Below are 139,290 nucleotides of genomic sequence, written 5' to 3' on the forward strand. Positions count from 1 at the left end.
TCCCTACCATACATATATATATATAAACAAATCGCATTATTATTATTATATACATACGATTGCATTTTATTGGTCGTGTGCTTACAACCAAGCCGCAACGACCGACTTCATATACATATAATAATAATATTTTGTGTAATATTCTTGTAATGTAGTCATCACTGGCAGTGATACAGAATACACTATATATATATTATACACACGCGCGGGTAATTTGCTGAAATTAATAATACCGCTATGATAATAACGTTTTTTTTTCTGTTTTTTTTTTTTTTTTACATCATTCGGACAGTAAAATTCACTGTTTTTGGCGGGTTCCGTGAGTGTTGGCGTACGCGTTTCGGGGAGGGAGTTGGTTTGCCGTCGGGACTACAAGAAAACGGTTCTCCTGTATTCGAGCGCCATGCGGTGGGGGGAGCGCCGTCGAAGCGGTACGACATGCGGCAGCGGCGACGGTCCGCCTTAGGTTTCAAGTTCAATGCCTGCCGTGGTCCTCAACAGTTGTCGCGGTTTCTCGTTGAAAATTCGCAAACTGCCGCCGCGTGTCTGATATCGTGAAACGCAATAAACGTTCGCACCGCGTTCCTCCGGCTAAGCTTTTCGTTGCACGGCCATCTTGTCGTGCACGCGTGTACCTTTCGTTCGCGATATCCCATCGAGTACATTGTTAAATAAACAATTATACTTTGACGAACGTCGTCCGAACAAAAATAAACAACGACCGACCACATATTATCATCGCGTGATCGCACATCATCGTAACCTTCCGTGTGCGCACCCGCGATCCGTCGGAACATTCGTATTTGAAACCTTTATTATATACATATACACACGTTGTTCCGCTAATTTTTTAAATGTACGACAATCATCGCGCGGAAATCTCACCTTTACCGGGTTCGCCATGTCTGGGCCAGCGGAATTTCTAGTGCTTACCGACAGCACCCGCACATGCAGCACCAGCAGCACCGGACCTCCTCTGCAGCCCGAAAGCGCAATATTATTTCTACAGCACAGCGGAATCCAATCTTCGTCGTCGTCATCGTCAAAGTACCGTCGGTGGACAACTCGCAGCAATTGTAGCTGACGAACATACTTACATTTTTTTAACGAATCGCATTTGCACATTCGCGTCTTCATAATAATAATATTCATTATTTCTGTAATAATTTATTAAAAATAATCGACTACTCGGTTCGGGCGAGGATTTTTCATTATTAATACTTTATTTATTTTTTTATTACTATTATTATTATCATTAACATAGTGGTGGTTTTTCGTATTCGTATATATTATTCTTAACGTAATTGTATAACTTAAAATTTTATAAAATATCGTACTAATACACATTATACTGTAATAGCAGTGACATTTTATAATAATCGCTTTTATTGAACGCTGGTATAAAATTGTTTGATTACAACTGACGCGTTGAAATCACTCCGTTATTCGAGAAGTCGCACGGAGACTGCAGCACAGCCCGTGTACGAGTAAAGTTCAATTCAATAAAACTTGCATACGATATTGTAGCGACAGCTCAGACGCACAACGATCGCAACGATGCCGAGTACTATCAGAGGTAAGACATTATTATATTATATTTAATTATAACTATAAATATATTTTTTTTGCAAGTACACCCACAAGTGAATATATATATATATATATATTATCTTAACTTTTGCGTTTGAGATCGTATTCGGGCATTTTATAACCACGATTTATTTTTATTGATTTCGGCACTACGTATAACTGCCGACGGGTGCTAATCAAACGTATTTTATTATTATTATTATTATTTTGTACATTTTTGAGTCGGTACGACGACCTGCTTGAATTGTAAATGGACGCGCCGTAGTAGTACGCATTTTTCCGTATTATTTTGTTACCGTCGTAATATAATATTTGTATCGGTGTATAATATATACAAACGTTATTGGTAAATATATACGCACACATATATATGTATACTATAAACATAGTTATGTGATGACCGTGTACATATGTCGTCATTTTGCTGATGCGTCGGTTGGCCACGAGCAAAAAATTCATACATTTATGTATATAACGACGATATTATATTATTATTAAACAGGCAATACGTTTTGTAGTAGATTCGTATTGTGTTTCCGAAATTTTGTGGTATTTCGCTTGGTAGACGATTTTAACTATGCACGCATGGCAAAAAAAAAAAAAAAAGAAAAAAGTTAAAATATTAATACCTGCTTGTATACACCACCGTTATCCCGACGCGTATCATTGGTGATACGAGTATATATAGAGACATAGGTGAATACATTTCATACATTATAATGTATTGCACGCGCGATGAGTACACACTACAAGTACCTATTAACTAATTACTCGGTTAGAAATCAACCATCACTTTAAAATGTATTACCATTGTAATTATTATATTCTATTATATCATACATAGTTATTACATACGAATCAAGTATAGGTTAGAATACACGGCACGTACGTCGGTTATTCAGTTGACGATTAGGAAGTTATAAATATAATATAAATATTATATGGTATGTGCTTACTTTACGTACAATAGTTTTAAATTATGTAGAAAAATGGAATTAAATAAAAATTAAAAAAATCGCGTTATAACGCATGTAATGATGGACGAACAAATGATATTTACAGTAGTTGTCTATCATTATTAAAAATTATTACTATTTCTATTATTATTAATTTTTAATATTATTATTATTATTATTATTATTATTATTATTATTATTATTATTATAATTATTAATATTGTTGTTAATGTATAGTATTTATATCGTTTGTATATCTATATGCCACGTAATAAAGTAAACCTGCCTAGTAAAAAATGTATTACGTAAATCTTATCAATATAACTATACAAATTATGGGGTGTATCGATTTAAGTGTACCGGTAAAATAATTATTTTTATACCCTTCTACTACAGTCTCCGATATATCACTTTTGAGACATTGTTGTTAAGTCATAATTTTTTCCATGGCATACGGTTAGTTTTTCCGATCCCATAATGATTTTATCCCGGTGTATAGCGTCCGTATTCATAACAAGTGTTGTGAACAATAGCCGATGCTTAAAATCACGGATATTGCTTCTGGACCCGTGGTAGCAGCGGGATCAACTCGGCCGACCAACGAAAGAGCCATCTTCGAAAGCTTTTCCCCTTCATCGAGCCCTTCACGTCCTGCCTTTCCTTGCCACGATGTCCCATCAACCACCACGTAAATGCCGGCAGTGGCGGCGGCGGCTGTGGTGGCGGCGGCGGTGACGGCGCAGCGGCGGCGCGGCGGCGGCGGCAACCGGCGCTCGATAAACCAGGCCTACGCCGACGCACCGTGCACGCACACGCATTACGTACTAGGCCCTACGCGCATCTCGACGACGACGACGACGATGGCCTGTCTCATCGCCGCCTGACTCTGTCGTCGTTGTTGTTTCCTCGGTCGTGTGTTCGTTCAGTACAAAGCGCGCGTACACATCTTGTTTTACGTACAATTATTCGCGACATACAGTAATGAAGTTAATAATAACACTAAAAACAATCATAACTGAAACAATAAAGTTTGGCATTATATAATTGTATTATACCTACATGGTGTAACTCGACCGCGTGACCGTCGCGATATTTGGCCGTACGCTTCGGATCGGGTATTGTTTATATTTCCGTAACGCCTCCGCATCGCTCGTGACGGAGGACAGAGGACCGGTGAGCAAAACGACAATATCATGTGAACACGGTCAACCCTCACGATGATCGTAGTCGCCACAACCATTTATGCCACCACCGTCACCGCCGGGGCCGCTGCAGCCACCGCGTCCAGCGCGACGACCGCGGGGTAACGGGACGATGAAGGAAAAGTCGGGCATCGTGGTGGTTACCAACGCGGCGGCTACGACCACTGCCCCGACTATTGTCATCGTACATGCAAAGACAGAAGCCGACGCGAAGACATCGACCGAACCAGCCGAGGAAGAGGCGGTGGCCGTGGCCGACGACGTCGTTGCCGATGTGGACGAGGCTAATTTCCCCCTCGTTCCGGCTTCCGTGCCATTATGCTCGCGACTTTTCTCGCCTTCTCCACCTCCACCGTCACCTCCGCCACTGCCACCACCGCCGCCAGCGATTGCAATCACAACAACGGCCGCATTGCCCCTACCACCGTTATCTGTGGCCATCAGTACAGGTAAAACGATGAACGCGTGCACGTAAATACTATCATGAGTTTTTGTTTGTTTTTATTTGTTTTCGTAGTTTGTCGAGTGCATTCCCTGTACTGTCTTAGTGGGATTCGATCGATTCGTACAGAAATAGTAATATTTTTCATTGCGCGTTACTGTCGCGTGTACGTAGGGTTCGCCTCGCACAATCAAGTGGTTTTACGGGTTTTCGGGAGCACGCGCACTCCCGTAACACCTATATTGTACATATGAATATATGCGTAAACGTTTACAATGTTTACAGACCGTCCCGTGGTGATGGAGGCGCTCGATCGAACGTAGCTTCGTTCACAATTACCAATCCCGTTGGTGGATATTATGTCGTCGTTTTGTGTGCGCTTGTAAACTTGCGTGCATATCCGGGCTTGTGTGTATGCATGTGTGTGTGTGTGTGTATGTGTGTGTGTGTGTGTGTGTGTGTGTGTGTGTGTGTGTGTGTGTGTTTATGTGTGTGCGTGAAAGAATGTGCACGCATGCGCGCTCACTTGCTTGTAAGTCGGTCGTCGCTAGCGGGTACGACCCGTCGAGGGAAAGGGTGACAGCAGGATGATAATGAGGACTGTCGCCACCACCCTTTCCTGTGAGCGAGCGCGCGCGCACCGGATCGATGGTCGAAGAGGCGTGCGCGCTGTACTCCAGTATATATATATATTACTTAAGTTTTTTTGTATTCACACAGCTGTCGTCGGTGGCGGCCGTGGTATGTTGTTATTATTATCGATCGGCTAGTTCTGCAGTCTGAAAGTTCGATATTATCGTCAACACTGCTTTTATACCAGTCATTATCAGTGAATGGAGTTGGGGTGGAAGACAGCTGTGCATTCGTTTATTTATACGCGTGGTCATAAACGTGCACTTATTAGTATCAAAAAGGATGCGCTGTATTATTGATTATGAATACTAGTATTTATAATCTATGGTTAAGTACATTATATATGATAAGGTTTCGTGTGTATATATAAATACTAATGTATTATGAATTCATACTGTATGTGTGCCATTGTGTGATACGTGGACAAGACATTTAATATTTTATCATGCCGGTGGCAAACATGTCAACTAGATTTTCGTATTTCGATAGATTTTCCGACCAGGAGTTTTGTTTACGAGAATGTTGCGTAATGGTTTTCGTACTATACAAGGCCAATCAGAGTTCTATGTAGGAGAAAAATTACCCAGGAAAGAAATGAATTCACATGATGTGACTAAGAACAGACTTGATTAAATTTGCAACTATAATTCAAATTTAATTGGAGCAATTAATCTTCTATAAAATATTTAATTAAAAAAGTACATATAAACGTAAAAACATAACAAATTATATAAAGGAGACGCATTAATTAATATTTTCAATGAAAAAAGGATTGATTAGTGCATTATCTAACATCAAATTGCAGCATAAGAAAATACGTTCGACACTATTCAGATACAGCCATGGTATTGTGTTACAATAAATTGTGTTTTCAATATCATACATTAATTTTTCAGTAGTTTTTTTGGTTTCTGCAGTACACGAGGATTGATAAATTTGTAATTTCGTGACGCCTCGATAAGCAAAATATATAGTTTTAATTAATGTTAAACTTTAGAACAGTCTTTAATCAATGTAACCATGTAGAGACATTCGGACATCCAAGGAAACCTTTTGTTTGCTCGCAAATATATATATTATCATCAAAGAGAAAATATACATGATTAAACCTTGTTCACGACGACTAAAACAAATCCAGTAGCGTGGGCGGCCGCTTCTCGGGATGACGATTGCATAACAACTCGACGTAATGATCATTTTATAGTATAAAATCAATTCACAATGTTTGTTCAGTTATTTATGCATACGTCTGCAATGTGCTTTAATACCCATCAATTTGACATGTCAGGAAGAGGATTGAAGAGGAAAATAGATTCAGAATGTCGTGTTTTCAATGAAAAGTGGTTGTTGGATCAGGGACATATTTATGGGGAGGGGTGAGTGTGTACCATCGCTCCGAGCGGCACATTTTTTTTGGAATCAAAGACTGGCAGCATTTTTTAGTAACCATCATCTATTTTCATTCGTCAATCGAAAAATTTTAATGTTTAAAGATTTTGCGCAGTGACCACATGACGATTTTTATTTTCATGATAATATTATCAATAGTTGATCACGTAAAATTCATAGATAATAAATATTACCTTTCTTGAAAATCGTATACGTATACGTGTAAAGGTGGCAATAAAACTATACCTAAACTCTAAATACATCTCTGCGTAGGATTATTTGGTCATTTATCCAAGTGACAAAATAATATATATAATTTGCAAAAAAAGTATTTCTGTACTTAAAGATTACAATATTAGAAGGCATTATAAAACGAAACATAAGATAACTTTTTTCAAATTTACTGGGAAATTACAGAGAGATAAATTGCTGTCATTTCAAAATAATTTTTCATCACAACAATTTTTATTTAAAAACATAATAATATCATTGAACCTGATACGAAGGCTAGTTTTCGTATTTCACATATATTGGCAAAAAAAGGAAAAGCGTTTTCTAATGGTAGTTAGTACACGATATCCAAATTTAAAAAAATTTGCAAATTGAATATATATTTGTATTTGTTACAACTTATTTGTGCAAACAAATTTTTTCCAAAATGAAATACACCAAAACAAAATATAGATCGGTCATGACTGACAAACATTTGGAGTTAATTTTAAAAATTGGAACTAGTAACATACAATCGCAATTCGATCGATATATTATGAGAAAAACATAAATTTCATATTTCTCATTAATAAAAATATTATTTCAACAATAAAATTAATACCAAGTATATTTAAATATATTATAAACAATATTTTATAAAAAAATATTTAAGTAAACATATTTATATGCCTATATTTTGGTAAAAATCAAGAATGATTTATGTTGATAAACTTTTGGCCCGCTAAGAGCATTTTATATTTTTTGTGGCCTTTGAATAAAAAAGTTTGGAGGCCCCTAGTTGTATATAGTTAAAATGTTACTGGTATATCATACGGTAATAATTCCGTTTTACCGAGAATGCACCGGTCGACGGGGTACGCCGAAATACTTATACGTACGTCAAAACGACGTCGATGACAACAACGAGTAATAACGGTACTTACGATAAAAATTATAAAACTTAACATAGAACGTTGCTGCAGAACGGCTGCGTCTTGCGAACCGTGGGCGTGCGATAATATTATAATGTTATGCGACTCGTGCGCGACCCAACTGCGCCGTGATACCGTATAATATTAAAACACGGTATTGTAACAACTAAGACCATAACGTCTCCGCCGTCGCGTAATATTTCATTACCAACATCTGTACACAATAGCTGCACATATCGAAAAAAACAAACACACATTATGTGATATATTATACGTCTATATATATATATATATATATATATATATATCAAAATTCGTATCAAAAATCGTAATACATCTATTCGTTTATATTTATTTACATGTATGTGTGTTTTATCGAGTACAGGAGTTCACGGTTCTCTCGAACGTATTACGAATTTTTATGAACGCCAATTACGGCCGAACATGTTTGACGCATAATAATAAATGGGATTCTTAACGTGCGATACGCTTTACATCGTATTACTACGTAGCAGGCGAACGGTAGTAGCGATCGGGTGTAGTAGTATAACTCGGGGTCCGCGCGAGAGTCCGCCATTGATTTAATAATGGTAATGAGCTGTGTGTAAATTTCGACTGCGAAAAAGAAATCCGTTACTACGGACTACATGTACACAGTACGCGTATATATATATTATATTATGTAGTCATCGTCATAATATGCGAATCACGAACGGACGTTAAGAGAAGAAGAAGAAAAAAAAAACTAATAAAAAAAAAACTACTGCCGCGGTGACCGAAAAACGCCGCTATGCGGATAACGGTAATCGCCATCACCGCGCCGAAATATCTTCGTCTCGCGCATTATCGTCGCTATGATTGTACACACTGCTTCGCATACATCTACGTCTACGTGTGTACGGCGAATCGCGCATAACGGGTTACTCGCCGTGGATGACGTCACCCCCTCCGACCCCATCACCGCCGCCGCCGCCACCACACCGCCAACCACCGACCACGGCCGTTTTGGTCGGTCGGTCGGTCACGTAACGGGATAGCACGCGCTCCGCGGCGCAACGGTACCTCGACTCTACGCGGCAACGGCAGTGCGAGTGAGCAAGGCAAGGGGGAGCTCCTCATCATCATCATCGTCGTCCGACACCTTTCTTCGCAGCACGTACCACCGCCGCCAAACGCCGTAATCATCGCCACTAGTTTCCCATGACTTATGCGCGCAAACCGCACTCGGTTCCGTCTTGCGAGCTGGCGAACGGAGGGGAGTTCCCCTAACTATACCCGTTCGTATGTCTTCGGTTTCAATAGGCGCGTACGGAGTGTTGCGTATTATCTAACACTCCACGACGTCGTTGCTAACCGGTCGATTTCTTGTTCGGAAACTCCGACAGAAAATTACCATATTCGTGTAGAATAATATGTTTTCAACCCGAACCCTGGTACTCGGACACGACAGAGACCAGTGCGAATGACAACTTATGCGCATCGTAAGAACCCGGAAAGGAACAGCGGGAATATACCGTTGGACGGTAGAAGAAGAAATGGCAATTACATATTTTTTATTGCGTTTGTCTTGGGATATTATTCGTTATAACGCAGAAATATGCGGACGCGGAGCGTGATAGTGATAATATTTCTGAGTTACGTGGATTGATGATAATCTGTAATGACTATGTTCGCGGTTACTAATAGAATAACTTCTTTCTTCGATCTTTTATACACAGAGTTAAGTTTTTTTTTATTTTAATGATGATTAATATTTGCTTTAATATAAATCTAGAAACGGAGTGCTTAAATGTTGGAAAAAGGTTCAATAACGATAGGTAATTAAAATGAAACATATAGATATAATGGACGAAACGGGTTTATACCGAGCTTATGGTATATCGTCTAATTATTTTCTTAAAAATAAGGCATTTTTGTAGCAAGTAATTTTTAAAGTGTTAATAATCCAAGATTGTAGTAATTAAATAATACTAAAAATCTACTAGCATAAGACGGAAAAAAATTGCTTAGTTTCAAACATGTTTGTCTAGTAGACGGTAAAGCAAAATAATTGGAAAATTATATGGCCTTCGTGGTTGTGTTTTTCTGTTTTTCAAACAGCTATTTGTTTTTATTAAAATCCATTAATCAAGCGAGGCGAGAAAAAAACATATTGAGTCGCCAAACGAACAGACATTCACCCCCGCCATAAATTGTTGTTCGGTACGCGGGAGTTATGACCGCGCTACACCTTACCCGCAATGCACCTAACCCCGCTCTTCGCACGTTAATACACATGATATTCGGTTCTAGGATTAATAATGGTACACGTAACTCGGATTTTTTTTCTCATTTCCTTCCCGGACCGTGAGTTACCAACCACCGCTGTCCACGCGCGCGTTTCGTCCGCCTCGTCGAAATCTTCGTCATTACTATTATTATTATTATTACCGTTTACGAGCATTGTGAGTATTATTACGAGTACCTGTTGTCGGCGGCGAGGTCGACGAACTCTTCCGCGCACAACACGCGCACACATGCACACGCGCAATGATAACGGGACGCGCCGCCGCAGTCGAACAATGATGATGAGAAACCCGCTAGTATGCCACCGCTCCCCTCCCCGCCTACGACCGATATGAGAATAATAATAATAATATCGTAACTGTACAACTCGTTGCCGCCGCCGCCGGCAAGGACGTTCGACGACTCTGCCGCCGCGATCTCGTACAACACTCGTACCGCTGCGCACCTCTCCCAGCCGTTGATTGCACGCGATATCCATGGCCCGGAATACCGGTGGCGGTCGGTGAGGTGGGGCAGGGCCGGTGGCTCAAGGAAATCGTGCGAAAGACCCACCGAAGGGTAATGCGAGTGCGTGCAATAGTCGACACATGGAAGGCAAATACGGTGCCTACCACGCACGTCCACGTGACGCGAACTTAACCGTTTGCAAAGGTGTCATTCGGTGTAGCACGAGGGTAGCTCGCGGTGAACGGGGTGACGGCAGGTGCGCAGAAAGAACTGTAAAACCATCTTACGTGAAACGTATGAAATTAACTATTCGGACTATTCCGAATTTTAGATAGAATCTTTTTATGAGTTTCGGTTGTTGCTTTGGAAAACAATAATTCACGGACGCGCTACGTTTCGGCCTCGTTACAGCAGTAAATGTTTTACGGAGCTTCGACAGTTGGTCCAAGTCTAACTTGGTTGGAGAAGTTAGTCGGAAAATTATTGATATATCGTCGACGTTTTGTCACCGAAACTAAAAATATACCGCTGTTTACGAATTGTATACTACACATGCTATTTAGTGTCTATTGTGTCGGGTCGGATCAACTAGGATTCCTTATTTTTTTTTCTTTATTTTTATTCTTCAAATATTCAAGATATTTTCGTCCTTGGACAATGACCGAGTATAATAATACTTATAACAACCGTTGCGGTCTTTAGAAGTTTTGGTATTTTATTAGTCATATTTTACTCCGAGAATTTAATATTTATGAAGCGATACATATTTATGTACATATTTATTCGAGTTTTCAATAAAATTAATGGAATTTAATTATTTGGACATTTTTATAATTGCTTGATATTATAAATTAGTTACATTTCTTAAACAACTTAATAACATTATTATATTTTTAATTCAATAATATATGTATTAATCAATACAATTAATACAATTATGTAACAGCTGCGACAAAATGCTGAACCTAACATATTAATTATTTTCTAATTTTTATATTCATTTTTTTTAATATTTTTAATTGTAAGATTTTTACAAGAATAATATATATATTTTTAAATCTCAAGTTAAGAATATCAGATAAAATATAAATTACAATTAACCATATTGAAACATAATTTGTATAAAATAAATAATATTGTAGGTATATTACTAGGAACCAGATTTATATGCACAAAAATCCTCAAAATATGCTTCTAAAAATGCTGTAATATGCTATAAAATATGTATTTATTTTTAAATATATACTTAAATATTCACTTAAAATGTTGTTTAAAATTATGTATAAATATGTGAAATGTATTATAAATATAAAAATAATCATTAATTAATATGGTATTAAAAAAAATATAAAAAGCTTTTAAAATATTTTGTCGTCATTGTCGCCATTTAACATTCTTTATCTTCAATCTATAAAGTATAAATACCCACATCAATAAAAAATGAAAACAAAAATTGAATTCATATTTTACCTTATTGCATTGGATGATATGAGTATGAAATTTTATCTTTGGAAATAACGACCGGTCGCAATTTTATCGATATTATGAGGCTGTGATCGAAAAAAAATACGACAAAAACGAATACATGGGCTATTAATAATAATATTCACTATAAAACTACAAATATACATTGTAAAAACGTTGAAATATGCAAAATATGCAAAATAAAATTAGCGTTACTTTAATAAGAATGATCTAAATTAGGGATAATGCTCATCAGATTTCAAAAAGCTTATTCCAATATACATATGCATTTGCATATAAATCCGGTCCCTATATATTACATAACAGTGACGTCCAGCCTATTTTCCTCGGTGGATTACTTTGGTAAACAAATAATCTTAGAGCGGGCCACCAAATATAAAAGTACAAATAATATTAATATTAACCAAATAATGTTATTTCATTACACAGTGTGTATACGATCTACAAGTAGGTTAATATTGAATTTGTTTTCAAATATTTTATGACTTCCTACTGGAAATCTTACAAATTGAAGTACATTTTGCAGGTACACATTAATCTGATCAGTATGCTCTTTTAAGTACACGGGTTATAACGTGAAATTTCTATTTGAAAATACTCGAAAATAAAATTAATACATTAAAAAAAAAAAAAAATCGTATTTTATCATAATTTTACTTTTTTTTTTAAATATTTTGTTTCATTCGAAAAAAATTGTTACGGGCCACATGTAGCCCACGGGCCGTGGGTTGGGAACCACTGTTATACAGTTATATTTATTAGAAATATTAAAGAAAAAATTGTTTGAAACTTAAACCCTCCTTTAAATTAAATTTATTGCAAAAAGGTTGGAATATTAATACGGGCGTTGATTAATTTTTATACGGCTAATTAATCATTTTAAAATATTTTATTTTCACGTAATGGTGAATCAATTTATTCTATAATGCATACACGAAAAATATTACTACATTTAAACTTCTTATCGTATAAAACACCAAATAATAATTTTTAATTGCGTGTTATAATTTATAACAAATACAGTAATGCACTAATAGTACGAATCAATAGATAATATAATATCATCATGATGGTAATTTCCAACTTTGCTGTCGTTATTATTGTAGATCGAAAGTATATCGATGAGATAATCAGTAGTCCGAATTTACACATAAATAGTATTATTAATTAGCTCAATGTTATCTAAAATAATAAATAGTAATAATTTGTTAATCGTGTATGCAGTATAAATATCACTGATAACGAATTAGCGATGTATGAACCCTTTGATTAGAAATCGGAAGAGTGATTACTGATTAATATTATGTCTATACATGTCATAGGCGTACGCAGGAGGTATGCAAGGTATGCAAATGCAATTGCAAATTGAATACAATCTGAACGCAGTTTCTAAAATCACCATAAATAAATAAAAAGAATCACGTATTTGGTTTTTAAATTTATATTATCGAATTTTGTATCGCACTATAATTATTATTATATTTATATATTCAGTCCCAGGCATTTTTATTTATTTTTGAAATACAAATTATGTAATTATGTAATAACGATTTAATGTATTGACGAAATTGATAAGTAGTATTATCAGTGGTGCATTTAATATATACGCGTCCCGGAGTTAAATAATTTTTCCACCCTTCCCCCTTACAAAAAAAAAAATATATATATATAAATAAATTCAAAGTTAAGCAATAAAAAAATTAATTTTATGAAACAAATTATAAATTAGTTGTTATACGATGTTGTATTAGATAATTTTATAGTAATACAAATCCTAACGTTAACCTAATTTTTTTTTTCAGTGAATATTCCTTTCTTAAAAAAAATATATATATATATATATATACATTAAATATAGAAAACGGAATTAATACTTATTTTTTTTTTTTTTTTTTATTGAACAAAGAAACATTAGCTACAAGGCCATTAGTTATAGGCCATTATTTATTTTTTTTTCATTTTAATAGTTTACATTATGTATATAGGTTTTTAAGTTTAGTTTGATTTCCTTTAAGAAGTTGACTATATTGATATTTATTGGAGATTTGGTTGTAGAGTTTCGCTAAGTTGATAAGGAATGGAGTGTTTGGATCTTGAAACTGCGTTCTTGGAACAATCAATTATTATATGTTTGACAGTGATCTCCACTCCACATGTTTCGCATATGGGAGGGTCTTTTCTAGCCATGAGATGGTTATGTGTTGTGAATGTGTAACCAATTCGAAGACGATTTAGAATTATTTCGTCTTTCCTATTTAAGCCGGGGTTTCTCCAAACTTGAATATTATTTTTTATTGTGTTTAATTTGGTGTTTTGTTATGTCCAGTGATTTTGCCATTTATGAAATAAAGTCATCTGAATAAGTACTTAAATTTATAATATGGGTGTCGGTAATTGAGGCTGCTTTGGATGCTTCTTGATCGGCCAATTCTTTGCCGTCAATTCCACAGTGTCCAGATATTCATAAAAAGGCTATCTCTATTCCTTTTTGACTAACTTCATAGGTTTTTTCTTGGATAAGTTTAGATATATCTGTTGGTTTTGTTAAGTTATTTATGCCAGTTAAGCTGCTGAGAGAGTCGCTTAGAATTAAATATTTATTGTGCGACGTTTCTTTATTTATGATTATGTTTTGTAGGGCTTTGAGTATGGCTAATGCTTCGGCTGTGTAAATAGAACATTTGGGGGGAAGTTTGTAGGAGGAGGAGGAGTTTTCCGTTATTATATATATACCAACGTTTTGGTCTGATTTTGATGCATCGGTGTAGATGTGTTTGTAGTTGGGGTATTTTTGTAATGTGTTTTGAAGGATGTTTCTGTACATAATAGAACTGGTGTTTTCTTTTTTGAATTCAGAAATATCTAGGTTTATGTCAAAATACGTATTCCACGGAGAGAAGCTCGGGGGTTTTATTTTTACTAGGTGTTTTAAGTCTATGTGATATTCTTCAGCTTTTTTTATGTTCTTGGCTAGGTATTTATTTGAAGGGTTTTTGATATTTATGAACGATCTGGTTGTATAGAGAAGAGTGTTATATATTCTTTTTAAGTTTGGAGGTAGTTCATTAGCTAAGTTTCTTAAACTTTCAATGGAACTGGATTTGAAAGCCCCTAGAGTGAAACGTAGACTCGTATTTAGAGGTGTATCAAACATTTTTAAGTATTTTTGGTTGGTTACTTATTATATGCACAATGATTAACAATACATGGTTTTTTATTAGATCAAATATATTATATTTATTATTAATTATATATAATAAAATAATCGATAACTTATAAATTTTTTCTTAACTTTGGAGAAGAAAAATGTTCAATAATATCATATAATTAATAGTTTTCGTTAAATCAGCTTCAATGTTGTGGGTTGTTAATTAATTAAGACGATTTTCTCCCGTGGTTGATCTTAAATAAATTTTAACACTTTTTAAATGTGCCCTAAAGTGAATACCGCGTTCTGTGAACCCAAGTTTTTATTATAAACATTGAACGAAAATATAATATCGAATAATAAATGTATTGTACCTATATTGCTATTTCTTTATAACCTAGGTGACTAGGTATAGTATAATTTTTTTAATTTCTTATTAGATGCTCAACAATATTTTTAAAATACTAAACAATACCAAAAAAGGCGTGAAAATTAAAAAAATATATGAACACATCAATAATAAATGTTAGAATATTTTGTCGCTCCTAAAAATTTGCCACCCGGGGCATTTGCCCCTTTCGCCCTCTCCCCCTTAAATACGCCACTGAATATTATGCTCCAAGAGAGATTAAATCACTTAATGCTTTGAACTACAGAACAAGAAATGGTTATAAATTTAAATTTATCTAATTTATTTTGTTTTTTTATTGATTATGTCTATGTTTATATGACTATGTCTATTTTAACACATAATATATTATTTATCAATTATAAAACTCCTGAAATATATTGGCCTCATAAAACTTTAAGACTGCTTTGGTTTTGTGCAATATCCAACAACCAAACGAAAGTCTAATCATGAGATGATAAACAAAACACCAAAATCCGTTCGGACCCACCTAAGATAATAATTCCTAATTGGCGGTGAACAGTTAAGTGGCAACCGGTGGGTTTTTACCATGGATGAGATTATTTTTAGATATTTGCCATCGTATTGACTCATAGTTAACGCCTAGCAAAACCAACGCTGAAACTGCAACTACTCATACACGGACGTATGTGAATTTAACTCGAAAGGCGTATAATAGTTGCCTTACTATAGCGCCATTTTTGTTAAAACTTGGTATATTATAACATTGGTCTCTACATTACGCACTGTTTTGTTTTTTACTAGTGGAAATTGCTAATTATTATTCTTTTGCAATAGAATAATATTTTATTGTTGTTTTGTCGTTTAATACAATAGTTGGTAAAACGATACGGATTTGTATAAATTAATTTAATACTTTTAAATAGGTTCATAGAAGGGAAACTTAACACTCTATGAGTCGAGTTTCTTTTTTCTTTACTTAATTAAATTAAAAATAAACAAGTGTTTGTCAAGTATGTTATCTTGTTTAATTTCACTAAATCGGTTAACAAATTTAATCAACTCGTAATCAACATTAATTGACTTCTGCATGAAATATATATTAGATGTATGAAATAATGGTTGACAATTTAACTTACTATAATTAATTTTTATGTCAATAAATCAATACAGTAAGAAAAATGATACTACCTAAAAACATGTCGGTCAAAATCATGATTGATTAACATTTCCATTTAATCAATGCATATGTCGACATTTGGTGTTTATGTTTAATCTGGGATAGACTTAGTCAATATATTTTAACTTTAGACTACAAGTAAAAATAGTTTTAAACATTTTAAAAGTCTGTTTTTAACAAAATGTATTGTAAATTGCATTTTTTATTTGTTAATATGTAATTATCGATGGTTACATTTCATATGTAATCATTAAAATGAATTAGGACGTCTGAATTTTATTAATTGAATACTTCTTTGTGATCAACATGCCATTAAATATTTTAAAACATATTTAAAATTCGTTATGATAAATATAAGATTATAAGATCAAATAAAATTTTTTATATTATCATACCACAATCGTATATAATGTGCATTTTGTTTCCTATACAATATTAGGTATTTAAATTGTTTAAAAGAATCAATGATGTTTTTAATTAATTCGAAAATGTTTTTGGGATTTATTTTTTTACCAAGTTGAAACAGAGTTTGATTCTTAACAATAATTTACATTTAGTATAGTGTACTGTTTATACTAAATCATTTTAACGGAAAAATACGGTTTCTTCAACAGTGAGCGATTATTGAAAAATTTAAAAAATATTGGATACCCAAAATCGCATTAACTGCCTTCAGCAAACGGATTTTATTTATTTATTAGTTTTTTCTTTTTGCTAGTTATATGCGATCCTCTATGTCCCGTGTTTATAAATTTATTTATATGTATATGTATATGTATGTGTATATAAAACGCAGTGGTAGTGATCTCGATGATGGTGGCGACCGCGGTTTAAACGCTATTAAAAATAAAAATATTGTAAACAGCTAACATGAAATGTTATGCAAAAAAAATACTACTGTATTCACGGCATCAGTGGTTAGGTAAATGGCTGACAAACAAAAGCAATTTTTTTGCGTCAAACATGGCGATGAAAAAAAAAAAAAAGAAAAAAAAACAAGAAATAACATACTTCTGAACTAGGTGTGCCAGAGACTACTACACTATTTTTGGTAAAATATTTATTTGTTAATGACGGTATCTGTTCGGTTAGGTTATTTGGGTGCGAGTTACCGCACCACAATGGTGAAGTATTTGATTTTTCTGTTTTATGGAAATTTCAATAAAAAGTTATTTCATGTTAATTATTAAAAATAACGCGTAAGGTGAAAAAAAATGTCTTCTCGTTTTAAGATGATGACTACAAAATCATGGACCATGGTGGCGGAGGCAACTATGTCGTTTTCTAATTAATAAATAATAGCAAACCATATGTTTGTTACTATCATATACCAATAGACGAATTTTTATAGTAATCAAACACTAGTACTTTAAACTTATACTATACACCTATTATAGTATAATACTAGTACACTTATATCAGTATAATAATACAATGCCTAAATTATTTTTGTTCATATACGTAAAATAAGACGCATTTGGAAGATATGGAAATTATTATTTTAACTCATAGACATATTTATGAAACACTAGTACAATGTATTTGAAATATTATGAAGTTTTTTTAATTTGAGTATAGGTATTGAACTCAATGTAATTTTCAAGACTTCGTTATCCAACTTTAAAAACTGTGTGCTGTTCAAACAGAATACTATTCTGGAAAACCTATACGTTATAAGTACCTATACGTTGAAAAAGAGCACGTACAATATTGTTTTAGTTTCCATACAAAAAACAAAATATGACTAAGGGCATTTTAATAAAACTCCTGCGGTGAAATACGAATTTTTCCCCATTATGTATTACATGTCAAATTCGATGTATTTTTTTTTACTTTATACAATTGCTCCAGTAGTTAGCATATAGCATTATATTATAATATTTCAAATTTCTTTAAAATAACGAGGAGGTATAATACATCGATCAGTCACAAAAAAATTAAATCCAACGGAAAACAGTTATATTCGGCGCCAAAGAATGAGATCGTGAAAAAAGATTTCGACTGTACAGAAATCGAGTTACAGATACTCGCGCGTTTTTATCGTATGTATTATACCTACTATTCGTATTATGGTTCACGAAACTTCTCGAAATATGTCTAACTGCACGTAGCAATATATTCCAAACAAGACCTGGTTTGCGCCTAACGAGTTGTGGTAAATTTTTATTTATTTTTTAAGTCCTCTCTCACCCGTAGTCCGAATCTGAAGACGTGATTGTGTTGCGAATCTACACACTGCGAAACAGCTGGAAGAAGCTACCGTGCGTCGTGACAACACAAAACCACGCACGCCCCGTCGCAGCCACCACCGCTACCGAAAAACCTGCTGCACAGTGCCGCGAATTGCCGAACGAGTTTTGAACCGTTTTTTTTTTCAATTCATCTTCTTTTTTTCGATAAATTGTAATCGAGTGAATACCTTCTACATATATATACTTATGGGCCAACAGACCGACGGAAAATAAACTGTCGCCGAATCTCGCTAACAACAATATATTATACTGAGCACATATCACCATTAAGTGTATACGACTGTTCGAAGGGTAGAGGTGGGAGATGGGTTATAAGAAATAGATACCATTTGGAATTTATTATATTGAATTTAAATTTTAAACACGTAATTTTGCATTCATAGCGAAACAATTATTCTTATAGAAATTTACAATAGATCCATTTATAATAAAAGTCGAATTATGAAAAAATCTAAAAAAATGACTGTTTTTTTTACATATATTATAAATACTATACCTACTATAGAAAGATAGCATTTATTACTATTATGAGGAGCTCTCTTAAATTCCGTCTCAAGCGTTTTTTTTCTTTTTGTAATAGCCATTTGATTTGAGTTAACATTAAATAAAAATAAATACCAAATAGAAATTATAAACCTTTTTGGATAATCTTTTTTTTTAAAAATTATTATTTTTAATTAAATTAATTTTTATTATTATTTTTATTACTAAAAAATTTATAATAATAAACGAAGAAACTGGTATAGTATTTAACAATCTTCAAATTTATTATAGTATTCAACAATTCTTCGAATTTCGAAAAAAATTAACGAATAAACCTACACTGTCAATGATTATATAATGTAGATTATAGCCATTATGATTTCATTAAGCTTGACATTTTGACTAAAATATCAATCAATTTTATTTATATTATATCCAAAAAACAGTGTGAGCATTTTTTTTAAGCGTTTAAAGGTTAAATTTTGCTAAAATATAATACACTTTCACGTATATGACATATGTCATAATAAATAATAAATATATATGTATTTTTCTCGATTGAAATTTTTACGAATTTCGTTTTGAATTTGAAAGATTTGTAAAATTCAATACAAATGTAATCGTATACAATTTTCAACAAAATATACTAAAATACTACTAATTAAAATTACTAAATACGTTTTGTAAATGGTTGGATAAAGTTAAATGTTATTAGAAGACTGGATTCGATTTTAAAATATTTTCGAAGCTCGACTTGACATTGCACTGTTCGATCTGTAAAAATCATATCGTAAACCATATTCAACAGATATGTTATTCGCGACGTGGTGTTTATGATATTATAAGAACGTATGCAATCACAATTGCAGCAAGCGTTGTCGTCGCGGCCTTCACCGCAACCGCTCCTCAATTTTTTCCACAATTGTTATTACGTTTTACCGGCAACGTCCCCGCCACAGTCCGCGCGCGCTCTACACAGTTCGTTTACAAGTCTTTAACAATAATGTTTTACCATGTGCATTAAATAACGCACAATTAACGTCGCACGCGGGTGCACAGTGTGACGTATACACTGCGTGTAACAAAAAATTCGTAAACTTTTTTCGACAAGCCGTGTAGACCATAATATACCATAGTTCGTTTATGAAACTTTGTAATATATATGTATATAAAGTAATCGCACACGTATTTTTATATCATCTTTAACTTAACATCTGCTGCAGAACAATGGTTAAGTTCTGCGGTGCGTGTTAATGGCACACGGTCAGCTACGTCGTCGTCGTCGTTCGTTCAACACTTACAACGACGACGATGACGTTTGAAAACACGACACGACCACAGTCGCCGACCAATCAATATACGAGTATATAAGGTGCGCGCGGTCGTGCACCAGAACCTCGTGATGTACAACACTAATTCTGCAATAATGTAATATTATTATCCTAGCGTACCACTATGATGACGAGTCAATAAAAAATAAATAATATGGGAAAAAACGTACTGTCGACTATACGATTACATAAAGAGTTTGCCTAATATAAAAAACGACCAAAGGTACGCACACGTACCGCACGTAAATCGAACAATTAACCTATGTGTACAACTATGCACCACGCACTGTAAAATCTGCAGGGATCCATGTACTATCCATAAAAATAATGTATAATAGCACTAAATAATCTACGTACGGATATAATTAATGATATATAATATATTAATATAATATAATTAATAATAATCCCTGTACAGTATATAAATATTTTTTTTATGAAACATATTGAAACGTTTTCTCGTATTTATTACCTTGTTTTTTTAAAATTAATAATTAATTACATATAAACTACAGAAAAAAAACTTTATTCTTTTGAATAATAATTTATTTAAAGATTAAATATTTCAAATATTATTAACAGTTACTCAAATAACTAAGTTTCGGAAAGAAAGTGATTTTTTGCTAAAAAGTTCAAAATCGTCATGCCGTAGATAAGGCGTAAGTAATGTGAAATCTAAATACTCTAAGATTACGAGACATTAATATCCACGAGCTCCGAGGAAACGTCCTCCTAGACCTCCCTCCCCGTTAGTCCATATTTGACAAATGTCACGTGTGTTTAGCTATCTTGTTATCCTTTTCGTCAAAGGTATTTGGTCCAGGTGCCGAGTAATTCAATAAGACTAGTCGGCAAGACCTCTCTAGCGTTCAACGTGAAACCCGTTTGAAATTCCTACTCATGTCTCAATTGCACGTTGTTTTTCGCCGCGTCGAGCACAACCGAATCGTTGGCGCCGATCTTCTTTCTCTTCTTGACCGCTAACGTACGCATTGTCGTGCAACGTAACAATCCGCGACGGTTCGTTGTATAACACAAGCCAATGATCAAGATCAAGAAGAATAATGTAGCGTACCGATTCGAAAAGTCGAATAGAGATAACTGCGGCGGTCACGCGGCTCGCACCGAGTGTCCGACAAACGCGCGTATGCACGAGTATGCGTTGCGAATGCATCGCGCAGAATTTCTCGGCGGTCCGCGATCTCACGGGCACCGGAGTACCGGCTCGTACGTTTATCGCACACGTGCATGTTCTCGACGTCGACCAAGCAGTTGCGTGATATAAACAAATAAATACACACATGTGTACGTATGTGAACGCCCAAACACAACAATTAAAACGTGTACGACGCAAAGCATTGAATAAGATATTATCAAAAGAAGATTGACGTGAGCAGGTCGTGCTAGCTAACCAAGCTAACCTTGGCGAAAATCAGGATCATTGGAAAAATAGTACAGGATAACGTACCACAAGGTAAACGACCACTTGGAAAGCCAAAATTACGCAGGTAAGAAAGTGAGACCAGAGATGGATTAGAAGGATTGGATAAGGAAATGTGAAGGCGAATTTGTTGAACGACACGGTCTCGAAAGCCGAAGAGAAGAAGAACAGTGCGATAACGTCAACAATCCACCTGGAAGAATAACCGTTTCTTTCGCGTCGTTCGCCGCGCCCTCGGCGCCGCGTCGACGGTAAAACGCGCGTACGGCTTTGTGCGCGACGGGACGACAACGGTTCGAGCGCAAAAGGTACACGACACAACGCACGTGTGTGCGCGCGCGTACGTATTAAACACTTGTAATAACATAACAACACTGTCGACGGGTGTTCTGCGCGCGTCGCGGAACGCGAGACCGTGGACGACGCACAGCAGGTGTGTGCCGTGGCAATCCGACACCGCGGCGACGGTACGTTCGTCTTCCAGTTTGAATTTCGTGTCTAATGGTGCGCGTACACGCCGGTCGGGTCAGGTGCGCGCGTGTGCACGGCAAAACATAACGGGTCCCACGGTTCGTTACGTTTTTTTTCCGTCTATTCTCTTTGCACCGACCCCGTCATCGTCGTCGCACTGCTCTGCTTTTCCACCGCCCACGCACGCATCTGCCGCGCAGGTAAACATACGTGCCACCCAGCACCTCGGTTCCGTGTGCGCGTGCGCGTGCGAGTGTGATTTCACCCCGTGGTCACCCCGCTTATAGGTCGGGGGAGGCTTTATTTCTTTCTTCTTTTCTCCGTATCCCCGTCGGTAGCGTAAAGTACCGTTTCCATGTGCATATTACACGTCGCATTGTGTGTACATACACTCGGGTGTACGCGCGTACCCCGGTTTCGTCGTACAGGTGTTTCCGACGGGATCCGTCGGCGCTGCATCGCGCGCGCGATTACATTGTACCGTTACGACGAGTGCACACCGCGGCGGGGAAATGAATCTGCGAAGGGATAAAAATATTTACCGACGAAATAAGTTTTTGTTTTAAAAATATGTTGTGTTAATATTTCACGTTTATTCCCATCCTCTTCGTCGAATACACGCGAATACATTTATATATATAGTATATATTTGTATACGCGTTTTTATCGGATGGTGCTAAAAACGTATATCTATTGACAGGGGTGTATTTAGATTTACTTCTAAGGGGAGAGGGGGGGGGGTAATTCAAATTTTTTCTTTAGTTTAGGCTCAACGTTTACAAATAAAATTTTTGGTAATATTTATATCAGGTGAATCCTTAATATTCGTGGTTTTTTTTTTTTTTTTTTTTTTGAATCTAATGCCGAATCCACTTAAAATGGTCTTTTGTGTGGTTCTTTTTTAACACCTATCTGTGTTTTGAAAGTTTCGCTTGTGTTTTATCTAATTTTTCACTAAGTATGGACTGGGTTTTTAATCAAAATAATATATATTATTTATCGTTATGGAACATATAAACGTTATAAGCAATTGAGTGTTTAACGCTATAAATAATTTGAACGTTATTCAATTTAAGCATTTAAATGTTATACAAATTTAAGCGTTTAAAAAATTTTCCGTTTACCGTTATTGACAATTAAAACGTTATGAACAATTTAGCGTTTTGTGTTATTTAAATTAGTGTAAAATCTAAAACGTTTTCAAATGTAGTAATACTATAAAATAAATCATAATTTTTGTTTCTTAATAAAATACCCAATATTTATATAAAAATTGTCTTGGTCTAAAAATTCTTTGGGGGGGATTGCCCCCATCACCCTCCTCAAATACGCCACTGTCTATTGATCGATGGAAATAAAAATAAATCTACTATGATCCGCAGCGTCGGTGGTATGGAGTGCAGCAGATATTATTATTATTTTTTCGTCATTACTTCCGCGCGGAAGGCGTTCTGCTCGAATATAACTATAAAAATAATACGTTTTTCCGCGACATTGTGCGCTGTGTACAAATATATATATATACCAATCTCGATTCTGAAAAAAAAAACAAAACGCGCGCTAGTGGTTTCAAGGGGCTAATACGATGATATCCGCGAAAACTTCGTGCTAGCGGAGCTCTTCCGTGAAAACAACTTATTACGTGTACACGTCGGAATTACACGTGGAAACTTACCACGCTTCGTTATCGCGGTAACGACGTTTCGTCCTACTGTGACGTTGGTGACGGATACATACGGGGGTGTGTAGAAGCGTTGAGTTATCGCTGTACGAACACGAATGCACTTGCGTTGTCCAAGCGTTGGTCCGAACACAAAGGCAACACTCCGGGGGTACCATTTACGATCGTGTCGACGATAATCTTACGTGTACGGTCTGTGTGTGCGTTAGTATGGGTCGTTAGGATGGTCGTACATGGTCGCGGTAACAACGACAACGTAGTGGTCGATCACAACAACAGTTGAAGACATGACAATGAAATAGCAATATTAAAGTGCAGTATTTGTGATGTGACGCACGTTGTACATACACAACAATACAAAAGTATATTCTATACGTTCCTTTGAGTACGGTGTACGTACGCTTGTACGTACAAGCGCGCAGGCGGCATCCTCGGCGCGCGAACGTGGCCGCCACCAGCAGTAGCCTAGGTGGCGGCGGCGGCAATGCGCGCGCGCGTTCGCGCGACGCCTCTGCTGTTGTGCTCGACTCGATGCCGCCTCCACCTCCCTTCTGCTATCGCAGCACTCTCTCCTCGTTCGCTCACTCCCTCTCGCTCTCTCTCTTTCACTTCTTTCCGTCCGTCGTCGTAAATACATACGTATACATTTATTTTTTCGCTCACTCTTCTCACTCGCACCACACACTCTCTTTCCCATTCTTCCGACACATGCACACACACGTACACATTAAAACACATACATTTTTATTTATTTATTTTTTATATATTCTCTCTCTTCCGCAAGACACTCCTTCTGCTTCTACTCACCACACGCTTTAACACGCGTACACACACGATCGTCGCTTTCTCTCTATCTCTGTCTTTCCTTATCGTGCAAACGCGCACCCACATTTATATATAAGCTAATATTCGCTAAGCGTGTGCTTGTGTATAATATCCTTTCCTATTCTCACCAAAACCTCCTCCCGCCCGTACACATGCACACACTATGCGTACGTACGTATAGATACACGTACGAATGTTCACACACATACATATGCGAACACGCGGGCGCGCGCGCAAATATACGTACGCGCACACACACGCATAGAAACGTATACTTCTCCGTCGACAGTACCGACGGTGAATGGCTATTACGCCGCCCACCGCCGCCGCCACCACTGCCGTCACCGCGCTGCCGCCCGCTGCCACGGACTACGTCAGTACTCAGTCACTGCGCTCGGCGGTTAGTTAGTGAGCTAGTGCTGTCCAACGTATGTTGTGTGTGGTACGCGCGTATTTACACCGTCGTCGTCGTCGTCGCCGCCGCCGCCGCCGCCGTCGTCCGAACGCCGTTTTCGCGTGTTACTTAATATACACACAGCCGTCGTCCACTACTACTACTAATACTACTGCTACTGTTACTGCTGTTTTACCATCGCAGTAGCATCGCGAATACACGTATAGTTTATAGTTTTTCGTTTTTTTTCTTATTAAATAATCGAGTCCGCTTCTGTTTTTGTTGCGACTAGAAATTCGAGCTTGTCAACAACAATTGTCGTCTTCATCACCGTCATGAACGCCGTGTAGTTAAGATGATACGTTATTGTACACACGTGTAAGACGAACCGAGAGTGCGGGTAACGTTGTTATATAACAATATTTTGTTGGTTTTTTTTTCGCACGTCGAACACTGTTTGCGCGGTTCGCCCGCGTCTTCTTGTCGTCGTTATTATTTTTGCACGCGTGCGATAACGCCGACCGCCGCCGATAACCTCGTACGGCTGCAAAGCTCCGACGTGTTCCCGTGCACCGCTACCGCGAGCGGGACACTCGGTTCACCGACGACTATCGGCCGCCGGACTCGTGAAAAACTGCGTGTGTTGACGGAACAATATGACCATCGCCGTCGTCGCGGATAACGACGAAGACGACACGCACCAACACCAGTAAAGCGCCAATAAACGTAAAACTGTTTCACGTGCACACCAACCAACGTATACGAGCGCGACCACTTATCGGTCCAATGCCGACCAACTCCAGTTCCTAGACGATGTCGGGTCGTCTGCACCTTCGCGCAGTAGCCGCACGAGAGAAAACCGTTACGGCATAACAAATGTCTTCGTCGTCGCCCATATCGTCTTCGTCGCCGTACTATCACCATCAGCAGCAGCAGCAGCAGCAACAGCAGCAGCAACAGTACAATAGTCATCATCAGCAACAACTCCAACACCACCTGCAGCAGCACCATGCGGGTGGCCCGTCGGCCGCCGTCACCGCCGCGGCCAACACCATACTGATGTCACCGTCCTCGGGTGCCACGGCCACGGGAACGCCACAGGGCGACGGGGACATGCAGCAGCAGCAGCAGGGATCAGTGGCGGCTAGCGCGGTGGCAGCTACGACCACTTCGTTGTTACAGCAGTGCTGTTCGCCACCTCCGTCGGGTACATCGTCCAGCGTCAGCGGGGTGCTGAGAAAAGGTACAAACAACCGTCGCACGCCGACCGTCCCTTCTCTGTAACATTACGTACTGGGTTTATGCACGCGCGCGTTGCCGTACAACGCGTCCTGTATAGGTATACTGTACACGCCGTGTCCGTGTTATGTAGGTTACGGGTTGATGTAATGTATTGTTGTTGCATTGTTGTGCCGTACTGCGGTGCTGCGTCATCGCGAAACGTACACACGAGCAGCGTAAACTTTTTTCGAGTTCAAGTCGTCGCCAGCCGTTATAATATTCATTACGTACACGTATATATGTATATGTATAATGGTTTTATTGTGCGTGCGCAAATAATAGACACGGACAGCGCCTCATAAGTCGGCCGCCGTCGTGAAACTTGCACGCGTAATCGATCTTTTCCGCGCGAAGACGATCCCCCCGTGCCCCGACCCGTTCGCGATGACGTATCCCACAGTCGCCTTCGCGCGCCCCGTCATTGTAACGACATTAGCAGAAAATGTCCTCGACGCAAGCAGGTAGCCCGTAACGCGCAACCGCGGTGGTGTGGTATACACGCACACGTACACGTATTTAGGTAGGTACCCATATAAATAATACCGCACGTTTATAAAGTTATTGCAGCGTTCGCGCTCGGTCGAAAAAAACTTTACCCCACGGTGCGTTTACCGGCCCGCGCGCGTTCGGTTTTCGATTTATATATTTTTTTCCCCCCGTACATTTCGTGCATGTACACGTTACCTTCGCCGCGTAATGTTATTATTGTTGTCATTATAATATTATTACATCGCACGTCGTGTAGAGTGTGTGGTCGTGACCATTACGAGAGGAACTCTCTCCAACTGTATACAAATATATATATATATATATATATATATATATATATAAAGAGATGACGCGCGCACGGAAAGAGAGAAGGCGGCAGTACAACGGAGGAGAATGTCCGACCGTTCGCCGCACGTCCGTTGCGTAATCCCAGTCGTCGTCGTAACAGCGAAAGTTTCTCCGCGCGCGCGTCGTTTATATCCGGTCACCGTCGCCGCCGCCGCCGCCGCCGCAGAAAATCAGAAAATCTTTCTCCGTGCGTGTACGCGTATGTCGTTTTGTCGGAGAAAAGAAAACATCGCGAACGCGGACGAGGGGAAAAAAATAATACTATATTCACTCGTGCGCGCACACGTTTCAGCGGTCGGAGCTCCAACGAAATGCGTAGCGCGCGTATCACAACATTTACAGTATTGTTATTGTTATTAATATCTTCTGCTCCTCTTTCCGAGACCTCGTTCGTTCCACCTGCCCCCCTCCCACTACATTTTTGATGGACGACGACAACGTCCGCGAGATAATTATTATTGTCATATTATTTATAGCCGCGAATTCCGCGAGCCCCGCGTTGCTCACTTTGAACAGTAACATTGCGCGCATTTCTCGACGCGCAACGTCCGAAAATCCGACCAGCGGCGTCTTTCTATTTTCTAGCGTATAACATAATCCGGCCGTTATCGCGTAAAAGCGTACGATTTGTACCAGGTTTGTGCCGACGCGACCCACGAGCAACGGTTTTAGCGCAGTCAATTGTTTCGATTGGATACGCGGAGAATCACTTTCGGCAGAAATGTTCTGCGTACGTCTGTAATCATTATTCATTTTCCCGTAATACAATCGCTGAATGCATACGTTATTGCCGACATTTATTGTGTTGCCCTGTATACGGAACAATTTCCCGTGCACGCTGCTGCTACGCCGAGTTTTACCAAACTCTTACACGGTTTTTTTTTCTCGTTGAATTTCGTCCGCCGAAATAGTATAATATTATATTCACGCGCTGCGGTTCACGTTCGTACGCGTACGGTGAGCGCCACGGAGAAAGTCTTAATGTGCCGATTGCGTAATTTCGTCACCACCGTTATGTAGAAACAACGCGGAAATAATAAAATAAATAAAAACAGCTATTCGTTCTCCGCGGCAGTCGACTGCGGGACCAACTGTGTCCGGCTGGCTGGCCACAATGTTATTATATACGACGCGTGAAGTTTACAAAACCGCCGCCGATGAAGTGTATCATCGTAATAGTATCATCATCGTCGTCGTCATCGTTTGATTGATTTCAGTGACGTTGCCGGCAGTTATAATACTGCAAGAACTCGATTATTAGTTGTCGGATTAATATCGCGCGAAAAAATCAAATCGTCGACGACTACGACGGTAATAGAGTTTATATCGTTAACGCCATGCAACACTATTGCTGTGCATTGCGTTTTGATTGACGAAATTCTAAGGAAAATAAAAAATCATTAATAAATATAGATGTATTATAAACTGTAACGTCGAATCGTCGCACTTCTATGCATTCAACATATATGTATGCACTAAATTCAGTTTTGTCTATGTGTGTAGCGTGTGCAGCGAAATTGGCATCTATACTGCAATGCATGTGAAAAGAAATGCACGCCGTCTTTGCCGTGCTCGTTCGAAACGTCGAACGAGTGGACTTTCCTCGAACCCATTGTCGTTGAACGGCACCACTGCATTCGCCGCCGCCGCCACCGTATGAATATTGAGCCGAGATATAATGACGTCGGACACAGGCGCATTATCTCGATCAAACCTTGGAACAGTGGCGACGTGCGCGCAGGGAACGCAAAATCCTTTTTTATTTATTTAGGTATATGCATAGGTACAAACATATAGTGATTGTATTTTATTTATTTCTTATCGTTGATTAGCTTATATATTTATTCATTTTATGCGTCGCTGCAGTGTTATGAAATCATAATTTTTGTACCAAAAGTTTGTGTTATGCCTGTGTCGTCTGTACTGCAAATACATATGGACACATCGGCATGCAGTCGCGTGTACGTATTATACTTAAATAACGTGTACATAATAATGTAGTTGTACGAAGTTACGGCGATGTAACATCGCGTTCCGCCGGAGGCATCTTTATCCGTGCAGTTCATCAATTTATACAACTATCGTGTTCTTAACTGCGTTGTGTTCATGCTTGTTAACGACGAGGGCGCGCGCTTGATTTCCTCAACGGATCAGCCTGTACGAAGAAAAGCATAGTAACTTTATGTATTCAGATGATCGCGCATTGTAATCGTACACGTCCCTCTAAAATAACGATGACAGCGATTAATTGTTCGTGTATTTTTAAATCGTGTGCATGTAAAAACAAAATAAAAAAATTAAAATTAAAATAATAAGCACGATGTAATCGTTTGTAACAATAACATAATGATATCACGCACTTTGACTAACCGCTGTCGTATAGTACACGATGAATATTATTATATCAACATTTCAGTGCCATATCACTATGTATATTTGTATAAATAGGTATTGTACGCGCACGCCGCGGCCGACCCTTGCAAAACCGTTACGCGCACGCGCGGTCAAAGTTGCAATCTATAGATTCATGATCGGTGACTCGCGGTGCAATGTTGTATTTGTACGTATGAATATTATCGTTAAAAAGTCGTTTTTAGACGCAACGTTTTAAATTATTATTTAACCGTGTTTGGAATACATTTCGAATACATAAATACAAACCCTTTACCTGAAATCAGTAAACGTTGCTCGTGCAACATTGCGATATTCACGAGCTCGCCGCGGTCGTTCCATGTATACATATATATACATGGATATATATATATATATATATATATATATATATACATGGATATATATATATATATATTTGCTCTGAGTGCTTAGCCGTATCAAACAATTTGTAATAATATATGTAAATGGAGACGGTTGTATACACGAAACGGTGCGTAATAACGTAATATATATGCGCGCGGTGCGGTGGTGAACAGGACCAAACTGTCTGGAAAATCTTTTGATTTCGACTTCCGAAGGTACAAAGTACATATTATTACATTAGGCGTGTCGCTGTCAGAGAACGAAAACGTTCACACACACACACTTTTGCAGACGGAACGCGGATTTCGCGTAAACCGTTTACCGCTCGTAACGCACACAGTTTCCGACGGATCTTATTCGATTTTCGTCCGGACCTAATGCGCTTATTGCATTCTCTTTCGTTCGTATGCTACGCGCGCATTGCATAGGTATATCGTTTCGAAAATCCGCACCAAACGCGCGCGTTGTACAAACATAAAAACAATATGTTGAAAGCGTTGCCGTCCCACGATTGGCAACCGATGTCGTCGTGCACACCACACGCTCGAGCGTAACATACAAATGCAAATGGGTCTCGGCGCGCAAGTGTGTGGCGGCGGTGTGCGGTACCGGCAGCCGGCAGAATACGTCGTCAGCAGACGCGCCGCCGCCGTGAGCGCGACCGGGCGTGTGCATCGGTTTTTGGCGCGTTACGTCCGCCGCGCAAACGGGCGTGTGTGCGTGTCCTGTCCCGCACGCGTTTCGTCGATCGCGCGCCGCGGCGATCGGGGACACTACTGTCCGCACCGCTCGTGCGCCGTGCCCGCGGTATTCTGTACGCAAACACGTACTGCGGCCTCAGCCACCGCCGAGGAGGCGACGCGCACGTACCTGTCCGAATCGTCCACAACCGCGTACGCCCGACCACCACCGCCACCGCCTCGTAAATACACGACCGTTCGTTGTCATGTTCGTCGCGTGGCCGACCGCGGCCGCGGACGATCCGTCGGCCATCGCGGCTGAAGACGCATTAACGCTACGAGAACAGCGTGAGCGCAACGAGCCGCCGGGGTACGCGTCGTCCGAGGCCAGTGACACGGACGATTCGATGTCCAGAATAGTGGCCGCCGCCTTACAGCAATGCGATGACCGGGACGGTGACGACGACGACGGTGAAACGGACGGTGATCACGTGACGCAATTCAGCCGATCGCCCGACGTCTGGTCGCGGTCCGATCCGTCTTTGTCACGTTCCGTCGCTGCTCTGCTACGACACGAGCAACAGCATCAGCAATGCGCGGACGACCAAATCGACGTGGCGGCCGGAGCGATTAAAGGTACAAGCCGCGCACAATTCCGAAAGTTCTTAATCCCCATTCTCGTTACGCCTTTAATCTCTTTGATGCGTTAATTATTTTTACGGAACACGCGTATACGGTATACAAACATAACGGATTACATCCTGAAGAGTGTATTATGATACGCTCGTTTTTCGTTAATTTTTTTATGTAAACATAAGCAAACACCGTAATCATTCATGGTGCATCCCATCACGTCATGTCAACATGAAAACATTTATATACATGAAGGTAGTAGGACGACGGTTTTTTTCTTTTTATAACGCCGACAGATTTTTTACCTTTCTTTTATTTATGTATATACGAGTGTGTCTATGAATATAATAAAAACGGTCAACTTGGTATGTTGAACGGCAGGGCCGCTGAGAGGGTGGAGCAGGGATGGCTGAAACTCCAGGACCCGTACCTCCAAGAAGGCCCGTCGTCTCAGCCTTTTACACGAAATTATTTTACAATCTCATTCGCCCTCGTAGTATAAGATGCAAATTTTTATACTTTTATTGTACTCTAAAATATGCACAAATGCAGTGGTATGGATATGTTGGCCAAACAAGTGTAAATTAAGGGGGCCTGGAATCGATCAGCTTCGAGGCTCTAAAAAGTTCTTGCCGGCCCTGTTCAACGGTTCCAAGGAATTAGACACGTATATTTTTCATCGAAAAAATCACCACTAACTTTTAAACTTTTTTAATACATACATTTTTTTTTTATCTTGCGTGATATGACCTTCGTGTGATAGTAACTGTGAACTTCGATCGCTTTATGTAATTATTATGTATTTATTTACGCAAATACATATTCACACGAATAATGAATAATAAAAAAAAAATTATATAGCTTCCACTGCAATATCTATCAAAGAGTAATATTAATGAGGCGGCTTTGGAGAGCAATGCGAAAAACATAAAAACCCCGTTTCGCACTGCAGCTTTTGACTTATAAATGTGTGTATAAATATAATACATGTCAAATATATATATATATATATAAATATATATTCTACATAGATATCAACGGACACGAGTAATATAATATAATATCATACACGCATAAATATCAATATTATCGGTATAAACAGAATAACATCGAACAAAGCTTTGACGCCTCTAGTGTTCTTATTATCCCGGGTTGATTGAATATTATATTATTAATATTGGTAGTGTGTAATTTCGCGTGTACGTAAATATCCTTTTAAAGGATGTACGTACGCACGGATTATATATTTTCGATTTAATTGACTATGTGGGCGCGCGTTCGTTTCTCGCTTCGTACCCATGAGCTTCGTACATTACTATATTTAGGCGAGCACGTCATTTGCATCCAAATAAACTTTCTTTTCGTATGTCCATCGCCTAGAGGTTTTTCGAAGTGGTAACGGTAGTTGAAGAAGGGCGGGCTGAAATCGTGAAACCGCGAAAACCAGACGTCTTTTGATGTTTACAAAACGCGTCCGACTTTACTGGGGTTCGATTTGTGTGGTTAATATTACTTGTATTATAATATTCAACAAAGATTTCGTCGATTGTTGTTTTCCCGCCGCGGTGATTCCTCATTCTCCTTCCTCCCCCCTCTTGGCACAGCTGTTTCGGTAGTTCGATTTATTCGTGTAGCGTTCGCGCGAACGAATCGCAAGATTAATAATGAAAACAATGATTGTTTTATACACTGTTGTTATAATATAAATTATCGTACGGTGAGTGCGCGGTGTTCTGGAAAAAAAAAACGACTGTACGAAGGTTTTCAACGAAACTCGTACGGCGGGGCGGCGTGCGAAACGCTAGCCGAACAACGGCGGCATTGGACCGTACAAAAATCCAACACGGCAAAATAATAAATTGTTGTACACCATCGCATAACGGTACCCGTTCATCGACGACGGTGGCGACTGCGGTCAGCTGTTGTCTTGCTCTCGCACGCGCACGCGCCTGCGACCATTAGACGGCGACAATGTACCGTTAGGAAACGAAATACAATGAAAATATATTATATTACCGCTCTTGCGAGTCTTTGCCTTTGCGGCAATGGCATTTCGTCACGATGGTATCATTATCTGTACATTACGAATGCGAAGATAGGAACCTGCGCGGCTGCTCGAACGCACGCAGGTTACCGGAGGATCCGGAGAGAAGGTGAAAAATGTACCGCTGAATCGTCGAGATCTATTAGTAATTATTGCACTGCACGGCTTACGGTTAGGCCAAGCGATTACGTACGCGGTTATTGAATCTCGTTTCACAGCAGAGCAAGCTTATGTACGTTTAATTCAACTTAACCGTTTTAAAGTGTAGACAAGCGAACCGAAAAAATAATAATCACGAATCGCGTTATACCTAATAGCAACGTACTACTATCACCAAGACTTAAAATTGTATTTTTGCTTAACGAATGTTTGCGGGGACATATTATGACACGCACATGGCCCCTTCCACCACTTGCATTTGCGGAAGTCCGTGTTATAATACTTTTAAAATAATTAATCTTGATAATACCGCGGACTTTTTATCTCTCCCATTCCATACGTTAATAACAATACATCCGAAGGGAACTTAATTTTCCGCGTTCCGACTAGTTTCCAGTTGCATTGACATTCGACGTGTGTAGATAATGCGTACATGCGTGAGAAGCGGACGAACGTTACAAGAAACACGCGTGAAAGGTCGAAAAGGTCGTCGTTAAAAGCTGCAATGAGAATTCGTGCGCACGCGTGTGTCCGTGAATGGTGTACGTGCGCGTGCGCGAGATGACTTTTCGTGGTAAACATATGCGTTTACGCCTAACAATATTGTATAGTATTTATATATATTTATATTATATATAATATATTATATTATATTATATTTATATTTTAGTATTTCATATGTGATTTCACAAAACAGTCATCGTTCGGCGGAGTTAGAAGCGGCGAGGTTAAACCATGCTGTGACTATTAACGGCTATAATTTGCGTATTCGGAGGCACAATTTAGGGATTTTGGAAGCTTAGTTTTGCGGATATTTCGATAAAAAATAATTATATTGATCCGTTCCATTTGCACATCTATGCAGTATGCAAACAATTTGAAACTACAGAAGCTGTACCTTTAATAAATATAAACTATATCGTCTTCGTAAATGTGGATTCTTAATTGAGAAAAGAAAAACAATTATTTATATTTTCCAATTTCAATGTCTTAACTAAGTTTTGTTTTAGTTGAAATAAACCAAATATCTGAATGTAAATGCAATCTTTAATTTACACAGTTTACTATGCATAGCTCACAAATGATTATACACCACCGCAAAAGTGACGAATGAACAGATTTCTTATAAACTCAAGATGTAATTCCCCTCCTGCTATGATGATGCAAAAACAACAACACGACGGAAGTAACGGAACAATGTGATTTCATAAAACCGTGATAAATCTATTGTTTGTGAAAATTACCAATTTTATAGATTAGAAAAAATAACCAATAGAACGATTCAAGATTTGTTGCGAACGGGAAAAATGACTATACGCGCAGGTACAACACTCCAGTATGAAGACGCTTCAACACCGTACGGGACCTTTTGGGCCCAGCCAATTAGATTTATCGGGCGGGCACTTGGTCGAGGTTCGGACGGCGGCGCACTGCAATGATAACGTACGGCTAATGAGATTAACTCTGCAACCGGTACAGCCGACGCACGGCACGTGACGAAAGGTTTTCTCACGCGCGTCTGACGACGAACGACCGACGCCGTGACTTTTCTGAACGCCCACGCACGTTCCACACCCGCCGTCGCCACCACCACTCTCAAGACTCTGAAGCTCCCCCTGCCCAACACCCCCGACTGACCAACCCTTCGCGATAAGCTCGACGTGTTGTTCCGCCATCTATCTCGCAGCTTTCGTCGTCGCGTCCTCGAGCGTGTCGTATGCGTAAACCGCGTGTTACATCGTTGCGCGCGCGGAATGGGTTGTCCTCGACGCTTTTTTTATTATTTCTTTTCCGTCACTCCGTGCACCGTTGGACGACTACGGATCACGACGGTGCTTTCACTTTACCACCACCCCTCCCTCACAAATCGTAAGTGACTCTCTCTCTCACTCTCTCTCTCTCTCTCTCTCTCTCTCCGTATAAGCGCTCGCCCGCGCGTCGTATCACACTAACATTTGAACGTACACGCACGCGTTCGCGCGCCTACCGGTACGGGGTACCGTTCCTTGCGTATACCGCGTACGTAATAAATGTACCTACACGTACGGTAGGTACGTGCGTGCACGCACGCGAATATTTACAAGAGACTCGGCAACGGCAGCGGTGAGCGGAGCGCACACATATAAATACCTATGCGCCGCGTAACGACCGTCGTCGGAAAAAGTTGCACACCGTCGCGATATACCCCCTCGGTCCATACCACCAGGTTACGCAATGCCGTTTTATTCATTGTTCATACGCTGTTTTTCATCAATTATTATTACTGTTTTTTTTTTTTTTTTTTACATAATCCAAGAGCAGACGAATCGACGGCGGGCGGTATTATTGTAATTATTTATTTTTATATTACTATTATTATGGTATTGTAATATTGTACGCCGCTGTAGAGTTATGGTTTAGAAGTACGTGCATGGTGCGTGCTCACAACTATGTACAGCTATAATATACGCGCTATTACTGCAGTATCGCGTTGTACGCTAACGGTTTTTTCTTTCTTTCATTATACCGTTTTAGAAAGTAGTCGTCGACGAGAGACTTATTTCTTATTTAGACTCTCAGTCAACCGAAGAATGTACAATGATTTTACAATGTTGTGTTTTTTTTCCTCGTTTCGTTTCGTACGCGACCACATGATTTTGGGTAGACGAGATTGCTCTAGTTGTAACATATGTACGTAAACCTGTCAACGGTTTGGAAACGTTATCTCGTTGATACTTTAGAAAGGTCATTTTTCGAATTTCCCAATAGTTTAATAAACACTTTCGAAAAACTACTGACATTATGTTACGAAAAAAAATAACGATTTAATATACATCTGTGTTCAACGAAATCGTTCTCGATTATTTCGTTGTCAGTCGTTAATATTAGTAATCATTGAGTTGTGATTATTACCACCACGGAATGTGTTAATGACATTATTATTAATAAGTATTTTTTATTAGATTAATTTCGATTAAATAAACAATTTTACACTTAAAATGTAGAGACAAGGTTAAAAAAACAGGGTTCAATCATAATCATATCACATCAAGATAAAAATTAGTTAACACCAAAAATATCAAACAACACGTTCATTTTATTAAAAATTTTCAACATTTGAATTGACATTAATTAAAAAAATTATAAAACGGCATGTAGTTTCAGCTAATAATTCATGATTAAATGTTTTGTTAGTGCTTAATACTTACCATTCTAATATAAATTGTATTAAACATTTAATAAGTTTTAATAATATTTGTATGTACCACGTAGACATTGTAGATATCGTACTTGATAATCCTTAAGATTTTAGACCAAATTATAATTATAACCAATAATTTTAGGAACTATTTGTTAGTTACAAGATATTTCTTACACTTGAAAAGTTAAAAATTAAAACTCTTACGTAGTATTGTAAAAAAAAAGTAATAAAAACAATCGAAAATGATTGTATTTCATGGAAAGTACTCACGATTTGTAAACATTAAATATGAAATGTATTTTTATGTCTTGAATAAAATGGTTAAAAAATATTCTTATTTTATATATATTTATATTTGTATATAACTAAATTAAATACATTTAAAAAAAACTAAGCTACACTAAATCTAAACTAAATAACCTAAATAAATAATAATAAATAATAATAAATATTTAATAATCCTAAATAAGGACAGAAACAAGACAACCACAATATACTTATAATGCATTATTATACTATACATTTACTTATTTGATATTTTAATAGAAAGAACTTTTATAATCGTGAAACCTTGTTTATACAAAATTATGATTATTAAAGCTTGGCTCATCATTTATTTTTTATTGTATTATATTTTGAGAGATATGACAATGATAATCATTGGAATAAAAATTTGAAGAACTTCTGTTTATCAAATAAAAAACATAAACAGAAGTTTTTTAATCGACTAAAATACATTATCTATACTTTATACTGTAGAATTTTATTAAAATTGATCACTTTATTATTTATTTATAATTCCCACGTAGTGTGTGGTACCTAACAGAAATTCGGAAATTCTACATTGGTGACTATCTTCCACCGAAAATAACAATATGATCCTTAAGAAATAGCCTCTTCATCTTAATACATAATAATACGAGTATTACGAGATATTTTACACGGAGTTGTTTATTCCGCTCGACAGTACTTCCTGGTTTTTAATTTAATTTTTTTTTTTTATTATTGCAATGATGATATGACTATAATTTATAGTAGGAACGACGGTACTCGCGAATTTGTTATAATATCCGGTTTCCGGAAATCGACTTTATAATGCTGGAAGGTGGGGCGTATATGGTTTTAGTCGTACATTGCCGTAAATGTTGTTTCGATATTATACTATTAAAACTTAGTTAAGGCCCCATTCAAATTAATTACGCGCAGCAATTTCCTTTGCGTTATAAGTGAAAATACGCAACGGTTTTAAACGTGAATTTAATTGTTTCTATTGATTTTTTGTAAATAATCGAGATGAAGAAGAAAAATCAATTTATGCTGTATTTTTAATAACAATTTTATTAAAAAAAATAGTACCATTTTGAATAATATGCATTTGAAAAAGGTTGTCTTTTATCCATTCTTGTTACAGTTTAAGGCCGATATATTTGTGTATTGTCAAAAAAAATGAAACTATCTATGTTTTTTATTCCATAAAATGAAGTGTTGATTTTTTGTTCTTCCTCTTACGATTTTTTTTTTTTTTATATAGTTTTGTAAATGGGACGAATAACTTGAGCATACTTTCAGAATGATTTTTTCCATACTACACCCACCTAATCAACAACATACCCTATTTCATACCCTCTCATTATATAATAAGCCCTCGAAATAACTATATAAATGGCTAATCCTTCTGTTAAAACGTTATAAATTGTCGAGACGGCTGGTTTCAAAACACCACCTTCGTTATTAGGTCATATGTTGTGCACAAGGAAGGGTTGCGACAACCATAATAGTACTGCAGTCTGCAGGTACCTAACATAAAGTTATAACGTACATCCGTTAAAAAAATAATACAGTGCGGTTTTACACGTGTTATATTAAAATTTGTTTTTTATCGTTTTCGTACGACGAAAATATTGCGTTTGCAGCTATATATTAATAAAATCAACTATAATGTTCAACGCTGTTTAGATTATATACATATGCGATAGTTCTGGAGGGTTTTTACTGTATCAGTCGATCTGTAGTGTCCCGAGCGCTGCAGAATTACCTATAAATATATTAATTTCCTACATTTTCTTTTTGCGCATTATTTAATACTAATCATGTTGCATATACGAGATCACAGACATATTTCAATAAACAACCAAAGAGATTGTCATTAGGTAATATGCGCGTATCTGTCGTGTAATACATAAATACGAAACCGCAACTACGTCAGTCGCTTCAGCACATTTTGTTTTCGTTTCCATGTGCACTTAATCGGGATATACACACGTGTAATCACTGATAACGTGCATTGGCATCGTTTATTAAAAACGGTAATATTTCAAGTTTCTCGTCAAAAGTTTATAGGTACACAGTTAACGTTATTATTTTTTTTTTTATGTATATACGCAGTGGATAGAGGGACAGTGACTGGGAGAGACGTATCCGTTTAAACACACGCGGAAATGCGGATTATTACACATAAGTATACATGCACGTTTAATATAATATAATGTAGGATAAACGGTTTGAATTATCACGCCAAGTTCCTCGCACGGATAAAATATTATATAATGCAGCGGTTACAACCCCGCATGCACCCCAATTGTCTTTTGACTGCATGTGTCCTACACGCAGGATATTTTATCGAATTATGTATTATTATGGATATTTGTTCGCGCGCGTATATATATACAGTGTATACATATTTTATAATATAATATATATTATAATCATGCAGGAAGCGTGCATGTTTAATATAATATCGTCGTGACGAGTTAGGTTTATGGTTCTATACAATTATTTTATGGTACAATGTAAAATATATACCACAGCGCTTTTTCGATCAATCGGACTTTTTTGCAAACACGCGCAGCTGAAGTGAATAATAATTTATACTTATTTTTCTACTGCTACCGCACTTCTCACCATATTCTCCGTACGTGTTATATACCTATCATTATTATAACTATATTTACTAACCGTCTGCGGTGCCACTCGCGGTTGTCGTCATCATACTTGGAGTGCACTTTCAACGACCACGAGACGACGTTTTAATACAATGTGGGTTTTCTTCAACACGTATACCCTATAGCTATATACGACTAAATACTCACCATTCACCCTCTCTTCCCCGGTGATCCTTATTCGTGTCATTCTCCGTACATTGAACACGGCACAATGTAATGCTCTCGTCTAGTCAAATCTCCGAGGAACCAGAAGATGGTTAAAAAATTCAAGGAGTTGAGTTGTATTATATAAACATGATATCGAGAAGGATAGAAGGGATTTTAATGGGATAATAATTTAATTCGATATATCTGCGACGTTTGACATAACACGAATCTTTGTATTACTGTGTACACCATTAACTTTTGTCATCATATTATATAACATTCGTTATGTTATGTTTATGGCGAATATGGACATCGATATGCGTCCCAGTTGGTAAGGATGACCCTGAAGGAGTGGTATCCTATAGATTGATCACTTCCTTCGTGTACACAAGCTATAATATATACAGGTAAACTTGATGTATCATACCCTAATGTGTAAAGATAATACTTCGGTAGTAATATAATTTCCATTCTTTTTTTTACCTACCTACTCAAAATGTTGCTGTCCTTGAGTGAAATTGCATTCCCACCAACCTTTGCTCTATAGAAAAGCCAAAAACGTATAGTATGAGTATACCTAATATGTCTACGCTATTCTTTGTGACCAGTTGCAAGTATCTTTTAGTTCTATGCTTGTAAACCCATTCAAATTGTTTGTAACTATTTTCATTACATTTCCATTGCATTACATTTGTGACGTTAAATTAAATTGAAACGAAACACCTTGTCTCGAGAAATTAATTTTTTTATTAACTTTCACGTACGATCAATTGATGTATAGATACACAATCGAGGAAGAGACGTCAAAACAAATTCCTTTTAAAATTTCTCGTACATTCTAAACCATTTTCTGCTTTTGGACTTTGGACACATCAAAATTCTATACTTTGTACTATAACATATGGGTGCGTGTGCATGTAGAAAGTTCTTATTTTAGCGCACTCGACTCGTGCGGCTATAGAATAACGATCTCACATCAAAGTCTAAAAAAAAAACATAATTCACGCCGTATTACACGTCGACTTTATTCACTGCATTAATAACAATAACGGTAATAATTATTTGTTAATATTATTATTATTATTGTAGAGTTTATATTTTAATTTTAATTAAGTTTAAATTTAAATTTAAGAGTTTTATTTTATTGTTACTTCAGTGCGACGCGCCTCGGTGTAATATGTCATATTTTCACATACTCAAGTCAAATGCTGCGAGTATATACAATTAATATTATTATACAGTTATTGTATGCACACAATATAATAGAGAATGGCACATTTCTCTTCGCGACGATGATAATAATAATAATAATAATAATATTAATAACATTACCATACGAGCACGAATTCACAAACAAATATTATTATTATTATATGATCATCTTGCTGCAGTTTAGACCGTACACTCGATACTGTGCGCTTATAAACTATCTCTGGCATAACTGCACTGTTCCACGTAGTTTAACTACTCGGTGTTTCGTTTATTAGTTAACTGTTCGTTATTCGGAATATTTTAATAACCGTGGTTCGTAACACGTTCGATAATATCATTTGTGCTCTTCTTTTTAGTTTATCAGCCTATACGTCAGTGATCTTACAAGCTGTATTGTATTTATATTATGATATCTGCACCGGATGTTGTAGCAGCAGCGTTGTAGAAATGTTTTTTTCCTTTCTACGGGAAACAGAATTATGTGCGCGCTCGCGATACCGTAATATTGCGAATTCGCAAAGCTATAAAAATTCGATTCGATCGCCCGCGTCGCGTGTAATATTATATAATGCTGGTGAGCGAACGCGCAACACGACGATTCTAATCGCTCGCAGATTTTACTCGTTATGCGTGCTGCGAGAATTGTGTAAGTTTGCGGAACTCGGACTCGTACCGTGGTCGCGGGTAAGTATATATATACGTTTCGTTACCACCACCATGCCACCGCCTTACCTGTTGTTATTACATTGTGTACAGCATTATTTCGCGTGTAATTCGTGTACGACGGTGTACAAAATGTACGAGGAGGCAGGGGAATACGTTAATTTTATCCCATATAGTTTTTACGTGGCGCGTTTAACGGGGCTCATACGATAGTTGTTGCAGATGTATTAAAATAATTATCATCGACGTATAAATTACACTATACATTCGCAATTTCGTGAACAACAACAATGCTAAACGATAACGATGTTTTATAATATACATATATACGTATATTTACGTATCTCCGGTAGTAGAAAGTGAAGTTTAATGTACACGCTTAACTTGCAACAATTATGTAATAAAATCGCACGCACAAACTCCATCCGGTTGTACCGCCGGAGAACGTTTTTTTTTTTTTTTTTTTTTTTTATAACTGTTATTACTTCGAGTGATGGAAAGAGTAGTGTACAGTTGTTTCGCAGAACGGCGGTGGCGGTTTCCCGTTACGTGGCGTTTTCATCCCGTTTCTTTTCGGTGATCACGCGAAGACGTCCGTCATCGTAATGATCGAAACGTTTGACACAACATAACAAAACAAACGAAAAGTTGTACGTTTACGAACGAATCCAAACAGACCCCCACAGGGGTGCATTCCGCGTTTCTTGTACTGACGTACATTACACTCGGTCCGCGTACTATGCGAAAAAAATGCGTATCAACTGACTGCAGCTGGTGTAGGTGCAGTTAGTCGCATGAGTCTGCAAGTGTGGGCACACACGCACACACGCTCACACGATTAGGCGTGCATAGAGTATACTCGCAATGATACTGTGTTACGCGTGGCGGTGGTGGCGTCGTCGTCGGTCGCGCGGAAACACTATCAAGTGCGGCCGCCGCCGCCGACGCCGCCGACTACATAAAGTCATTGGCCTCTCACGCGCGCAAATATACGCGCACACACACACACACACACACACAAACACGCACACACACACACACACACATACACACACACAACACACTCGCGCGCGGACACGGACACGGAAACACATACACACGTATACGAACACGTACTGCAGTACGTGTGTGCGTGTGTATTATACATGTATAATACACATGTACATACGTATTCGCCGGTACAGAGCGTTGTGCCATGCCGAAATCGTCCTATGCGTTGTTTGTCGGCTCGCAGGAGTAGTGGTGGCTAGAGGTGTTTATTTGCGCAACAAAAGCCGCTGTAGCCGATTCTCCTTTATACGGCCGCCGCCGCCTAGTGTTTATTATTATAATAATAACGCTTGGTCAGTGTACGCGTATGGTACTTGTGTGAGAGTGTGTGTGTGTGTACGAGTATCATGTACTATTATCGTTATTACATGTGCGCTAAGGAAAATCTCTCGTTGACCCTCGCCGCCGAAGAGCGTACAGTGCTGAATATCGTACCGTTATATTTACTCTTTGAGTTTTTGTCACGATAATGTGAGGTGTATTATAAAAAAAAAAAAAGAAAAACAGCCGAAAATAAATACCATCGCGCAATACGCGTAATGATCGCATTACGATGATAATTTTAATTTTTTCACTAAAACAAAAAAATATGGTACAATAAAACGTATGACGGTAGCGCATAATGACACAATAATGCAACGACGACGTATTAATAATATGTGAGGTGAATATACGGTGAAAAACAGCGGCGACGTGCACCGACGTACTTTTACCGTGAGCCGCCACCGCCACGACTTGTCCCCTCCGCCGTCATAAGAGTAGTTGCCGCTAACACTACTGACCTACTTTCTACTATACGGCGGCGGCGGCGAAGGTAGTGGCTGCTTCGTCGTCGCGTACTTTTTCGTTATTTTTTTTTTCACATTATTCACGGCACACGCTATATTTGTCGACGTCAATTCTCGTATACATATACCCGAATACCGGATCGTCGGCCCGGAATATTACAAAACACCAGCGGAAAGGTTTACGTGTGAATGAGCGACTAATAGCAAAAACTTCGGGACCAACCGTGATAATAATTATAACATTAGACGGACGCGTGTTGTAGATAATTTATAAGTAGTATCTGTAGTTATACTAGTACGTAGTAGTACTAGTAGTAGAAGTAGTATTATATATAGTAGTATATACGATTCGTTCAGCTCAATATTATATGTATATTTTTATACAATACAAATATATATACGCGCACGTCGGACGCTACCATCGCGTGTGTGTGCGCGCGCGCGCGCGCGTCCCGTTCAGGCCCGCTTAAAGTTTGGCTATTTTCGGCGGACACTGTCCGAGATAACATCTTTGCGCGGTCGCGTCGAATATTAATTTTTTCGCAATCGCCGTCGCTGCACAGTTTTCGTGCGTACAACATACGCATAAAACAATACGCGGCCAATAGCACACGATACACACATAAATCAATGTACCAATCGAACATTTACGTACACGTACATTGCATGTATCGCGTTCCACATCTCGGCGGCGACCACGGCGAAACGGCGGAGGTTAGGTAACAGTATTGTTTTATAAATATATTTTTATAAACTTATATGCGCGTGCGCACCGATTTACACGCGCGTTTTATTCCTTTTCATAAGGCCTTTTCGCATTATCCCAACGACCTAAAACGTTTACCGCCCGTGAATACGTAATATATTATTCGCGTATTAATATTAATTTTCCGCCCCGTAATTGATATTACGCTCGGTCTATTTCTGTCGCGCGGCTCGCGTCCGTTCGGGCGTCCGTACGATATTATAATATACGAGCGTTTACACGCGGCGTGTACCATTTATGCGCGCAAGCGCATGTACAGACGATAATATGTAGACATTACGTAATATATTATTATTATTATTATTATTAATTCATTATAATATAATAATATATTACGTACGAGTAGGTAATCACTGTCGTTCTGTGTACATGTGTTCGCGCGTGTACGTGTGGGTATATAAGTGTGTGTGTGTGTGTGTTGTTGGTAACGATCCGGCCACTGCCGCCGCCGGCCCTGTAGGTCGTTGAACTCCGTGGCCGGCCAGCTGACTATACGGTGGCGGTGCTTTGTAGCGGTACCGTTCGTCGGTGTATTTATTTATTTTATTAATTTTCTTTTTTTTTTTGCGCGTACGAATATCACGCGAGAATACATAAAATACGTCAAAGGTAAAAAAATATAAAAATAAAAATTTATTTACAGAAAAAAGCGGTATCGGTGACGGTAACGGGATCGTTTTCGTTTTGTCCATCGACGCGAACGTAATACATTTTAAATAATATTCATGTATTTCGTTGTTATACATTATACCAAATACGTGTATTATTATTATGATGTACGTTATTGCGAACGGATGAAAAAATAAATATAAATTATTAATTTACGAAAACTCGTCGCCGCAACTACCCGTGTCATCGTTGGTACCTACACTTATACCGCTTCTGTTAACGCGCGGTATAAAATCGATTTCGTTAAAATATAATATTATAATACGTATAGAAGGTGTACGACGACGCGTGTATTTATATCATAAAAAAGCACTCGTCGTCCGTGGTGGTGACAATCGATGTAATATTATATTATTTTTCTATACTACGCGCGCATTTATACGTATAATATATATATATATATATATAAATATATTTATATATAAATTATGATACATAATACTACGTACAATAATAATATTAGTACATAATACATAACAATATTCAGCAAACAACAAGGTCGTTGAACCTCACCGGTGTGTGTGCGCGCGTATTACGTCGATCGCTTGACTCCTCCGCCGCCGCCGCCGCTGCCGCCGCCGCCGCCGTCTTGTGTACAGCTCACGCGTATATACGTACTACGACGTGTTTATGCCAGCGACTTGAGAGTAGAATAGTTCTCTCTTTCTCTTTCTCTCTCATTCTCTATCTGTTTGGTATAGAAAACGCTTTGGTACGCTTTGGAGTACGTTTAAAAATAAAATCGTCCTAAAAATGTAATTATTTATACAATAATATCATACTCGTATGTATTGGACGCGCGAACACGAAAGCGATCACCGCATTGCGATTCACACGGACCGTGTTCGATGTATCGTTTTATTCGATAAACGGCAAGACACAATACATAAATATATATTAAAATAATATGTTTGCGCACTACAGCGCTGCAGGATTATTCAGCGTGTCTTTGTATGACCTTAACGCGCGGTGTACGGTTGGCCGATTATCATCGTCGTGTCAAATACAGAGACATACAGGGTGATATACCAGTCGGTCGCGTACTTATTATCTATTGCAACGTTGTTTTGCGCGAAAAAGATCGCGTCTCATTCCGCGGGGTTATTCGCATTTCGCGTGGCAAACTATCACTATTATTGTGTGATAATCACGACTCAAAATGCAATCGAATTCAGTAAAAATACTGTTATGCCCCATCACAGCGATGGTCTTTTGCTACTGTTTGCAAATCCACATCCTCGTATTTGTACATCAATAACAATCCGAACGTGCCGTCGCTAAACACGATTTTTTTCCGTTTCGTTACAGCTCAAATCGAAATCATACCGTGCAAGGTGTGTGGCGACAAGTCCAGCGGCGTCCACTACGGCGTGATCACGTGTGAAGGGTGTAAGGGATTCTTCCGGCGGTCGCAATCGTCCGTGGTCAACTACCAGTGTCCACGTAACAAGAACTGCATAGTGGACCGCGTCAATCGAAACCGATGCCAGTACTGCCGCCTACAGAAATGCCTACGGTTGGGCATGTCCCGTGACGGTAAGTTATAATCGTATTGAACGTGTTTCCAGCTTTCGCAATTCGAGCTGAGAGTGGAATCGTATCCTATCAAGGCTGGTGGGCACCTTGATTCGACGAATACGATAACAACTGTGCTTAAAGCACACAATTGGATCGGAAAAGCGTTGAGTTTAGAAATTCGATAGTGTACGAAAAACATACAGCGGAAATGAAATTAACATTTTATAACTTTTTTTCTACGCATCTACGATGGTGGTATTGTAACGTAGTCGAGGGGTGACAATCGTTACAGTACGATATTTACTCACAGTTACGATTTCTATCCTAAAGCGATTTTGTGGATTTTGCGCACTAACGGTTTCTTTCTCAGTGCTAAAGTTTGATCTCAACCAATGGCGTTTTGTATATTTGAACGGTGCAAAACATCGATTTATAATGCAGAGCACTTGCACGTCGAATATACATCGATCAAATTTGATGAGTTATATTTAATGTTTTGTTTTTATTTATTGACGATACAATTTAATTTTTAATACTAGTCGACGTAAAAATACTTATAAAACCACTTCCGAGATGTTATCGCTGGAAAAATTAACCCTCTATAGTTTACCCTGTGCTCTCCCTTAAATGCGCCGCTGGGTCAATGTAGTGCATATAATTTACAGCGACCGGCAGGTGAATGAACGGATTATTAATCGACGTAGTTCCAATTTATCACAGCAGTATACTGACTGCAGTCACATTGTCACTGCAGTAGCCACTCCTTTTTTTGTTTTATTTTATTTCATTTTCTAAACGTACATTATCGCTCGTACTATACAACAATACGCGACCAACACGACGACGTATATTAAAACGATGTAACCATCACGAGAACGCTTCGAAATTGGTCCATTGTACTCCGCGTGTATACCTGTATTTGTATTATAATTTCCTGTACTTTAGGCAAAACACGATTTGTATTATGTAAGTACGCGGCGATATCGGCGATGGGGTTAAAACCCGCGACCAAGTCAATAACCGACTTTCGACCCGGGGTGTCAACGCAACCAAACACACACGCATACCTACGCACACATCCGTGGGCGTGCGCATTCTTATTTTTACCCACTTATTATAATTTAAATATATATTTGCGTATCTACCGGGTCCCTAAATTTGTCAGCTACGAATAATGTTTGAACATTTCAACAAATTATACATAATGACGCGATTTATTTGTTTTTTGTACTCATGGATTTATGTTGTATAAATACCGGTGCGACTCATGACTGAAACGTCTTGGATATTATATTCGCACAAAATACCTACGTTTGTACAATTATATGGTAATGCATATTTAAATAAATTGCGATTTATCGATAAACGTTTTGTGTAATTCAAGTCGTCGCTTAATATAATAATATTATGTCGTCGGTTGCTGATCGAGTAGTTCATAAATTCCTATGTATGTAGCAATAAACGATAAATAAAAATTAATTATATCTTGAGTTTAAATGAACTGAAATATATGAAACATACCAATTCTTAAAATGTTGATAATATTTGTACATTGAATATAGAAACGAAGTTATTTATAAATAAATTAGAATTAATTTTTTTTTGTAAATTATATATTAAAAAATATATATAAATAAACTTTAATTTTAATGATTTAATCATGTAAAAAATGACTCACATATTTTTTATATAGAAATTTGTTTCTCACATATTATAAAGCATAATATTTTTTGTTCTTCGTAACTGTAGATTCAAATGTAAGGTATACCTTTTTATAAATATTTACTAAAAATTCGTATTAAGTTAAAAAATACGAACATTTGACCAAAAAACAAAAAAATATTGAAATATGTAAAAATATTGTCAATAACTCAAGAATTCATATTTATAATTTTATGAAATATATTTTTCGATTACATAGCGAACCAATAACACGTTACACTAGACCAAAAAAAAATCGCTTATAATTGATACATTTCGGCTTATTTATTTATTAGAATTAAACGGGCGAGCCCAGTTACAATTTAAATGTGGAACAAAAAATATTTACATAGATGAGAATTGTTGTATACAATAAGTTAATTGATTAAATTACTAAGATACAAATTAAAAGAAACAATATAATTACAAATAAACATATCAATATTATAATTATTTACATTCTGCATGGATCTAATTAAAGGGGCGTTTTTACCATATCAAGTACGCTAGAATGGCACATAAAAGGTATCTGTTTGTCTAGTCGAATGACCAGGAACTGAAAAAGAAATATTTGACAATAGATCTGGACAGTTAACAAAACCATTTAAAAGTTTATATATAAGACAAATGTAATGTTTAACCCTTCTGACCTGAAGAATATCAATGTTTAAATATGATAATAAAGGTTCATACGAAGTGTGAGGCGAACGTTGAATATTACATTTATTACTTATAATTCTCAAAAAGCGATTTTGAATCGCCTCTATAGAATGAATTGGACCAGATGTGTAAGGAGACCAAATTATTGAATTATAATCCAAAATTGACCTAACAAAGGCGCAGTATAGTGATTTAAGAGCTATAGGATTATCAAAATTATTACAGCTCCGCATTATAAACCCTAGCATCGAGGACGCTCTATTCTGAATATGGATATAATGGTCATTGAATGAAAGAGAAGAGTCTAAATATACACCCAAATCTTTCACTAGGTTGACTCGATCTAATTCAATACCCTTAAAAAAATACTTGTTTAATAAAAACAAACGCTTTTTAGTGAAAGTAATAACTTTACATTTAAAAACATTCATGTACAATTTGTTTATGTCACACCAATCACTCACGTTATCAAGATCATTCTGAAGTAATTTAGTATCAAGTGCAGTTTTAATAATACGAAATAGTTTAACATCGTCAGCAAAGAGCAATATATTGGAATTGATATCCTTAATGTCATTAATATAAATATTAAAAAGAAGAGGAGCCAAATGGGAACTTGAGGAACTCCAGAGGTAATATTATACATACATGAATTATAATTTTTAAATTTCACGTATTGCTTCCGACCTGATAAAAAGGATACAAGCCAAGAAAAGAAAAGAAAGGATCGCGGAGACCTGATTGGAACAATTTTTTGGCGAGTATACTATGATCAACTTTATCAAAAGCTTTTGCGAAGTCTGTTTAATATTACGTCCACCTGACAGTTTAATTTAAATGCATTTAAAATAAATTGTTGCAAAACCAAAAGATTTGATGTAGTGGATCTACTAGACATAAAGCCATGCTGCTCTTCAATTATAAAATTTTTAAAAAGGGGACTAATTTTCCTATAAACAATACCTTCAAATATTTTTGGAATTATAGAGACAGGTCGATAATTAATTATATGGTTTATATTTCCGCTTTTAAAAACAGGGGAGACGTACGATATTTTCCATTTATCTGGAAAGACTCCAGTGGAAAGAGAACGATTGAATAACATTAGTAAGGGTGTTGACAAAACAAATTTACATTGCATAAAAAATATACTGGATATTTTGTCAGAACCAGGGCAAGTTTTATAAGTTATGTCATTGAACGCATTATAAACATCGCTGAGACCGATGGAAAACTATTATCGTAAGAATCCGAAATAGTTTCCGAGTCTGCTGGTATATTTAAAACATGAGAAAAATAATGTGTGAAACTGTTTGTAATATTATCACCACCAGATTATAAGATCCGTTTCTAATTATTTCTCTTTAAAAATAGCTGATATATTTATAGTGCCATATAATTCGTAGTATAAATTATTTATATCTTATATAATAGTAAAATATTATCACTCAAGAAATTTTTTTTTCATAATTGCAAGGTAACATTTTTTTGGAAAAGTATAAATTTTTAGCAGTTTTTTTTTCGGTCATTTTTCAATTATTTTCGTAAATGATTTTTAATTTCACATATTTAAAAAAAATTAATCTAAATTATAAGTATATCATTTATTATATTATATTATATTATTTTATATATTTTCATCAATACAATTTAACAATAGGTATAACTTTTAAGACTAAATTAAAAATGAAGTATACCGACTAAAAAACTGTTTGTTAATGTCAATCAATACATTCGTATCCATTACCTTAAGTTTTGACTAAAGTTGAAATGCTACAGATAACTTATTAGATTATTCAAGGGTAGTCGACCGGTATAGGAATCAGTGGAAGGGGTAAATCAGAATAATTGGCATTATTTAAAATTACATTTTTACAATAGTAAAAAAAAACCGTTTTAATTGCATAATCGATAAGGAAATATATTAGAAACGAATGTTTCATTCACTCTAACCTTGAAAAAACAACGCGATGACAAAACTCAAAATATTTTCATATTAATTTTTCATTCATAATCTGTATAATTGCATTTTTTATACACTTGGTTAGCTTATTTTTCTTGGGTCTAGAGAGAAAGAAATTATTACCTCCATTAGCGGCTGTTTATGGGACTACAAAATAATTTATGTGGTTCTAATTCAATAACACTATAAACTATCTTTACTATGCAACGAAATAATAATAATAATGATGTTAGAAACATAAAATGTAGCAGTTTAATTAAAGGAGGTTGATTAAATATAACGACAAACCAAATTATATTAATGTCTACTGTCTATAATTATTAATGCACCAAAAATACTTCGATTCGTTGCATTGAAAATATTTATTACTTACTTAATCTGCCATTAAAATAAATGCTTGTCGTATGATTAACGCTCATTTTTCCAAGTGAGCCATTATTTGGCGGCAGTATAGCGACTTACCGCCTTTATTGTATACATATATTACGGGTAAAGTTCGAAAATGAGTAGTTTACACATTACCCGGGTAAAGTACACCTTAATCATATGAATAGTACAGTGTGTATATTATCCAGTGTGCTATGGATAAGGTATGGAGGAAAAAAAATCAAATCATATTAATTCAAAAAAAAAAAAATGATTAAGTAAATTATATATTATTAAGTTATTATTTTATACATGAAAATATAAAAAAAATTAAATATAGTTATTTATTGGAAAAGTTCAGATTATTAATGAATTTTGAATGGTATTTTAAATTGCAAAATATCTTCCCAGATTTATATTTACTCGTAGGCACATTTATTTATCAAACAACTATTTTTACATAAACATTTTTTAAAAACTGGACCACCGAAAAGAAATCACGCATTAGCTATTTTACACAAAGATTTTTTTGTAGCCGACACTTATAAAATATTTTGATTCCGTTAAATTTACCGAATTATCATTATTTTCATTAATTTATGTATTAAAACTCTCGTAAAATTTCTCTTTCTAAGTAGACGAGTTTTTTTTAAAAAAATTAAATGATCAAACAACTCGAAAACCGATAGCACCGTACTGAAATTTAAAATTATATATACGAGTATACAATATCAATGCACACGATTTATCATAATGTACAATTTATATTTTATTAATATTATTTACAATTTATATTTTATGGTATTTTATTTTATAAAAACACTTTGTCCACTCAAAGGTAGATAATGTACAAATCACCTGGTTAATATACCTACAAAATAAACGTTTTACAAATGTGTTTACTTTATCCAATAGGCATGGGTAGTGTTCACATTATCCGATTTTCGTACTCTTCATATACATACAAAAAGTCGTTTAATTTTTTTGGTTAATTGTCGTAACGATATCACTTTTATAAATAGGTTATCATTTCTTAATGCAATAACCATGATATTTAAGTGTAATTTTCATTATCAACAGACCCGTATTTAAAAATTTGGCGCTCCCGGAATTATAATTTTTGCCCCCCCCCCCCCAAATAAATAATAATAATATAACACTTATTATTTCGTCCATAATCGAGAATCTTAATATTAAAATAAAACTTATGAATGAAAATCGTTTAATAATCTTTTAAATTAACAAATTAAACAAATTATAACGTAAAATTTTCTTTTTTTTTTAATTAACAAATTATACTCTAATAAAAATACAATTTTTTTTTTAATTTACAAATTTTAACAAAATAAAACAAATTATTTTATTTATTTTTTTTACTGTTTTATTTTTTTTTTCATTAGGTACATCATTTTTAAAATTAATTTTGCTAAAATATTTTGCCACCCCTGAGACTTGACACCTCCAGACATGTGCTTATCCGTGCCCCCCCCCCCTAAATACGGGCGTGATTATCAGTATTGTTTCTCGACACTAGTCTTAAAGCTTTACGGATTAACCTGTACTTGATTCCAATTATTAATGTACTTAGGTACAGTGGCGTATACATAATTTTTATATGAGGAAGGGGATCATTTGCAAACAAATAATAATTTTTATTTTATCTTTTTTTTTTTTTCGTTTCTAACGTCCTCACACTAAGAACATTATTTTATAACATTTAAAAATCTGACCCCCCTCATTCCCCCATGTATACGCCACTGCTAACACGACCATAAAAACGCACGTAGCGCCGTCATGAGCAGAGGGACCACTGAGTTTCGAGATTTTTACCAGCAAGTAAATTATAACTGAACTTAATTTAAACCATACTCACAATTTGTATAACACATTTTTCTGAAGAATTTTTTAAATATTTTTGCACCATACTAGATAAAACGGTGTGAATTTCAAAACACCCGAGTTCAACCATAAGTCATACTTAGTTTTGAATTGCATGAAGTAGCAGGTACCATATGTAAGAGTAAAAACTAACACGGGATAGATATGTATATAGCATATTTGCTGTAAAAGGAAAATTCACAAAAATTACTTGCTTAATTATTTAGTATATGAATCGGTGTGAACACATAAACGATTTTCGAGTATACCATAGGTATCATAGAATATAAATACTCATAATTTTAAAGTTCACGATGAATATCATTGAAAACCGGGTTGCACCCCAAAAGACTTTTTCTGTATCATAAACGTGCATTGAACAAAATATATTGTTATCGTTCTGTAATATATGCCAATACTTTATGTTCAACGAAATCGAATATTGTACGTAGTAATTAATATGCAAGAAAGAAACCCTCCGACGACGTAACGAGTGTTTAATATTCGATTGTTTTTCTTATTTCTCGGGTTTCGTCGTACGATACAGCCGTGAAATTCGGACGCATGAGCAAAAAGCAGCGGGAGAAGGTCGAGGATGAGGTGCGTTTCCATAAGGCGCAAATGCGTTCGTCCGTAGCCGCTGCAGCCGCGGCCGCGGCCGCGGCGGTGGCCGTGCAGACCGCAGCCGCCGACTGCTGTTCGACCACGACCGGTGGTGGCGGCGGCGGCGGTGGCAATGGCGGCGGAGGTACTGCGGCCGTAGCCGCGGACTCGTCCGTGTTCGACCACGACCAGCACGGCCAGCAGCACGGTCACGGGCAACAGCAACAGCAGCAGATGCCCTCCAGCACTGCCGACCACGGGCTGCACATGCAGCAACAGCAGCACCATCACCAGTTGCACGGCAGTGGTGGACATCTTTCGCAGCACCACCAACAGCAGCAGCACCAGCAGCAGCATCAGCACCACGGACAACAACAGCAGTTCAACATTAACAGCAACGTACAGCAAGCTTACGCCGCGGCCGCAGCAGCAGCTGCCGCGGCAGCGGCGGCAGCTGCGGCCGGCGGTGGAGCGAACGGGACGAATGGGGGTACAGGTGCCGGGTGAGTACAGAGAGCGTTTTTATTTTTTTTTTATTAAAATGTCGAACGAAAAAAGCGATCGGCCAGCCGTCGCGGTTTCTTACGACTAGTGCACGGAAGTAGGTTGAAAGGGGGAGAAGCGCACTCCGAGCGTACAACCGGAGTACATTTTCGATATCATGGGAACATATTTTAAAAATCACAATAAATCAACTGCAGGCGTGTGATGCGTGCATTTTTTGTATTGTTTTCACGAAAATCAACTTTTCCCAAAACACTAAACCATATGATACTAATATGTATATGTATTTGAACAACAAATATATTATCGATGACCAAATTCTATTCTAATATTTTGAAATATTTCATTTATGATCAATAAATATAACATACAATATAAGTTTTCATTCATATTACAAATGTATAGTAATGTTGTGTTGTTTTTATTTCTGTTTGATTAATTACTATTTCTAATTTTTGTTAATTTTATGTTTAATTTGAATTCCTAAAATAATCACAAAAAAAAAAATTGTAATTAAAATTAGTAGGAAACAAAAAATAATATTGTATTTGATATCATAAGAAACTATAATATATGTAGTAAAGAAGTAGATAAAAATATTTCTATTCATTCGGATGTTAAGGATTGAAGTTGACTTATGTTTCACATTTTTGTATAAACTTATGGATGGCGTATGCCTAAAAGTTTAAATTAGATATCTAAATGTCACTTGAAATTCCAGTATTTGCATTTTGATAGTGTACGAAAAATTTAATCAAATCCCAATAGTTTATTAAAAAAAAAAAAAAAAAAAATTATGGAATCGTGTAAACTATTGCATACGTAAGCCAAAGTTCAATACTTCGAAGGAGTAGATAAACTTGTGTATAACTCGGTCAAGAGACAACAAGATTTAATCACAAATCAACCTTACCAGGAAAGATATTTTTTAATTATCCCACCAATTCCGGTTGTTAAAATGTATAAAGAAAAGTCCTTGTTCTAATACAACTCGTGCATGCTGCAGTTTATTTAATTTCGATTTAATTTTCGGTCTTTGTAGGTACGGAGCCGGGTACAACAACACTGGTGGAACAAATGCGGCTGCGGCTGCCGCCTCGCTGGTGGTGGACACGTTCGCGGCATACGCTGCGGCGGCCACGTCGTCGGCGGTACAAGCTGGCGGCGGTGGTACCGGATCCGTACCACCACCGTACGACGCAGCAGCGACAAGCAGCAACTACGTGGCGGACAGCACGACGCCGGCGGCATCCAGCACCACGTCTTCAACGGCAGCAGCCACGTCCACGTACGGCGGCGACATGGAGGTGTCGTCGGTCGCGGCCGCCGCGACGGGTGGGGCCGACAACTTGATGGCTGGCGTGTCCGGTTCCACGGCCGCTGTATCTTCAGGTATGACTACAGGACACCATTCCTACGTTGTCTACGGTTTATCCGTTTTATCGACAGTCAGTTATACGTAGCAGTCCAAACCATAAGGTTACACATATAGGTTTAAGCGTTACGCTCGTACTTACACGCCAGTTGAACTGGATCTCAACGTTTTAGTTACTCCGCGTAATGTTATGATGTACGGATACATCAACGTAGTTTCGGTATTTAATAGATTACAGAAACGTGTGTATTGTATTCTGTCAATTTGAATGACTGCGGTGGATTGTTTTAATATTAAATTGTTAATAAATAATATTACATTGTGTTAATAACATCATGATAATGTACAGTAAAAATTTTCAACCAGTTAGCGGTTGTTTACACACGTAATCGTGTACAAACCATCGTATTATCAACACGAGTTTATTCCATTATTTACGTCTAATTGATTTTATTCATAATTCACTTCTGAATAAATAATAGCCATAATAGTTAATAGAACCCGATTAGGAATGAATTCGGTCGACGAAAAGGAAGTCGATTTAACCTTTAGACTACGACTATTCGTTACAACTAAGATTTAGTTCGACTAAACAGATGATTTGACTGGCTGTTGTTAAATTAGCCATTACCGATCATATAGCGCGGATTTCGACGTTTGATTATTAACGTTCGTCGTGTGTTTTTGTTTACTAATTTCAGCAGCAGACGCCGTCCAGATAAGCGAATTGCTGAGCAAAACCATCGCGGACGCTCACGCACGCACGTGTTTCTACACACTCGACCAAATACACGACGGCATGTACCGGACGGCTACAATGGCTGCGGCCAACAAGACGACGGCCGACAAATTACATTTCTACAAGACCATGGTAAGTAAATATACTATGCGTATATATTTACGAGATCTTTACCGATTCCTTGTAAGTAGTTATTTCGCACGTGTCAAGTTCAATAATTAACTATTATTATTGTACCTGGTAAAAGTGGTAACAAGCGTGTTGCCGACATTTTTTCATATTTAAAACTACCATGTTCGGAGCGCGAAGCTACAAGGTTTTAATTTTTTCTCATTTTTTTGGCGATTGACACACATCGTACTCCAGCACTAACGTGCGAAAATAATAAATATCATATTTATGTTATAGGCTCATGAAGAACTGTGGGTGGAATGCGCGCAAAAGTTGACTGCCGTTATTCAACAGATTATCGAGTTCGCCAAAATGGTGCCTGGATTTATGAAACTATCGCAGGACGATCAGATCGTACTGCTCAAAGCTGGTGAGTAGTTCTGTAGAAATCACGTATTATTATATTTTTTCTAATCAGAGAAATCCTTGCTAAAAATATTTGATAAAATAACAATTACTCCTCATTATTTATATCATTATTACGAGCATCTGGTTAGTTTTTAAAGGAGAGAGACAAGCAGTATTGGATCAAATTTTGTGTAAAATTTTGTATCTCTGTTTTTTCTCGTATAAAATAGTATATATATCAGCAAATATATTGATAAAAATATAAATATAGAACGACAACACAATTGCTCATTGGCAGTTGTATGATAAGCACCTTTAGCTCATTCGATTATTTAACATCTATATGGTGCTTCCCAGTTTAAATTGAACGATTGATAGCCAATAATTAACAATATTTTATTAATCGGTTTTTGGCTTTTATCCAACGAAACGAAAAGTAAATAATCGCCTTTTTGATAAGCCATATTATTTAACACTTGATATCTACACTTTTTTTTATCGTGGGTTATTTAATATGTTTTTTTAAATTTATTCTGTATGACTAGACCGAAATAAACATAATACTTATCATGCAAACTGTAATTTTTTTTTTCTTCAATGTTTTTCAGGTAGCTTCGAATTGGCTGTGCTAAGGATGTCTCGACACTACGACCCGCATAGGGATTGTGTGTATTACGCAGATGCCTTATTGCCAGCTGACGCGTTTTATACGCAGGACCCGGTCGAAACGAGACTGGTGTCGTTGGCTTTTGAAGTGAGCCGAGCCGTGGCTTCGTTGAAACTCACCGAAACCGAACTTGCTCTATACTCGGCCGTTGTGTTACTGTCACCAGGTTAGTTTAATTTCGCAATATAAACAGTTTGCACCCACAGTGTACACGTTTACAAAAGTATTTCTGAAAATTGGATAACAATGACGTCATCCGGCCGGATAATAATATTGTTATCCAACTTTGGACCGTATAACAGTCAGTTAAAAGCGTTTAAAAACGGTTAATCTTGATATTAGTGAAATGATTATGTATATTAACACAATAGTCACTTAACACTCTGGCCAACGCAATTTAAGTCAATTTAATTTCACGAAACAAGATATTATATATACCTTATTGTAATAAACACAGCATTCCGACATTAAGTTACTTTCATTTACCTACTCAACATTTTTATTTATAATACGTAATTTCTACAGTACGCAGAGTCACGTCTTAAAAGATATCGTTTCGGTTTTCGATTACAATAAAAATGTACTAACAATGTTTTTTTTCATAATATAATCTTGAAAATACTGTTGTAGCAAATTAAGTAATAAAGTAGTGCGTAAACACTAGACCACCATTTTTGTCTGTATTAATTCACCGAATTCCATTACCGTTTTCGTTCCCTTTTAAAACCCAAGACGTGGTGGCCTAATTGACCTATAACAGTCTGAATAAGTCCCAATACTATCGCACTTATGCCGCGGTTTATATCTTTAATAACCCGGCCAGCAATCATCAACATAAGTTTGTTATCAATATCATCGTTAAGTTAATCAGTATCATCATGATAATATACTAATGACGATTATTTGTCCACGCAGATCGGCAAGGATTGAAAGGCACCGTGGAGATTGGACGTCTTAGGCAGGCCATCCTGCGAGCGTTACGCATGGAAATCGACCACAGGACCACGGGCGGCAAAACCAGCGCTACTGTGGACCCGCAACATCAACAGCAGCAGCAACAACAGCAACAGCAAAATCAAGTGTGCGAAACTCTCATACAAAAGATACCGTTGCTCAGGTGAGAGATTTTATGAGTTTTTTTTTCATTTTTTTTTCTACCAAATAAGAAATGAGAGAGACAAAAAATGGTTTTATTTAAAAGAAATTCCGAATTCGTGAAATAAAATGCATTTTATTTCCTGTGCGACGTCGACGTATTAAGTAAATCGATTTTTTTTAACGTTTTCGGCGTAATCGACTGTATGCAAATCACTATACATATAATAGTATCAATATTCGTTCGTTCATTAGTTAAATTTAAATTGTTAAACCTTGTTTCGGCCGATGCTCATTACGCGCTGTCGAAATGTTTCTCGAACTAGTAATTTTTGCTTCGAAAATGACAATAAAATACAATGTATTTATAGTTTAATCCAAGCGCATCCATTTTAAAACAATTTTCAGTATACATTTCCTTTATTTTTGACGGAGGGTTATATTTATAAAATTTGTATTAGACTGTTACGGTGGCAATACACGTGTGATCTACATCTGTAACTACTATAGATATCGTAATAATATGTATAATAAACGTCGCGTTATCGATCGAATAGATGCAACTTACTAGATTTGTATCTACCTACTGTATATTACGTACGAGTATAATTCAGAATCTGACAACTAAAATCGATAGTTGATATAGGTACTTGACCGTAGTAGAAAGAAAAAATAATTTATTCAAATACAGTTTAACTAGAAATGGATGTAAGAGACACATGGTGCCTACTTGCACGTAATTTAGGGGGAACAATTAGAAACCCCTCCCAAAGACCATATTGTAGAAACCATGAATTAAGATATACGGTATATACCACTTTATTGCACATTATTTGAACCCCTACCATTTTGAAGAAAGTTAATCATACCCCCCCTAAAAAAAAAAGTAACTATTCACGTAAGTGATACGATATAAATATTATGTGTGACCTATGCAAACGAATATCTTGACCAAACCAGTTTCATTTAATGTTACATTGTTTTACTAACTTTATATTTTGCATCAAAAATTCAAGTAGAATTAATTTTAATCGTAATTTCTAGAGTCAATTACTTAATTGCATGATGCTTTTATAATACATATGTAAAGTGGCGTAGAGAAGAGTTTTGTGTATTAATTTAAAAAGAAGTACTAAATATAATAAGTAAAGGGCTGTTGACGGAGTATTACTAACATTTAGATAAATAACGTTTCTTCTGTTGGTCCGTCGTCATAGTACACGGGAGACAACTATCACATGTGTCGGTCAATTACACGCCTTCCTTTCCCATTTTGTCAAGAATTCGTTAATGTTAACACGTGTAAGCAATAAATACAGTGTCCATTTTATGGCATACAAAAGGGTTAAAAGAAGTAGTAGTTTTTTAAAATTTAGCATATCATGCGTATACCGTACGTGGGTTAACGCGTATGACACGTACGTGTATACTAAAAAAAAAACATATGTGATTATTTTTCTTGTTTCTTCCCCCTCAAAATAGTTGTACTGTAGAGTTTAATACATCAGTTCAGAATATACATTTTTAAATGTATGAAAGAAAATTTTTTTTTTTTTTACCAGTAATGTGATCAAAAAGTCAGTTATTTGCAGATATAATTACAATGTTAACATTTTATTTTATTTTTTATTACGATTTATCGATTCAACTCTTTGCTTTAATTACTTGTAATCAGTTAATAGTAACGTATTAAAACTAATAAGCGCTGCTCTAAAGGATTGCAATAGGTCGAGCGTAATTAAATGGAAAATTTAAGTGTGATCACTTTGAAATTAGAGAAGGAGTGTGATAGTAATTATATGTTTGTTTTAAATAACTTAAACATATTTATCACAAAAGCAAATCATGACGCGTGATTAATATTAAAAAATATAATATAAAGTTATAAGGTACATGTAAGTTATAACTTATTCGGTTTTCAAATTCACATTTTGGTTAATGTTTTCTATTTTTTCTGAAAATAATATGATAGTTACTTACGTGTTGATTGAATAGCTTAGCAGGCTATAGTACCTTAGAATGAACCCGATCTCCTTTTTTAACATCTACTATATTATTTATAAATCATGAAGTATGTAAGTCTATTCAGTAATTAATTTTTTTTATAATAGTATAACAATGAATTTCATTATTCATTGATTGTATAAATAAATGTTCCTGCTTTATTTATAGATTAATGGTAAGGATTTTAAGTGATTAAAATTTAGTAAACCTAAAAAAAAAACATTTAATCACAATATTTACTGGTTACTTAAATAAAACGAACTTCAATTCAAAAATATTAAAGTTATAACTATCGAAAATTGAAATTATGTCAATAAAATTACCAATAGCATTATAATATAGTATTTTTATTACTCATTAGTCATTCACAATTTGTGTTAATTATTAATGTTATTATGTATTGATATAAATGTATCAAATTTTTATATAATTCAATTATAATCGAAAGAAAATAATCTCTATGTATATCTGGAATCTAGAAACATGAACGAAATTATTTTATCATCATGTAATGATTAGTTTCCCTTTTTGTAAGCAAACTATAAGAATAATACAAAGGGTATTGTTAATTAGTAACTTTGAGCTCCACGAGAAGGGTAGTTGGATCTTTATTGGTCGAATAGTCAATTCCTTGTTAAAAGATTATAATCTCTCCGCACGATTAGTCTACTCTAGTATACATACAAAGGTTCAACTGCTGCAGTATAATATATTTATACAACTTTTATATAAAATAAAAATATCAAATTTTTATTCGATTTTAGTACAAGGTCTTCTTAAAGATTGAAATACTGGAAATTTATCTGAAATCGATGAACGATAATGCCGGTTATTTTTAAAATCGTTTTTTATAACGAGTACAGTGCTAATTCATAACGTTCGTACTCAAAATAACCGGTTTACGTAATTACTTAAATTTAAAATTACATACACGTTTAGAACCACCATCATTTTAGAGTCAAGACGGTTCGGGTTTTTTTTTTTTAGCAGATACCTCTGTACTCTCCCCTCGTCGTCGGATTCGAATTACACTTCCGAATGTATTTAGAAAATGATATATACCTGTATATATATTGTCTTTAAACGATTCTTGTAATAATATTACACTGATCGGAATAATATATAATTTAATTCCTATCGTTTCATGTAGGCAACTCGGACTGCTGCACATGGAAGCGTTGGCCAAATTGCGTCGTTCAGCGCCACATTTGGATTTCCCGGCCCTGCACAAAGAACTGTTTTCGATCGATGGCAGTTGATCGGAGGAAGAGGAGTCGGCGAAGGAGTCGGTGGTGGTGGCGGGGACGGCGACGGCGGCGAAGACAATTGTCAACGCATCGACGGTGGCGGCGGTGGTCTCTTCGGTGGGACAGCGATGACGAGCGTGTACACACACATATATATATATATATATATAATATAAACGTATTATAATGTAGCATAAACAGCAGCAACAGCAAAGTTATCCTAGACTGGCATGTGATACGTACACATATATATAAAAATACTTTCGAAAAAAAAATTTAAAGCTGTAAAAATTATAAATATTTAGTAAAACTATTATCGCACCAAAATCTCTCGTACACCGGTTATAACGTTTTGAAATAACGATAGTAATAATAATTGTTATTTTTTTTTACCGTTTTCGTCGTTTTCTTGTCGTTTTGTTACACAACGCGAATATTATACCATATTCGATATATGATACACTGAGCGCGCACGATCATTAATTTAGTATCGATACCGAAACATGTATATTATACCGTTGTTCCTGTACCGAATATTTTATCCGTGCGGGGTCGCGAATCCCCGGCATGATATAATATACCTACTTATATATACATATACATCACAGTTTAGTAGCGTGATTAACTTTTATTATTTACCCAAGTGAAACGTATACATTTTTGAACGATCGTCCAATGATAGAAAAAATTGATCTAATAAAATTCATATTAACTATTCGCCGAACGGAGGAACCGATAGCTCGGGACACGTACATCTCAATTAAGCTGGTCCTTCGTCACGCCACTGCGCGTTACATACTTATACGTTTGTGTGCAGAATTTTTTCATCTACCCTCTCCTCGATTAGGATAAGCGAACATTTGAAATACGGTACACCTATCCGTTGCAAAGGAGGCTGCGTGGTGATGTTATTGTAATTATGGTGTAAAAGAAACGCGGTCGTACATCTCTTTTGCCGTCTCATCTTTGTGCTGTGCGCATATATTTATGTGTGTCTAAGTGTGTGAATGTATATGTGTGCGAATTATATTCATCGTCGTTGATTACCGAGCGGTTGTCCTAATTTTTTTTTCGTATTCAATCTTAATCATACGAGCGTACACGTATTTAATACGTATTACATAACAATACGCGATGCATGTTTCACGCGTACGCAGTCGTGTATATGTAAAAATGTGTTTGTATTGTTTGTAACATCGTAATAGATGTACGTAAATTTTATTTTATTTCGATTTCGATTATCGTGCAGTGCAGCAAGTTGCACTTTTCCACCATCGGTTTGTTGTTGCGTGGTTGTTTTTCGTTGTAAATAAATAATATTATTTAGAGTGCATTATTCTTCGTGTACTGGATAATAATAATAATGCACGATATAGGGATGAATGCATCTCACATTTAAAATGTAAAAACCGTAGCGTCGGCAACTGACGTAGAATCGCAATTTGCGGCAATCACGACCGTATTAATTATTTTTTTATTCTTTCGAAAATTCGTTCATTTTATCGAGACTAAATCGAACGGGAAAATAAATAAGGACTAGCAATTCGCTGAACACACACACGTATACACCCGACACTTAATCGTGCACACACTTGCAGACATACACACACACACACACACACACACACACACACACACACATACATACATATATATACTCACTCGCTGTGTAGCCGCTACCGTATGTACTAAATATATCGTAGGCACAGTGTATGTGTGTGTGTGTGTGTGTGCTTGCGTGTATACACATATTTATATCTGTAGCATTTTATGTATGTGTATATAATATGCATAAACAGTAAAACGTACTATTTCTACGCGCGTATCGTAACATTTTGTAGATAAATAGAGCGGATAGATAGATTATTATAAACATGGCCGCCGCTATGCCGCCGCCACCGTTAATATATTATTATTACGATGATTATTAATATTATTATTATTATTATTATTTTAAATATTATTTTACGTTTTATTTGTAAATTATATAACAGTCGTCGTCGTTGTCGTCTTCGTCGTTTATTATAATTTTTTTCTTCTATATATATATATTATGATAACATATAAACTATACATATTTTATATGTGTAAGTAGTGGCGAAACAAAAAAAAAGTTTGTAACATATTTATAATATATATATTATTTGTAAGTTGTTCAAAGACGACGACGACATCTACAACATATTTTGATTTATGTATACGTGTAATATGTACTATACAATATTTAATATGCGAATAGTTTTAATTTGTTTTCGTTAAAAAAATTATTATAATTATTATTATTATTATTTTTATTTCTATTATTATTATTATTATTATTATTATTATTATTATTATTATTATTATCATCATTAATATTATTATTAAAAAACCGAATAGGAATTAAATGTGATGTGGGGTAATTATTGTGAAATTAATTGATTAGGTATAAGAAGACGGAGTGAAAAATATGTGTAAAATACGATTTTTATTAATATATAAAAGAGTATAATATATTGGTATATATAATATATATTGTATAAATATGTATACACTATATATATATATATATATATTGTTAGTTTTTTACGATAAAAGAAATTGATATATTGTTTTTTATAATTATTATTATTATTATTATTATTTGCGCCCGCCCGCAATTCTTTAAATTTTATTGAACTTGTCGTTTTATTATTAGGTATTTATATACATATATTATATTATTTAGTACAACGCATCATAGTATACTATATGTATATAATATATGGAAAACAAATAAAATACTTTTATGTTGTATACAACAGTCAAGTACCCAAGCGCACATAATTATTCATGTATATTTTACATAATATTACGTTTATCGTTTGTTCTCGTCGAATGAAATAGTAATTCATATATTTATATACATATTCATAAATATAGGTATATATCTATAAATTTGTCACCTCATCCTTGTCCTCTTCCGAAACGCGTACACGAGTACAATACGCATATTATTATATTCGTTCGGGTTTCAATATTATTATTTTTCGTTTTATTATCTTTTATTCTTTTTCGTTTTCCTCTACTACTAGAAAAGGTGCTCCGTGTTATTATTATTATTGTTATTAATTAATTATTATCGCTTATTATTATTATTATTATTATTATTATTATTATTATTATTATTATTGTTTAACGAGAGATAATATTATAAAACAAGAAAAATATATAAATATACGTATATAACTATATACGCATGTAGATTATATGGTAAATATTGGTTTTTATTTCATTAATTCTATTTAATTATACATAGTGACAGTACTCGGTCACCATGCGTCAATATAACAAGGAGCATAAATAAAAATGGGAGGGGGATGAGTAAAAGAATAGATTTTATAAATACGAAAATATATAACCTAACCTCCTCCAAAAAAAAAAAAAAATATTTTTTTGTGTAAGCACCTAAGCATGACCATATTACAGTCATATCAATTATAGATGTCATCATATTTGTGTACTTGGTTTGTCTTAATCGCTAACTAATACCTATTGGCGTCCCTATTCACTGCGAGAATGTACCTATGGTTTGCAATTTTAATGTCGTAAATCTATACGTTCCACGCGAGCATCAAAATTAGGATCAAATATCAGAATTTATGAAAAGGTATTTTCAGACTATATCATTTACGAAAAAAATCACTTTTGAATTCCGCCATCTTACTATAAACATCATACCAATATTATTTATGTACACGTTTTTGTACAATAGTAAAAATAATAAATTATAATCGCTTTCGATTTGCTGCACTTGTCATCAGTGGCGTGCGCGGGAGGGATGATGGGGAATATACCCCTCACATAGGCTTGTTTTTTAGTCTTAAGCGTTTAAAAATATATTTAAGAAATACGACGGGGCAGTCATGGTTAAATGAATTGCGATAATGAACATACATTCGATTAGACATTCTATTATCTATAGAACACATTATTAATAAATTTAGTAAAAAGCCAGAAGGCTGAATTTCCACCTTGATTGAATTTTTTTTTGTATAATAATAAAGAATAAAAATTGAAAATAATACATTTTTATGTCTAAAATCCCCCCTCCCAATACCAAATTCCTGCACACGCCACTGCTTGTCATAATACTCGTATCATATAATCGCCGAAAACAGGTAGGGTTGATATAATGTTCACATGCGTTCTTATAGTATTTCATCTAAAACTGTAAAAAGAAAAGCAATAGTTTTGCTTATAGCTACTTTACCGGGAAAACAAAATATTAGTAATTTTATGTTTATCGAACGTTTCTGCGAATGGTTATTTCTTCTTTGGTAAGAACGCGCATTATATATTAATAACACAGTCGTATATACTATGTATACAAAATTCATCATAGCGATATGCGATACAAAAAAAAAAAAAATGTATACTGTTTTGCCGGAATCTGGTGTATATTATTATTAGGTACACATCGCCATCTCTATATTTAAAGTATAATTCTATTGGAAAACCAAAAATGGTATTTTAAATAATTGTATGTAGGTAAAGTATACATGGAAAATTTGTATTATTTATTCGGTTATCTATTCAAAATGTTGTTTTTCATTAAGTATCGATACAATTTAAATGTATTAATATTGATTCAGTAGCTTTACAAGTTCGCGGCAATGTCTTTATTTGAGAAAGAAGAGATACAACTGAGAACTTCTATAATAGCAAGACACTCAGCTGTGAGGAAAGTTGTGGAAGAGGGTAAGTTTTTTGTAAATGAAATGTATAATTTGGGAATATAAAATAAGTAACCAGCCGAGAGAGGAGAAACGAAACCGTCCGTATAAATCATAATAAAATCCATAAAATGGTTTTCAATAAAATCCGAAAAAAGATTGTTAATAACCACGGGAGAAGTAACCCTAAGTTCAAAAGAGGTAAATCCTTGAAATAGGTTAGGTTAACGTGTACGGGATACAGAAGGGCTTCGTTAACAATCTCATATATGGGATGTTAAATATTAGTCAGAATATATTCATGAAAAGGTGAGATAGAATTAGCTACCAAAGAGAGGACAAGTATAGTTTTAGGAACGTAACGCCACGTTAAGAACAAAGAATAAAATAAATTAAAAATGAGATAATTAGAGTGAGAAAAAGATTTTAGGAGGAACTTTCCTGCAAGCTAGCAACACCTGATATTAAAAGGAGGACACAATGACTCCACTTCAATTTCTGGGAGAAAGGATGACTAACATAGCCCATAATACTTTTTAGGAAAGAAATTTGAACTTTGTTTAGTCTATTCCAGTTTGGGAAAGATGTAAAACTAAAGAGAAAACATCCGTAATCAAGTTTGGATCGTACGAGGTCTGGCTATTAAATAACGAGACTGCCAGTATATAAGGGGCCGTAGACGGGTGGGGAAAAAACTATTAGTGCGTTGGGTATCTAAATATCTTATCTGTGCACTTATCAAAATACGTTTTCGTTACTATTTTAGTATTTGTGCAGTAGTAGTTAGAAACGAACGTGTTTTTTTCTCGTGCCGAAAACCATGTGTGACGAAAAACAGGAGCAACGTATCAATCTCAAATTTCTCGTTAAATTGAAAAAAACTCCGATTGAGTGTTATAAATTGTTGCAAGAGGCCTATGGGGACAATTCTCTATCTTGTGCACGTGTTTTTGAGTGGTGTAAGCGTTTTAGTGAGGGCCGAGAGAGCACTGAAGATGACCAGCGCCCAGGTCGCCCTGTCACTGTTTCAACTCCGGAAACAGTGACCAAAATCAACCAAATTGTGCGTGCAGATCGTCGAAAAAGCATCCGAATGATTTCCGAGGCTGTAAACGCCGATAAAGAAACGGTTAGAAAAATTTTACATGAGGAATTACACATGAAAAAAGTCTGTGCGAAGTTGGTGCCAAAAAACCTGACTCCTGACCAAAAGCTCTTGCGTCAACAGGTCTGCTCAGATTTCCTTGAAAGGTTAGAAGAAGATTCCGGACTGATGAAAAACATTATTACTTGCGACGAAACGTGAATTTTTCAATACGATGTTGAAACAAAGCGGCAATCGATGCATTGGAAGACGCCTGAATCGCCTAGAATCAAAAAAGCAAGGATGTCCAAATAAAAATTCAAGGCAATGTTGATCGTTTTTTTTTACTTTAACGGTATTGTGATGACTGAATGGGTTTCAGAGGGTCAGACTATCAACCAGACTTATTATTTATCAGTTTTAGCAACACTGCGAGAACGAGTTCGTAAGAAACGGCCCGAGTTCTGGAAGAACAACTCGTGGATTTTGCACCAGGACAACGCACCTGCCCATAACACGCTATCTGTGAAGCAGTATTTGGCCGGTAAGCGCATTCCAGTGCTCGAACACGCTCCGTATTCACCAGATTTGGCACCGTGTGACTTTTTTTTGTTTCCAAAGATAAAATCTGCTTTGAAAGGGACCTGATTTGAGTCGATGGAAGCGGTAAATAGCCTAATAGTTAGTTTTCAATTTGACAACGTTGTACACAGTATTTTTGTTTTTACCGTGCTCAATCGGGTCGTCAAAAAGGTTGGCCTATAACGACCGTGCTCGATCTATCACCGGATAAGTTTAATGTTTAATATATATTTCATTAATGAATATTACATATATCGTAATAAATGAACGAAGAATGAATAGTCAATATATACAAAACAATTTTATCTCACCTACCTACCTTTTTACTAAATATTGAATATCAAGAGCTTCGTCAATGAATATTTTATATCGGTTGAAGTCAAAACTTTGGAATTTTTACTTTTAATCCACTTGATTTTCTCTTTAAAAAAACTTGTAACTTTAAATAAGTACCAACGTTAATATTATGTTTCATATTTTTCATGCTTTTAAGCATTAAATAAATAGATCATAGAGTTGACGAAGATTTAACCGAAAGTTTATGTTTTGTACGGACCATGGAATACATTTAAGTTTCTGGTTGTGCTGGGAATACGCGGCCAGCGCTCTTGGAAATGTCCACTTTACTATACGGTATTATAAGGATTTCCACTTTCCCTCCCTCTCGTACTTTTTGGGATTTCCAATTTACCGCCCGCCACTATGGGATTCCCATCTTACTGCCCGCTCGACGGATAAATGTGACATTCCAACGAAGCATTGGAACGAAAAGCGTTAACGAAGCAACGAAGCGACCGTGGTCGAAAATCAAACTTTCGGTAAATAATAGGTTCTTACTATTTATACCTACCATATAGGTTATAGGTACCTACTCTATTTTTCCATAAATAATTATTACATTAAATATCTGGTCGCCAAATATGACCATGATTACTATGTGTAAAGTGACGTTAAAAACGGTTTTAAATCCATGGATATTCACTTTCTTATTGTTAGTTGTAGTTTTTTAATTACCTACTAGGTAGTAAAATATAGGTACAAAATTATCATCTATCCGTGAATTTAAAACCATTTTTAAGTTACCTTGTGATAAAATTATAAAATAAAACTAAAATTTATACCATGTGCTTGTATCAGTTGAATGAGTTGCATCAGATTTAAAGACTTACCACAAGGCACAGTAATTATCTCATTGCTCTTCATCTTTACATCTCAGACCAGCCCACTTCACCCCATACTATAGATGGTGACTTCGCTGATGACAAAGCCATATTAACAACCAGCTCAGATCCTATCCTAGCTTCCTAGCTTCCTTTTACATACATTATCATCTCAACACCCTTGAATCGTGGTACAAAACTTGAGGAGTAAAAATGAATGAAGCTAAATCTACTCACGGTACCTTTACACTTCGCCATGGCATATGTCCAACACTTTTCCTCAATAACCAACCGCTCCCTCCTGCTCAGTGTGTACGATACCTTGGCATCCTTATTAACCACCGCCTCACCTGGAAACCTCACATGATTAGTAAAACCCGTACACTCAATGCCCGCTCCGTCTCCTTCGACCACTTCTAACATCTAAGCATATGAAACTCTCCAATACACTCCTGCTCTATAAGCTCCTACTCAAGCCCATCTGGACTTATGGGATCCAATTATAGGGCATTGCCAAAATTTCCAACATTAACCGCATCCAAAGATTCCAATCAAAAACTCTACGTACAATTCTAAAAGCGCCATTCTTTATCTCTAATCACACCCTCCCCTCTGACCTTAAAATTCCGTATGTTTCTGAACTAGCGAAAACACACTATAAACGTTTCAATAGCGGCCTAGCCCAGCATGCAAATCCCTTAATCTTCGACCTATCATCTACTTCCATCCCAGGTAATCCAATTAAAAGATTAAAAATATAGTGGTATCGTGACCGGCTAGTCTAAATAAATCTTATTCATGTCGTAGTACCTCCAACGGGAGGCCTCTTCAATCTATTTAATCTGCCATTTTATATTTATTTTAGCTTATTCTATATCATCAATTAATTCTTATTGTTTTCTTTGAAACAGATTGAATAAAACATAATATAAACATAAAAAAAAAAAAATTAAAGACATCTTTAATGTTTTTAGAGCATTTACAGCAATCTAAAATATGGTTTAGTTAACGAGTTGTATTTTTTACTGTTGTCCAATTGCAGTAATTACATGATTTTTTAAGTATGGTTTTATTACGTTTTTTTTTTTCACTATACTCTCTAAAAACTTTATGTATTTTTGCACTATGTTTACCTAGTTCAATGTTATCCAAACGTATTCGATACACGCATAAACGTTTGAACAGAATTGCTAAGAATGTTGAAAGTTTGGTTTTTAAACATTTTACTGACCTATTTATAAAATATTTTACTTGTATTAAACTATTTTTAAGAACATACTATTCATATTATACAATAAATACGACGTTTTAAATTTTTTTTTTAATATTTAATTTACAATTTATTCAAGATCACTCAAATAAAAATAATTATTTTAATATTGTTGTGTATATATTTATTTTTATAGAACTTAAATCAAAATGTAGATTTGGTTTTTTATTTATGCTTATGATTATTTTATATTTTTGTGTAAGAAATGGGTAGACAACCTGGCTATTGTTATAGATAGGTGTACATGAGACTCAATAAATGGTTAGGCTTTAGTTCAGATCATCACTCTTATATAACTTCAAAAGATATAAAATAATCTGAGTTATATACTTATATATATACATGTTCATTTTTTTTGCGTCTTCTTCGTATTTAAGGCATTCGGTTATAAGGTGCTTAACTAATAAGATGACGCCGCAGGTTGGGCATTGAGGAGGTTCTTCTTTGGTCATAAGAAACTTGTGGGTTAGCCTTGTGTGGCCTATCCGGAGGCGATTGATGACTATTTTTTCTCTTCTTTTGAGGTTGGGGTTGGGCCATGGATATATTGTATTTTTAATTTCGTTGAGTTTTGTGCGTTGTCTAAGCCAGTGTTCCTGCCATTTGTTTAGGATAATGTCTTGGATACGGTTTTTTACATCCGCGTATGTTTTTAAGTTTAATTTTGGAATGTTTGGTGATTTCGTTGCTTTTTTGGATTCTGCGTCTACGTTTTCATTCCCTGTAGTGTCCTAGGATCCAGATTAGGGATATGTTTGAACCTCTGCTTGTTGACTGGCTTATTTTTTGTTGTATGAGCTTGGCTATGTCGGTTGTGTTTCTTTTATTTTTTAAACTTAAGAGTGTGCTGAGTGAGTCTGAGAGTATTATATTGTTTCTGTCGGGGTGCCCGTGATCTAGTATAGTATCCACTGTCTTTAGGATAGCTATGGCTTCTGCGGTGTAGATGGAGCAACTTTCTGAGAGTCTGAAAATAGATGATAGATTTTCTCTTATGATTGCTATTCCCACTCCTTCTTCTGTTTTGGAGGTATCTATGTAATATAGGTTGTCATTTTTGTGTCTCTGAAGTATTTCGTTTAGATGGTTTTTATATATTATTGGAGAGTTGTTTTATTTCTTGAATTTTATTAACTCTAGGTTGATATCGAAGTTGGTGTTCCATGGGGGGAAAGTGTATGGTTAAACTTTGATTAGTGAACTGAGATTTACTTCATAATCTTTGGCGTACTCTGTGAGATCCCCTATGTGCTTGTTTGCTGGGTTGTCTGGATTTCTGGTGATGCTTGCAGCGTACATTAAGCTTCTTTCGATTTTTCTTAGCTCAGGGGAGGTTCAAAAGCTAGATTTCGGATGCTTTCAATAGGACTTGAACGTAACGCTCCTACAGCAAGTCTTATGCTTGTGTTGAAGGTTGTGTCTACTATCTTATAGTAGTTAGGTTTGGTAGATTGGTAAATTGGTGCACCGTAGTTCATTTTTGCTCTAATGAGGTGTCTGTGGATTCTTATGAGAGTATTTTCGTCGCCTCCCCATGTGGTGTGACTTATCATTTTCGTGATATTGATGCTTCTTGTCAGTGATATTTTGAGGTGTTTTAGGTGTTGTATCCAGTTGATTTTTTGGTCGAAATAAACTCCGAGAATTTTGATTGTATTTTTGTTCGGAATGAAGTTGTCATTTAGTTGGACGTTGAGATGTTTTTGACCTTTCTTGTTGGAAAATATAATGCATTAAGATTTTAGGCTAGAGATTTTGAAACCGATTAATGTTGACCATTTTGCGATTTTGTTTGCTGTATGAAGTGTTGTACTGTATTGAAATTCGAACTTTTGCACAAGAAATTAAAGTCATATGCGTAAAGATTGGCTTTGACAGGAAATTTTATAGTGTTAGTTTTGTCATTTATTGCTAGAAGAAAGAGGGTGACCGATAACGATGAACCTTAAGGAATTCCATTTTGCTGGGTGTATTTTTTTGATTGAGTATTTGTGAGTGAGACTGAGAATTGTCTTGAGTTAAGAAAGCATTTGATGTTGTTGAACATGTTGCAGTCTGTCAGTATTTTTGATAGTATTTGTAACACTCTGTGTCTCCATACCGAATCGTAGTCTTTGGAGATGTCTATGCTTATTAAACCGAGGTACTGATTGGAGTTGAGTGCGTTGTTTAATTCTGACTTGATGATAGTGAGGTTGTCGATTGCGGATCTGTGGTTACGGAAGCTACTTTGCTGGTTAGATAGTGTTTTTTGTTTTGTCCAGGAACCAAATCAGACGAGAGTTAACTATTTTTTCGAAGATTTTAGCCATGGTGTTTAGGAGAGATATAAGGTCTATATCCTTCAGGTGAGTGTTTATTTTTTCCTGGCTTTAAGATAGGTATTATATTGAAAGTTTTCCACCCTTTGGGGATCTGTCCCTTTTTCCATATGTGGTTGTATATATTGAGTAGATGTTGTTTTGTTGATACTCCTGATTATGTAAGAAACTATAAGGAATTGTGTCCGGGCCCGGACTTTTACTTTTGCACTTTCTCAGTGTTAGTTCTAGCTCATCCATAGAGATTTTGAGATTTAGGTTTATCTGGTCTGGGTTGTTTGGATCGATGGTTGACTTAATTTGAATGCTCTCATTGGGGTCTTTATATCCTTTATAAATTTTTCTTCGTATAGTTTGTCGCTAAAGTTTTCATGAAAGAAGTTTCCAATTGTATCTGCTACTACTATTTGATTGGTTAAGGTGGTCTGGAGGTTTTTATAAATATGTCGTTATTTCGGGATAAGCCTTTTAATGATTTTATTTTTCTCCATACTTCAGATGGGTTCGTTTTTCCATTAATGGTGGATGTGAATATATTCCATGAATCTTTCTTACTGTTTTTTATAAGATACTTGCTTTTGGCTCTGAGTCTTTTGAGTTCGATAAAATTTTCGGGGGTTTTATTTTTTTTGAAATTTATTAGTGCTTTATTTTTTTGGATAACGCTTCTTTTATTTTATCGTTCCACCAGGGCACTCTGGGTTTTTTTGTTTGATTAGTTGTGTCTATTGTCTTTTTTGCGCTATCAGTTATGAGGTCTGTAAAAGTCTGAGTAGTTTTTTCTATATCGTAGATGTTGTGGTCAAGTATTTTTTTTTTGTTTCTTCTTCTAGTAGGTCGGAGAATAAATTCCAATTTAGATTTTTTAAATTCCATCTTTGTTTATTTGAGTATTTGTTTTTTATTTGTCTTGATGATAATTCGATCTTAATTGGGATGTGGTCACTTTTATAGATTTCTGGAAGTACTTCCCATTCGAGTTTCTGTGCAATTGATGGTGAACTTAAACTTAGATCTATACAAGAAAGGTTGCCATTCCCAAGGTTTATATAAGTGGGAGTTGAGTCATTTAAAAGTACAAGGTCTTCATTCTGTATGAGTTTTTCAATCATTTTACCTCCTAGGATAATTTTAGCCCCAAATTATACTATGAGAGTTGAAATCGCCTAATATTATGAAGGGCTTTGGGAGTTGACATATAATCTTTTCCATTTCTGATAACTAGAGCTCGGAACTCAATGCACTTAAAAAGTACTAAATATGCATGCACTTATGCGCTTAAAAAAGTACAAATATGCTCTAAAAATACGCACTTATATTTAATTATTTTACACAACATTTTCATTAGTACAAATATTTTTTTAAATTTGTTAATAAAAAAAAAGCAAAGTAATAAAAGTTATTTTTATTTATATTTTTTAATCATAATTTAAACAAAAAAATAATAAAAAAATCGCTTTAAAAATTAAAAATGTTCCTTGAGTAAAAAAATGCACTTCTGTCGAGTTATATTTATATACCTGAAATACATAACACAAATTACTAAATTAGAAAAACCACCAGGTACATGCCTAATTAAAAAGTATTTTAATTAATAATTAAAATGCATTGGATATAATTTTGTTTTTACCTTCCAAAGTGTTACATTGGACCACTAAACTTTTTTTAATGTTTTCAAAATTGAAAGATCGCCGATTATCCACGAGCAAAGTTTTGTACCTTGAAAAACTACGTTCAACATCAGTTGACGTAATCGGCGCATATTTGAAGTAAGTAATATCGTCACCGGTCAAATCATCAGGAAGACCTTCCATTGAACTTTCTTGTCCACTTAATATTTTTGAAATATTAAGTATCGTTTTAAATCCACAATTTTTCTCCAATACATTATTGAATTTTTGAAATACCGCAACACCAATTTCACCCTCACAGTCGTTTAATTTATTTTGGACATATTTAACTGTAGATAATGCTTCGGATAGTGAAATATATTGTGTTTCAAGTTTCGTAATATATTCCGGTATAAATCCAAAATTTGAATGTATGTATACTAAATTAGCTTCCATATTGGGATCTTGAATTAACTGTTGAGCTTCTTTAACAGAAATTGCATCTTCAGAATTTATACTTAGTAATACTCTACGTATATCCTTGTAATATTTCCAGTAATAGAAAGCTGCCATTATCCATGTACCCATCTAGTTAGTATTGGCTCTGGTGGAAGTGGTATGGCTGGTGCTTCACTTTTAAACACTAAAACACGTGAAGGCGCTTTTAAGAACACCTGTTTAATCCTGGAAATAAGTTTATCAACTTTCTTAAACTTTTCCCGTATACTTTCGGCTACTCTATGGATACCGTGTGCGAGACATGTTAAGTGTATCATTTTAGAGTACAGTGATTGAAGTATTCGCCCAGCTTTCACCATGTATGGTGCGGCATCGGTCACAAACAATAGGACGTCATAATGACGAATTCCGTTTGGCCAGAGGACGAACATTGAATGATCAAAAAGTTTAACCATCGTTGAATTATTTGCTTTTTCCAAAACTTCGGTTGTTAGCAAATAAGTTTTTCCCTGTGCGTCAGTATTTAAAGTTCCTATTATAACGTTAGCTACATATCTGCCTTCAGAGTCTGTTGTTTCGTCGATAGACACCCATATTTTATTTTCTTTAATTTGTTCTCTTATATTTTTTATAGTTTCTTCGTATATGTCGTCGACATAAGTTTTGCCTAGTGTCGAGTCACTAGGAATTTCTCTTGACGTATACTTTTCTAAAAATGATTTTAATTGAGGATTACTTATTTTTTAAAGTGATATGTTTGCTGACAATAATGCTTTACACAAATCATGTGAAAAAAGACACTTTTTCGGAGTATTAGTTACTAGCTGTTGAATTTCAGAATTTGTGTTTTTTTCGTTTTTTCTAATAATTGCTCGTTTATGTTTCTCAGTGTTAACGTGTTGAGTGACCACAAATTTTCGATCACTGTTAACTTTCACTTCACATAACTTACAAAATAAAATACTTCCGTCGGTTTTGAATATATCCGTACCATATTCCAAAACAAAACTATTCAAACGATTTTTCGCAGATTGTTTGGTTTTCGGCATTATGAAATAAAAATAATATAAGTAGGTAATTGAAACAAGAATGACGCATAGGACTACTAACTACAACAGATAATACGGACGTATAAGCCGGAACTGACAAAAATATCTAAGCGGTAGGTCTATAAATGCCATTAACAATAGTCAATAATCATTGAGTTATTTTCCTATAAAAGTATTTATAGAAAATCGTCGTACTTCGATAGCAGCTGTTTCTATTTTAGATTTGTATAATATTCTATTTTAGATAAAGCTATCTGTAGTTGTAATTTATGTATATACGAGGTCTGTTCAAAAAGTACCAGGACAAATGTTATTGCGGTTAATCTATACATGATAACGTTTTAAATTATAAATAGATATATTCCCAACGTATTAGATAATATTTTGAACAAAACCCGAAGTCGCTATCTTATCTCAGTTTAATATTATACGTGGTTAAATCTAGTCAGTTTGTTTCGATCTCCGTTTTCGTCATGTCCGAAATTAACGAACAACGTGTGTGCATCAAGTTTTGCTTGAAACTTGGTAAAAATGCAACTGAAACGTACACAATGATTAAAACTGCTTTTTGGGACGATTCTTTAAGTCGCTCCGTTATTTTCGAGTGGTTTAAACGTTTCAAGGATGGTCGACAGTCAACTGAAGATGATCCACGTTCTGGAAGACCGTCGACATCCAGAAACGATGATGTTGTGGCGAACATTTACGAAAAAGTGCGAAATGACCGCAGATTAACTGTTCGTGAGTTAGCAAATGAGGCAGGAATCTCAATTGGATCTTGTCATGAAATTTTAACAGAAAATTTACAAATGAGAAGGGTAGCTGCTAAATTCGTTCCGCGGTTGTTGACATCAGAACAAAAGGAAAATCGTTTAACGATTTGTAAAGACCTTAAAAATCGATCTGCTGATATTAATTTCATTAAAAACATCATCACAGGGGATGAGACATGGATTTATGGGTACGATCCAGAAACAAAGTTACAGTCATCTCAGTGGAAAACAAAATTTTCCCCTCGACCAAAAAAACTCGCCAAGTGAGATCGAATGTCAAGACAATGCTGATTGTTTTTTTTGATATTGAAGGTATTGTTTATTATGAATTTGTGCCCCATGGACAAACAGTCAATCAGGTATTCTATAAAGATGTATTAATACGTTTGCGAGAGAGAATCCGCAAAAAGCGCCCAGAAAAATGGCGAAGTGGAACCTGGTTTCTTCATCACGACAATGCGCCAGCACATTCAGCGTTGTCAATTCGTGAATTTTTGGCTGAAAAAAAAATACCTGTGGTACCGCACCCTCCCTATTCTCCTGATCTAGCCCCATGCGATTTTTTTCTTCCGAGATTAAAATCTGCGCTTAAAGGACAACGATTTCAAGATGTAGAGGAAATTAAAGCGAATACGGCAACAGAACTCAAAGCTATAACTTTAGAACAGTTCCAAAGGACTTTCGAAAAATGGCAAGATCGCTGGAACCACTGCATATCGTCTGGAGGAGAGTATTTTGAAGGCGATGTTTTTAAATAATATGTAACTTCATTTTTGTAATTATTAAAAATAAAATCCTGGTACTTTTTGAACAGACCTCGTATATTAATATTATATTATATTAACCGATAGGGGAAAAACAGTTTTTAATGTCAAAAGAAAATTTGAATAATACGATATAAGAATATCTAGTAAGGTCTCTGAATATGAATGTATTTATTTTTTTATTTACAAATTTTCATGTTGAATCTCCTAATCTCCATAAATTATAAAATATGCTTTGAAAAATTGTAAAATTAAGAAATATGCTCTAAAATCTAAAAATCACTAAATATGCAAAAATATGCACTAAAAACTTTTGATATGTTTTTCGTAGTGTCTTGGAATGAATTTCTAGCTTACTTAGCAATAAATCTAATGGTTCAAAAAAATCATGCAAATGCAACAACTTCCGAGCCCTACTGATAACGAAAAATCAGTTTGATTTGGTAGGTAAATGTTGCATAAAGTGAATGTTTCGTTGTGTTGAATGGATACAGCTAATGTTTTGAGGTTACTGTTTATTTTTAATTCTTTGGTTGAGATGTTCGATTTTGAGTATATTGTGACTCTTCCGCTGGCTCTATCTGCTATTCTTCTGTTTTTACTGTATCTTACGTAGTTTTTGAGATGTGTGGTGTAGTTGTCTTTGAAGTTTGTTTCTTGGAGGCATATAATTTGGGGATCGTGTTTTTGGATGATGAGTTCTAGCTCTTCTTGTTTTTTGAAGAAACCATTAAGGTTCCATTGTAAAATATTAACCATTTTTGTTATGACGTGATATAGGATCTTGTTTGGTTGTATTGTACTGACTTTTTTTTTTGATGATAGTATGTTGTGTGTTGTGTGCATGAATAAGTAAGTATCAGTAAGTGTCCAAATCATTTGATGAAGCTTTAATGAAAACTTCATTTTCTATTGCTTTATAGAGTTTTGATGTAATCCGAGTTATATTGTTTTTTGCTTTAGTGGTAAGGAGGTTCTGATTTTTTTGAGTAAGTCAAATATGTTATTTCCTGTTATTTATATTTCCTTTTTATTCATAGCTTCTGGTAGAGTAAAAATTGCTACTTGATTGGTTGGAGTGTATTCAGCAGATGTAATGGTTTAATCGGTTGTTTTGATTTTTTTGTGTTGTTTTTTTGACTTTAGAAGAATTTGCCCTAGAGAAGTTGTGTATAATGGGCTGGTGGGAGCTGAGGAGGTAGTTATTGGTGGGGCATGGCGTTTGTGAGCTGAGTATTCGGTGTCATTGTTCCAATTTGGCGGATTTTCGTCTGTGATGATGAGCATTGAAGAATTGTTGGGTGGTTGGGAGTTTTCAATTTGTTCGAATTTATGGTTTACTGGCGTGGGATTGATCTCGGTTGAATATGTCTGGTGTGGAATGAAAGAGGTTTCCATGCTGTTTGGAATTGTTTTTTTGCACGTCGAGGAAGTGTGTCCCGTCGATTTGCAGATGAAACATGTTATTTTGTCGTCCGTGAAAAAAATACGAAATTGTGAATCGTTTGAATTGATTAATAGTGAGCTTGGGATTTTTGGAATGTCGTCGTATTTTATGTACATCTGTCGGCGAAAACTAAAAATGTGGTCATATCCTTCTGCGAATATTCCAGCTTTGAGGTGGTTTATCTGAGAGACAGGGGTGATGTTGAGTATTTTAAGTTGTTCCAGTAAGCTTTGGTAGTTGATAGAGGGGCTGACGTTAGATATTAATATCCTTTTGGCTGGGTTGTTGAGTCTACGAATTTGAAGCTCTTGATTGTTTATAGTTATGGATGGGTGTGTATCTATTAAGTTGTCTAAAATTTGTTTACTTGATAGGAAAATGCAGAACCGATTGTTAGAAATTGTTGATACGAATGTGATATTTCTGGGGGAGACTATTTTCCCAATTGCTAACACATATTCTTTTTGGGGGATGCCATAAATGGAGTAGAAGACTATTGCCTGGTCTCTCGACGGTGTTTTATTGTTTGTGGTGATTGTTGCGAATGTGGTATTGCTTTTATTGTGTTGTGAATTATTTAGATTGTATGGGCTATTTGATGCAGTGTGAATAACCGGTGGATAATTGAATACGGTGTGGTTGTTATTGATGTTTCTAATGGATTCATTAGTGGACGAGATATTATGCGAAGCAGATAGGACGACGTCGGTATTGCGATTAGCGACCACGTTATCACTTACTAATGATGTACTCGGGCTTGATTGTGATTTTGAGTTTGTCATATTGAGTTTCGTTGGTGATATATTTTTTTGGTTCAACTTAATTAAAGGTGTGTGTTATTTTTTTGAGGATTTTTAACCGTTAAACCTACGTTTGCAGGTTTTAGCCTAGGTGAGTGCCCTTTGGGGGCATTGGCAGACATACTGGAGTTTTACCGTCAAATAATGTTCATATTACCTGTATGCAGAGGAGATATGGATATGCTAACGGAAGCTTAATAAAGACGCGCTCGCGATATACACGTGTTCGACGATCGGAGGTTGAACACGTATGGTATGATTTTTGTCAGTTATTAAATAGTTTTTAATAAAGAATTTTATTGTACTTTCTTCTCTTAAGGCTTTTTTTAATATTATTAATTCCCTACCTTTTTTGAATAAGGTAATATTGTATTCATTATCAAATTGATCGTCATAGTTTTCTGCAACAGTTACCTATTTGTGTTAAAAAATGATTTCCATATGAATCCATATTCACTTTAAGTAATTTACATAATTTACAAATTATCAGACAAATAAAATGATAGAAAAATCTAATACATTTAGCCATATTATAATTTATAATGACTATATGCGAAAGTATTTATTTCATCAAACATTATAATTATTTTATCATCATTAGCGTTAAGAGCAAGTTTAGTAATCGATTTAGAATAAACAAAATGATTATTAGACTGTATGGAATTTATAATTTTATATCCAATTTCATTTGAACTTATTTGATTTTTAATATATTATATATTTAATATATCAAAATATTCTTTGAATTTAATATTTTTTTTAACTACATATTTTTTTGCACTTTTAGCTCTTTTAACTTCTTTTTCATTCACTCTGTAAGCATATAACTTAGGACGTAACGTTATAAATTCCAATGAAATTTGAACTTCAATTTCATTCTTAAAAAATCCTGGTTTATTTTTTTTAGTATTATTATAGTAATAATGGCTTTTAGAATAATTAGAGGTATCAAAATAAGAAAATAATTTATATTTTGTCATTGAAAAAATTATGTGTTTTTATTTCGTAATCTAGTGAATCAATATCTGAATACACAATATTAATCCTCTTTTCATACAAATGTTTCATTGTACTGTAATAAAAATCATACATAATCGTTTTTAAAATATCTAAAATGCTAAATCCTACGTATATTGGCTTATCAAATTTAATTTATTCTTTAAACATATGAATTGACATTAATTGTTTAGAGTATATTGTTTTATCTTTGAAATTAGCTTTCTTCGTTAAGCAATAAGTCTTTTTCTCATTAGAAACATGGTCATCGACATTTGATTTCTTACATTTTCTATATATTTCCCAATTACGCTATTTACTAGTAACTTCCAAAATTAAAATTTTTGTGAATTAATCCTCATATCAGTACATAATTCAATAAATGGTGCCATCCATTTAGATTGGGAAAAACGTAGAATTCTATGAACTTTTGTTACAACTATCTCATTAGCAATAGCCTGTTTTAAATTTCTATAATGTAAAATGTAATTATATTTTGGTTCTAAAGTTGTAAGAAGTTTTTTTACTCTCAAATTGGGTGAAAATTTTTTTTCCGGTAAAAATGGAAAATCGTTATGAAGTTTATGTAATTTTTCAAGATAATCAATGTCTACTTCCAAAATGTACCCATACCTACTCAGCATCATTTCCAATATTTGTTACATCTATTGTTAAATCGTTAAACCATTCAAAATTTTTATAGGGTAAACTAGACAACATAGACTTTCCGTATAAATTTACATAATCTAGATAAGTTAACCATGTAATAGGTTTACTTTTATTATAAATTAGATTTTTTATGTTAGTTATATTAGCGGTTACATGTATTTTAACTGAATAAAAAATCCCCCACGTATTCTTTGTTCCAACATCAATTGCATGTTATAATCTTTTAACCATTCTAGTTTAACCTTAATAAGCTTTAACATGCATTCAAAATAAAATCCTGGAGCGGTCATAAAATAAGACGGATCCAATTTAAACGTTATTAAACAAAGATATGTTTTTTTTCAAAAACATCAGTAAGAAGACATACATCTGTCGCTAAATATAAATCACTATATTCACCAAGTGTTTTTAAATTAAATCTTTTTCCAACTTTTTAAGCATGCAAATAATCTTCATCACTTATATTGTTATCAATCAATGAATTATAAAATGCATGTTTCACGGGTAAACACGTGTCGTTTAACTTACGTACATTATCAATATATTCATAAGGAAATATACCTTTACGTGTAACTAAATCTAGATTCAATATAGAAAATATTTTTAGAGTTTCTCTAAATTTCGTTTGATCTTCAGATAAATTTTTCGTTAAAGAGCTTAAAGAATCTGACATAAAACAATATGTATCTATACATTTTATACTAAATTTAAAATCAATTTTTTTACTACCTAAATGATAATTATTTTTCATTCGAATTTGGTATTACATAAATATCTTTTTCGTTACAGCCAAGTTCTTGGATTATAAAATGACTGTCATATGCTGAATTTTGGAATTATAAATAAAGTAAATATGGTAAATTACTTAATTCAAAATTACAACTTAAACAAAGCACAGATCTGAAATCTCCTGTAAAATGGTTATGATCTCTAACTTTAATTAATTTATATTTTTAAACGATTTTAAACAACATTCACACCTTTCAGCATTTTTTATTTAAGTTAATTTTTTTTTTGTTAATTCTTTAATAGGTATATTTATTTAGTAAAGATTTAAAACTATTGTGCCTATATTTATCATTGTTTTCATAAAATATTTTGCCGGATTCTCATCTCTATAAATATGAAGTTAAGTTGGAATTTATAAATAAATATTTAGATATAGTCGAATAATCAATTTCCACATAAAATGCGTTGTTCATCAGCTTATGTTCGTATTTTATACATGTTCTGGTTTTATTTTTAAGTTTTTTTCATGACACAGGTTTTAAAAAACATTCGAAATAAGCGTAAATTACTATAGGTATTTTAATCGATCTTTTATAGTTTTTAAAATATATAAAATCATCAACACCGTTTTCAAACATAACAGATCTTACGAGCTTATATTTCCCACATGTTTTTTTATGTTCTTTTAAACCATTTTAATACTCCATAATTTGTTTTTACACGATTTATCACTAAAAATTGTAAAACATCTTTTACACATAGTTAATGTAGATTCATGCTTACTTCTTTGACTACGAATAAGTCTAGAAAAATTCTTAATGTAACAATAGTGTGATGTTTGATTATTATTAAACAAAAATAAATCAAAATGATTATTACTTTAATTTTTATTCATATAAAGTGGAAAAATTAAACTCTTATCACTTAAACTAAACACGTTTACTGTAACATTATTTATACGCTCAAATGTTTTAATTTGTTTTACAGGTGTTGGAAAATCAATACAATTGAAAATCAAACCACTTCTTCTAAAATTTTAAAATTATATTTACTAAACTTACATTTATTTAAACGATTGTCGAATTCAGATAAAATTGAATATTTAAAACATTTTTCATCAGTATTTTTTATTATAATGGCTTTTTGGTTTTCTAAATGATAAGATAGTTTTATGCATGTAGAACTTATAAGTGGATTAACATTGTTGATACTTAATTGTGATATGTAAATCGATTTTAAGCTCCAACCACTCCCTTTCATTAAAAATTGCTTTCTTCTTCAATAAGTTTATTGAAACTTTTATTTAATAAATTAGGAAAATTTGAATAAGTATAACCTAACACATTTGTGATTTTAAAAGAAACATCTCGCTCTTCTTGTGTTAAAACATTTATGTAGACACAATCTAAATATAAATTGAATTTTATTGATATTTTAAAATAATTTATTTTAATTCATCATCTAGTATTTTTAAACTATAGTTAAAAAATTAATTGAAGTATATGAATTTATTATTATTTTTTAAGACATAAGTTCATGAAAATGTCTTAAATCTCTACAAAACCGTTTTCATTCATTTTATTCATACGCGTACTTTTTGAAATAACATTTCTTTTCATTTTTACTGAAAAAATAAACAAATTTTTACTATGTATCAAAATAATGTATATTATTAACATTTTTTTTTTATTTTATAAAGTTTTAATACAAAATAAAAAAAAATGATCTTTATAACTATTGTTTTGATTAATTTAAACTTAACTCAATTTTATTTAAAATATTATAATATTTTTCTGTTTTCGAAAAATACCTGAAAATACATTTAGTTAATTTTACATCGTTAAAAGCATCATGTAAAAATAATATATGATGATTTTTTTTACAAATTATGTTATGAGTTTCTGATAATGATAGGAATCAACCATTTTTATTTATATAACCTAATTTATAATTAGATATCATTTTATTATTTGAAAAATTGACTAATTTTAAGTAAAATACATTGTTATTATATACATTATAAGCAGTCATGTTTAACATTATATTTTTAAAATCTAGTCTCAAAAGAATATTTTTATCCACTACGGTTTGGTTATTATAATTTAAATAGTTAGTTAAATAGCTTTTAGTCAAATTCGAAATTTTGGTTTCCATGCTTTGATATAGCTCGTCTAGTATTACATTTAGTTGGTCTGGTTTCTCTTTAAAAATTGTTTTTAAAAAATGTATCGTGTTTATAAATATGTTATGATTCATGAATGTTATTTTACCATCAATCGATATTATTAAAGGTTGACCTCTCATACGTTGAATATTTGATTTTATATGAGTTTGTGTTATAGTTGCTGAAATTAGTACTACATTATTTCGCTTATATTTTGTAAATTTTAAATCAATTATTATTATTTTAGTATTAGATTTTTCCATGATTTAAAAAATATAGATAGTTACATAATTTTTGTAAATAATATTTTGCTTACATAATTTACTAATAACTAAATTTTGTATACATATAGTTCACCTAGTTTTTCATTTTTTTTTTTTTTATTTAATATACTATTATCGATTAATATACAACCTGAAAATATAAGTAAACTAATACATTTTTATAAATTATATTTGTACTTGTATACTTACATGAATAACAGCTATTTACTGAATTTTCTTTTATATATATATTTCATTATGCTGTAGTCCATATATTTTTGTTTTCACTATAGTCTCTTATGTCACTGATCAGTTATGAACGACTAGTATTTACAGACTGTGATGACTGCAATGAATTTATTTCAAATAATTTTTAATGTGATAAACAGCTATAACATATTATAATATTTCTGAGAACACTGATGATCGATAATTATGTTACTATTGTAATAAATACAATTAGTTTATTTAAAATTATTTATATTATTATTTTTTTTAATGTAATAAACAATTAAAATTATTCGTGATGTAATAATTATTTTGTAAAGAATATATTGTAATATTACATACGTAAATGTTTCTAGAAAATTATGTTTTCACAATAAATATTTTGCAATACGAAACTTGTCGATAAACTTTTATACATTTTTGAATTAATACAATAATTCGTTTATTGTACGTTTCTAGTACGTCATTTACTTTCTGCTTATTTTATTAAAAAAAAAAAGCACAATAATAGCACATATAATATACTCTATTCTGAAGAAATTAATGGTCATGATAACTTTGTAATAAAGGCTTTCAGAAATAAAAAAATTATATTAATAATAAATATTATTTATAGACGTCATTTCTATAATATAACATGTTCTTGGAAACGTAACATGGTTATTTTAATATATATATATATATATATAAATATTTTAATAATGTAATTCTAGCTTATGCAGATGATACTGTAGTATTAGGGAAGACGAAAAAAGAAATTGTTCAAACAACCGAGAAACTAGTTAAGGCAAGTAAGTCTATGAGCCTATGTATAAATGAAAATAAAACTAAGTATATGATGATATCAAGAAATAATCAAAATACAAACGATCTTTTAATTAGTAACATGAAATTCGAAGCAGTAGATAATTTTAAATACCTTGGAGTAAATGTCAATAATAATAATAATAATAATAATATGCACCAGGAAGTGAATGAAAGAATTATGTGTGGAAATATATATAATTACAGCTTAGTCAAAATACTAAAATCAAAATTACTTTCAAGAACATCAAAAATTCTTCTATATCATAGCTACCTGTGCCCAATTGTAACTTATGCTTGCGAGACATGGTCCATAACAAAAGGCGATGAAAGGAAATTAATAATATTTGAGAGAAAAGTACTCCGGAATATCTATGGATCACGCTTCAACCAAGAAACCAATACCTACGAAAGAAGAACAAACGATGAATTACAGAAATTGTACAAAAGACCAAATATCTTAGCGTTTATGAGAAACAAACGACAAGAGCGGTTTGGACACACTTAGAGAGCAGATGGACAACTAATAAAAAAAGTACTTGTTGGAAAAATTAACAAAACAAGGCCCCTAGGAAGACCAAGAACCCGGTGGATAGATGTGATATCCAGAGACTTGAAAGAGATAGGCCAAAATGTAACTTTTGAGCTGACGTACAACAGGGATAGATGGCGAGACCTCTTGAAGGCAGCAATGGTCCTCAATGGACCGGTAAGCTGAGAAGAAGAAGAATAAATAAAACAGATACCGAATTTTAACAATTTTCATATACAATGAACTATTGTTGTTACAATTGCCTTTTTATATGATATAGGTATAAAATAACATTTATATTTTACATCTGTAACACTTATTACAAATTCATCAGACAATAATCTAGTGTCAACAATAAAAGTTCCTAAATTAGATGATAGTGTGGAAGAATAAAAATTTGAGCAATTTAAAAATGTTTGAACTATTATCATAAGATAATATATATAAACTCAGATTCATTTTGTTATTTAACTATATGCCCATGGCCGGCTCAAGGTATAGGTGAGCTAAGCACCTGCCTAGAGCGGTATTTTAGTAGGGGCAGCATTTTTAAAATTGACTCATACATTTTTTTTAGTTCTATCAGTATTCTATAAAAATAATAAAAAATATTTAAATTAATTAATTTGTGAAAACAACTTACCTATATAATAAATTAAATTGTAAAAAAAAAATATATATATGTAGTAGGGGATAGGGGGGCACAATGAGACACTCAATTTCCAAACGGACATATCTCATTCAGTTTTAATTATATAAAAACAGTTCTTGTTTTATTTTGTTCCTAAACTAATGTATATTTTAGTATAATGTTGTTTTCTATGTAGTTTTTTAAATTTGTTTTTTATGATCATTTTTCAAAAAAATTCAATATGTCTCAATGTACCCCAGTGATAGAGCACATTAAGACTTAGAGTGGGCTACACTGAAAAAATAACTTATTAAATAGAAAAAGAAGACGTGATATAAAAATATGATAGTTTAAAACCTCTTTTTATAATATTATTATATTTTCAGTCTTGAAAATTGTGTAAATATATTTTAAATAAGAAAACAAAACATAATACCACATGATTATAAAAACTTTATTATGTAATATTAAAATGTTTTCAATCTTGAAAATGCTTGATAAATTTTAGATAAATAACAAAACTTAAGCAATGTATTTAAAAACCTTTTTATATAATATTTTCAGTCTTGGAAAAGTTTGATACATTATAAATTAAAAAAAACAATATATAAACAATATAATTAAAAACCTTTTAAAATAATATTTTCAGTCTTGAAAAAAATTGAAACATTATGTTTATTGAATGAAGTGGCCCTAGACAAAATACAACTTTCTGGTTTGCGTAAACTGACCAAGTCACTGTTTCTATTCATAAAGCTTCGCATCCATTCAATCTCTGCCATTTTATTTTTATTCCAAGTATCAGGTACACTCAAATTATTTTTTATAGAAAGTTCATATGCAAACTTACAGCATTCAACATAACCAACGCCATAGCATATCTTAACACAGTTGACCAAATACTTTACTAGCATAAGTTCTAATTCTGCAGGAATAACTTGACGACAGTTGTAGTTTGGTTTCATAATAGCATCAATATTTTTATTTTTTTTTTATTCACATACCTAATTTAAAAAATAATAAGTACCTACTAAGTCGGCATTAAAAAAATATTCAGTTAGGTATAACATAATTAATAGAAATTACCTATGTACAGTTTGAAACTTTAAGTTTTTTAATTTAGCAGCATCTCTAATGAATATTTTTGATTTATAAGTAAACTAACTGCTTCTTCCATATCTTCTACACTAAATGTACCATTTGTGGTTTTTCTCACCCTGTTTCGTACCATGAATAATCCTAAAAAAACACAAATTAAATAATACTATTTCAATAAAATTTAACTTAAGTATTAAATATTTTCAGCAAAATATTAATGGGGCACAATAAGACAAAAACAACCGTGTCTCATTGTGCCCCGTCTCATAGTGTCCCACACATCCATTTTAAATTTAATATTTAAAAAAAGAACCTTAACCCAAAGTATTATATGTATTATAAATCTCAAAATATGAATCTTTTTATTCTAATCAATATAATATAATAAATACGTACCTTTAAATAAATTACGTGACACAAAAAAAAAAAAAAACCCGTCGTCTAAATGTTTTCGTTTTAATAACAAAATTGTGGGAAATGTTAATAAACATGATTTAACTGTAAATGGCCACCGCTCTACATCTATCGATATAATTTTTGATTGTTTTTCCATTCACAATTTATCGCAGTATAATTGTATACGGAATTCTTACGACAATATACTTGATTTGGTCTTCACAAATTTAAATTTAATATCTGTTGAGTTGTGTTCGAGTCCCTTAGTTATAGTAGATAAACCTCACCCACCTCTAAATATTATGTACGAATTTTATAAATTGAATAATGCGTAAATTCCAACACAAGCTCATCGCAATTTTAACAAATCTAATTTCGATAAAATATCAATCGATTTAAATAAAATTAATTGGTGTAATCAATTTTCCTGTATGAATGTCGATACAGCGGTTACAAACTTTTACGCAATTGTAAATAGAATTTTAAATTTATATGTACCAGTAGTAAAGTGTTTCACATACAACTATCTTTCTTGGTTTGATAGTAATTTACGTACGTTAATAAAATAAAAATGCAAAGCACACGCAGAATAAAAAAATAATCCCAGTCAAACATCTTACATGAAATTTTCTAAATTACGCTCGAAGTGTAAATACTTTTCTAAACGTTACCGTTATCTATATTTATCTAATGTACAAAAAAATCTATCTACCAATCCTCGAGGCTTTTGGAACTATATAAAAAACAAAAGAAACAATAACAAGCTACCCTCAGTTATGAATTTTAATGATGAACGTTACGACAATAGTGAAGATATATGTAATGCTTTTGCAAATTACTTTTCCTCGGTTTATATATCACCAAATTCTACAACTGCATTCCATCAAACAAACATAAACCAAAATTCACATTTAAATTTATCTTTTTTAAATATTTCATAAGCAGAGGTATTCGAAGGTCTTAGTAACTTAAATGTAGATAAGACATAGGGTCCCGATCAACTGCCTCCAATTATTTTATTTCAATGTCATTACGCACTAGCTTATCCCCTATATTTGCTTTTTAACAAGTCTCTATCTGATGGCGTTTTCCCACATACCTGGAAATCAAGTTTTGTGTTACCAATTTTTAAATCAAACAATCGGGCTTCTGTGACTAATTATCGTCCAAAATCTAAATTAAGTGCAGTATCAAAACTTTTTGAAAAATTACTAGAACCTAAACTATATAAATTATTTGATGGAATATTAATAGATGAACAACACGGTTTTCGGTCTCAAAAATCGACATCCACTAATTTATTAATATACAATACAGAAGTACTTAATATCGTTGGAAACAAAGGACAAGTAGACGCCATCTATATAGACCTTAGTAAGGCATTCGACTCAGTTGACCACATTTTAATTAAAAAGCTTAGTCTTTTTGGTATTAGTGGCCAGTTATTATCTTGATTGAGATCCTATTTAACTGGGAGGACGCAACAAGTAATAGTTTCAGGTAAAATTTCGTCTCCTTTCACTACACCTTCAGATGTCCCACAAGGAGGACACTTGTCACCATTGCTATTCTTATTATTTATAAACGATGTTAAACATATATTCAACTTTTGTACATTTTCGCTATTTACCAATGACTTGAAAATAATATCAATGTTAGCTCTGTTAATAACCAAGATAAACTACAGTTAGATTTTATACTATTTTCAAATTGGTGTACCACAAATAAATTAAAAATAAATATTGATAAATGCGCTGTAATATCATTTTCCAGACGTAAAAACCCTCTAATTTATAACTATACCTTAGTTAGACATACAATTAAATTAGTTTTTTCTATTAAAGATCTTGGTATTATACTCTCTGATGATCTCTCATTTAATGAACACATAACTTTTATATATTCAAAAGCCATGCGTATGCTGGGATTTGTTAGACGGCAGTATTGTGATTTTAATAATATTATTTGTCTAAAAACTTTGTATTGCGCATTTGTTCGTTCAGGCATTGAATACGGATCAATAATTTGGAGCTCCTATCAAAATATCCTAATTCAACGTTTGAATAATGTTCAATATAATTTTTTAAAATACTTGTCACATAAGTTTGATTTAAACATTTCGATTGACAACTTAAAACGTGAACTAAATTTTAATTATCTTACGTCTAGACGTAAATTCAATGACACATCATCTATATATAAATTATTAAATAATAAAATAAGTTGTCCTCAAATACTCAAAAAAATGAACTAGCGTGTTCTCGTTTTCAATGCTCGTTCCTTTTCATTCTCAATCGTACAGTTTCAATGAGCCTTTAAGTCGCATTTTAAGAAAATGTAACAGTAGTAATTTTGATTTCAATTATGATAATGAAACTAAACTTCGTTCTTCAAGTCTAGATTTCGGATGAATTAATTAAATTATATGTGCATACAATTTTGAATTTATTATCTTATTATATTCTATGTATTCTATGTTTTATATATTTATGTTCTAATTACTATAAATTGTCTATGTATATACTGTATCACCAATGTACACTCTTTGTCCGAAAGGGCGTTTATAATTAATAAGCAATAAACAATAAATAATAAAAACGGACTCAGAACCTACAAATAGGATGTTGAAAAAATGGACTCAGAACCTATAAATAGGATGTTGAAAAAATAGACTCAGAACCTACAAATCTATACTACTTTAGATTTATATTATTATTCCATTAAACCTATTGATAGGTGACTTTTAGCCTATAGTATAAGTAAATTAATTAATTACTATCTTCAATGTTATTATTTAATTGGGTAAATTGAAACGTTTCACGTTCTTTGTTTATCATCATGACATTATTATTCATTACTAATCCTTACATGTTTTGTTCCGAAAAAATATTTTATTGATAGCCTATCGTCCATAAATATTTAAATATATAGGTAACCATAATTTTTTAAATATTATGAAATTGGCAAATTTAATCAGTTGCCCTACCCTTTCAAAAGTTGAAATAACGCCTCTAGTAGATTCAAATAAGTATAATATACTAAATTCTTTATACTTACCAACGAATATTTTGTTATATATGTACAGTGCCGGTGCTTGGTATTGCGGGGCCCTGGATATAAGTATTAGCCTTTAGATCCCCAGAGAGGGGCGAAATTTTAGTTTTTTTTTTAAATCAGGATTTTTTAAAAAAAATACTGTTTTTCTTCAAATTTTAAACAATTCTATAGAGATAATAAATATTTATATTATTATTTATTGTAAGAATCCTACTCGGAAAAATATTACGCTTTCGTCGTATCGATAACGATTTACTTTGTACTTTGTACTATGGCTAAATATAGATATCATTTTCCAAATACGGTAAAACTTCCATATAACAAAGTCGAATAAGCAACAAAAAAAATTCGTAATATGGAGAAATTCGTAAAAAATAGAATTACAAATTTTTTTTTAAACTTTTTTTTCAATTTAATTATGTGTGTATGAATGTATTTATACCTATACTTAAATGTTGTATGTGTTATGTAAAAAACAACATAAAATATCATATTACAGTTTAATTTATTTTTTAATCTTATAATTTAAAAAAAAATAATTAGTGAGTTATATAAAAAATCATAATATAGTTTTTCTACTTCAGTCATATTAGAACACACCATCATAGTAACTCGCTCTTGACTATGTTTACCACCGAAACATTTATCATTTTTAAATTTTAACGTTTTGTTAGGTAAACATTTAAAAAATAAACCTGTTTCATCAGTGTTAAAAATATCTTTTGGATCGAATTTTTCAATCAATTTTGGTAAAACATTAATTAATTAATGTCTCAATGATCAGTTTTTGGATGATTATCCGAAAATGTAACTAATTCATAATACAACTACAGTATACGTGTCTCCAGCATACCGATATTTTCTAAATTTTTTTTGTATCTATTGTTACCCAATTCACAAAACGATCAAAATTTCCACGGGTTCAATTAATAACAACAAATAAAAGTTATAAGATTACACAACTTATAACTTATCAAATCAAATTAGTATTTATATTATAGTCATATAATTGTATTATTTGTTTATACATAAAAAGAAATTTGTCCTTGTCAAATACTTTTTGTTACGTTGTTAATATTACTTATATTATTACTGTATTATTTTATTTTGTTCTATAATTTACTTATTATCGTTTTGAAATAATTATACGATATGACTAATTATTAAATTGATGTGGTCTACTTTACAAAGTTGGATTTATTACACCATAGTATACGTTTCTATATAAAGTTTATCAATTGAATACGTTTATATTAAAATCACAAAATAATTCAAAACACTACAAACATTTACAAATGAATATTATATGTAAGAAAGAAATAATAATTAATTTGATGAACATCATATTACACCTTGAGTAAAATAAACAAATACTGAACAACAATTATTTAAAATATATATTTGATGTACTTGATGGAAAAAAATATGTTGCAATAAATATTGTTAAATTATATAAATCACATATTTTATTTTTTAAAAATATTTAAGTCATTCGATATTTATTGAAATTTATTAAGACATTTTAAGGTAATTAATATTTTTTTTGATATTTAAAAACTGAAGTATTTTATATTTATAATATTAGGTACATTATATTGCATATTTTTCGGCATATATTTATATACATTTTTTTCTCCTATTTATTTTCATTAGTTATTTACAACTAAACATAATTTTTCGTAAAATTTTTCGCATAAATTGTAGAACACATATTTGTAAATTCCAATGATAAATTATTATATTCATCGTACTTCACAAATTTATTATTTATAAATCATTAATATACAATCATATTGTATAACGCCCGTTAACAAAAAAAAAAAATTATTTTTTTATCTCAAACATTAAAAATATATTATATATATGTGATGAGAATATTTTAAGAAAACAAAATTATTCTGCATTTTAGTAAAATTCATATTATCTTATTCATCAATCTCATATAAATCTGAATTAATATTATATTATTATTGTAATTATAATGTAAATTTATCTTATTATGCATTTACAAATTACAGCCAACAAAAACATCAGTTTTGTCCATTAAATGATGAATAACAAAATATATTACTAACAAAAATTAGGCGATTACATCAGTTATAATTTTATTTTGTATTTTAAACCTATATACGCATTATGCAGAAACATCCAAGTTGCTAATAGCTTGGCTGTAAAACATATAACTGATTAGATACGGAGTGCACATCAAGACACTATTATGTAACCACCATCCTGGGCGTCGTCAGCTATAATAAAAAAGATACGTTGTGCACATGTTTTTTGCCGATAATTTTCTATCTGTTTCAATACATTTTTGAATTTTGTTAAATTATAATAACTGTAATACTGCTGCAAGTTATAAAACAGCTGTGCATCAAGAAAACATGTTTTAACTATTTTTGTAAAAAAACTTATACCAAGATTTAACCAATTTATCATGTTATATCATCCTTTTTTAATTGTTCGCCCAAACATTGAAACCACCCATCAGTTATGTTATATAACTCGATGATAGTTTACGTGTTCTAAAACTACATCCGAAATCAGCATACAATTTTTCAATGACGTCATTCCGTGAGCCGGATATTTGTATATACCTACATCTCAATTATATTATTGTTAACTTTGTTCATTCATACTTGTAGCTAATATATAATTCACGATTAGAATATAGTACAAATGCTATAAAATTTCAGTTCCACGTGACCCTGTTCCATTTCTATCTGATGCTCCTTCTCACTGATTCTCTATCCAAAAATCCTTTAATATTTATTTTAATATTTCCTCTATTCCTCTATCTTGTAAATAGTATTTTATCTGATTCAAAATAACCATTGATTATTGTTATCAAATGTATTCACATGATCCATGATATTATTGTGTGGATTATATGGACAAGCATTAAAAAACTTATAAAAAGAAAATTGTTGAAAAAGTTTACTAAATGCTTATGAAAATTTTAATTGTTGTAATCATATTATTACACCTTATAAACTATTTCATGATTTTAAATTTTATAACATTTTAAAAAAATCATGTGATTAGTCAATATTTTTATTTCTAATTAAATTTGTTTTTAATGAAATGAAATTATGTTTTAAAAGTAGAAATGAAAGGATGCATTCGAAAATCGCACACTTTATCGGTCATTGTATAACAAAATACTTCAAACTTATAGTGGTTAAAACTGCACACTATTTATAGTGCTAAGTAATTAATAAGATAAGATTATAAGATATACTACAATAATCATGCTAACACGTTTTAATATTTCGATTTTTAATTTAAGAGTAATTGTTTAAATGGCAGGAAGAATTTTTAATCGACGGAGATCGTATGAATTTTTGAAAAATGTCGGTAATTTTTCTACATTTTAGAATACTCGTACATGCATTATTATTTTTTTTTTTTTTTGAATAAATTATAAATTATTTAGTATACCTAACCTAAGTAAGTATAACCTTTTTGGGGTCGAAATCAAAAGTGCGGTTTTGACCTACTAAATATGTGCGGTTTTATTCTGTATTTTATCAAAAGTATGCGGTTTTAGGAGTCAACGAAATTAATATAGTTATATTGCTTAATTCAAGAATCGGACAAATATTGATTTTTTCAAAAACAGATTAATCCTAACAGTCTGAAGAAAACACTTATATTATTTTTTGTTTATTTAATTATTTATTTATTTATTTATTATTTTTTTTTTTTTTATTATTAAATTTTATAAAAACGCATAATACTTTTTTATACATATTATTGTATTATATAAAAATGTAGACATAAAAACGTAATAAATACAGTTTATTATTATAACTGATTATTAGCTATTTAATGAAGTAAATTATTTATTTATCAATTATATACAAATCGTTGAAGTACTTTAACTATTATCATTTAAAATAAAGGCCGATCTTAATAACAATAATTAACTGACTAACTACATTACAAACCAATTTCATTATATTATGTATACAAAAATATTATGATTTTCGATAATACTAAAAAAAAAATTACTAGCATTTATTGAACTATAGTTTCTAATTTGATTAAACAGAATTAATTTTATTAATTCGTTTTCCAGATTTTTTTATAAATGTAATACATTTTTGTTTTATTTAGGTCATTTATTTATGTATAATGCTATTCGAAAAATAATAAATTATAAACATTTTGTAGTAAACATATTTTTTTAAATTTTTTAATCCCTAATGAAATACATTTTTAATTTATTAACTATTTTAAATTTATTAGTACTTGTATGATGTGTATGTACAATATTGATTTTACATAATGAAAATCTACTTTTTATAAATATTTTTGTGGATGTTTTAGTATTAAACCGAATTCTAAAACAAATTTTAATTTAAGCTATAAATATCATATAAATTAAAATATGAATACGTAGTAAATGTTGTGATACACAATAGTTAAGTTATAATTTATAAATAATATAAATGGTTCAATTAAATTTTAAACCAGTGGAGTGGATATAACTTTAGAGGGAGGGTGGCGTAGTATATGTTTACAGATATTAGCAGAGTTTGAGACATGATGTATTTAAAACATTTAAATATATTTTAATATTTATTTATTCATATATACTAAAAAGCACTTAAATATGTAATTTAATTTTTTTTTATTTTTTTATTGACCAACTAAAGATATCTTCTATATTTGGCTGCTTCAGAATTGGGTACCGAATTTAAAATTACTACACTAGTTGGGTCCCAAATTATTTTAGGTACTACACTAGTTGGGTCCCGAATTTTTATAGGTACTACACTAGTTGGGTCCCTGATTCTTATAGGTATACACTAGTTCCTGAGTATTTTTTGGTAAGTACTATAATATACTAACATTTTCTTTCCCATTTTAACAGACTTAGGACTGTCTATGATCTATTTATATTACTAGTATGGTTAAAAAAAATTTTATAGTTTTTTTTTTTAAGTTTTTTAGTTTTTTTTTCGTTAATTTTTATTTATATTATATAATGATTTTAACATATATAACAATATTTTTTCATTTACCTACATGGCTGTAATTATATTATATAATATGTATTTTTACACTTGATTTTTAATTTTTTTATATTTTTACCAACACAATTCTAATAATTTATATTTTAATTGAAAAGAAACTGAAAACAAAAAAAAAACTATAAAAAACATTTTTAAGCATACCAGTGGTCTAAATAGATTATATACAGTTCTAAGTCTGTTAAAATGGAAAGGAAAATGTTAGTATAATATAGTACTTACCAAAGAGTATTCAGGAACTTGTGTAATACCTAAAATAATTCAAGATCCAACTAGTGTAATACCTATAAAAATCCGGGACTCAACTAGTGTAGTACCTATAAAAATCCGTGACCCAACTCGTGTAGCGGCGAAACCCATTTGCGCCCGAACCCATTTATCGTAGCCCATTTGCGCTCCAAATCATAGCCCATATGCACCCGATTCAGATCCGGTGAAAATCGTACAACGTTACCATTTATTGAGAATATTGGCGTGTAACTATATCTAAAATAATATTTGATCGTTTCCCAAGCTAATCGAAACCAATATCCAAATTGATAAAGATAATAATATTTTGTCGTTGTTGTGCTAATCGAAATTGTAAAATCCCAATCGATAACGATTATATTATATAAAAATTATCCGTCAATTACATCAGTACATGAATAGTGAGTATATACTACTATAATAAAATGGAATTTTATAAAACTGTTTCAAGTAAACAAAAACTTTGTTTAATTTTTCGTTATTTTAAATATCACGTGAGTAGAACCCTGGTTTTCGGAGATATGAGTTGGCTTTGTGTAAAAAAAACCTGTAGTGCGTATGTCAAAACCAATAGTTCAAAAATGAAGTTAACCAAAATTAAAGACAATCATTATTTCGTATGGCTTAGATAAATATTACATTCAATTCACAGTTTAACATAAATAACCCACTGTGCAAAAAGTTGTAATATTTATGTTTTATAAACTTTGCAGTTAACTTAAAACGTTAAAAATGATTGTATAAATTACGTAAATTTTACATAATATAAACTGCAAATGTCCGCGAAAATTGACTTGCTAATAATGTTATATTTATATAAATATAACAAATTAGTAAATGTCAATTTTATATTAAATTTATGTTTCATCAATCATCAAATTATTATTATGATAATTATTATGATAAAGATACAATTAAAAGATATTGCCTTTTACAAATTTATCATTCAAACAGGTACATACAAATAAATAAATAATTTTTTTTTTTTTAAAACAATATTTTCATTAAAAAAAATACAATAAAAAAAAAAAAACTAATTGACATGATCTTTAACAACATTATTTTTTTTTTACAAATTAATCAATCGACAACATTTTTTGATATATATTTTTTTAAAAAAAATTACGTACACATTTTCGTTTAACATTGTTGTATTATCACCTAACACCTAATTTAATTTAATTATTATTATAAGCATAAAATTAATATATTGTCAGCAAACGCACACCACCTTCACGAAATGCTGACCAGATAGATTGCAGTAGAATAAAACGCCTCCCCGTAAGACGTGATGTCGTTCGTTCTACTGCAATCGATGTGAAGGACGGAACGCAGCCCGTTTTACGAGCAAAGTAGTCGGTTATTCTTTTTTTTTTTTTTTTTTTTTTTTGAATTAATAAATATTTTTTGTTTCATCGTTTTTAATTAAAAGGTTTTAAGTATAATTATTAAAGGTGTTCGTATTAATTTTTTTACTTTACGTACTTATGCGAATATATGAGAATTTGGTACATTTACAAAAAGGGTATTAAAACTATATTGTATTTTAAACCTCAATTCAGTGCTAAATCTTATTCTTTGTCACTTAATGAAGTAGTCGTCCGGGCCAATTATAAAGGTTTTTCTTTACGTGCTTGTTTGACGGTTAGAGTGTCCAACAACTGACAGATACCCTTTTTTTTGTGTTGCTATACGTCAAGTCTTTGCGTGGCGTATACGACAAACACTTTTTTTTTAACCCCCTTTTTTTAATAATAAAAATTAATAATTTAATTTTTTTATGAATTATACATTCAATACATTTTTTTTTTTTTTTTTTTATTATAAATATTGGTATGGTTTATTGTTACGTTTGTTTTACACCATTCTGCCTTCTTGCCTTACTCTCTGGTTGTGAAATACGTTTCTGTTAATGTTTGATGTGCACTGTGCTTTGATTTATTTTATTAATAAATAAATGATTACAGAACCTACTATTACGGAAATTACGTATAACCCATATTGGTGTAGTGCAGTGTTTGCAATGGAAAAATCGTCATTCGATTGTTTCTCAATATCGTTTAACAACGAATCTAAATAGTTAGAGACGCGTAGTCTCTTGTACATTTTTTAAATTCGGTGTCTTGAGTTTCGAAAATATAGGGGAGTGATTTAAAGTTGTCAATTTTTTAATTTTTTCTATATTTCCTATAGGCTGATAAGATTAATTTTCGGGTAAAAATCTGTAAGAATAATATGGTTAATTTCATTTGTTGAGTATAAAATTGCTATAGTTGTATATAGGATGCAATCGAGAGGTACTGTTATAATACCCACCCCTTGAAAAATGTGTATTGATGTTAATATCGGGTATATTAACGTTGTTTGCATAGCATTAGCTATCCAATAAAGATATTTATTTTTTGAATGCATTTTTTTTAAATTAATATTATTGTAGTACACATGTCGTACTTCACATTGTTCGGGTAGTTTTGTTATATTGAGTGAATCAAAAAGTTGGATTTCACACAAGGGGAATGTTTTTAAATGTATTGCACTATTTAACAAGAGATATTTCATGTATGGTAAAGAAATGGTATTAACCATATCCCAATCAGATAACCTGATAAATTTTTGTTTATCATTTGAAATGGCAATATATAGTTGTATAAAAATAAATTGTGCTTGTGTAATTTCAATTGGCATTGGCCACAATCGGTATAAAATGTATTCGTCTCGATTGCATAGTGGAAAATTTAAAGAGTATATTAATTGTGAGTTCAAAAATGTTGTAAGTATTTTTGTTAATTTTAGAAATTCATTAATTGAATCTTTTTCAAAAATATCCACTGGAAGGGACTGTATCTGAGTCAGTGTTTTTTTTTACAGTAATTAAATGTTCTTTCAATCATATATTATTTAATATTACCGGGTGGAGTACATTTTGTTGTACTAATATTAATGTAATACATTTTGTTGTACTAATATTAATGTGTCAATCATTTCCTCGGTTTCAAAAGAAAACTCAGAAATTAACCAATTTTAAAAGAAACTCTATTAGTTCTTGTTTTATTCTACCTCCAGTAGTTCATTATTTTTTTGCGTAACTCTAGCCAATAAGTTGTTATACTGATTTTATAAGTTTATGAAGGATTGTGACAGTATAGAGAAGATGTTAGATATTTGATTTACCTACTGCTGACTGTACCAATTTCACCTGGGATTTCATTAATGATAATGTTTCTTTATTTTTTTTTTTTTTTTTCATTTTTACTAATAGATTGTTTTAATTGTTTATATCCACTATTTCTCACCGTACCAAAGGCCCATTCTTCAAATTATCCTACCGCGTTAATAAGTCCTTTTTTAACTCTGGTTCCTCCTTGTATTGTATTTAAGTTATTAAATCTTGTTGTAAGCTCTGTCTATGCGTTATAAAAGATTGGTTGAAACATATAGCAAATAACCGATATATTTTGGTTTTTAATACGGCATACATCAATATTATGTTTGAATAACATATTTATTTGATCGTGTTTTTCAAAGTATACCGATATATTAACGTGTACAATCAATTCAAAAATTGCTGAGTATACATTTAGTTTAGAAATTGGTTCATAGTATAGGCCGGATCCGTTTAGTTTTTTGTTAATAAAACCCTTGTTTTGTTCCACGTATATTCTGTAAAATCACTTGTTAAATAACAATAATGCTAACAATACTTGGCCACAACCCATTTTTTATTTATTAGTATCGTATTGTTAACAATAATTATCCGATATACTGACCTGGCTTTTGTTTGAATAATTATATATATATATATATATATATATATATATTCTTTATACTTTACCACTAGTGTTTTTCGTCCTTTTCACGGTTTTCTTATTGACTGTGTATATATCTTGAGGTCTTGAGTCACACCCACACACACACACCTATACATATACATACACATACACATCATACATACACATACATACATATATATAAATACACATACATATATATATATATATATATTTTTTTTTTTACTTGTAGTTTACATTTTGTAATTTTGATACTGACTCAAAAAATTAAAAACAAATTAAATATAAACTGTTTCCACTTCATTAATATTGCTTAACAATATTAATGAGTTTGATTTGGTTTTGGTACATGTTTATAATCTTGTGCCAGTTGGCCATTTTTTTATTATTTCTATTAAATAAGTATCGTCCGAAATTTTTTGAATTATTGTAAAGGGTCCCTTATACCTATACATTATTTTTATTATTATTAGTATTATTTTTAATTGGTGTCTTAATTAAAATTTTTTCTCCTGGCATAAATATAGCATTACTTTTATGTTGATCATAATATGTTTTGTTCATATTAAATTTTTTTTCAAATATTTTTGGGAATTAATTTCTTACTTTGTTAATTTTTTTAAATTCTATTAAAATGTCAGGTTGAATGTTTGCTTCTATAATATTAAAAAAAAAAAAATGATTTTGGATTATATCCATGGAGTAGGTAAAATGGTGTGAATCCCGTTGTTTAATTTTTCGAGGAGTTATACCTGAATAAGACATATTTTATCATTTGAGACCACGTTTTATCTTTATCTTGGAAAAAATGACTTATCATATCTATTAAAGTCCCATTAAATTTTTTTGTTTGCCCCTGACTCTGTGGTCTATAGGCTATTGAAAAGGTGTTTTTTATTCCTAATGAGGTTAGTAGGTCATTAACTAATTTACTTGTAAAGTGTAGACCTCTATCTGAATGTACGTACTTCCGAAATTGCTCCATATAATGAGATAATACCTAATAAAAATTTTACGGTCGTTTTCCCGTCAGTTTTTTGTAAGCTTTTGCTATCGAGTATTTTGTAGTTGCACAAGTTCCTACCAAAATATAGACACAACCATTACTACTAGGACTAATGGGTCCTATATAATCAATTGTAAATATTTCAAATCGCCAACCTAGAATTGTAGGTGCCTTTTGCATCAATCCATATGTTGGGATTTTATCAGCCTTTCATTTTTGACAACTTAGACATGATAAAACATATTTTCGAATATCTTTATACATAGTGGGCCAAAAATATCTCGATTATTTTTTTATAGGTTTTATCTATTCCTAAATGACCTGCAAACGGATGGTCATGAAAGTTGAATAAAATGTCTTTAATAAGTTTTTCAGGAATTGCTATTAAATTTATTTTTTGTTCGTTGAATCCGTTTTATATAATCCTGTTTATATATTAAAATATTTTCTTGGTTTAAAAAATAATTTTTCGCTTTCCTAATCCAAATATTATCTGAAATTTCCGGATTTTGTAGCGCCTGTATTATTTAATTTCTGGATTAATTTTGGATCATTAGTTTGTTCAATTTGTAAATTAATTGATTGAATGTGTGAAATTGCTAATTCACTATCCTTTTGTAACTCTTGTTCTGAAATAGGAGGGTCGTTAACTGAATTTCTGTAGAGTGCATCGCACACTTAATTTAATAATCATTTTCGGTATATTATAGTAAAATCGAATTCTATTATTTTACATTTTAATCGTTGGATTCTAACCGATAAACTTTTAATATTATCCAAATATTTAAGTGGGGCATGATCAGTCCATATTTCTATTTTTACTCCGTAAACGTAAGGCCTAAATTTTTCTAGGGAATAAACAATTGCCAATAATTCTGATTCCATAGCACTATATTTTTCTTCTGTTGCATTTAATCTACGAGAAATAAATGAAATTGGGTGCCACTGTTCATCTAAATCAGATTTTTGAAGTAAAGTGCCCGCTATACCTATTTTGCTCGCATCTGTCCATATTACAATTGGCAGAAGTGGATTAAAATGAACCAAGAGAGGTGGATTTGTAAGTCCTTCTTTTAGTTTTTCGAACGCATATTGGTGTATTTCGGTCCATTTGACCAGTGATTTTTTTGTAAGATATTGTCCTCGGGTTAAATTTGTTATTGGAGCTACTAATTCTGCGAACTTTGGAATAAATTTTCTAAAAAAATTGCACATCCCCAAAAAACTTCTAGTTTGTTTAATGGTTTTTGGCCTCGGAAAATTTTTTATTGCATCCAATCCAGCCGGGTTTGGTTTAATACCTTCTCTACTCACTATGTGTCCCAATATTTTTAGTTCGAAATAACCAAATTTACATTTCGATGTTTTTAACTTAAATCCTGTCTCTCTAATTCGAATTAGTAATTTTTCCAATGTTGTTAGTAAATCATTAAAATTCTTAGCATAATTAATTATATCATCCACATAGTTTATGGTCCCCAAATATTGTATCCCTACAAGAGCTTTAGTTACTGCTTTTGAAAATTGACGAGGAGAATTTTCATATCCAAATGGAAATCGTATCCATTCATATAAACCTCCAGGAGTAATAAATACTAGTTTGTGCCTATTGATTTTTCCTAACCGAATATTTAAAAAACCCTGTTGCATATCCATTATATTAAAATATTTTGCCCCTTCTAAACAATCGAAAATTGTTTGCATATGCGTAATTGGAAAGTTTTAGTGTGGTACCTGTTTATTTAATTGTCTATAATCTATTATTAACCTTTTTGTTCCGTCTGTTTTTTTTACTAAAAATGCTGGGCTGGCGTAAAAAGAATTAGATGGAACAATTAATCCTGCCTGTAATAATTCATCAACCTGTCTTTGAAGTTCAGTTTGTTCAATAAGTGATAATCTTAAGGCGGTAGGCTAATAGGGTCATCTGTTATGGTAAGGACTGGTACAACATGATCATCCAAGATCCATAGGACTTAGTACAAAACAATCATAATATATTTCTAACACTCTTTTTAATTGGTATTGTTGATATTCTGGTAATTCGTTATTTATATCAAAATGTATTTTATTTTTATTCAAATTATATGTCGTGTGCATTTTATTTACTATTTTCATATTATTACTACCTGAATTAATTTTTTTATTCGACTTATTTAATTTAAAAGAGTCATCATTTTTTGGAGTATACTCCTCTTCGTTTTTCACAATATTTGTATATGTCTGAGGTATGCATAAATGGTTATATGGTTCATTGTTCTTTTTTGTTGAGGCATGATTTTTTTATTGAGTTTTATAATTTGGTCATTTCCGTTTACATTTTGGGGTAAGCGATAAATTTATATTTTTATTGGAGAGTTTTGAAACACAATTTTAATTAAAGCAAAAACAAGACACCAATCTTTTTTGTCTAGTCCAGTACATATTTTTGGTAAAGCTAATAGATTTATATTATTTTTCTCATAGAATTGTTTATATTTTTCAACGTTTTAAAAATATTTAAAAATGACGGTTTATTATAATATTTATTTTTCGTAATCATGCAAATTATCCATCTGTCATTGATTTTTAAATAAGCGACTTTTGTAATTTGATTATTTTGTTTTTTTAAAATACTACTTGCTGGAATATGTTTTTGAATTTCAATGCGATTGCATCCCCTTACTCATATATAAACATTGACTTACACAGTGTCCAATTGCATAATTCGTTGTAAAAATATCGCCTATGAGTTCTTCATAATTATCTACCACTAATTGCGTGTGAGCATAATTTATTATAAGAAATTTATCAAAATCTACCGGTGACTATCTGATTTATTATTTTTAAAATATTTTCATGATTTATTTCCATTTTTCTAACATCAAAATTTAAATCTATAGTTTTTTTATTATAATCAACGATATTTCTATTTATTTTGTTACTATTAATATTAGTTAAACAAGATTTATTATTTTTTGTGTTGTTAATTTCAGTTATATTTGTTTTAACAAAATTTGGTTGAGATGGAAATTCATAGCATATACAGCTATTATGTATACGTATTTTAGAATCTTTATTATTGTTAAAAATTCCTGGGCGCCAATGATTTTGTTCGTGGAAAATACAAACAACTGGTCCATTTGATTTCCAATATATTAGTGCCGAATTTATTACTTCATTTTCTCTATGATCTTCATGTATGATAATTAAATTTTTATTCAAAGTATTACAAATAAAAGCGACATCTTCATCTGTTAAATAATACCCGGTTTGACAATTTTGAATATTTATTATTTTTAAAATATCTATTGTAAATAGTGAATATCCCAAATTATTTTAACATACTGCCAGAGCGTGTGCTCCAAAATCACCATCGCCTGGTACTTGTGGTCCTTTTTCACATTGCCTCAATAATCTATTTATACTTCTTGTTTCGCAAGTTTTATTTTCATGTATATTCAGTTTATTTATATTTGATGACGTTAAAGATTCCTTTCTCAATTTTTTACTATTAGATGTTTTAATTTTTTGAGTATTACCATTTGATCAGTTTTAAAAATTTCTCTTTGATTTTTTTGTTTAAACGTTATACTTTTATTGTCTAAATTTATTATAGTTTTTAATATCTTTAATAAATCCATTCCCACTAATATTGGCGAACACAAATTCTCAACTATTATACATTCGTGTTTTATTTCTATATTCCCGATTTTTATATCGACTAACGATTTTCCTATTATATTTAATTTGTCATTATTAGCAGTTCCTATATTTAAATTATTTTCAATCGGTATTATTTTATCTAATCGAAAATAATCATTATTTAATACTGTTACATCCGCGCCAGTATCTGCCACAAGTTGAACTTCTTTATTATTTAATTTTCCTGATATTTGAATTTGACTATTTTTTAATTTAATCATATTTGGTGATGGCGTAACTTTATTATTTTTGATATTATTACTATCGATTGTATTTAAATTAATTGGTTCATAACTAGGTATTTTAATTATATTAGGAACACTCCTAGTAACGTGTTCCTTTATAAGTTTTTTTGTGCATTACAAGCCACACTCGTATGACCCGCTGTGCCACACTTATAACAAATAATATCGGTATTCCTTGAAAACTTATTTCTCGGATTAAAATCGCGATTATAATTATTTTTATTATTTAGTCTATTTTTAACCGAATTATCATAAATATTATTATTCTTATATCTGTCATAATTATTATTATAATTACCTTGAAATTTTTGATTTTTATAATTATAATTATCATTAAATATTTGGCGGTTGTTAAAATGTTTATTATTATTAAAATTGTTATTACTATGAAATCTTTGATTATTATTATACAGACGTCTATTATTATACCTTTCGTTATAATTGTTTTCATTAAAATCATAATTATTATTACTCGATTTATTAAAATTATTATTATTATTCCTGTTATTAAATCACCCAGCATCATTTCTCCTATTATTTATATCCAATTGTCCCATACTTAATTTTTGTAAGTGATTTTTTAGTACATCTCTTTCCTTTTCTAACCTTTCAGTGTCTTTATTGCCTTTATCATCTTTTGATCTGATTAATATTGATAACTCGTACTTTCTCAGGTTATTTTCTATATTATCTATGGTTGAGTTGTCTAAAATTTCGATTTTTTCATACACCTCATTCGTTAGACCATTTAAAAATTTTTCTCAAATATCTTCCTCTTTCATACCTACATCTATTCTATTACATAGCTCACTTATATCTATAACAAATTTACTTAATTTCTCACCTTCCTTTAATTTTTTTTGTTTTAATTGTGCTAGTAACAGTATTTTATTTCCTATGGTGGTAAATTTTTCTTTTATTTGTTTTTTTGCATCGTGCCATGTAATTTTAGGATTTTTTGTTTTAATAATTTTAAAAAAATTTTCTGCTGTAGACTTTAAATAAATTGGTAACAAAATAATCTTTTCACGGTCGCCCCACTCATTTATAATAGCAGCCAATTCATAATTATCAAAAAATGATTCTACATCTTGATCTAAATCGTCTGAAAATGGCTGTGGCCGATGTAATATTTTAAATGACATTTTTGATTCTATATTACACTTGTTTTTATTAATTATTAATTTAGGATTTCTTTCCTATGCTTAGAGTATCTACGTTATCCGGTTCGATGTTTTCTACAAATGTTAGGTTCACCAAATTATCTCCACTATTATTTAAATTAATTGGGAAACTATCGTCTGTAAATGTTAAATTTGTCTCGTTAAGGCTATCATCAAGGTCTTGATTGTTTCTAAAACTTTTTATTGCTGTTTTTGCTAGATTTTTTAACTATACAATTGTTGATGTAATTTCACTATGTATGTTACAAAATTTTAGGAAACCCACTAATTCAGTTTTATCCGATGAATTTATCCACGCTACAGTTCTATGAGAAATTATAAATTCGAATTTATTTTCCACTGGTAATTGGTTGAATTCTTCTTTTTCTAAACTTTCTACCACATATAAGGTACACAGTGTGAATTTTTGTACAAGTTTAGCAGAAAATGGTAACTTTCCAAACCTTGAATTTGAAAAAAAATTTCCTAGATCGACCTATTCGATTAGTCGTAACAGACTTATTAAATTTTCTTCATTTATTTCGGGACCAAAATTTGCCTCTAAGTTAAATTAATTTTATTTACTTTTGTAATTTGATTATTTGTATTACGTTTAATATAAAATGTATTATCCATTTAGTATCATTATTTATTGAAGTATTAATTATTTTTACTCGCAAGGACAAAAAAAAATTACATTACCCTATTCTTAATAACTATATTTTTTATTCTTTAATTGCTTACTCTATAATTATCAATACAACAATTATATAAATGTAATAAATTAAATCTATTAATCTCAATGCTGTTTTTTTGGTAATAAAAAAATTATAAATTCACACTATTTCCCTACACTATTATCTTCAATACTTAAATCTCATAAATTCTCACCAAACAACTCTCTAAACTTCTATAAATTTAATTTTTATTAAAAGTACACTTATATAAAACAAGTTAACAACTACTATTTAATAAAAATCTAAACGAATCTCAAATATTTGTAATTCCATGGTTACGGCTCCTCCACCAATATGTAACGTGGTCAGGATGACCAGTTAATTATATGATATTCATGGAAGGTTTTCTAATCCTTGTGAATATATTATACTGTAGCTCGAGAACATAAAGAATAGATCTTAATATTACAAATAAATGTAGATTGATTTAGTTTAGTTATTATTATTTAATATACATATATAAATATGACTTACGGACTATGGACTACATCAAGACAATATGGAGTTCAGCTACATCGGAAGAACGTCGTGGCAGAACTGCCGCGACTTAATGTAATGTATACTCAGCAATATCTATATTACATGAGTAGACATTAATAATATGTAACAATCGTTACAATAGTTATCTATAAAAAGTATCAATATTTAATATTGTATTCAGTAATAGTGTGCGATATTAATATGTAACAGAGACAGGGGCACAATTTTAATGAAAAAACTGAGGGTGCTGAAACCCTTTTATCTTTTTCATGTTACTTAATGGTTATGGATACCGACAACCCATACAATTCAACAGTTACTAAAATATTTGGTAAATATTTGAATATTTCTAAATTTAAATTGTTCACTTTTATTTTATATTTTTATTGCGCGTACAACGAATTACCCGTCTGTAAACACAAATGTTTCATCACATGATCACATTTAGATTCTGAGTAAAGCGATTCGGCAGACTTGGGCAGTATTCCGAATACAATATTCGGAATACTGTATTCAGAATACTTTTTAAGTATTTCAAATACTTTTTAAATACTTTTTTAGAAAATATTCAATAAAGTATTTTGAATACTTAAAACGAATATTCTGAATACTGTATTCGAATACCGTTAAATCATCTCTTTTTTAAATGATTTTATTACTTCTCCATCGTATCTTGTATAAGCTAATATCAGGTATTTATTATTGTTGTAAACCATAAACTATAACAATTATGTAACATAAAAATACAATAAAATAACATATATTTAGCCTACAATTTCAAATATTTCTATTATTTTTATAGTATGAAAACTAGAAGTATTTTAAAAGTCTCGTATTCGGAATACTTTTGAAGTATTCTAAATAATGCATTCGAAATACAATTTGTATAAAGTATTTGAATACATATTCGGAATACTATTTTTTTGTAATTATTCGAGTATTTATTCTAAATACTTTTAAAATGTATTTTACCCAAGCCTGCGATTCGGTAAGAATATTATGGTAATATAATGTTTGTATTTTATTTTTTTAACACTTTTTCGGATATAAATACTGGTCCAAAAGTTTTTTCTAGGAACTTTTTAGATTTTAAATTGGCATGTGGTGGTACTTTAGATAGGTCATTTTTATAATATTTTTAAATCTTAAAAGTTTTTCCAAGCGTGAGGAAAAAACTGTCCTGAAACAGTAAAAATACGCTGTAAATAAGACTTTCACTTTTCAGATTTTAGTTATTTAGTTATAATTCCAAATGTAACGTGGCTAGAAATTTGAAACTCTTTCTCTATAGCTAAAATATTTTTTATCGTATTTGATAAAATTTTCAAAAAACGCATTTAACTTAATTATAGAACTTTAAAAATACCTAATTTTTTGAAAGTCTTTATGTAATAAAATTTTTATTTTTGGATATTAAGTGAAAATGTATTATCCACTTAACTCATATACGAGTATTTACTTACTTACCGATATTGAAAAAATTTTAAAAAATCATTAGTCTGAAATTTATTTCATAAGCGTAAATTTTTATACCTACGATTTTTACGGAATTTACTGTTTTTACATCAATTTTTAACATTAAATGTTTATTAAAAAAATTTGGTCCATCCAATCATAATGAAACTTTGAATAATAAATATTTGGTTAAAATATAAATCATTTTCTTCTTCATACAGTAAAATATTAAACAGGTTGAGAAAAAAAGAAGCTACCGACAATTAAACTAAAAATGGTAAAATATACTTATAAATCGTTGATTTTTATATTGAACCTTTGCTCAGAACCATTTTGATAAAGAAATAACTTATTGTTTCTTTAAAACTTAGTATATTTACAACTAGGCTTGCTATTCGTCCCAGTGTCCCGGCCGATCATTCAGATTATCCCAGTTAGTAGAAGCTGACAGAAAATAACATTTAATATTATTTATTAATGAAACATAGAATAATAGAGTGCATTATATAATTATACTAGCTGACACGACAAACGTTATATTGTCATATAAATTATTTTTAATGCATATTTTGCTAGAAAAAAATAACTTATTTAATATAGGAGTGTAAGGATGTGGTATATAAGTGGAAGAGGTAAGTGCTGTGAACGGTGACAAAATATAAAAATAATAAAACATCAAACATTTATTTTTTAATAATTTATTAATATTGATCCTTTAAAAATGATATATATATATATATATCAATCCCATAATACAATAGAGTGTACAATATATTTTGTTATCCCATCTTTCGCCAACACAAACAAACTGGATGGTTCGAGAGCACGTCACGTATAATTTTCGGTGTGAAAAACATGATGTGCTCAAATATAAACCACAGAAAGACATCGATTGGCCTTGAGACTTATTGATAGTCATTGCAAATTCCAATCTAATTGGAAATTAAAGGCGTTTAAATGGTATTGGCACATCTGTGGGTATAATAGGGATTCGCGGTAATAATATATTTTCACCTCGGAATTTTTCATTTAAAATAATGGCTTCGATAACATTTTTCATTATTTTTTTAATGACTAATCGTGTGCCGTTGCACAACCGTGGTGGGTTCAAATTATGAAGCAAAATAACCGGAAATCCAACCTTCAGTTGTAAATTATGCGGTGGCATGTCTAGTAAATCCAATAAGTTTAAAAACTCTGTTGGATAATTTATAGCTTCAGTAGCATCGCAAACTGTATTAATAGATTTCTATGACACCAAGTCTCCTGGTAACAAATGTTGTATCTTGAGATTTAATTCATTGACGTCCACATTTCTTGTTGCTAAAATTGCTCTTTCTGCCAGCCACTCATGATTTGTGTATTTTCTGTGTACATTGGGAAATAACTGGTCAATGAGAGCATCTTGTGAATCAATGATTGTGCAGAAATTGGTCGGTAATTGTATGAATCCCGTTTCATCTGTAATAACTTTCCCATCACCGATATCTGACAATTGTTTTGAGAATCTTCCACACGAAGCTATTTTTCATTGAAAATATCAAGTAATTATCATCGTTCGCTCTTTATCTTTACATACACGTCGACCATTAATTGTTGACAAAGCTCATGACATCGTAGAATAACGTTGTCCTGATCGCATCTAATCATCAACCGATATGCATAATAATCCTTCAAACTTATATTCTTGTTTATTTTGGCACCTGTTGCAGGATTTTGTTGTTTAATATTTATGCAATTATCTGTCATTTAATACCAAAAATAAAATGAATAGCTTTTAAATAGTTTTTAATAGTTTTTTAATAGTATCATTTAATAATTAATTTTCAATTGCGCAATTATCGACCGGGTCAAAAATTATTAAATTAAACTACAAATTATTAAACAATAGCACTTAGGAATATAATAAATAGATAAAGACTTATTCGCAGACCTACCAAATGTATAGATAGTTGCCCATGGAAAAAACATGGATTTTTCAAGTCCAAGCCACAAATGTAAACTGTTTATTCTTAAGACTTGTTTATGGTCATTGCGAATACCAAATGAATAGGAAATTAAAGTCTTTTAATTGGTATAGGAGATTTTCATGGTATCATGGGAATACGTGGAAACTACACAACAACTACACAACTCATTTAAACTTCCCAGTCAAAATAGTTGCTTCAAGAACATTTCCGGCGATTCTTTTGATTACCAAACGTGTACCGTTGCATAATCTAGGTGGATACAAATTACGCAAAAGAATAACTGGTGAACCAATCTTCAATCGAAGATTTTGTGGTGGCATTCCTGGTATATCCAGAGAATTTAAAAATTCAGTAGGAAAATTTACTGTTTCGTTTTCATCGACAGTAGTGTCGATTGATTTAAAAGATATCAAATTACCTGGCAATAACTGTTGTATCTGAAAGTTAATTTTGTCAACGTCATCATTTTTTGCTACTAAAATAGCACGTTGTCTAAGCCAATTTTGATTCAAGTAATTATTCAGTATATCCAGGAAGACACTCTCAATTAGTTCATTTTTTTGTCTGCACTACATTGCAAAAATTGTCTAGCAATTTGATGCATTGTGTATTTGGATGCAGTTCTATTTTACCATTTCCAATATCCAGCAATTGCTCAGAAAATATTTTTGCCAATGGATCATTTTGCAATTGTACTCGCATGTTTATGGTCAATTGAAGTATTTCGACATTTCGCCATAAAAACGATTGTTTTAAACATGCTTTCACCTCATCGGCATAAGTAGAGCGAAGAATGCTGGCAATGTCTATCGGAAATCGCCAGACAGTAGTAGGACAGCACCACCAAAAAGTTTATCGTTGTCGTTCAAATCTTGCATCGTTTTATGTAATGCTTCAATGTTTATGAACCATGGTACATTCATCCCAGACTATGATTGAACTCCTTCGCAACACTGAAACCATTCCGCTCGTTTTTTTAATGTTACACATTGCATTTAGTTTGTTATGAATGTCTAATGGCAGCTTGAATGCTAAATGTGCCGCTCGTCCACCATCTAACAAAGTGGCAGCAACGCCTAATGAAGCAACTGCCAATGCATTTTCTATTACGACCGTATCTTTGCAAGGATCAACGATATTAAAAATGTCTTTCCGATTCCACCTGGCGCGTCCAAGAAAAAAAAGCCACCTTCTTCAGCATCAACAGTTAGAATAATCCGATTATAAATTATTTTTTGTTCAGCCGTCAGTAATGGTTCATTATTCTTAATAACTATAGCTAAGTCAACCTCGTTGAACTGTTTTTCTCGTTGTAAATCACTGTTAACTAAGTCAATGGCTGGGCGAACAGGTGATGGCATACTATAATGATTAAGTGGCAAATTAGAAATTAAAATACATAAATCCTCGGTCAAAATTAGTGCTTCATTATACATCTGTTGTGTGAAATCCATATTTGAATACTGGTTTGTTTGTTTAAATCGGTGCAGTACGTCTTCAGTCATATAGTTTTTAAATTTTCCCACAGAGTTAATGATTCGGCTGGGTTACATGTCGTCAAAATAATTGCAAACAGTTTTCACAATTATTCCATAGCAAAAATATTGAGGGCCTTCATCGAGATAAAAACTCTCCTAGCTAAAATATCTAGTATCGTTATTCATATCTACACGCCGCCGACGATAAAACACACACAATAGAAAAATGTCAGGTTACAGGTAGCTATTTAGATACTATCACGGTCGGTCGCAGGAATACCCGAAATACACCATGCAATTACACATAAGTATGTAAATGTATAAAAAAGTTAATGTATTAAAAAATATATTAAAAAATTTGAGATGAAAACTATCCTATCTTTTAAATTGGACCAAATTACACAGGTGTAAAAAATTTCATCATGATCAGTCCATTAGTTTCGGAGTTCATTCCGGACAAACACTGTGACACGAGATTTTATGTATGAGATACTGCAATAATCATGCTAACAAGTTTTAATATTTCGATTTTTAATTAAATTGTCTTATTTTAGCACTTATTTAAATGGTGGAAAGAATTTTTAATCGACGGAGATCGTATAAAGTTTTTTAAAAAAATGTTGGTAATAGAATTCAGCCAATCACACTTTGAAAATTTTACAATCCACATTTTTAAATTTTTTTACATTTTAGAATACTTGTATATGCATTTTTTTTTTTTTTTTTTTTTTTTGTTTGAATACACTTTTATACAATTTTCATTTTAGAATACTAGTGCCTATATAATTTTTTTTTTTTGTTTGATTAAATTATAAACTATAAAGTGTACCTAACCTAGATAAGTATAACTTTTTTGGGGTCGAAATCAAAAGTGTGCGGTTTTTGGATACAACAATTTTAAAAATTGTGCGGTTTTGGCTGCATCCGAGTTGCGGTCAGAGACGATTTTTGAGATAAGGACATATAACAGTTGCGGTCATTCGAATTGTAAGTAATATCCTAGTTGCGATCATATACCTATTACTTATCTGTAAAGTTTATATATAAAATAAATAATATTGTATAGTCCAATAGTATATATAACTTTTGTTGGGGGGGGGGGGCGATCAGTTACAAACGAATTATTATGGAAGGAAAATTCCTTTAACCAAAGTACTTGCGCATTTAAATAATAAATAATAATATAAATATATATACCATATATACTAGATATATATTTTGAGTTACCGCAACTAGTATGTAACCTTTTTGTTGGGTGACCGCAACTAGTACGTAATTTTGATTATGACCGCAACTAGTATACACCGGCGGTTTTAACTTACCAAAAAAGTGCGGTTTTGTTCTGTATTTTATCAAAAGTGTGCGGTTTTAGGAATCAACAAATCAAAAATTTTACGACAATCTATACACCAATGTTTATATTATTGAAATGTATTTAATAATTATTGTACATAGACTCAATAGTATTATAAAAATAAATTTGTGTTGCTGTTATATTAATATGCCCCAAAGTCTGTAGCAACTAATCCTGATCCCGGGGCAAACTGACACAATATTTCTATTTCAAGTTATGACTTTTGAATCAAATCAAGTTAGACATTAAGAAAAAAATTAAGTACCTACTATTATCTAGCATAAATATTTGTTAATTAATATAATCAAATTTGATAACTGATACAGCAAAATTTTGACTGTGGAAAAAAATCATAAGAAGTGTGTCAAATAGACCCAAGCTTTCCTAATACGAGTATAAGTCAAATCAAAATTAAACTGTTATTTTGAGTTTAAACTTTTTAGTTCTTTTGCATTTTTATAACATCTCTTACATTATGTAAACATTTTAAGAGTTAAGAACAACTTTTGATGATTGAAAAATCTTTTACAAAATAAAAATTTTAAATTTTTTATGAGGACCAACGTTTATAAATTTGACGAACAAAATTTTGATTTTATTATACATAGTTCATTGATCTTTTGGTATAATTGAACTGAATTTATATTCTTAAATAATAATTTTTCATAAAAAATATAATTTGTAGCAATGTTATTTGTTATTTACATATCGAGATTTTTTGTAGTCATAAAAACGTTTTTTTTAAATATATAATTTATTATTAAAATGATAGACTGACAAAAAAAAAATATTAAAAAAAAAGTTTAAAATTTTAATAAAATGCCAATATAAAATATCAACTAATACATTTTTCAATAATAACAATGTATTTCCAACTTCTACCATTCATTCTATTATTTATTTCATCAATTTCCCCGGCTACCTAATTTATTTGTATTCATAAATATTTTTATTTATTTTTATTTTACCTTATTTTTAAAAAATATTGCTGACTAGGTACTTGAATTCTATGTATAATTAATTTAATTGCATTACTGTAATGTTTACGACAATAGCAAATGAAATTAAAAAATTAAAAACCCATGTATTTTATAATAAAATAAAAATATTGTTTTTTTTTATTTTTTTATAACATTTACTATTAAAATTATTACTTACTTATTTAACACTCCAATTTTTGTGAATAAATTTAAAAAAAGTTATGGTCGCAACAGACATTTTTTTTAAGCTTTATTAGCCATTTCGGATTTAGCCAATTTCTCTCTTTCCTTTGGTATATTCCAATTGATTTCTTTTGATTTGCTGCAATAAACATTAAAATAAAAAATTTTAAAAATGTCAACAAATAATTAGTAAATAATCCTATTTAAATTGTGCCAATGATATGTCAATATATTTGCAGCCATAATGTTTAAGAAACATATTATTATATAGGTATAACTTAATTGCTATATATCACATTAAGCCGTGCACAGCTATAAAAATTGTGTTCACAAGAAGATTTAAGCAAAACAATCGTTCTGAAACGCACACATAACTTGTGTACATAATTTAGAACAAAATATAAATTTAATATGTACATATTAATCAAATTTGTTATATACTAGTTATAATATACACTGTAAAAATGTTATTTATTTATTTGTACTCGTAAAATTTCATTGCGCAAACCTCATCAAGCAATACAATTTACACGACTACAAGTCTTGAGGCATATTTAATGGATTTTTATGGTATTTTTTCATTTTTTAATATTTCTTTTCTCCGAACAAAATAATAAAAAAATAAACAAAAAAACATTTATATTTATGTACCTATGTGAACAGTGAACATTGTTGCTTAGAACACTTGGTTGCATATAATTTATTATTTAACGATTATACTGAGATGATACATTTAAAAATTGAGATAATACAAAATATTAATACGATAATGTACCAAAAGTGAGCAACTAAAATTGATGTATAATTTTTTCGTGTTTTCGTAAATTTTTAATTATTTTTCAGTAAAATTGTTTAATTTTTATGTAAAAATATACTTAATCTACGATTTAAAATGACCCCAATAAGTAGGCACACAAAAACTTAAATTAATTGAATATATATTTAATCATGTCTCATAACATAAAAAATATAAATATGATACATACGAGATTTAAATTAAAAAAAAGTACCAACAATTTTGTTCAATAATTGTATAAATCATTTATTTAGTATTAAACTAGTAAAGATTTTGAAGGTTTACTATGGTTGATTATGTGTTATTTTTCAACCAAATTATTTTTAACAAGCAAAACATTTTCAACACGAGCGTAATCAATGAAATGTTTACTTTTAAGTGACATGAGCCCTGGCCGTTGTAACGCCCTTCAAATATTGGCATCCGGTGCAAAATACGACTTACAGTTTTCAAAAAAATATTATGTTTTAGAATGTGTAATTAAAAATAAACGCTATAAAACAACTTAGAATGGATGTACCACTTAAAAGTAGTTTGGAATAAAATCAAATAAAATTCGATAACCATTGCTTCGCTCAAAATCTGAAGAAAAAAACTATTTTTAATAAATCCAGTAAAAATAAATTGTTTTAAAATAGCCCTAAATTATAATTCGACTACGAGGATAAAATCGAATAAACTGCAGGTAGTATTATAATTCTTGTTTATCTTTAAATATTTTAGTCGTCTCGAAGACTTCATTATTTATGTAAATAGGTCAAGCCATTGCGTTAGTGTTGACACAACATAATTAACATTTTTCTTTTTATATCGTTTTTAAACTTATTATTATTGATGTTCTATTAATTATAAATAACCTTTCATTTTCATTTGAGAGAATTGGTAAACTATTGTTACAACGTTTCAATTAAAAATATGTATAATTATAATGAAATAGCTAATAGGAAGATAATTGTATTATATATTCGAAATGGCTATAGTAAATGTACACAAGAAATTACCCAAAATATATACAGCATGTGTAATTTGCGCAGACATTTTTTTTTTTAAAATGCGTTTGTTAGTTGTTCCAACAAATTTAGTCGATAAAAAAAAGAATACAAAAAAATATTAATAAATACAATTATACTATTAAAATTAAAAAACAAATTTATATCGCACTGGTATGGCGGTAATTAATTAGAAATTCTGAAAAACTGTTTTTATCATTTGGCATTCTAGTCAGTCTTGTCTTGATCACTATGACATTGTTAATGATGTTGTCGAACAGACAATCGAATACTCGATTATGAAGTTCATGGATAAGTATTAACTTTGGTACAAATTACTAACACTAGTTTCGACTACTTGCGATACCTTAATTTTGTTGCAAATAACTAGCTCCTGCCGAAATTATGGATATATGACTAATAAATACAAATTCATTTTCATGGGCAGAGCTAAAATTTGAATTAGGGAGGGGCAAAAACATAAAATGATTATTGTTAAACTCGTAATTCAAATAATCTACAGATAGACCATTGGATAACACATAAAACGTCAAAACGATTACACGTGTAGATATCACTCGGTTCCACTAAACTATTTTTAGAATTACATCTTATTTAATTTTTGATTTTAATAAAGAACTTACACGTTTGGTATACACAAATATAATTCAGTTTGAGGCGCAGGGGTGGGCAAGTGCCCCCCTGCCCCACCCTCGCTACACCCATGTGCATTTTACTTGGTAATTTTTTTTTTTTACATAAAGACACCGATACAAATATTTTTATAAATGAAAAATTGTTTTTTGTTTTTTTATCATAGTAACTAAAAAACTTTAGTCATGATTCATTTTAATATTTAATATAATAGTTTATATTACTGCAAATTAAAATACCTAATTTTAATTACCGACATTATATAAATTGTTTTTGTTTGTTATTTGATTTAGTTAGTTTTGATTTTACAATATTAATTATAATTCCCGAAATTATAATGTTAAGATCATTATATATTTAAGTTTTTCGTTTATTTTCAATAATAAAAAAAAAAAAGGCGTTTGTACTAAAGTCAATACACTATGTACTTATGTATGCATGTAGTTAGAGATGGAAAAATTTGTTTCGACCGAAATGTAAAAATACTGTGAATTATGATTAATACTATAAGTAAGTGGTATAACAATAATTTACAGTTGAATATTGAAGTAATAAAATAACGATTACGTGATTGTTTAAAATAATACAATAACAACGTAGGACAGTGACAGTAAAAACTGACAAGTAACAGATGAAGAACATTAAGAATCATCTGCATCGCCGAATAATTGTTACTGGATGGTGCTGCTATCATTGTTATTTAACAAGCTGTTACTTTTCAAGTGGTCAGTGAGAACAAAAGTATTAAAAATAAAAATAGATATTTATAACAGTTAATTTTTTATCTGAATAACATACTGTTATTGTTACTCGAGTCATAACTAATACAATATTAGTAACCAGTTAGATACAAGTCGTGAAGTAGGTAAATATGCTGTGCGAAACGTAGATCATTCTAATATTGTTGAAAACATTCGAACACGGAGATAATTCATTTATATTTAGTTTTCAATTTTCATAAAGAAAATATATGCTACACAAATTAAAAACAATAACATTTTTATAATTGATTATAGTGATCAATTTAAAGTCTTTTCTCGCTTTATTTAAAGTTTGTATCTATTCTACATGTAAAAGTTGAATATTCCAGTTATATAATTATTATCTTTCAATATTTAATTACCAACTCAACATATAAATAAAGCAATATAGGACAAAAGCAATTAATACTCTTATGTTTAGCATAAAAGATGTAAATTATAACTAAGATATAAGAGCATTTGTAATTCTTAAAATACTTGATATTGAAAATGTTACATTTTTAGGCAAAAGAGTTTTAATGAAAATAAACTTATCAACAACTGTACATTTATGTAACTATAAACTAAATTGCATAGCACACTACATTTTACCATCAAACTATTTAATTAATAAAAACTTCAAGTGATAAAGACTTAATTATAAAATTGTTAATTATAAGTTATTACTAATACCTTATGAAATATATACATTGTTAGTTATGAATAATAATCTTTAAAAATATTATACGGTGTTAATGATTAAAAATACTTAGTTAATTAACGAATCTAATAGATAACCAATTTTCACAAAAAATGGATATATTGAAGATTTTTTTGACGAGTTAACATGAACCAAATAAATTTTCAATGTGTAATTTATTTATGTATAAAATTATATAGTACTATATTTGTACTGAAGATTATTATTAACTCATGAAAGGAATAATTAAATAATTACTATATTAAAATACTTTTACAAATAATGATCAACATATTTATATATATATTTAAAAATTATCAATTAAATGTCTGAATAATATAGTTATTTAACGAGTATTATAGGATTTTAGTGAAAATATTAAGCAACTTTAATTATCTGAATGTAATTTATCATAAGTGTAAATAATTTCAATTTTAACATATGATGTTTGGAACTAAAGAAAACTTAATTATTTATTCCAAATACAATAATATTGAATTATATTTAATATGTATTCTCAATATGTTTTAACAACAAATTATTTTTAATCCGAAAATTATAATACTTCTGAGTAACAGTTAAAAAGTGTTTATAAATTTCATACTATTTTATAATTATTCCTTAGTAAATATTATATAGAAAAAAAAAACATTAATTATTTCATTTTTTCAATTATTTATCAATTATTTGATATTTAAATTGTTCATAATTTCTATAAAAAAAAAAAAAAAATGTTTACTTAAAAAAAGAAAAAAGATTAATGCAGATTTGAGAAAATAATGATTTTGAAGTGATAAAATACATGTGTTTATTTTTTAAATTAATTTAATTAAAACAAAATTTCATTTTAGTCTTATGTATTAAATAGTATTTTATTATAAAGTGTTATAAGTATTAAGTTACTTGTTTTACTGAGAAAACTATAAATATTTAATATATAAATAAATAGTTTCTCAGAGTATTTGGTTTTTTTTTCTTTAAATTAAGTATAATAATGAGTCAACAATTTTTGAGCACCATTATTTGAATTTTTATCAAATTACAATTTACTTATACTATAAGTTTAATTAAATATCCATTTATCAATATAAACATAAGAGAGTTAATGATCAAGTATTATTTACTTTTTAAATTCAAATAAAAATATGGTTAACAAAAAAACTGCAGCATATTAAAAATTGATGAAATTATTTTTTATAACCTAATAGTATATATATATATATATTACCAGTAAAACAGCAATTTCAGTATTTTCTTTTTAAATAAATTTATTTACAATGATTTACTGTTCATTATAATTAAATCAGTATAGCATATGCTTAATGTATATAATCAGTGCTATTGCTACTAGTTTTATCCTAGTGAATTAATTGAGTAACAGATATCTAACATATTAATAAAAATTTATTATAAAACAACCTAGAAGACAACTAGACACTATAAGTATATTATTACTTAATATTAAAATAAAGAATATAATATATATATTATATTTTTCATAATAATTATTAAAAATCTTATTTTAATTATAATAAAAAATTATTTTATTTCCTATATTCTAATTTACTTTTAATGTTTAGTTTTACATGTTCTAGTTTATTTTATATTTATTTAACCCTACACTTAAAAAAGTATAAACAAAAATTTTAACAGTAGAAATATGAAACAGCTTATGTGTCAAGTAGTTTAAAATACTTTTTTTATCCCAAATTATATAATCCTTTTACCTGGATCTCCCATAAAATTTAAATTTCCTTAAACTGAACTTAGTATAACATATTTCAATATTGCTCCACAATAGTTCATAACATTTAGTTTTCTATGAAATTTAAGATTAAACACAACCAAATAATTTACACAAAAATTTCTACTCATTGATAAATATCACTGATCGCTTTATTGTTTGTTTTTATAATTTTTTTTCACAAATGTATAAATATGAAACCTAAATTGAAAAGAAAATGTATAAAGAAATCATTATTAAATATTGTTCAATGTAGTGATACTCAGTTGGGCAACTATTGTTACCCTCAATCTCTATAATAATTACGATGCTTGGATAATTTAACAATAATTTGGAATTCTACTCTAAAGCTGCTGCTCCAGAAATAATTTCAATCAATTCTCTGGTAATCACAGCCTGTCTTGTACGATTGAATGTCAAAGTGAGCTTGCCAATCATTTCACCTAAATAAAATAATTAAAACATATTATGTTATAGAGTCAACTAAATCATTTTGGCATTTTTATGATTAATCATTTTAATTACCGGCGTTCTTGCTAGCATTGTCCATAGCTGTCATCCTTGAAGATTGTTCACTGCAGGCTGATTGTTTCATTGTGTAGTATAATAAAGCAGCTACTGTAAATTCCTGGTATGATTCCATAACACTTTCATCAATACTGTCATAGGTCTGCAATTTTGGAGCAGCTAACATGGTTTTTACACTCAACAATGGAACTTCTTCAGTTTGATAAGATACCACAGACCTTTAACAAAATATAATTCATAATTAAGAAAAAAATATGTATAAACAAATATAATTTAATAATTTAACAATGATAAAAAATACTTGAATCTATTGTAAATAATTTTTCCACTGTTGTAATCTAACTGAACCAATTGATTAGCTACTTTAGATGCATCCAAAAATGTGGGTGGTTTGCGACCAACTTCGTTAGCAACTACAGCAATATTATCAGAATAAAGTCTAAAAAAATAAATAATAATTAGATCTTTAGTATGTAAAAACATAACTTATATAAGTCAAAATTAAACAAACACTGAATTTAACTATTTATATATATTATTTCAATTGTATTATATAAAATGAAATTAATTTGAATTGATCACAAAGATTTTTACTCACATTAAATACATTTTGAATTGGATAACTATTTTAATATTGTTATAAAATCATTACACATTTCTACATTTATAGAAAATACAATTTTATAATTAAAACATGAATTTTCTATTTGATGAGCTAATTTTCTTAAATTTATATATTATTATCATATTAATAATAAACTAAAATATAAAACTAAAGAAAAAGAAAATAATTAAAATATGACACTATTGAAAATAATACTTTAAACAATATTATTTTTACTAGTCCATTATTTTACATTATTTAAATAAATTAAATTAAAAACTATAGTTCAAAGTGATACTTTTAATTTATACTTTATAAAATAAGTTAATTAATAATAAGTGTAATTTTACAAAAAGTAATTAGGTAATGATATTTTACAGGAATTTTCAATAAAAACTAAATATATTTTAATAATTATCAAATTATACTCAATGAAAACTACTAAATGTACAGTTAAGAATCAATGAATAATCGAAGAAAATAATTATTGAAGCATTTTATGAAGTATAATACTAAGATGGTAACCTTCTATTAGTTCAATTTAGTTGATATTAGACATTCTATTATACATCAGTTGACAATAAGAAAATAATACATTTATCTATACCTAGCAGTTATTAAGTATTATACCAATCATTAATTTAAGATAGATATTAACAAAAAACACTTTTTTAAATATCTATTTTATAGGTATATGTAACATTTTTTTTTTAATAATGACTCATAATTATAGACCGGATTTTTATGTTTTTACATATTTTTACTGAGAGTATGCAGCTCCATTTGGATAAGTTTTTTGGATGATTCATGTACCCATGAACTGATACACAAATGTTTTTAGAGCATAAAAAAGAATATTTTGATGAAATTATAGAGCATAAAAACATCTTATTTCTAAGGTTTTAAGCGCATACAAATCCAGTCTCTACTCATAATAGTCCTTAGTTATAACTTTATAACAATATTTATAAATTATTGTAGTTTATGTTAGTTTTTATTGAATAATTTATCGGTATAAAAATAATTAAGCAGCATGTATTTTATTATATACATGTTTTTTTTCATTATAAATAACTTAATGTATTTTTAAGTAATTTGGTTAACATTTTAACGGAATACAAAATAATAAGACTTTTTTATAGATTAAAGAATTAAAACAATTATCATAGAAAATAAATAAATATAAATATAAAAATATTAAACACTAAAAATTAAAATTATATAAAATGTATTGTACTGATCAAATAAGTGTTAATGCTTTATAATAATTACACTTAGATATAGAAAATATGTAAAAAAAAATTTGATTTATTAAGTAAATATTTTGTAATATTTAAGAAATCGATGAATAGATTATATGAAAATAATTTTTCTAAATTTAATTTATAAATTTAAAGCTAGATGAAAGTACATGTTTTTAATTACATATTAATTATTATCTAATCCAAGGCTGGGCATTAACGAGTTAAAAGTTAAAATTAAGTTAATTAACTCATTACTTTATTTAAAAATTAACTTTTAACTTAATAAGTTACTTTTTTTTAAAGATCAACGTGTTAACTTTAAGTTAATTTTATTTAAAAGTATCTAAATTAAGTTAATTTTATTGCAGAGGATAATGCAAATTATTAAATGAGGTTTTTAGTATATTTATAATTTACTATTTTAATATGAATTTCCTCTAGATGAAAATAATATGCAAAATAACTTTAATAGTCATTATTAGGGAACGGATTTATATGTAAATACATATTTTTATTAAAACGAGATATTTAAGATTTGATAAGAAATGTTTATGATTTAAATCATTCCTATTAAAATGATGATACTTTTATTTTACATATTTTTACATATTTTGGTATAATTACATATTTTTACATATTTCACTAATTTTTAAATATTTTTAAACATATTTTTATCATTTCATCGTTCATACGTCTTCTTCGTATGAAAATACAAGAAATTATTTCAAAATTAGATCCAGAAACTTCTATCGCTATTGGAAAAACTCAAAATATTATGCTAAAGAAAACATTGAAAATAATTTAATTTTAATTAAAAATAATTTAACAAAATTATTAATAAAAAATATGTCCCCAAATGATAGTATGCAAATTGTTGAATCAGCGATTAAAACTCGTAAGCGGACCAATAGATGTTGTAAAAAAGAAAATTCATGCTGTTACAGAAAAAAATTCCAGGCAATATTGATTTTAAAACAATCAATGACATAATGAGTGGCAGACACCCTTCTAAAAATCTGGAATTATCGCCTTCTGATAATACGCACTTGAAATATGCTTTTATACATCGGTTGATATGAAACGATAATTTCGCCGTTTTAAAAATATTTTGATACCTAATAGGCGACATTTAACATTTGATAATTTAAAAGATATTGTAATAATTCAATGCAACAAATCATTTTGATAATTTAATAATAATAATCACTTTTTTCTCCCCACATATTTGGATGTTTTTAGCACATATTTTATAAATTATACTTACATATATATGTAAATATTTCTGTATTTTTATTACATATAAATCCGTTCCCTAGTCATTATATAGCCTATATTTTATCATTATATTTTTATAACATTGTTATTGTATAAACACTATAGACCCATGGAAATCCTAAGAATATTCTGTAAATACCATGAGAGCGAGTGCCAATGGTGGGAGGGGGGATTAATCACAAAATAACTGTGGTATAATTTCCAATATTATTTCATTATTCAACTAGCATGTATTTTGTTCACATCACGTTCATATCTATTTACACATATATGCTATCATAAATATATATAGCTATATAGCCACATAAATGAGATTATTGATTATCTTATTTATGTTACCTAAATGATATGTGGTGACTTTCAACGATAATTGCTGTAGTCATAACTCAATTTTTTTATTATTTACCACGTTTAGCAACAGTGGAAGTACAAAATTGGTAAACTTCAAATAATTGCATAATATAATAATTCATAAGTTTATAAAGACAATTTCTATAAATATAATTAATTATTTTAAATGTACTGTTATTTTTATATTCTATAATAGGTATTTAAATTTGTTGTACGAAAAATTTAAAGCTTATACAAAATATGTAATTTTTTTTTGATATTTATTAAAGGTTTAACATTTGTTTTATTTTTATCTAAAAATATAATACAAAGTAATGTATTATAGTAAAGTAAACTTAACTTTAAATTAAGTTACTTTTTTTCAAAGTTAACTTTTAACTTGACGAGTTAACGAAAAATATAAGTAACTTTTAATTTAACTTAATATTATTATTTTAATATAATGAGTTAAAAAATTGTTAACTTGCCCAGCCTTGATCTAATCTAATCTAAGAGTTACTAAATTAAAATACAGAATTTAATTTATGATTATTTTTATACAAATATTTACTCTACATTTCAATTGAATTATAAGAATTAATTAAAAACTGTATTTAAGTCTTAGTGAATAACTATCACATTTATTTTTATAAATTTATTTAACAAAATATAATTAGAAGTTTCTGTAATATCAAGATGCCTAAGTAGTATACATATAATATATTATATAGTATGAAGTATTAAGTATATATTGTATATTATATATATAATATTAATAGGGAATTTTTTAATTTTTTATAACTTTCTAATATACTTTAATATATTATATTATAATATCATATATTATGTTACATATATTTATATAACTAAAATTAAAAGTACTAATTTTAGAAATAATCTTAACACTTGTATATGGTATTTATAAGTAGATATTCATAATATACTAAATGTATTTGAATAATACAGTAGGGAAAATATTTAGGTTTTAAGAGCAACTAATAATGCATAAAAAATATTGTAACAGATAAATGTGTTTTAATATATTTATACCTCTGCAGAAGTGCTCGAGACTTGTCGCCAACACAAAATACTTTAGTTCCAGCGTCTGGTGCTTCAAGACTCAATTCATTACGGATGGTCTTAGCTACATTAGTGTGAACAGCACCACAGAGACCACGGTCAGATGTAATGGCTACTATCAACTTGTTTTCAACAGCTCCTTCTAATGTTTCGGTAGCACCAGATTTCTCGAAAAAGGCCTAGAAAAGTATTACACGCACACAAACAATCAAATACAAGCTTGTTACCATAACAAGTGCAATACCAAACATCTATGTTGGTCAGACAGCATACCTTAACGCCCTCACCATACGGACGGGCTTGACGCAGTTCACGTTCGGCACGCGCGTACTTAGCAGCGGACACCATCTTCATGGACTGGGTGATTTTCTGGATGTTCGTCACTGACTTGAGACGCATCTGAATCTGTTTCAGCGTGGCCATGGAACGGTTTTGTTGACCGGTAAAGGCGCCTTTCCTGCGAACAACGAAAATAACGAAAAACGTGATAATCACGCGGTATATATGGACGTGCGGCCGCGACCGGAACCCGTGAGTCGGTCATTGCAGATGGACGGAACTCCATGAAGAAGAAAAAAGATATCCGTCCGAGACCATAATCGTCGGCCGTCGTGCGTTATACTTACAGGCAAACAACCATCGTGGGTTTCGTGAACATCATCATTTTGGAGTATTATTTTAATTGGGAAACAAAACGGATCAAAAATGATTGAGAATGGTGACAAGGAGATCGACAATAAGAGGACAACAACGTTGTGGCTTGGCGAGTGCGGCTGTAAACGAAAACGACGATACGGTAGAATACGGGTCGGCGGGGTCAAATAAAGGGTACTTCGGATGGAAAATGTTATCAACGCGTTTGCAGTTATCAACATCAGGCGTAACCGCAGTCGGACAGCTGTTTTCCGAGGACACGCATGATTGCCGTGGTGCCACCGTTCGCTACCGATGCGCATCGACCGGTGGAGGTGAATAGGACAGCGCTCGTCACGTCCTCCACTGGCAGCAGCTCCGTCGGATGTGCGAAACCGAACCAGCGGGAACGGGCTGAAGAAAAATAATATTTGAAAATCGCGAAACGTCGCACACCTCCGATTGCTGGCGTGACGGATTCCGACGGGTCTTTTAAAACCTCTTACGATCAATACGCGGTAGGCGCTCTCCGGTTTCGCCGTTCAAATATTTGCATGTTTCGAACTTCTATCCCTCCCTTCCTCCCTCCTGCCACCACACGCCTAACAATAACGTGCCAGCACGCTTCTTACGCCATGGCGCACAGTACGAGTTTCGGAGACGAGACGAAATTAATCATTACGCCGTATACCAAGCCATTGTTTTTTACGTTTCTTCGTTCGTAGGACGTGTCGTTTTCGCCCTGCCCAGGACTTGTCGTTGATTTATTATCCGTGCACCGTTCCGCCGCCATCCGGTCCGTGCTTCGAAATGCAATTATGACTTTTACGACCGTCGTGTAGACCCGACGCTGCCTACGTAGTTTTATGTCACTCGGATTTTCGTATCTGCCCAACGGGCACTTTTATCATGCGTCCCACAAAGTACTCTCTACGGAACGTATAACAAAACGGGTGACGTCCGTTCAAGGCTGTGCTTCTCGGACCCGAGTGTTCGTCCTCAGTCGTTTTGCTCTGTCAATGTCGTATCCGACAGAGGTTCCGGGAACTTCGGACGAGCAACCACTGTATAGCTAACTCAAACCTTAGATTTGCAACCCTTTTTACAATCGGAACACAGTATAAACCCCAAGTCTGCGTTCTGCATGCTTGACAATTGTTGTGTAAAACTTTATTTCTTTATTTTCGTCTGATTTAAAATATTCAATTATTCAAACATATCACACAGCAACATTTTAGTTGAGATGAAACTAAATTAGTTAAGGTTTTTAGGCGCGTATAGCGAAAGTTTAGAAAACTATCGACCCGCTTGTTATGTTTGCTTTCCTAAATTGATACAAAACTCATGAATACTGAATAGAATATAAATTAGGGTGAACTTGTACACAATACACCTTTCGAAAAGAGCAACAAATCACCATCGCATTTGAAAAACGATTGACCGATGGCCGTACAAATAATAATTTACGTGTAGTACACCTTTTATATCTCGAATTCAAAAAGAAATAAAAACAAATACAGTTATAAAATATTTTAGATAGCGACACATTTAAAAATAATTAATATTTATTACATTATAAATTATCAAAATAAATGTAATAATTCGCTTTTAACATAACTAGAGGTATTTTAACTGAGATATAGATAAATTTTAATTTTAATTTCAACTTCAATTTTTATTTTATTTTATTATTACATTATTTATTTTAATTATTAATAAAATAATGTAAATTTAAAATAAACTTAAAAAATAAAAATTTTAAAATTAAAATAATATGCAGTACCTGATTAACCAATAGGCTGGGTTGGCTACAGCCTAGGGTGCAAATCGGTCAATGTTAATTTGGGGGTGCAAAATAATAATTTTTTTATGAACATAGAAGCCGTGATTGAATAATACATACTTTAAAAATAAATTAAATTAGATAGTTTTGTTATTTCAACTGTCCAAAAGTATCAGTATTCGGTACGCAACATTATTATAAAAATATAATCATGTTATTCTTGTACGGATTATGAGGGAAAATACAATAAAAAATTAAATGTAATAATGATAATTATAATATAATAATTAAATGTTTTCGATAAAGTTTTATTACAACTAGGTATATAAACATAATAAATAGTCCTGTAATATCGTTAGTTAATGAAAGTGAGTTTATAAAAAAACAATTCTTTCGATTAAATGGTAGAATACTTTGCGTCATCGAAATCAAGAAAGTAAAACTTTTTATAAAGGATTTGAATCAATGTTTGGCGCAAATTGTAAAATTAAGATCCTTTTTTTTCATATTTGACAAATTATAAATTTGAAGATGTTTTTATCTTTTGTATTAATATTATATTGATTATGAAATATTGAAACACTAAAAGTCCGATGTTTATATAATTTTTAGGGACCTCCTCCGGGAACCTTCTCTTTCCGAATACATCGTAGGAGCACTAAATCAACCCGAGCCTACTAACGACAAACTCCTTAATCAGGCGCGGTTGATATGTAAAAAAAAAATTAATTATTAATAAAAAATTTAAGCTATAGGTACATAATACATTTAAACTATACGTAGGATTCTTATTATTAAACTATATATTAAATTATTTGCTCAGGACAGTATCCATGGGAGGGGCAAAAGAAGGAATTATCTCCCTAGACTCTGCTCTAGACCCAAACGTTACCCCCCTATTATTTTTATCGGAAGACAGCGATTTTCAAATTGATTGATATATTAGAAAAAAAGAATAAACCTATAAGTGATAATTCAAATGTGAATTGGCTATAGCGGTGATCGTTAATTTAAAAACATTGTAATTTATTAGTAAAAATAAATTAAATAAGGTAGTTATAATATAGGTTTTTTTCTATCCCCCCCCCATATAACTCGATTTGTCCCCTCCTCCCCCCGAAGAATTGATCTGGCTACGCCTATGTATACTTACCAACTGCATTTATTGAAATAAAGTATCCTCGTCATCAACAAAACAATAGGAAACAATGTACATTTCTAGATTTTAAAAAATAAATCGATGTCTAATGGGGCGCAATACGTTTTTGTAGCGACTAAAGGACCTTTCCAAGTCATCTGAAGTTAACGGTGCAAATTTACAAGCTCCTAGTTCAGCAGAACTGAAATCATGGCAAGTTTGTGTATTGCTGCTATTGTAAACATTTGCAATTGCTTTAATTGTCTTCAAGCCACAATTTTTGCTTAGTACTTGTTTAACCTTTTTCTTGATTTTTATGCCGACCTTCCCTGGGGCTTCCTTTAATTTTCTCACAGTATTATTGACAATATCGAGACTATCATTAAGAGACAAATTTTGAGACTCAAGTTTTATGATAGAATTAGCAAGGAATTTGGTATTGGAGTATGTGTAAACTAAATTATTTTTCAACAATGTACTTCTAATCAAATTTTGGGCATTTTCTACTGAAACGGCATTCACTTCAAGTTTTGAAATTACATTCTCAATGGTATTACAATGTATGCAGTAATATTCAGCTGTTTGTAGCCAAAGTACACAAGTGAGTGATGGGCGCTAATAGAGCCCGAATACTGGAGGTGCTGAAATTGCTGAAAATAAAATTGAATGGTATATCACTGTATTTATTGTAGATTATATTGGTCTAGACAAAAAAACAGCAGTGTTAAATTTGAAATCAGTGGTACTAGAAACCCTCTTGCGCCTCCCTAGTTGCGCTTATGACTATAATAGGTATATAATATGTGCATTGTACATATTAGTACATATTATTATATTATTAGTACATATTAGCACAGTCATTTAATACCATAATCTAATTTAATGTTAATGGTGCATACATACTAAAGAGTCGTGATGTACGACTGTATATTTTTAAACAAATTTAACGGCGACGACGAAATTTTTTCAAAATAAGGAAATGTTAAACAACAAATGTAATTAAAGTATAAATGTGTAAATAACCTCAGATATGTAAAAATATATAGTATCAACCATAGCTTAAAAAACTTAGATAGCCCTGAAACATATTTATATAAAAGAATTATTCGATTACCATCATTCATGACAAATATGTAAATACATACAAATCCGCACTCTATATAAGTATCTCTAATATAAGTATTCCAATACCATGCACATATCCTCCTATGAAATAATTTTAATTGGATTTAATAAACTAGGTATCAGTTATTAATTAACAATAATAAATACTAATTAGGAAATGATATGGCTTTGTTCTTTTTCATTTACACAAGGATATCTGAATATATAGATGAGTATACGTGAAAATAGTTAAAAATTTCAAAAACAAAAATTTACTAATAAATTAATTATAGCAATTAATCAGTGTTTAGATAAAAAAAAAATCATTAACTTTTTAATAATACTTATTCCTTGAAAATCATGAAAAAAATTAAATACAGAGACTTAAGATTATAACACTACGTGTAGTATATAAATGTGTATATTCACAGTACTCGAGTTGCAACAACTCGTATGGAACGGGAAGTAATATAAAATTCGAGCTATCAAGATCAATTTATATACATTTGAAGGGCCAAAAGTGTAATTCGAGTTATTATGGCTCGAGTGCTCGACTGTTCTCAATTCTGATTTTATGAAAATATTAAATATTTAAACTATACTCGTCTTTGTTATTTGATCGATAATTTTTGTTTAATTAAAATGTATGTGCCCTCCTGTACTTATTTCATATATTTTAAATTAATTATTATTATTTCAGTTTTATAACTATATTTCTAAATTGTATTTAATAAAGACCGTTATGCTTATTATAGTATGTTCATTTATTTTCGAGAAGCCGAAAATAAAGATAAGAAATCAAATGTTCATTTAAATTAAGTTATAGACTAGTTATTTCACAAATATTGACAAATAAAACCACGCACTTGTACCAAGAAAACATTTTTAATTAAAACTAGGTCGTCGTTTATAAATGAACTCATATTAAATTCGCATTAAAAAAAAATGGCGGTTTAAATTAATAAACAACCGTTGTGTAGACAAATGTATTTAATAAAACTATTTTATGTTTTTAATACCACTTACTCGTAATTCTCCATCGATGACATTTCAAAATGTTTTAATTTCAAATAAATTATATTTTAAAAAACAAATTCATACGGAAACCCATTTAATGCAATTTAATATTTTATCTTTTGGCTTGGAATATTTATAGAGAAAATCGAAAAAAAAATAACCTCTTTACTCGAGCCAACGCAATATGGCAAGAAACTATCTAGACCCAATAAAAAAAAAAAACCAATATTGTAAAGCCGTTCACATTATACAACGCACGTGTACAAACGCATTTAGTCACGTCACGGGCGTTATTAACGGTTTTTGTGATTTTAAAACGCCGTCGATCCATAGATCCCGATAAAAATAATAACACGTAGGTATACATTAATGTTGATATTTATTATTATTTTTAGAACATCAACAGCAAGATGTTGGTATTAATTATGGTAATAACATGGTGTATGTTAATTAATAATTATTTATCATCCGTTTTCAACTTGATCCAGGTGGTGAACGAGGCCAACGATTTGCGAGATTAAATCGCGCACAGATTACTCTTTGTTCATTCACAGGACAAAGGAAGGGAGGTTAGGCGAGATTTGGGCGCGAAATCGATCGGCGGTGTGCACAATAATCTATGTTGGTAACGGGCCTGGGATACGCCTGGTGTCGAATATATTATTCCGTGCTTGTCGGCACGAAACCGGCGGCGCGCGTCGGAACCGCAAAAGCGTGGAGACCGGTACCTAACCGGGATTATCATTCGGAGAGAAGGGTTCGAAGTAATTTCATAATGTATCGACTCGTCGCAAACGACCGAAGGTGTTGCGGACTTGCAGTTCATGAAGTAAATCTTCAGTTCGGAATTGTAGAGCGGATGCCAGCGATGTTATACAACTATATTATTTAGAATAGTACATTTTTTAGAGCATCTATTTTTAAATGTATTCATACATTATTTTTGGATAGAATGTAATGGGATGACATATTATTTTATGTTTTTTGATTCTTTGAAAAAGAAATGTTCACACCGGAAAAAAATATTATACTATTATTTATTTTTTCGAATATGTCTCTACTATTCTGATTTCTATTGTAAGTGATAATGTATCAGGTAGGTACATCGGGAAAAGGAAACTTTGTAACATCAAGCTTTAACTTATTCATAGCGGAGCGTGCATTTTTTTAATGATGGGGAATAAAAGTTGAAGTTTTAGTAAAACGTTGAGCGATGTGTACTGAGGACTTAGCGTCTACGTTATAGTCTATAGAACAAGAGTAAATACATTTTATTCGTATTTACCTTCAATTTACCAGTTCAAATAGTGAAGTCCATCTTAAGTTAACTTTAAACTACAATAATACAAAAATAATATACCTCAGAATTTAGATGGATATTTGATTTGATCCTGTAGATTATTACAACTTATATTATTGATATTGATTTATTGTATTGAATAAATCGAAAACTTGTTACATTTTCTTTATAGTTTTACTGTATTTGTACTTCTATATTATATTATATTTGCACCATAAGAATGTGCATGGGGAGGGGTGAATCCGGGTACTCCCCCGAAATATTGTAATCGAGGCCCTACAATTTATGTCTAAGAATAAGGGACCGTAATTTATTTGATGTTGCTTAAATTTAATGTTATTTATTCTAAAATATTGATAAAAAATAAATTATGTTTCGTAATAGAAAAAATAAAACAAATTTTTTTAAATGTTCGCATAAAAACTTTTTATAATAATATAAAAGTTACAAAAATACAAATTTTAAATAATTTAAGCTATCCGAAAAATATGTATGTGATTCAAGGAAAATATATATTAGCATGTATTCATTGGATTAATGTATCACAATATTAAATAAAAAACTAATTTTGTTTTGATTTCAAATTTCAATGCCTTTTATTATACTTTTTAGTAATATTAGAAAAAAAATACAAATAGCCTTGACTTAGTATACTCACAATATTATATAATTTGAATAATTATAATGATCTATCGGGTATTGTAAAAGTGTTTAGAACAATAGAAACCACAATTGTTATACATTGTATATGAAATACAAAGGTATGTGTATTTTATCAAGTTAACACACAATTTAAAATTTTCAAGTGTCTTAGTCACATAAAAGCACATAGTCACGCTCCACACCACTCAAATATTCGGTCTAAACTTGTTCCCCCTGAATACATTTTCAAATTATGCCACTGCATATAAAGACGAAAGTGATGGTTATTCGCGATAAATAATATAACATTAGGTATTTTACTATATCATAGTACTGTTATAGATCTAAATTTATTCGTATAACAAATGTTATTAAAGAAGGGTTAGCCCCTATACACGGTATGCAGCGTCATAAGCTAGGCGGTAGAATTATTGTTGTTATTATTATATACCGTTTAACTAACGGCTTCGTCGCGTTATTATTTATTGGTCAATAGAATAGAATATTACGTCCGTTTAATAGAGTTATACACGGTTAATAATAGGTAATCATCGGAAACATTAGTGGTAGACGAATGGTTAGTTGACAAAAGCCAAGCGAATCAGGGGCCCCATATTAAACCTCATGACGATATGCCCAACTACTATGACATAACTAACCTACTGCGTAATAATATTATTTTGACATTTTTCTTCGAGAAACAATATCAAATAATATTATTTTTGACAAATCAAATCATTCCGTTATTGCGACAACACTCATCGATTGCACATAATTGTTAATTGATCAACAGTATTATTTCTCGACGAATCATAATCATATGGAAAAATGGTTAACCGCCGCAATACTATTAGTTATTCTTATATCTCATACCCAATCATACCGAAATCATTTGTTTCTCGTCGTCTATCAATGGTCAGTTAAACTAAAACAGTATCGAACGTGTTATGAACATTTAAGCTTCTCGTGTTTAATTCCGTTTTTAAGTCCAAACTTCAACAGCGCTCAAAGTAAACATACTAAAATAAATATTGATGAATTATCCTACAGCGCCCTGTTCGTTAGATCATAGACTATTGCATTGCGTATTTGTGACAGATAATAAAAATAAAAAAAATCATCAAAAAATATAATTAATGTTCTTTTTATCAGCCAGTAGCACTCTATAGTACATAATTATATTATAATGTTATTATTTTACACTATGCGTGTTATGTTTTATTAAAATATTTCAATCACCAGCATTGAAAAATGAAATATGTACAGAATAGAACGACTTATATACCTATCACGATAGGGATTAACGTTAAAATTTAAATACCGCACGATCGGATGGAGTGTTTCAAATACTTGGGAGTGTTAAAAGATATTCATCAGTATGAATGCAGGAAAAAATGTCGGGGGGTTTTGAAAAAATGTAACACGTAGGATGTTGTGGTAGTTAATGCTATTTATCAATATCTCACATTGTATTACTCATTATATAATATATGCTTATTTACATATTTTATTTGTAAGTCTCACGGGAAACTTTGAAATAAGTTTTAAATTTGTAGGTCAGGTGATTCTTTTATAACATTGTTTTCCAATATTTCGGGGAACGGGATTTGAAACCCTAACCTCCTCCCATGTTCGCGCCTGATATCCGTTGATTGGACACGTACGGTTAATTTTCCACGAGGAGGGTGTTAAGTGAACCGCAAGCGACCGTACACGTGGTGTAGAGCTGATACGTTTGGCACCTGTCGAAATCACACACTCGTATATAGGTCGTTTATAGGTCGGCCAGCCGTCCCGCGTTTGATCACGAGTCGACAGACCGACACGTTGTCGTGTTGAGCTCTTGAATCCGGTTCGAAGTGTATGGAACATCGTTTAAAGTGCGGGGGCGCGGGAGAAAAAATTAAAAAAATAAATGTCGGGAATTATTAGTACCAACGGACATAACGGCGGCGGCAGCGAAGGAGTGGAAAATACGTTTGTATTATCCTAAATGAGAGCATCGGTGGCAATGGCGGCTGCAATGGTATGGAGGCGGCAGCGACCCTTGTACACTTGGGCGATGACCTTGGTCCTACCGCACTACGACCCGGGTCAGACCGACGGACGTGCCGATGGTGTACGGACGGCGGCGGTGGTGGATCGATGTACGTGTGTGGTGCGGACGACAAAGACGGTCCGGGGCCTTACGGGTTGGCGCCGTCCACCACCGGATAATTTTCTCCCAACGGCGTGCACGCACTCCTCCCGTAAACTTACGAACGACCGGAAAACAAAGAGGGCATAGAAAACGAATAGAACGCGGGAAAAGAGAAATTAAGTCGGAAAGAGAGAGAGAGCCAATAGGATGAGAAGAATAGAAAAGAGAGAGAAAAAAGCTTGACGGTCGCGTGACGCCCGGTCGTCGTAAAACCGCTTTTGGCGCTAGCGACGAGACGCTCGGGCGTTGGGAAAACCCAAATGACTGAAATACCGGTTTTAGGGGCTGAGGATCATCGCACTACCCGACGTCCCCTTTGCCCGTCGCCCTTACAACCGTTAAAGGCACACCCTATTTACGTGCGCGTACAAGTGCGCGCGCATAGGGTAGGTACGTCGCGTATATATACATAATAGGTACATACGGGTACAATTGGGTTACCCTGTGCGTGCAGAGCAAATGATCCATACACGCGTGCGCGCGGGCGCGTGCACATACACACATATGCGCGGGGTACGTAAAATCATTCTTGTATGCGACGACGAATTACGGCACACCGGCCGCCGCGTGCATGACAAAGAGCGCAACGCGTACAAAATTATTATCTGTGTACGTTACGCGCAGGTACGTACGCCCATGTGTATTATATTGGGTACAGCTATTGCGCAGGGCCCACGATAGTGAGGTACACCTACTCGAAAGCGCGCGCGCGTAATAAGGACCCGTCGGTGTCGGCGGTGGTGGTTTTTTTCACCCCCGTGTCCCTGGACACCCGCCACCACCAGCCGTAGCTCGCGGCCGTCGACCCTTCACCTGCGCCAAACCTCGCGTGTCATGTGAAAAACGTTTATTTTTTTCCCTGGCAAACGGTTTTTACAGCTCGGCAAACGCAAGGCAAATGAGAGCCCCGCCCGGCTTTCGATAATCTCGTAAATAATTATCGGAAGCCGTTGGTTTTTTTTTTTTTGCTTTCTCAACTTTTTCGATTTAGATAGGTAAACATTTTATCTCGTTTTTATGTTGTAATCCGTTTGTTATCGTTTTATTTTCGTGAAAAAAAAACAACAATTGCACTCAAGTTCAATAAGACAATTATCCGGCAGTATTGTTGTATTCCAAAACCGCACACTTTTATTCGAAAGAAATGTGTGCGCTTTTAACAATACAAATACAAATAAACTTTCTGACTACATTTGTGTTCACACAACCGCACACTTTCATTTTAAAGGAATTTGTGCGCTTTTAACAATATAAATACAAATACACTTTCTGACTACATTTGTGTTCCTAAAACCGCACACTTTCATTTTAAAGGAATGTGTGTGGTTTTTCCAGTACATATACTTTTTCTGAATACAATTTATATGCATAAAACCGCACACTTTCTTTTGAACAAAATGTGTGTAGTTTTTCCAGTACAAATACTTTTTCTTAGTACATTTGTACTTGGATTAAAAGAGCAACCCATTAATTTTAATTGTATTATTTTTTGTATTAAGTGCAGAGTTATGTTTATGTGTGCGGTTTTGAAAATAAGTCTTAAAATCACAGCTTTATTCTTTAACTTTATAGCGCTTTTATGCTTTATTGATATTATTCAGCTTTTAGGCTAATAAAAAAAAAAAATTATAAGAACAATGGAAATAAATAAATATGTACACTACCAAGGACATATTATTTATTAAACTTAGTTTCATTAATAGCTCATGTTTTAATGTCGCACAAATGTATCCACAGATAAATGTCAAGACATCTGTCCTTAGTGTGATATGGGTCACAATTTCGGGTGGGTCATTCACATGAGATAGGAGTATACTATATGTATATATTTTAATTCAATGCGTCACTGAACTTAATAAGAATTGTATATTCTTAGCGGAGGTGTGTAGTCATGTGCAATGATGAATAAATCACCATGTGTTTCGATTAGTTAAACTTGACCGGTGCAACGATGTTTAAACAAAAGTAATTTAAAAAATATGTTACCTACAAATTAATAATGTGGCATATAAACTTCAAAACACCGATTAAGACGGACAATTAATTTTATTTTAATATAAGATATACTAAACTCACAATAAGATATTCTATTTTTTTAGGTCTGTCACTTAGATAACACTTGGATAATTAAAACAACTTTAGATGTTACCATTTGATATCTTGTGATAAGTGCTCAACAGAAGCTATTAAATTTTCTATAGATTTAACGACATTTAAAATGTAATTAAAAATATCATATCAGAAAATACGTATACAGAAAATATTTTTGGGGGAGGGAGCTACTATGAACAGAGTTAAACTGCTACTGCTATCTAAGAATTACTAACAAAACACAGTAGGTACTAATCTACATTTCATTTACAGAATGTACCAAAACTATTAGATAAAGGCAATAAAAATTGTATCGACTGATCACATTATTTATGTATTTCCTATAGTAAGTATAATCCTGTATTTATGAACAAAGGATATATGATGTAGTACTAGACTATTTAATATATGTCTACTAGACAATTTCTATAATAAAATATGCTATGAATAAAATGTATTTGTATTATACAATTATAATTTTTTTATTCATATATAATTAACTCTTAATAATAAGCAATGAGCCATAGAATGAGAACCTTAAAACATTTTAATGAACTATTGAGGTACAATTTAATAAAATAAATGCAACCAAGTTAAAACCATTTTTCTATTTTTTTTTTTATAAAATTATTTCTAAATAAGCATAAAGCACCATCAAAATATAACAAACTTTTAAAATAATTTTTAAGTTTTTGAACTATTTTGGGAGGGGGCTGTAGCCGATTAGGCAACCCCTCTATATACGCCACTGATACGTGCGTAAGTGTATTTTCGCTTTATTATTATTTTCATTTTATTTATTTATTATTATTCATCGGCTAAAACAATTTTCAATTACCTTAATTGAGAAAATAATTATTAATCTTATAAAATCGTTTGTTTTTCGTAAAAATAATATATTATTTGAAATTTGTATTTGAGATTATAGTTTTTTAATAACTTTCTCTCAATTGACCATGATTGTATTACATTTTTTCTAATATTTTAAAACATTATTTTGACAAAAACACTGCATTTAATAATACAAAATAATTAAATATCGACATTACATTATTCATAGAACTTATTTTTATATTTCTATAGTTGTTTTTTAATTGTTATGAATAATTGTATCTACGTAAGTATATCAGAAATTAATTATTAATTATAAATTAATACAATTCCAAAAAAAAAAAATGTAAAGAAAAAAGTATTAACTTTTATTATATAATTATTATACATTGTTTATGTAATCTATATTATACTTATTGATTTTAGACATCACATAACCAGAATATAAAGTTATAACAGTAAATCTAAAAGCATTCTTAAGTATCGAAAAGTTGTTTGTATTTATTCAATATATTAATAAATATATATATATATAAGTATTTATTAAATTCATTCTTCTAAAAAAATTCTTGATAGTATGATATTCATATTACAATAGTTGATTTTAAGTATTTCAAATAACTTTGAAGTTTTTAAATTCGTTATAATATGCTATAAAAATGAAGAACATCATACTGTAT

General features: G+C 32.1%; 7 protein-coding genes across 11 annotated transcripts; 3 read left to right on the top strand and 4 right to left on the bottom strand.

Annotated features, from left to right (window-relative positions):
• The first annotated feature begins 1,264 nt into the window (after positions 1 to 1,264).
• LOC112685560 (probable nuclear hormone receptor HR3) lies at positions 1,265 to 63,771 on the top strand. 5 transcript variants are annotated; one of them, XM_025557494.1, is made up of 9 exons: positions 1,265 to 1,576; positions 46,266 to 46,493; positions 53,591 to 54,149; positions 55,193 to 55,542; positions 56,227 to 56,396; positions 56,673 to 56,805; positions 57,392 to 57,616; positions 58,366 to 58,567; positions 61,700 to 61,808. In XM_025557494.1, the coding sequence occupies exons 1-9, from the start codon at positions 1,558 to 1,560 to the stop codon at positions 61,806 to 61,808; spliced, it is 1,995 nt and encodes a 664-aa protein (XP_025413279.1). In that variant the 5' UTR covers positions 1,265 to 1,557. The 5 variants fall into 5 exon arrangements, with proteins under 5 accessions (XP_025413279.1, XP_025413274.1, XP_025413275.1 ...); XM_025557489.1 differs by lacking the exon at positions 1,265 to 1,576 and adding an exon at positions 3,371 to 4,197 and having other exon boundaries at positions 61,700 to 63,771; XM_025557490.1 differs by lacking the exon at positions 1,265 to 1,576 and adding an exon at positions 3,371 to 4,197 and having other exon boundaries at positions 56,230 to 56,396; positions 61,700 to 63,771.
• A 3,539-nt stretch (positions 63,772 to 67,310) lies between these two features.
• LOC112685569 (protein GVQW3-like) lies at positions 67,311 to 67,796 on the top strand. The gene has a single exon (XM_025557501.1). It carries the CDS (start codon positions 67,311 to 67,313, stop codon positions 67,794 to 67,796), a length of 486 nt encoding a protein of 161 aa, XP_025413286.1.
• Positions 67,797 to 74,388: 6,592 nt separating this feature from the next.
• On the bottom strand, positions 74,389 to 75,364 carry LOC112685586. The gene is made up of 2 exons (XM_025557517.1): positions 74,538 to 75,364; positions 74,389 to 74,427 (listed from the first exon to the last, which is right to left on the bottom strand). The coding sequence occupies exons 1-2, from the start codon at positions 75,103 to 75,105 to the stop codon at positions 74,420 to 74,422; spliced, it is 576 nt and encodes a 191-aa protein (XP_025413302.1). The 5' UTR covers positions 75,106 to 75,364; the 3' UTR covers positions 74,389 to 74,419.
• Positions 75,365 to 76,498: 1,134 nt separating this feature from the next.
• Positions 76,499 to 76,971, top strand: LOC112685570 (protein GVQW3-like). Its single transcript, XM_025557503.1, has 2 exons — positions 76,499 to 76,866; positions 76,965 to 76,971. Exons 1-2 carry the CDS (start codon positions 76,499 to 76,501, stop codon positions 76,969 to 76,971), a joined length of 375 nt encoding a protein of 124 aa, XP_025413288.1.
• Positions 76,972 to 103,180: 26,209 nt separating this feature from the next.
• On the bottom strand, positions 103,181 to 106,532 carry LOC112685571. Its single transcript, XM_025557504.1, has 4 exons — positions 106,418 to 106,532; positions 105,904 to 106,093; positions 104,786 to 104,948; positions 103,181 to 103,372 (listed from the first exon to the last, which is right to left on the bottom strand). Exons 1-4 carry the CDS (start codon positions 106,530 to 106,532, stop codon positions 103,181 to 103,183), a joined length of 660 nt encoding a protein of 219 aa, XP_025413289.1.
• Positions 106,533 to 111,356: 4,824 nt separating this feature from the next.
• Positions 111,357 to 111,875, bottom strand: LOC112685572. Its single transcript, XM_025557505.1, has 2 exons — positions 111,825 to 111,875; positions 111,357 to 111,761 (listed from the first exon to the last, which is right to left on the bottom strand). Exons 1-2 carry the CDS (start codon positions 111,873 to 111,875, stop codon positions 111,357 to 111,359), a joined length of 456 nt encoding a protein of 151 aa, XP_025413290.1.
• A 9,055-nt stretch (positions 111,876 to 120,930) lies between these two features.
• Positions 120,931 to 126,535, bottom strand: LOC112685583 (ATP synthase subunit gamma, mitochondrial). Its single transcript, XM_025557516.1, has 6 exons — positions 126,498 to 126,535; positions 126,145 to 126,328; positions 125,842 to 126,050; positions 121,640 to 121,777; positions 121,336 to 121,556; positions 120,931 to 121,253 (listed from the first exon to the last, which is right to left on the bottom strand). Exons 1-6 carry the CDS (start codon positions 126,533 to 126,535, stop codon positions 121,150 to 121,152), a joined length of 894 nt encoding a protein of 297 aa, XP_025413301.1. The 3' UTR covers positions 120,931 to 121,149.
• Positions 126,536 to 139,290: the final 12,755 nt, after the last annotated feature.

This window comes from Sipha flava, unplaced genomic scaffold (genome assembly GCF_003268045.1).
Source record: "Sipha flava isolate LNK unplaced genomic scaffold, YSA_version1 282_pilon_pilon, whole genome shotgun sequence".
In the NCBI taxonomy this organism is placed as follows: Eukaryota; Metazoa; Arthropoda; class Insecta; order Hemiptera; family Aphididae; genus Sipha; species Sipha flava.

What these genes read in the sequence shown, in the direction of transcription:
- LOC112685569 (XM_025557501.1), top strand. Translation starts at nt 67,311, where the DNA reads ATGTGTGACGAAAAACAGGAGCAACGTATCAATCTCAAATTTCTCGTT.
- LOC112685586 (XM_025557517.1), bottom strand. Translation starts at nt 75,105, where the DNA reads ATGGGTACATGGATAATGGCAGCTTTCTATTACTGGAAATATTACAAG.
- LOC112685570 (XM_025557503.1), top strand. Translation starts at nt 76,499, where the DNA reads ATGTCCGAAATTAACGAACAACGTGTGTGCATCAAGTTTTGCTTGAAA.
- LOC112685572 (XM_025557505.1), bottom strand. Translation starts at nt 111,875, where the DNA reads ATGATCCATTGGCAAAAATATTTTCTGAGCAATTGCTGGATATTGGAA. An exon ending in ATTGCTGGATATTGGAAATG is followed by an intron (nt 111,762 to 111,824) that starts GTAAAATAGAAC and finishes TTTGCAATGTAG; the next exon opens with TGCAGACAAAAAAATGAACT.
- LOC112685583 (XM_025557516.1), bottom strand. Translation starts at nt 126,535, where the DNA reads ATGATGATGTTCACGAAACCCACGATGGTTGTTTGCCT. An exon ending in CCCACGATGGTTGTTTGCCT is followed by an intron (nt 126,329 to 126,497) that starts GTAAGTATAACG and finishes CGTTGTTCGCAG; the next exon opens with GAAAGGCGCCTTTACCGGTC. An exon ending in ATTATTTACAATAGATTCAA is followed by an intron (nt 121,557 to 121,639) that starts GTATTTTTTATC and finishes ATTTTGTTAAAG; the next exon opens with GTCTGTGGTATCTTATCAAA.
- LOC112685571 (XM_025557504.1), bottom strand. Translation starts at nt 106,532, where the DNA reads ATGTCATTTAAAATATTACATCGGCCACAGCCATTTTCAGACGATTTA. An exon ending in AATAGGAGAAATGATGCTGG is followed by an intron (nt 104,949 to 105,903) that starts GTGATTTAATAA and finishes AACATCTAATAG; the next exon opens with TAAAAAATTGAGAAAGGAAT. An exon ending in TTGGAGCACACGCTCTGGCA is followed by an intron (nt 103,373 to 104,785) that starts GTATGTTAAAAT and finishes TGACCCTATTAG; the next exon opens with CCTACCGCCTTAAGATTATC.
- LOC112685560 (XM_025557489.1), top strand. Translation starts at nt 3,789, where the DNA reads ATGCCACCACCGTCACCGCCGGGGCCGCTGCAGCCACCGCGTCCAGCG. An exon ending in AATGGGGGTACAGGTGCCGG is followed by an intron (nt 54,150 to 55,192) that starts GTGAGTACAGAG and finishes CGGTCTTTGTAG; the next exon opens with GTACGGAGCCGGGTACAACA. An exon ending in TACATTTCTACAAGACCATG is followed by an intron (nt 56,397 to 56,672) that starts GTAAGTAAATAT and finishes TTTATGTTATAG; the next exon opens with GCTCATGAAGAACTGTGGGT.